The 121,896-nt window shown below is 35.9% G+C and overlaps 5 protein-coding genes and 1 long non-coding RNA gene across 7 annotated transcripts in view; 2 read left to right on the top strand and 4 right to left on the bottom strand.

The window, feature by feature from the left end:
• The first annotated feature begins 275 nt into the window (after nt 1-275).
• LOC129269752 (acetylcholinesterase-like) lies at nt 276-26,466 on the top strand. Its single transcript, XM_064105101.1, has 11 exons — nt 276-977; nt 9,534-9,716; nt 11,190-11,349; nt 12,355-12,432; nt 12,899-13,017; nt 13,660-13,818; nt 16,411-16,639; nt 20,292-20,499; nt 22,969-23,145; nt 24,022-24,194; nt 24,773-26,466. Exons 1-11 carry the CDS (start codon nt 813-815, stop codon nt 24,886-24,888), a joined length of 1,767 nt encoding a protein of 588 aa, XP_063961171.1. The 5' UTR covers nt 276-812; the 3' UTR covers nt 24,889-26,466.
• A 4,064-nt stretch (nt 26,467-30,530) lies between these two features.
• LOC129268968 (acetylcholinesterase-like) lies at nt 30,531-44,750 on the top strand. The gene is made up of 11 exons (XM_054906417.2): nt 30,531-31,014; nt 33,230-33,412; nt 34,835-34,994; nt 35,657-35,734; nt 36,258-36,376; nt 37,052-37,222; nt 39,561-39,789; nt 40,390-40,597; nt 41,535-41,711; nt 42,334-42,506; nt 43,126-44,750. The coding sequence occupies exons 1-11, from the start codon at nt 30,850-30,852 to the stop codon at nt 43,239-43,241; spliced, it is 1,779 nt and encodes a 592-aa protein (XP_054762392.2). The 5' UTR covers nt 30,531-30,849; the 3' UTR covers nt 43,242-44,750.
• Nucleotides 44,751-52,305: 7,555 nt separating this feature from the next.
• Nucleotides 52,306-55,151, bottom strand: LOC135155791 (uncharacterized). The gene has a single exon (XM_064106030.1). It carries the CDS (start codon nt 55,069-55,071, stop codon nt 54,526-54,528), a length of 546 nt encoding a protein of 181 aa, XP_063962100.1. The 5' UTR covers nt 55,072-55,151; the 3' UTR covers nt 52,306-54,525.
• A 25,848-nt stretch (nt 55,152-80,999) lies between these two features.
• Nucleotides 81,000-92,164, bottom strand: LOC135155837 (calcium-binding protein P-like). The gene is made up of 2 exons (XM_064106117.1): nt 91,962-92,164; nt 81,000-82,996 (listed from the first exon to the last, which is right to left on the bottom strand). Exon 2 carries the CDS (start codon nt 82,906-82,908, stop codon nt 81,808-81,810), a length of 1,101 nt encoding a protein of 366 aa, XP_063962187.1. The 5' UTR covers nt 82,909-82,996; nt 91,962-92,164; the 3' UTR covers nt 81,000-81,807.
• A 10,606-nt stretch (nt 92,165-102,770) lies between these two features.
• On the bottom strand, nt 102,771-110,174 carry LOC129268969 (uncharacterized). Of its 2 annotated transcripts, none has more exons than XM_064106028.1 (2): nt 109,974-110,174; nt 102,771-105,985 (listed from the first exon to the last, which is right to left on the bottom strand). In XM_064106028.1, exon 2 carries the CDS (start codon nt 105,899-105,901, stop codon nt 105,179-105,181), a length of 723 nt encoding a protein of 240 aa, XP_063962098.1. In that variant the 5' UTR covers nt 105,902-105,985; nt 109,974-110,174; the 3' UTR covers nt 102,771-105,178. The 2 variants fall into 2 exon arrangements, with proteins under 2 accessions (XP_063962098.1, XP_063962099.1); XM_064106029.1 differs by having other exon boundaries at nt 110,043-110,174.
• Nucleotides 110,175-120,956: 10,782 nt separating this feature from the next.
• The window catches only part of LOC135155790 (uncharacterized), a 6,903-nt gene continuing 5,963 nt past the window's right edge, over nt 120,957-121,896 (bottom strand). Inside the window, exon 2 of the long non-coding RNA XR_010294961.1 lies at nt 120,957-121,896. This exon is cut by the window's right edge and continues 1,466 nt beyond it. This is a non-coding gene — a long non-coding RNA (uncharacterized LOC135155790).

Here is a 121,896-nt window from a genome sequence, read left to right as displayed (position 1 = left end):
CGAATCAACATGAACATATCCATCGCTCCCAAACGCTACGAATGTTCACTATGCGATAAGACATACAGTCGCAGGTTCGACCTGAAAAGGCACATACAATATGTACACCCATGAATGGAAGAGGATGATGATTGCGGGATAAAAGAATGAAAACGTGCATTATTCATATCACACCAACACGAACAATATATACTTAACCCTCACTATGTAGTGTTCAAATCATGTATGTTTCTAAATATCGAATATAAAGGCCTACCTTCTGTTTCATCAGACTCGAACAGGGCCGGGGGTCTAGTCTATGGGGCTTCCATGATCATCCGAGTCGTACCATCTTTGACACCGATCTGACATACCTCACTCATTCTTGCAAATATCACAACATGATGCTTTCATCTAACAAATCTCCCATCGCATCTCGGAGCACATCAGATAAGCTACTAGATTTCGTACAGTTGTCAACGGTCAACCACCATTTTCAATACTGTCGTTTATATCGCCAATTTGTGGTATTGGGAGGGTTTTCCCCCATGGACACATTGATGCCTTTGATGCTACTTGACTTATACCAACGTACCTGCATCGTCCCCAACGTCCAAAGGTCGCCGAACTTCAACACCCATCAAATGTTACGACCGGGGTGTTATGTAATATACAATACAATACTGCTATACTACTCTTCTAACGGAGGACCAAGGATTACTTTATTGGCAGGACCAATGACTCACAGTACATAAGAGAGCGTTGCGACGAAGAGATCCGCAGGTACAGATAGAGTTTAAGGAAATATTAAACTAAAAAAAGTTTGTTAAACAATGGAATTCCGCATCATATTTAGCCTTTTGTGCCTTGTCTTAATGACTGACATATCAACTGCAGATCCGACAGTGACAGTAGCTCAAGGGATACTCGTGGGTAAAACGGTCAACTTCACAGAAGAGGACTATATCGGCGTTGATAAAAGCTTTGATGTTTATCTGGTAAGCTTTAAAAAAACTCACCATCGATGACGAAAATCAGTCATCGAGTCTTTGGAGCTCTGAGGAGCGTAATGAAAAAGGCCCGTATTGTATACTAAGATATTTCACACTTTGTTAATTTTCTTTTAAAGTTTCATTAAAGAAGATGTTGCGATTTCTATCGATCATTAAAGTTATGTTAACCATATGTTTTATTAAACGCAGGAAGCTAATTCTGCAGATTTTGTATTATTTGTTTTGGCTATCATGAACCATGATTATGTTCAACGTTATTAATATTTGGGAAAGATGAAGCTGCCAATAAAATTGTTATAAATTTCGAGGTTGTGAATATTTAGATATGTATATTGGCCTAAATGAACAAAACTTAATATTCAATTCTCAATTCCTAATTTTCAATTTTGATTATCGTGATGTAAAAAATACATTTTTTTCTTCGTCATTAAAGAACACCGGCCCATTCTAAATGTATTATCAGTCCAAGAATGTCTACTTACGTAATTTCGTCAAAAAGGGGAGAGCCTATATGGGGCCAACCATATGGGCCCAACAAAGTTGATGCTATTGAATTGTATTCTAGTCACCAGGCGTTCCAATTGTTTCATCTTTATTTGGGAAAAGTAGGAGGCCAAAACCATACATGCACGAAGGATGTGTGTGTAATTCTGGAATATTTCTTCTCTTATAAATCACAACGTAGATTATATATAGGACTGGCAAGTGAAATATTTATTTAAAAGACAAAATCAGTAAAAAATAAAATCGCTCACAGCCAAATCTATAATGTTCTTGGATTACATCATTTATTTTCATGTTCTTCTCTTAAAAATCCCTACGTTTTGGGCAAAATCATGAACTGGCAAGTGAAATGTGTACACACAGAATAGTTATAAATTTGACTCACTGCCATAGTTCCTATAATTTTCTAGATTACAGAACATTTAAGTCTCTTCTCAAACTGACCAGTTAAGGACGTTCCACAGTTAAAGTGAAATCCATGTCATTTTCACCAAACTTTGCACATAGATACTTTAGAACCTTAATATTCGAAATATGCAAAAATTAACATAGGTCCATGTGCTTGATTTTTTGCTATAGAGCTTCAAAGTTCACCCAAATTGATGTTCTTAAGAATTGCGCATTCAAAAGAATTTGGCATTTTTAGACCGCCCAAGATTACTACAATGAGTTTAAACCTACATATCATGATGCCCTAGCTGACAGAGCCTTTATTGCATAAACCTCATCGGAATTGTGAACTTTTTGCACGTTATTCTCAAAATCATCGTGAATATGTGAACAGTTTCGGATCAGCTGTGTAATGTGGACCCCCAGGAGTGAAATGTAAGTTTCTCGTATATAAGTTTGCTGACTTTACTTATTGAAAATCTGACCCAATTTGGCACCAGCCATCTGGAAACCAATACACGGTGATGTCCTTCACTCAAACCGGGCAGTAACGGGCTGAATATTGCTCTCAAACCGTTCATCGAAATCTTTAGCCACTGTGCCTCTCAGCCCATGACGGATTAATCGATCGGTCAACTCTTCGTGTACTGGAACAAAAGCCCGTACCTGTCTATTGTTTGCTGCACCCCTCTGCCAAACTTTCTGAATGGAAGGGCAAGATCGTGGCACCTCTGAAAAGAAAGTGACGAGAAATGCTGGCACAAGACAAACGCGGCAATCACAACCGGCAAGTGAAACATCTTGTCCATGTTTGAGTATATGTGATCCCAACGACAATAAGGTGCTTTTGGAAACGATAAAAAAAGCAGTGAGAAAAGCAATCAGAGAAGAACTTCAAGAACTTAAGAAAGAACTCAACAGAGTGTCTACACTAGCGGAGGCAAACGAATCCAAAATCACTGCACTTGAAATCGAAAATGGAAACAAAGATACAAAAATTGCAAACCTTGTGAAACGTCTTGAAAGTCAAGAGGAATCGATTACTCGACTGCAAAATAAAGCAAAGGATGCCGAACAGTACTCGAGGAGAAATTGTGTAAGAGTATTTGGTATACCCGAAATCAAAGGTGAAAACACGGATGAGATAATGCTTCAAGTTGCCAAAGAAAAGCTCGGCATTGACCTGCGCGTCGACGACATCGACCGTAGCCACCGCGTCGGACCGATCCAGAAGAGAGATCCAGCGAGTGGAACATCGCAGTCTACAGCAAATTCAACGCCGGATAGACAAAGACAAGCACCTTCACAGTCGACGTCAACGCCGACATCATGGGCCACGATCGCGTCAGAAGCCAAACGAAAGAAAACCCATCATCGCCCGATCATCGTGAAATTTGCGACGTACCGAGCAAGACATTCCATAATGGCAGTGAGGCGCCGACTGAAAAACTCCGGTATATCCATTGCGGAAGACTTAACCTCATCCAACTACGAGATATTGAAAGAAGCACGAATATCACCAAAGATATCTGCAGCGTGGTCACAAGATGGACGTATCCTTGTAGCTCTACCAGCAACAAACGGAAAATCCATCAGAAAAGTTATCAGTTCTGTTGAAGAAGCACGAAAACTGAGGTGAACGATACGTTATATGATTTGATATCTCCCCTGGGAGGTCTGCGATCTACCTCTCTCTCGTAATATCTTTAACTGACTTTTTACACCTTATTTTAATTGAAAACATTCCATACCCCCATTCTTTTACGCCTGTTTTTCACTCTTTTTAGTGATTTGTTAATAGTTGATTACCATATTTGTCTCAAACCCTATGTTAGTTTACTAATGTAATTTACTAATAGATATTCTTTAAAAGTAGCTGCAATTTCCCTATTTATTGCATCTTCTGTTATACCTTTCGTTTCAGTATACTTTTGTATACTTTGAATTTTGTCTTTCCCTGAACATATCCAGTTTATCATATTAATGTTATGACTATACAATACCCTTGTGTTTCTTGTGATAAACCAGTTAAAAATAATCAAAGAGGACTACAATGTACACATTGTCTTGTTTGGATGCACTCGTCGTGCGCGGGAGTTAAAAATGAGCTATATGATGATATAAACCATGAATTCCCAAATTGGGAATGCACAAAATGCATATTTCAATACTTACCTTTTGCAGATTTTCAATCAAATATATATACAAGTTACAAGCATAAAAAAGTTGTGACTCTTCAAAAAAGTCAAATAAATGTGGGCCTTTCTAACTCGGTTCAGACTATGAAGTTTTCTGATTTTGATAATCATGGTATTAAATGTGCACATCTTAATATTCGCAGTCTATACAGAAATATTGATGAAATTCGAGTTTTATTGCATGATAACGACATAAACATCCTAGCACTTAATGAAACTCTTCTAGATGAGTCTATTCATGATAATGAACTTCGTATACAGGACTATGAACTAATACGTAAAGACCGTAATCGTAATGGGGGCGGTGTTGCTATTTACATTAAATGTTCAATATCGCATGAATTAGTAAATTCACAAGTTCTTGACCCGCTTGAACTCTTATTAATTAAAGTGCGACCTAAGTTCTCCACTCCATTCCTATTCATTTCATGGTATCGCCCACCAGACAGTAAAGCTGATATTTTAGATAAGTATGAACATGTCCTTTCGTTTGCGGATGCTTTTCACTTAAATATCATTGTGATGGGTGATGTAAACTTTGATATAAGTAAGAGTTTCAAGTCAAATGTTATGAAGCGTTACGAAGAAATAAATAATTTGTATTCAATGCAACAGATAAATTGTGATCTGTATACTCGGGTCACTCACAATACTAGGAGCTTAATAGATCACATGCTCACAAACGCAGTTGAGAATATTAAATCTCATGGTGTAATCAGTCTCGGGTTAAGTGACCATGACTTGTGCTTTTTGATTTTGAACTTTAGATCTATTCATATTCCTAATACAATCAACTATAGAAATCTTAAGTACGTGAATCTAGAATCTTTTCATAGTCATTTGTCCAAACATTCTTGGAATGAAATAAGTGCTTCTAGAACCATTGACGATGCTGTTAATTTATGGGAATCTTTTTTGATGGATTCTATAAATGAGTTTGCCCCAATTAAAAAGAAACGCATTCGTCACCAACCCGCTCCTTGGCTAAATGCAGATATTAAGAAAACGATGACGAAACGGAATGAATTGAAAAAGAAAGCATCAAAGAACAGTGACGAAAGTGTTATGAACATGTATCGTAAAACAAGAAATTTGGTTACCAAAATGTGTAGGAAAGCAAAAAAGGCTCATTTCTCAAAGCAATTACAAAATATTTCCACTACTTCAAGCAAGAATGTCTGGACTGTACTCAAACCTTTATTGCCTTCTAAAAAATCTTGTAAAAACGGTGCTACTGAAGATAATAATGATTATTTGTTAGCTACAAACTTCAACAATTTCTTTGCTAATGTTGGTTCTGAACTGGCTTCTGCCATTCCAACTGCAACGAATAATCGTGCAGATTCTGACTATGTTAACAATAGCCCTCTACAATCGTGTTTTGAATTTAATCCAGTTACCGAGGATGATGTTCAGAAGATAATTTTGGGGTTGAATAATAAAAAATCAACTGGTGTTGATGATATATCTTTAATGATGCTAAAAATGGCAACGCCTACTATTATACCATCTCTCACACTCATTTTTAATAGATCATTATCTGAACACGTGTTTCCTACAAGATGGAAGAAATCAAAAATTGTACCAATTCATAAATCGGGTGACAAAAAGTCACCTAACAACTACAGGCCGATATCCATATTACCTTCTGTTTCCAAAATCCTTGAGAAACTCGTTCAAATACAATTAACAGAATATTTGAAATGTCACAATGTATTGTCTAAAGCCCAGTCAGGATTTAGGAAAAATCACTCGACTATTACAACACTTGTCAAAGTTACCGATGATTGGCTAAATGCAATGGACCACGGTCTGTACACTGGTGCGGTCTTTATAGACTTACGCAAAGCGTTTGATACTGTGGATCCTGATATTCTTTTAAAGAAATTATCTAACATTGGTGTATCTTCTGTTTGCTTATCTTGGTTTTCAAGTTATCTAAAGGGTCGTCGTATATATACCCAATTTAACTCATCTACTTCTGCGGACTCCGATATAAACTACGGTGTCCCTCAAGGATCTATACTGGGTCCGCTTTTGTTCCTAATCTATATTGATGATATCGTAAAGCATATTAAAAATTGTTCTATTCACCTATATGCTGATGACACGGTAGTCTATTTCTCCCATAAAAACGTAACAACTATTGAAACTCAACTGAATTCTGAGCTGAAAAGAATAAACACCTGGTTGTGTGATTCCAAACTAAGTCTTAACTGTGATAAAACAGTATGTATGCTATTTGGCTCTGGAAAAATGATTGGTAAATGTAATCGGTTGAACTTGAATGTAAATGGAAAACATATAAAACAAGTGGAATCAACCAAATATCTTGGCATGTTGTTTGATCCCAGTTTAAAGTGGAATTTGCATATTGAATATATATGTTCTAGAATAAGCAAACTCATACGTTTATTAGCCCGACTGCGTCACTATATTGATCAGAAAAATTTGAAAATTGTGTACAATGCCATTATCCTCCCTATATTTGATTATGGTGATATAGTATATGGTTCAGCATGTGCAAAATACATCGAGCCATTGCAGAAACTTCAAAACAGAGCATGCAGAAGTATATTAGGAATAAGTCCATATAGTCGCGTGTCTATACATGAGTTACATGTTCGTTTGGGTTGGAAAACCTTATCAACCAGACGTTGTTGTCATCTAAATACAATGGTCTTTAAGGCCTTAAATGAACTTGCTCCTCAATATTTAAAAGTATTTTTCCAACATACTAGTAGCCAGTATAATTATTCTCTCAGGTCCCATGGAAATTTAATATTAGCAAAACCTAAAACAAATTATTGTAAACGTTCCTTCTCGTACAGAGGTGCTTCTCAATTCAATAATCTCCCTGCAAATCTAAAGGTCCCTTGTAGTCTCAAAGTATTCTTACATAGGCTCAATGCCTTCCTCCCTGATCTATGAAGTATTTTGAATTTGATACTGGAACCCCCCCCCCCATGTCCTCTATTTCCCCCTTATGCTCTAAGAGATTTTTGTAACAATTTTCTTAATAACTTGTGTTTTAATCATTGGACCCCATGGAAGAACAGTACTGTCTATGGGCAGAGCTGAACTGGGTGTCCTTCCGATTTCACTATTTATCATGTCTATCTCATATTTTTTTTGTATATATCTGTTCTAATTTGTTATTCTTTTATACTTTGCTTTTATATGTTCATTTGTACATTCATGTTTATTTTTTATTGTGAATTTCGGAAAATAAATAAATACAAATACAAATACAAAAACCTCCATTACTCATTCAAAATACATGAAAAAGTCATCAAATTTCGCAAGAGAGTTAATAATTGTATCGTTAGAATGGAGAATCTATTAATAGTGCTATTTGTTTGCAATTTTAAGTTTAACAGCACTGTCAGTTCTTAAAAATGGCGTAAAAGATAACAAAATCCCAATCTAAAAAATGTAAAATTTCAGTAACAAACTACAAACGTACAATAAATGCTGCACTTTATTCAAAATCCATGTCATTTTCACCAAAATTTGCAGAGTTGTAGAGGAAGGTATACCTAAGAGGTACAAACATTAAAAAATAGGGGTTCATGTGCTTGTTTTTAAACTATCAGCATTTTTATTAGAGCAAATGTGCTTTTTAAAACACCAAAAATGGGCCGAATGCTTAGTATCTATGTGAAGAAAAAATCAAAACCACTCTACCATTTATTCAAACTCGGGCTAATATTCGTGATTCTTGGCAGCACTGCAGAGTAAAGTATTTTGAAATTGTAAAGAATATTTTTTTGAATGGTCCATGGAATAATTCAATTTTTTAGCTTCATGAAATAACGCATCGGATCTGCAGTTAAAGTGCAGAAGATGAGAAATATCAGCTCATACCCGCAGCTAATTAATCACCTGTTCATCCATTGTGACGTCAGCGCGCAGAGTGTAAACTATGCGCAAATCATAATGCGCACAAATATAACTGTGGAACGTCCTTAAGAAAACTTTGACCTTGTGCCAACCTTATAGCGTTTTAATATTCCTATGTTACGCTTGTCATGTTAATCCTACTTTATGGTGTCGTTTGTAAGAAAATATCATTCGAATGCCCACGCATCCTGCATGCTTGTCTGTATGTAGGCCTACTTGTGGTGTGGCTAAATGTGCAACACCCTCATTTTCAGTGAAAACATGTTTCATATAGAATGATAAATCATTCATTTTGGCGACTTATCACAAATATAGAATAAAGATAACCAGCGGCCAGTTTCATTGTGCGCATTTATCTGACATTCTTCAAAAAATCGTGATTTACCCCTCAAAAGGAATTGTTGATAGGACTAAAGGAATAACATTGGACCTAATGATTTTTTTCATGTATACATTCATAAAATTAATTTAATGATTTAAATGACACAGGGGCGATCCTCTCGCAAACGTGATGCCAACATTTATTATTGAATGGCACTTACAAATTTAATGAGCAGGTCACATAGACACACACACCCGCTCTCACCCCCCCCCCTCTCTCTCTCTCCCTCTCTCTCTCACTAGAATTGCTTTCACAATTGTCGACTCTTGAGAACATAATCTTGAAAATCCTTCATTGTTATCGTCTTTATCCTAAAGGCCACCGCACACCTTACGACTGCTCATGATCCAATTTTGGAACAAATCTAATTTTGCTCATTTTCTTAAAATGTGAATGGAACATATCATTTTATTTGAGGTTAAAATTAATTGAAAGAATACTCATATAACCATTTTGAAAGATTTCAAGCCTTTATTTGGAGTGCAGGCCAAATTAGTTTCAAATCGTAGCCAATCGCACGACTGCTATGACGTCATATACGACTAGATATTATATTTGCTTTTATTCTAAGAATGATGATAGCATAGTCACAGACTTTGACGTAGGTATTTGTACGAAGATTTCAAACAATACACAGTAAGATATTCCAAGTCTCAATATGAGTATCAAATTCTAGTACGTTTTATTCCAAAATTGAATCGCAGACCAATCGTAAGGTGTGCGGTCGTCTTAAGGTAGTATTCAGATTGGATAACAATGAACCATGATTTTGCATTTTAAAATTTTTATTTTGTTTGTGTGTTTTGGAATGGATAAGAAAGACTGTGTGCGCGCGTGCGCGTGTGTGTGTGTGAGAGAGAAGGAATGAGAGAGGGGGTGCTTGGCTGACTTAACCCTTTAATAGTACCAATTTACTTACACTGGTTACAACTTTCCCTTTTTCATTTTTATAATCACTTGTGACATCATTACAATTTTATATTAAAGTACCATGTGTATTTTTACTCTGTCTTGGGGGTTTTGTAATACACTTATCAATCTTAAATCTTCGGATCTTAGCGCTGATATAGCGAATTCCTTTTCGTAATACGTAATACATGCAAACAAAATTGATATGGTAAACAAAATCTTTTTAATTGATATGGTATTTTCTCCATGATATAGGGAGTACCGTTTGCCGACCCACCCCGTCGCTTCAAGCCACCAGTCGCCAAACAACCATGGGATGGACCTCTTACCGTGAAAGAGTTTAAAGACGCCTGTTCCCAGACTTCTCCTCCTCCCTCTTACGCTGGTCCATTGTCCGAGGATTGTCTTTATCTCAATGTCTATTCGCCAAGCCCAAAGGTAAAGTATGTAAGCATAAAAGAAAGTTATGGGAACCGCCATTTCCAAGCCATAATGAAGGCAATCGAAAGTGAGGCTTCTTTCCAAAATAACTTAATCATCATTTTCTCCAAGATGGCTTCTAAAATGGCGTCAGAAATGGTTTTCGTTATTTTAGGATCGTCACTCAGAAGGGTCGTGCTTCATCCATCTGGGGAATAAAAACATTGAGTTCTACACGATTGTTTCAAAGCTAATAGAATACATTAGGACAACTTACAATGATAATCAGTGGTCCAGTACTCGAAAAATCCAACATGGCTTCCAAAACGGCGATTGTGTAAAAGTTGTCATTTAATAAAACTGGTCAAAGCTCTATAACTATCCATCTAGGAATTATAATTTGGGATTTTCACCATGGTGTCATAGGTAAAATAGTGCATTTGGACGAGTTACAATGATAGTCAGCGGTCTATTACTCTTAGAATCCAACAATACTTCCAAAATGGCGCTAAAGATAGCTTATTGATCGAACATGAAATCCGGCTGAAACCTTAATAGCCCATAATTGCGCCACGCTGACTAGCTGCAGATTATTTCAGAGCTTAACGTTCATGAGGGATATTCTTACATGGAATAAACCTTTGAAATAACGCTATTCTGACGCCGCGGCTCGCCGGGAAGAAAATACCGCATGTACGAAACAAATTCTCAATTGCTAAATTACCCCTATAGGGTTTCGCCGCCCCTCTCTTTAGAGGAGGAGTTTACCCTGACGAAAAGTCGAATTGATTAAAAGTAGAATAAATTAAGATTAATAAGCCTGTTAGTGAGGGTTTGATGAATATCCATTAAAAATAACCGAGTTATATAAACGAGTAGCCCCTTACGTTGCCATGGTTGTGTGATATATATATATTTTTCTCAAGATGTTATTTTCTTTAAAGAAATAATAAAAAAAACATTACAGACATCATTCTACGAAAAAAAAACTGTTCATATTCGTATCCATCATTTTTTCATTAAAAAGGAATCTGCTCGCAAATGACGTCACAAATCAAAAGCTTTAAAAATCATTACCTTTTATTCTTTGATGGATTTTCATCAAACCTTCAGCAATGTGTGGATCGTTGTGGCCCAGTGGATTAGTCTTCGGACTTTGAAACAGAGGGTCGTGGGTGCGAATCCCAGCCATGGCGTAATTACCTTCGGCAAGAAATTTATCCACATTGTGCCGCACTCGACCCAGGTGAGGTGAATGGTTACCCGGCGGATTTATTCCTTGAACGCTTAGCGCCTATTAATATGGCGGCTCAGCTACAGCCGGGGTAATAATATGATACCAAGTAGCGCAGTTAAGTGTATGCACATAGTAACTGCGCTATATGAATGGACATAATTATTATTATTTATTATTTTCTGCTTTTGTTAAAACCAACTTATCATCAGGATGAGCTTACCCTATAAATTGTACTCTTTTTATTCCTTATGCAGCCCACCAATGCCTCAGTCATGGTATGGATACACGGAGGTGGGTTTGTTTCAGGAACAGCCAACGATCTTGATTACAACGGAATCCCATTGGTCGCTGTCGGTGACGTCATCGTAGTTACAATAAATTATCGTCTTGCTGTTTTCGCAAAGTTTACTACCAGTAAGTTTCGACAACGCATCCATTTCACTCTGATTTGCCGATGTATATATATATGCTCGTATACGTCTTAAAATTCCTTTCATTTACGGTAACTTCGTATATAAGTTTGATTGAATATAATTTCAAAATTTGATAACTGCTTTTTATATTATATATAAAATAGACAGAAAAAGCAAAACTTTGCGGGCATGAATAATATTTTTACCACACTAATGAAGGGATGGAGGGGGGGGGGGTCTGCGACCAACCAGAGGATTTAACGAGGATGGAAAGCTATTATTATACTGTAAAAAAATAATAATGCATGGGAAGCACGGGGAAACTGAATTTTCCCGCCCAATTTTACCGTGAAAATACTTTAAAAGTCCCAATTAAAGTTCAAGGTAAACCTTCAGAGTTAAGGTGAAAAGTCTTGCATTATATAGTTGCCGGGGGTTTGCCGTTAGAAATATGGTAAATTCCTGGCAACCTGCTGCGCAACTGTTAAACCGGGGATTTGGGAGTAGAACCCCCAACTCTCTGGTTAAATTGATTCTTTTGTATATTATACGCTATTTTTCATCCTGAAATTTGGTCGAAAAAAATACGACTTTTCCGTATTAATGGTATTGATTTTTTTTTCAGTGTAGTTGAATGTTAGATGTATCATTTAATATTTTCAAACGTAACTTCAGAAACTTTATATTCGATAATTAAACCTGTTTGTAAATATTTTTTTATATAATATAAATCTTACCAATTGTGTATCTATGCCTTTGTATTGTCTTCTATTTTTTTATTACTTTTGATATTGTCAATAATTATTATTCTTTTTAAAGTGAGTTGGGTCGGCCGTTTTATAAGGACATTCTTTTCCTTTTTGGCTGCTTCCATCTCAATGCTTTTTTATGTCTTTGATGTTATGTAAACTTTGTTCCTGTGTAGTTTACCACATTTGTGTTCATTTTTATCCAGAGAGGAAAATAAACTTGAATTGAATTGATGTCGTTATTTTGTTTCGTTCAGAGGATGCCGAAGCACCTGGTAATCTTGGTATGTTGGATCAGGTAGCAGCCCTACAGTGGATATACGACAACGTTGAAGGTAGCTGCTAGATTCCAATTCATTATCGATTTCATTTAGTTTATTTTACCGCCAAACCCTAATATTGATAATATTTCATTGTATTCATGCACTTAGTGATTTCGAGAACTAATCTTGTCAGTTATGATTTGTAATTAGGATGATAAAGGTATAACCATGATACCTGCTTTTGTTGGAAGTCTAAATTGCAAATACTCGAACGTTTTACAGACTTTGATTAGAACATTCATAAAATATATGGGAACAAATCAAACATATCCGAGAATCAGAATGTGATAGGGTCAATACGGATTGAACGAGATTGGAAAACAGGTCAACAGACAGGGGGGGGGGGCTATTAAGATGCTCCTCAAGAAGGCACGACGACATACTTATAAACTTTATTCACGGTCTAAATCGTATTTCTGAATTCAAATAATCTTGACTTTTTGGTATATAAAAATGTTATTACATTTTTTTCAAATAGCTTTCGGAGGAGATAAGGACAGAATTACTATATCTGGAGAGAGTGCCGGTGCAGCGTCAGTACATTACCTCACACTCTCTAAACGAAGTCGTCATTTATTCAATCAAGCCATCATCCAGGTAGGTAGTATTATTCAATGATGCTGTAATGGATTTGAAAACTAAACAAAGTAACGAACGAGGGATTGAAATATTAGATATGAACGTAGATAAATAAGTGAATGAATAATAATAATAATAAACCTGAATTAATTGTAAAGGTGATGAAGGCCAGCTACTTAAATCTTATTTTTTTCTCTTAAGTTTCTCAATTCCTTAAATGCTTCTGCGGGTAAAAAAAATCAGTAATCATGTTTAAAAGTGTGAAAATAAGCATGAACATGAGATTTTATGCATATTCAGTTCCCCACATTCATGTTCGTTCCGCGGCCCCTTATATTAGGGATTTTTCGCAGAACGCTATCGAGGACATAGGAAATGTATTTCAAATGTCCTTTTTGACAATGAGAGAACAAGAGATCTTTGTCGAGAATTGGTAAATCAAAACAGCAGTTTCGGACCTGGACTCTTGAGAAACGGCATGTTGGCATTTTTTCGTCAGCACCGAAAATTAGGACGAACTGCTTTTCTTGTTCACCAATTTTTAACAAAGACCTTCCAGCAGTTCATTGTCATTTGACAGGCATTTTGAATACTGAACGGTGCGAGAACTCACTGTTTCTTATTTAATTACCACCGTCTTTATTTTATTCTTTCTTCAAGAGTGGAACAACATCCTTTGATTCCAGACCGGCGGAGATAGAAGTACAAGATGCCAGGAATCTCGGGGAGGCCTTGGATTGTGCCACGTCGCCGTCTTCTGCCTTGGTCGCATGTTTGGAAACTAAGACTCCTGACGAGATTCTAAACGCTTCTTTACCGGTGAGTACACGTTAGATAACTTGATAGTACATACTAAATTTCCGAAGGGTGCTAAATGTATGTTTGATAAAATATAAAGTAATTGACATAATTATCCGATTTGCAGAATGATTCTGATAAATGTTATCGACCGAAAAAGGGTGTCTAACCCCTTTGTAATCTAAGAGCAAGAATACAAAAATTATAATCTCTTGACCAATTATCAATAGAAGCCTGTTGATAATTTTTTAAGTAGAGGATATTCCTTTCTCAGAAGTAACGAACGTAGATTGAGTGTCTTTTGAAATTACACTCTTTAAATCAATGATAATAATCGCCGTTGTTGAAGTTAATGGGCAAACTATGTCACTTTTGATTCGAGGACATCTGGATGATTGACACTATCACGTGATCTGCTTTTGACTGATCCAATAGTAAGATTCTTAGTATGTTGAATATAGATAGTGTTGTTTAATGATAGTGTTGTTTGATGATAGTGTTGCTTAATGATAATGTTGTTTGAGTGAAAATATTACTTCAGCGTTTACAACTATATTTTCAAAAACAACAATGGATCCATGCATGCAAATATTTTATACCACATATTACTGAAATTCTAATTGTTTGTTATATACATGTATCACCATCTATTACAGAACGACTCGTTTGATGATGATGATGGTGATCGATGTTGATGATGATGATGTTGATGATGATATTTCTGTTAAACATTCACAGGCTCATCCAATTAAGCTAATTACTACACATCTGCTGAGATAAGTGAGTTTTGAGTTACGGTTTGAAGAGTTCAATGTTGTCAATTTCACGGAGCGAAGAAGGGAGGGAGTTCCATAGGCGTGGCGCAATAGATGAAAAGACACGATCTCTATATCCTTTTAGGCATGTTTAGTTAGGTGTGTGATGGGTACATGAAGAGTGATACCAGTACCAGATCAGCGCAAGACATGACATAGACGGCGTTGTTCTATTTATAGAGAGGTCACATATCCTGGAGCTAAACCATGGACAGCCTTGAAAGTCAGGAGAAGGATTTTAAATTCGATCCTGTACTGAACTGGTAGCCAGTGCAACTCCGCAAGAACAGGTGTGATGTGGTCATATTTCTTTGTACCAGTAAGCAGGCAAGCAACAACGTCATGTTCACCCTGTAGTCTGTTCAGCATAGTTGAAGTAACACTAGCCAGCAGTCGGTTACAGAAGTCAATCCTAGAGGTCATTAAGGAATGAATTAGGCTTTCTGCTGCAGAACGAGTGAGGAGTGATCTTATAGCTGATATATTTCTTGACAGGTAGTAGCTAGGTAGCCTGGCATACCTTGGAAATATGCTTGTCCATCTTCGTTGGTCGAAGAAAACACCCAGATTGCGAGCATTTATCTGAAGGAGGGACAGACACACTGCCAACTTGAAGATTACAATCTTGTTTCGCATATATGGTGGAGAAAAGACTAGATATTCAGGCTTTTAGTCATTCAGCTTGACAAAATTTATTACCATTCATTGTTGAATTTCTGCCAGGCAGGTAGTCAGACACGAAGTAGCATCAGCATTATCATCGCTCACCCTTGGTTCACATACAATTGCATATCATCCACGTAAAAATGAACTTTTATTCCATGATGACGAGTAATTTTCCCAAGAGGCGCAGTGTACAGAGTGAAGAGTGGTGGTCCTAGGACGGGACCCCGCGGAAAACCTCTAACAAAGTCCCTTTGATATTCACCATTTGTCGTCTGTTGTGGAGATACGACCGGAGCAATGCTAAGGCAGTGGAATCAACCTTAAAATCTACATGCAATGTCTGGGGAAAGACTTCATGGTCTATCGTGTCAAGTGCTGCTGACAGATCTAAGAGGAAGATTATGACCGCTTTGTTGTCAACTTTTCTCAATATGTCATCATAATTATGTCCTAAGACATGTAAGAAGAGCTGTCTCGACACTGTGGAGCTGTTTATGGGCAAACTGCATGGTCTCATGAAGGTCAGTGTCCTGCAGATGTGTTGTCAATCTCTTCGCCACAACTTTATCAACAACTTTGGCAAGAAAAGGTAGGATTGATATGGAACGGTAACTGCTCATTTCCTCCCGATCAAGTGACGTCTTCTTCAACACAGGAGTAACGTGTGCGAATTTCAGTTCTCCGGGGAACTTTCCTTCCTGCACAGGTGCATTAACAATCCTCGACCTCGATAACGGCATAGCCATCAAATCATCATTTTCCTTCACAACTGTAGTTGAAATAGGATCTAGGGAGCATGACTTTGAAGGAGACTTCACTATGATTCTCTATATTTCTAGAGGAGTGGCAAAAATGCATTTAGATCATCATCACACGAGTAAGGTACATTTCTGTCCAGCTTTCTTTTTCACTCCGCTTTAACAGGTGTGGATGTGCTTGACTGCAGACTCAATCTTTTCAGTGAAATAACTTGAGAAGTCACCAGATAACTCAACAACTAGAATTAGAGTCAATATATGGCAAGGAGCTGGATTTGACCATTGATACATGACGTGTCGATACATGATACAGTTGGTCTTCAGTCGATACAAACAGTATATTAATATCTTTATCGTGTTATCCTATTTTGCAGGCGTATTCATCATGCCCCATTTCTGTGGACGGAAACTTCCTTGAGGACAAACCAATCAATCTTTATGAGCAAAATGACTTCAAGAGGTGCCCTGTACTGACTGGTGTCAGCAAAGATGACGGAACTCTCTTTCTTCGATTCCTCTTTGCCAGTAGTCTTCATCTACCACGACCAACACTTAATAGTACAGGCTTAGAAGAATTAATTAGAGGATTGATGGCCCCATATGGTATGTGTAGTATGTTGAAATTACTTCTGAAATTTTAAGGGTTTGGTATTAAAGTGCATATTCCATAGCATTTGCTCCAGTGTCAACTGCTCCGCAATAAATTCCAAACACTAATCGAATGCCTAACTTCACCCAACGACAATAAGGAAAGACACTACGATCACAATTATTGATTAAGTGCCTACCATTTATTATAGGAACATCATGATTTGACACGGTGCTGCAAAGAGAACGATTGTTCACATTAACCTCAACACGTGAACCACCACAAGCTGGCGCTATAACACTTTACATACAAGAGTCGTAATTACACATACTGGCGTGACCACTTCTTTCCTTTCCTTCCCATCATTCATGAAATATAAGAAGGTATGTACCTATATATGATTATCATCAAAGCCAGCAAAAATTAACTACAAATCTGAAAAACAATAAACAGTATAGTAAAAACATATAGCCATAAGCCCTTTAAAATCATCAACCGACACAATAAGCATTTGTAAACAGCTTGTCTTCAAAATGCAATTAAAACATCAAAGCAAAGTTAAAGTTAAACCCTAACTTATTACCATGCAAATCTATGTGATCTTTCCATTCCATCTCATTTATAAAATAATGCTGTTAAAAACTTACAATACTTAAACGATAAATAAAATATATGAATAGTTCACATGAGGGTTATTTTTAACGGCCTACATGCTTACAAAAATAATTGTCTTCACAGGTGATGTAATATCTATATCTGATCTATTATCACAACCTAATTTGGTTAAATGCCATTCGTCCTCATACTCCATTAGTAAATGGAAAAAAAAATCTTCAAAAATCCTAATAACACATTAGGTACATAAAAGAACTATCTCTGAACTCCAACAGACATACAAACACCACGAATCAATGTCAGAAGGCATGTCATAAAAAGGATTAAAAACAAATTATTTCCAGTAAAAACAAAATATCCACCCAAAGGCACTCGCAGCAAATCCGCAAACACACACAAGCAAAACACTGCTCTTCATGCATTAAAATGCATTAAGAGCCATACAACACCTGTACCTTTAAAAGAAAGACACATGAAAATATCATTTAAATACATATATGGTAAGTTTTACAATACGTACTGTAAATAAAGGCAATAATACTAAGTCTAAGCATAACATAAAATAATGGTGTAAGCCAAACATACAAGATGATCCTTCAACAATAACATGATAAATCATCTACATACATCTATTATCAAACGAAAGCAATCCTGAAAAATTAAAAGTCAATCATGAAATATAAATGCGACACTCATGTATAGCATGCAGACATAAGCTTCAATTAAGAAAAAAAATGCATATTACTTATACACTAACAATAATACTGTATAACAGCTGAGCTGCGAACCTCTGATAACCTAAAACATACTGATCCATAATCAAAACCATCGTTTAAAGGAAAACATAATCATTCCGATACAAAAATTGATAAAGTATACATAAAGCACGCCAATCAAAGTTAACAAAACCATATTCTGCAAAAAAGAATGTTGTCACTGTTACTGCTACATATTGAAAAACATATTAGTTGACAGCTATGTAACAGTACATACACAAATAAAGTTTCAGAATCGCGCTGTAAACCTGCAACAAACTTAAATTAATGTGTAATCACCTAAACCAACACTACATCTATGAACCTGTAAACTCACTAAAAACCTGAAATTGGCATGTATATTGAAAACAAAATAATGCAATAACAACCATAAACATACACAATTAAAAACCATACAAGTATGGACAGCATATAATAAGCATCATTATGTAATCTGCAAAAACAAAAAATTAAATATAGGGATTACAAAATATAATTCCAAAGTGAACACACACGCAAGGTAAAGTACAATAAAATAGCATACAATCCTCACACCAGCAAACCAAAGTTGCGTGACATCAAGGAGTTTAATGAAACAAACCGTACAAAAATATACAATTAAAGAAAGAAAAATCAGTACTACTGTCCATCATATAGCCGCTACCATAATCTGCAAATATACACTGAATGGGGGGGGGGAATACCTAAAACAAAAAAAAAGCATAAAAACAACCCTGTAGAGGCAACTAAGCATGCCAAGACCTCCTGTTGAGAAACAGAGAAATATATTAAATGATTATACCGTTAAAGGAAGAAAACAATACTGTATAAAATAAAGGAGTAAAAATTGTCTGAGCAAGTCCAAAATTAGAGGAAATGGCGAGCCGAGCTAATAGTTTAAGGGTATTGTTGAAAAAGCAAGCAGGGCAGTCATCATCACAAGGGCTATTAACAAGAGGTGTAGATCATATCTGGGGGGCGCCACAGGTGATACCACATCATCGTGACGAAGGGGCCGCACAGGCGAAACCACAAAACGGAAGATATGACGTTGTAGGCGAATGACATACCGCGCCTTTCCGATGAGCGGCTGCTATGCAGGGACTGGGCTCTCCTATCACCATGGTGAAGAGCGCGCTTCTTCGGGGTGGTAGCGACACCAGTGGGAGCCAACAGAACATCTGGAGGGCGGCCAGGAGGGATGTCGATCTCTTCAAAGTAGGGATGTGAACAAGGGGCCACCCTTATCCTCTGGACACATGGGGTAGACGTCTCGCCCAGCTGGGCCCGGTTGGAGATGTTCGTAACCGTGGCTGGATATCCACCAAGAGCTTCTCGGGAGGGACCCCTTTGGGAAGTGTGGATGGGACCCAAGGGAACAGCAGGATCGGAGACGTCACCTACGACATTAGGGGTTAGGTTAGCAACCGATGAAAGGAAAGATGGCTTTTCCATAAAATGAGGGGGTCCAGGGCCATTGTCACATACAGGTAAGTGGACTGTATCAGACCAATCGATCACATCGGAATCGGACAGAGTGATGACTTGGTATCCACAAAAAATGTCAGATGTCAGGGTAGCTGTTTGGGTTTGTGACAGGTCCTCAGGTGGGGTATCTACACATTTACAAACGTCAACTTGCTGCAAATGGATGGAGAGTTCGGCAGAGGACTCAAGTAAGGGCTGCAGTACGACATCACCAGAGGGCTGAGGACTCAGTGTGGATTTACCGCTGTCCAACTCTTTGGAAGCAAAAGGCTGTTCGAGTCCATGCGTGGAAGGACTTGGCATAGATGGTATAACCTGGTGTTAGCATCTGCGGCAATATCTGGCGCAAGGAGTTAATGCTGTGCTCTACCCTAAACATAAGACTCTATTTGCAACTCTTACCCTACCCATACTATTAGACAAAATAAAGCGCGGAGCAGTTGTCGAAGGGGAATAATAATGTCGTATCACCGATATGCTTTGTCTGAGCAAACTGGAACCAAAAATATTTTGGGGGAAATCCCCCTCTGCACTCGATTTCCTATTTTTTTCGTGAGCGACTTCCATACTTCGCTTCATCTTCCTTCTGTTTATCTTCTTCCTCTCATCTCGCTATCATAATGGCGCCACACTTGATTTTCAATCATTATGCATTGTAATTCATTCTCAATATAATTTCTCTCTACGTTATTGTAACTTTAATCATAACCATCATGGATACTTCTGATCTTCAAGATGGCTCATCTACAGCTGGTGCATGCATTACCGGATAATCTTATTAATATTGCTTTTACTTACGAAACACCAGGCGTCACTGATGATATCTTGATCGCTGCGATTCTTCAGCAATACACGGACTGGTCCATTGTCGAGAACCCCTCTGCCGATCTGATGCCATCTTTCATAGAGTTTGCTGGAGATCACCGATTTGCCTGTCCTTCAGATCAGTTTGTTAGGTACCATGCTGATGTGGGGGACATTGTCTTCAAATACTTTCTGACGCATGAGCCGTCACGGTACGTATACCAGCTGAAATGATGTAGGTAAATACATCATGAATATGCGGCGGCAATAGCCTCCAATAATGGCCCCGCCAGGGTGACCAGATTTCACAAAATGAAATACGGGACAATCGACAAAAAATAAAATACCGGTAAACAAAGAAGGCTACATAGTGTTAGACTTGTGAAAAAATGTAAGGGTGAACAAAAGAATGAAGGAGAGAATGAAAAGACAAAAGAAAGGAGATGAATTGAGAAGAAAGACAGAATAAATGAAGGGGAAAATGAAAGAAAAAAAATAAAAGAGAGAACAACTTTTTGGTATTTTTTTAAATTGAATATAATAAGAAAGAAAAAGAAAGGAATTGAGATGATTAAATGTTTGAAAAAACAAAATAAAGGAGAAAAAAAAGAAAGTATAAAAAAGGAGGAGGAAAGAAAGATTGAAGGAAAGAAAAATGTTTCCTTCATTCTTTGATAGAAAGAAACAAAGAAAGAAGAAAACAGGATGGGAGGGAGGGCGGAAGGAAGGAAGAAAATAAGGAAGGAAAGAAGGTAGGAAGGAAGGGAGACAAAGAAAGAATAAGGGAAACGAATTAGAAGGGAAAATAAAATAAAGAATGAAAGAAAGAAAGGAGGAAAGAGAGAGAGGAAAGAATGAAGGGAGGAGGGATTGAAAAGAAAAAAAGTAATGGAAGGAGAGAGAACGAAAGGAAAAGGAGAGGGGGTAAGGAAGCAAAGAAAAGTTCAAGGAAAGAAAGAATTAATGAAATAAAACAGGAAATTTAATAAAGAAAGCAAGTAAGAGAAAGAAGCAAAGAAAGAAAAATGAACAGAGAGAGAAGGATCAGGAAAGAAAGATAGATGGAACAAAAAAGGCAAGCAGGAAGGATAGAATGATGAAGAACGGATAGAAAAGGAAGAAAGAGGGAAAAGTTCAAACTTCAACAAACAAAAACAATTCCAATCCTCTAACAAAAATCATAATGATATTTGGTGTTTTTTAAATATATTTTTGAAATAAAAAAACCTAAAATGTTTAAGAAACGAATAAAATTTCAAAAGTGAAGCATTGTCAAACTTAAGAATTAGATGAAACATCGCGGCATGATACACATCTAGACTCAAAACGAAAGCTGAAACAACTAGATCTAGTTATGAAAACTCAATAATTTGTTCCTCCGATTACATCTCCAAATCAGTAATCTGAGAATTCATAATATATTTTTTGATTATTTTGGTGGAAAAAACTGTTTATCATGTCATTGTTTGCACCATTGAGAATCTGCTCCGATCCTACATGCCTAGCTAGTAGCCTGTCACACATAGGCAGGAGGCCAGTTCATTTGCAATGTATTGGGTTAGCAAGAAAATCACCACAGAACTTGCAAAAGTTTACAGTTATCGATTTTATTGTTGTCTCTACTTCGTCATCTGTTGGTTATTTGATGAAAATTCGTCACTTTTAAATGTATCAACTACAATTTGTTCAATATTCTAAAATACGGGACAGATAGGCGTCCCGGGAAGGGTTTGTCGGGACGCCGGGACAAAAGAACAAAATACGGGACAATCCCGGGAAATACGGGACGTCTGGTCACCCTGCGCCCCACGACCTTTGCATCTGCGACAATTGCTCCTACTGAAAATGCACAAGTGAGGCGAAAGATAAACCAGATCTTCAAACCTTCTCTTAACCTCCGCCCATGATTCTGAACCCCAAAGACCTATTACAACTCCAACTTTCACCTTGTATTTTTTGAGAAATTAACGGAGGAGTAAATGTCGTACGCAAATGTCGCGCAAATCGGAGACTTTAGAACAATAAGGGACTATTGCGTGGGATTCACTTGGTGATGACAATTTTTTTTACAGGACGGTATACAACACCCCCGCTTTCCAGGGACATGGTTATTTTTCGGGACATTATTCTTCTGGCCTTAGAGTTTCATGTATTAAAGAAGAATAGATTACCTTTAAATTTGATTCAAATAATTCGTAATGGACACAGACATGACAGAAGGACCGATTGAGGTTCAGTCAATTATTTTATGAAAGCAGGAGATTAAAAAGAGTGGGTTTATCGCACTGCAACGGTGGGCGTTTGCGAACAAACAATTTTATCTGAAGTCTGTCATCTTATTAATGTAGTTAATACTTCATAATTTAATTTGATTTAATTAGGAAGTGTTTGCGATACACTTTTTATCAACACATTTGAATATACATATACGTTGCAAATATTTTAATATTTTGACACCGAGAGCGCTTCATGAAGTGACTTTTCAGATGCGTTATCCGACAATGCCATAGTAACAGTTCTTCTCAGCCAATCAAAATCAATGAAAGATGTCTGATCTGATGAAAGGCTCTCCAGATTCTATGAGAACAATTTTGAATCATAATGCTAATTCAAGAATCGACGCTGTGAAACGAGGATGAATGAATAATATGCTAAGTAATCAACGCCATATTTCTTTGCAGTTCTCGTCTAGGTTTACCAGATTGGTTTGGAGCTGGTCACGCGGAAGAAATTACGTTTGTCTTTGGATTGCCATTCATTGAACATCTTCCTTTAAGAGGTTTAGACCAGATGACGGACGAAGAAAAGAAGTTGTCGGTCAAGATGATGAAGTTATGGACCAACTTTGCTAAATTTGGGTAAAGAATTATGAGTTACACTGCATCTTTGAAACTTTTAGAGTATCTTTTGAAATGAAAATGTTAGCCCCTACTGGAAAACCACAGTGCCCCACAGTGTGTTCACATGTGTGGAATAAAATGTGTTATCACATTCACATTGTTGCATTAGAGCATTTCAACAGTGTGAATCATGTTTTCACATAATCGACCTTGTGAACACGCTGCGAACAGTCACACTGTCGAGGTGTCCACTATGTGAACAAATTTACGCATTCCTTGAAAAACAAATGCTATTAGAGCAGACTTTAACGGTTTTAAATTATTTTTGGGTGTGTCTAGTCCAGTGCATTAATGTGTATGATCGGGTGTGTGTGTGTGTGTGTATGATGAAGTTTGTGTTGATCTGTAGCTGGAGATACTTCTAGGGAGGGTGAGGATGGGTGTGTGTGTGTGTGTGTGTGTGTGATGAAGTTTGTGTTGATCTGCTGCTGGAGATAATCCCAGGGAGGGTGGGAGTGTGTGTGTGTGTGTGTGTGTGTGTGTGTGTATATGATGAAGTTTGTGTTGATCTGCTGCTGGAGATAATCCCAGGAAGGGTGAGGATGGGTGTGTGTGTGTGTGTGTGTGTGTGATGAAGTTTGTGTTGATCTGCTGCTGGAGATAATCCCAGGGAGGGTGGGAGTGTGTGTGTGTGTGTGTGTGTGTGTGTGTGTATATGATGAAGTTTGTGTTGATCTGCTGCTGGAGATAATTCCAGGGAGGGTGTGCGTGTGTGTGTGCGTGTGTTCGAACTCCAAACAACTGATAGCAAATGTAAGATTTACAATTGTGATACAACTGTGAAATTCCAGATGGAAGATTATGTAAAATGCATTGATATTATTTTATCAATAGGGATCCAACATCTGGAGCTGACCCTAGTGAAGGGTTGGGCACCTGGCCATCCTTCACTCTACCAGAGCTCTCTTACAAGGAGATATCCCTGGATCTTGGTGTAGGAAGAGCATTGAAGGCCAATCAATGTAACTTCTGGAATTACTATTTCCCAAAACTCCAGGATGATATTGGTATGTTCATTCATAATTTTATCTAAACATGGTATACGTACTTCAGCTACTAATTTTCCTTTGCATTTTTACATCGTACAGCGCAGTTTAGAATTACAAATGAAGGCTTTACATATATCGTCATCATCATTATCGTAATTAGCAGAAGGAGCGTGAATAAACAGTTTGCTGCTTGTAGTCACGATAGACACGATTGAGATACATCAATATCTTACCTCTTATAAATTCTATATGATGGGAATCGTATTTCACTGAATCTATAAACTATATTTTTAAACCTTTTATATTGGCACGGTGTGAGGGCGGGCTGACGATGAGATCTTAGAAACCTTGATCATTTTGAGGGAATTAATGGATTCGTGATATGTTGACATTGTTTAATGAAAAAAAATCTTCAAAAGTGCGAACCTTCCTTGCGGTGAATAGTTCAATCTATTTATTCATTTAAGTTTTATCTACTCAGGGTTACAGCCATTGCATTTTTTTTTAAATTGTTTTTTGTCGTGCACAAAGATGTTAAGACGATAAAAAAGTTTTCATATTGTATAATGTTGATTGTTATCTTTCTATTTTTGAAGCTTCGATGGATCAAGGTTTATTGGACTGGCGGAGTGAGTTTACCAGGTGGCAAGGTGAAATGTCTGACTGGCAACGTGAATATGACCAATACAAGAAAACTCCACGGTGCAACTAATCTCGTTCCATGTGATATGCTAAATTTAAAAAAAAACTCACACAAACTTATAGGCCTATACATTGCAACTCAATTTTGACTATGATTATTCTCAAATAAGTCACGCAGTTGACCTGTAGTACAAATTTTATTATGAATAGAAGACCCGGATTTTAATTTCATAGAGAAAGTCAGCTGAAAATAAACAAATATTTAAAGTATGCATTTTTATGAAAGTGGAATTATATTGATAGCTCGTTCTAGTTTATTAAAAGAAAAGTGTCACTGTTTCATGCTAAACATATTATAGTGACCACTCAATGAATAATCATGAATGTATAGAGATATACGAATTGTATTGTATCTGTAACTGACAAAAAGCCTTTAGTTTAAGAAAACTTACTGTTAAAAATAAAATAAAAAACGCGAAAACTTACTGTTAAAAATAACAAAAAAACGCGAAAACTTCGACACATAATTATTTTGAATATGATATTGTTTTAAAATGTAACTTTCTTCTTTCCAATTCAATCCAATCCAATTCAAAGGTAATTTGATATAGCGCCTTTTCCTTTCGGTTGCAAAGCGATGTGCACACACTTCTCCACTATCTTTTTAAACGATACAGGCTGAACTTAACACTTTTATACTCAGTAAAAATACAGACGACATTAAGATTTAATAGATGAATTTATCAATGTGTTCTATTGTATTATTTTTTCCTCAATTTTGCATGGAAATTTAGTTTTAGATCGAATGACCGATCGAAACAAATTTTCAAGAGGTCATCCTTCCCCCTTTGGGACCCGGGTTCGACTTCCGGCAGAAACATTATTTTTCGGCCTTATCAAACTTTTCATAAAGGTAGAGCCTTGATTAAATCTACGCCTTCCATTATTGTCGATCCCCATTCATGTAGGACTATTGTATTATTATCACTTGTCATAACAATCTATACATAAGCTTGTATAAACGTTGACGAATAATGGCGTTTTCTTAAAGTTACCAAAAGGGGTGAACTGTTTTTGATAGAACTTTATTGATACTCTGTATGATTTGATATTTCCATATATCATGCAAATGTTTTCAATGTGTATAACAATAAGATTTATTTAGCTGGTGTTGTTCTAGTTGACTTTTCGATCACATCTCTTTTTTCACTACTACTTCACCATCACTTCATATCTTACAAAGTTAAAGACACACAAAATAATATCAATTGCATGTTGTAGAAGGAATTCTTGAAGATACGCTTACACATGTACAGGGTGAAAGGGGGCGCTATACCGCCACTCGTCTAGGTGCCATGTATTGTCCTTTGAGAGGATACTGGCCTTTTATGATATTTTTATGATATGACATTTATGATATTTTAAAGTTTCTCTTTATTTCACAAAACAGTATAAAGGGAACCGATAACCCACTCACTATGAATTATGAAATATTATTTTTTTCCTCATTGTTATGTGAAACAAAGTTTCATTTCTCTCCGCTAAATTACCATCGATTTAACCTGTGGTTTAATCAATATGGTCGTTTATCCTTTATCAAATCTGTAACAATAATGTATAATTCAAACAATAAAACACAAAAGAAATAGTAAGTGACTGACATCACCGCCTCTCATTTTTACTTGTCAATGAGTTGCGCGTAAATCATGGCACATAAATTTAAGAAATAAGCGAAACTTTAACAATGACATAACTTTCTATTTTACGTTCGGTTTATTAAGCGTTATGATTGTTTATTTGTTTTCTCAGCTATCTAAGATAGACTTGACCTTAAATACAAAATCGACCTTTCTTTAAAGGACAAGTCCACTCCAACAAAAAGCTGATTTGAATAAAAAGAGAAAAATCCAACAAGCATAATCGGATGTAAAATAAGAAAGTTATGACATTTTAAATTTTCGCTTAATTTCAAAAAACAGTTATATGCACATCCTGGCTGGTAGGCAAATGAGTAAAGTATGACATCATCCACTCACTATTTCTTTTGTATTTTATTATGTCAAATATGAAATATTCTGATTTTCTCCTCGATGGCAAATGATACAATTATTAATTCCTCCCTGAACATGTGGGATTATCATTGTTTAATATTATATTTTTCAGTCATGTTGCTCCTTATTGTCAAATGTATAAAAATGAAACTAATTCAAACAATAAAAAACAAAAGAAATAGTGAGTGATGGACATCATCGACTGTTGTGCATATCACTGTTTTGTGAAAAAAAGCGAAATTTTAAAATGTCATAACTTTCTTATTTTACATCCGATTTTGATGAAATTTTCAGCACTATGCTAGTTTGATTTTTCTTTCTTTATTCAAGTCAGCATTTTCCTGGGATGGACTTGACCTTTAAATACCAACTCATTTTATAACTACATAAAACAGTAGTAATAATAATAATAATGTAGAGTATTTCTAAAGCGCCAAATCCAAGGCGCTGAAAATATACTTGGTATGTTATTATTACCCCGGCTGTATAGCTGAGCGGCCATATAGGCACTAAAGCATTCAAAGAATAAATCCTACCGTCAGGGTGACCAGACGTCCCGTATTTCCCGGGATCGTCCCTTATTTTGCTCCTTTGTCCCGGCGTCCCAACAAACCCTTCCCGGGACGCCTATTTCTCCCGTATTTCAGAATTTTGAACAAAATATAGTTAAAACATTTGATTTTGACGTATTTTCATCAAATAACCAACAGATGACGAAGCAGAGACAACAATAAAAATCGATAATTGTAAACTTTTCCAAGTTCTGCTGTGATTTTCTTGCTAACCCAATACATAATTGCAAACGAACTGGCCTCCTTTCTGTGTGTGGCAGGCTACTAGCTAAAGGAACGGAGCACATTCTCAATGGTGCAAACAATCTCACGTAATAAACAGTTTTTCCACCAAAATAATCACAAAATCGGCGGGAAATGTTTATAAGTATATTATGGATTCTCAGATTACTGATATGGTGATTTAATCGGAGGAACAAGTTATTGAGTTTTCATAACTAATGTTAGATCTAGTTGTTTCAGCTTTCCTTTTTAGTCCTATTGTGATCTGTGCGAACTTGAAATGGGATGAGAGAGATGCCTGAGTATGATGCCGCGATGTTTCATCTAATTTTTAAGTTTGACAATGTTTCACTATTAAATTTTATTCATTTTTAAAACATTCTATTTCTATTCTAAATATATTTAGAAACACCAAATATCATGATTTTTGTTAGATTATGGGATTTTTTTGTTTGTTTTAAGATTGTACTTTTTTTTCTTTCTTTTTTTTAATCCTTTTTTCTTCATCATTCTATCCTTCCTCTTTGCCCCTTTTTTATTCCATCTATCTTTATTCCCTATCTTTCTTTCATGATCTTCTCCCTCTGTTCATTTTTATTTCTTTCCTTCTTTGTCTTACTCTCCTTCCTTTTTAAAATTTCCCTTTTTTTCCCTTCATTTTTTTCTTTCCTTAAACTTTTCTTTGCTTCCTTCTCCCTTTTCTTTTCGTTCTTTCTCTCCCATTATTTTCTCTCTTTTTTTATTCTCTCCTCCCTTTATTTTTTCCTCTCTTTCTTTCATCCTTTCTTTCATTTTTTTATGTTTTTTCCCCTTCTACTTTGAGTCCTTTTTTCTTTCTTTCCCTCCCTCCTTTTCTTCCGGTTTTTCTTCTGTCTTTATTTCTTTCTTTAAAAAAAATGAAGGAAACATTTTTCTTTTATTTGTTCTTTCTTTCCTCCTCCTTCTCTTGCTTCTTTTTTTCTTTTCTCTCCCTTATGTTTTCTTTTACACATCTTCACTTCCTTCTTTTCTTTTTCTTTCCTTCTTAATTCATTTCAAAGAATGACGGAAACGTTTTTTTTTTCTTTTATTCTATCTTTCATCATTTTATTCTATCATTCCTTTTTTTATTTTTTTTCTCCTTCATTTTTTCTTTCTTTCCGTTCTCAATTCAACTCTTTTCTTTCGCCTTTTCATTCCCTCCTTCATTCTTTCGTTCACCCCCCCCCCCCTCCCTTCCAATTCTGTACATTTTTCACCAAGTCTAACACCGTGTTTTTTAAGACCTAGTTCGGTCGATCCGCTCATGCAGCGTACTTTGTCGATTGTCCCGTATTTCTTTTTGTGAAATCTGGTCGCCCTGTCTACCGTGTACCCATTCACCTCACCTGGGTCGAGTGCAGCAGCAGTGGATAAATTTCTTGCCGAAGGAAATTACGCCATGGCTGGGATTCGAACCCGCGACCCTCTGTTTCAAAGTCCGAAGACTAATCCAAAAAAATGGGCCACAACGCTCCATGAGGTAAAAAAATAAAATAAACAATAAATAAATAAATAAGTGTTACCTGCGCAGCCTAATCAATGGTATAACCAAAGGGGGAGGGGGTCGCCTCGTGTGGCCAAAAAAAAAACCCGGGAAAATAAAAGAAAGGGAGAAAGAAAGAGAAATGGAATTGGGAAAGAAGAAATTATTGTATATCATAATTACTTATAATGTTAATGTATGTTTATATTACACGTATATTACATAAGAAACATTACTTTCATAACTTTATGAAACATAGTTTGTGTAGGGCCTATGTGTTCGTCACTCCTGGTGCTCACATGTTTAATGAGATAAAAATGTACGGGATCCCGTTTTCAAGTCAATATACACCAAATATATTTCCTCGCATTTCGAGCTTTTATCGCTTTATGTAGTGACATGTTTCTTTTCTATGACTACTTAGAGTGATCGCCACCTTAAGGTCTGAATATAAAAAAATCCAGTCAGCGCTTATATATGTTCGCATTAGCGGATTCATGAGGTATGTCTGCTCTTCATGAATTCCTAAAAGCAGTCCTTAAATTGTCTCCTTTGTCTGGTCACAACATCAAGAGATTCCGGCTCGCGCTTGGCGCTTGCAATATTGAGATACGTATCATGTTAATGAATACTACAAAAACTATTTTATGTGTTAGGTGTCATTCTAAAAAAAAAAAATCGAGTTTTGAAATGAAGTTATCGTGGTCATGGTAGAAAGACCCCACCCCTTTTATTTGCCTGCACTTTTCCTCAGCAAATCAGAATATCAATCGTGTTTTTGTATTGAATAAATTCACTTTTCTTCAATTACTATGTGAGATATTCACAAGGAGCGGTTTCATGGGATTTATGGTCGGGGAGGGGGTAAGGGGCATTTCCTTACCACCGGGATCGCCGCCAAGGTAGGAGAGTATAGCGAACAGAAGAAAGAACAGGGGCCCGTTGCAGAAAGGGTTGCAATAAATCGCAACTCTAAAAATCATGCGCAACTTGATTTTCAACCAATCAACAGCGCGCATTTGGGACTTGCGATTGATTTTTTGACTTGCGTTTAAACGCAACTCTTTCTGCAACGGACCCCTGAAGTGATAGTGATGGAGAATGAGGTGGGGGAAGCGTGGTGGGGGAGTGGAAGGGGGGCGTGAATATTATAGACAGAGAAAGTAAAGAGAAAGTCTACCGAAGAACAAGATTGGGGAGAGAGATAGAGAGAGAGAGAGAGAGAGAGAGAGAGAGAGAGAGTGGGGGAGAGAAACGGAGAGAGAGAGAGTGAAAGAGGGGGGGGGTATATTGGGGAGGGTATATGGCAACCCCATTCAGAAACACTATTCACTATTGTAGTGGATCAAAAGGAATTGTTTACACACATCCTCATCTTCATTCTGCAAGAGGCTTCACTTCTTTTGAGCTTTCTCCGCTTGCAAACACAGAAAATAAACACAGAAAACAGAGTCCAGACGGCCTTGCAACGTTTTCTGCTTATGGTATTACGAAAGAAAAGGCACAGGTAAAGTTAGAATTCTAATGATAATGACGATCGATATACCCGACGGAGGACCAAGGAATACTTTGTTGGCAGGACCAATGACTCACAGTACGTAAGAGAGGGTTGCAACGAAGAGGTCCGCGCACGTACAGAATAGAGTTTAAGGAAACATTAAACTAAAAAAGTTTGTTAAAGAATGGAATTCCGCATCATATTTAGCCTTTTGTGCCTTGTCTTAATGCCTGACATATCAACTGCAGATCCGACAGTGACAGTAGCTCACGGAATACTCGTGGGTAAAACGGTCAACTTCACAGAAGAGGACTATATCGGCGTTGATAAACGCTTTGATGTTTATCTGGTAAGCTTTAAAAAAAAAAACATCATCGATGACGAAAATCGGTCATCGAGTCTTTGGAGCTCTGAAGAGCATAATGAATAAGGCCCGTATTGTATACTAAGATATTTCACAATTTATGGATTATTTATTAAAAGTTTCATTTAAGAAGATGTTGCAGTTTCTATCGATGATATTAAGGTTATGTGAACCATGTTTTATTAAACGCAGTAAGCTAATTCTGCAGATTTTGGACATTTTATTGGCTACCATGAGCCATGATTGTGTCAACGTTATCAATATTTTGGAAAGATGAAGCTGCCAATAATTGTTACTTTAATTTTGAGATTGTGCATATATTTAGATATGTATGTAAATGAACAAAACTTGATACTCAATTCTCAATTCCTAATTCTCAATTTTGATTCTCGTGATGTTAAAAATACATTATTTTCTTTGTCATTAAACATTTAACACCCCCATTCTAAATGTATAATCAGTCCAAGAAATGTCTGCTTACGCGATCTCGTCAAAAGCGGGAGAGCCTATAGGTGTTATGCGCGTAAAACATTCCCCATAGACTTGTGGCACTATTGTAAAATTCAAAAGAAATCAACATTAAATTACAGGGTCGAATGTTTACTGCCATTGGATAGGATTTATACCTAACATGCCATATCTGACCAGAGAAGGGTATCGTAGCCAGCTCATTTTAAAGATAAATCGCCATTAATGAAGATAACTATGATGGGATCAAATTTATCAACTGAAACAGTAAAATAGCCCTAAATCTTCCGCCTGTCAAAAAATAGTTCTAAAGTCATTGATATATCTTCCAATTTGGGGAAAGGAAGTTCGGTAGTTATACCATTTCTAGAATCAGTATTAGATTTTCAATTACATTCATCCACTTTTGTCAATCAGCAATATCAAATTGAAAAAAATAGAATGGGTTGGGTCGAACGAATATCTTTAACCTTCCTGTGTGTAATTAGGCTCATGAAACCTGTAGACCCAACAAAGTTGACGCTAGTTAATTATATCCTAGTCACAAGGCGTTCCAATTAAACATCTTTACTTGGGAAAAGTAAGAGGCCAAAACCATACATGCACGCAGGATGTGTGTGCAATTTTGAAATATTTCTTTTCTTATAAATCACAACGTAGATCATAGGACTGGCAAGTGAAATGTTTATTTAAAAGACAAAATCAGTAAAAAAAATATCGCTCACAGTCAAATCTATAATATTCTTGGATTACATCATTTATTTTCATGTTCTTCTCTTTTAAATCCCTACGTTTTGGGCAAAATCATGAACTGGCAAGTGAAATACTGTATTTACACACATAATAAGTATAAATTTTACTCACTGTCAAAGTTCCTATAGTTTTCTAGATTACAGAATATAAGTCTCTTCTCAAACTGACCAGTTAAGAAAACTTTGACCGTGTTCCAACCCTAGAGCGTTTTTATATTCTTATGTTACGCTTGCCATGTTAATCCTACTTTATGGTGGCGTTTTATAAGAAAATATCATTCGAATGCCCACACATCTTGCATGCTTGTCTGTATGTATTTGTGTTGTGGCTAAATGTGCAACACCCTAATTTTCAGTGAAAATGTGTTGTACTTTATAAATAAAATAACTGATCATTCATTTTGGCGACTTATCACAAGATTAAAGTTAACCAGCAGCCAGTTTCAGTGTGCGCATTTATTCGCCATTCTTCAAAAATTCGTGATTTGCCCTCAAAAGGAATTGTTTATAGGACTAAATGAATAACATTGGACCTAATGATTTTTATATATACATTCATAAAATTAATTCAATAATTTAAATTACACAGGGACAATTCTCTCGCAAACGTGATGCCAACAGTTATTTTTGAATGACACATTTTTTCAACATGCTTTTATTAAGGATTTCATTCAAATAAACTCAAGATAAATACAAACAAAATTGAAAAAAATTTTCATTTCATATGAAAGACAAAATACAAAAATATTCACCAGAAACTGAAACAAAATCCATATTATTGTATTTTATTAATTTTCTTTTGTAATATTGCTTATTTGCGACTTCAATGCCTATTTTTTACTCTGTTGGGGGTTTTTGTAATACATTTATCAATAAAAAGGATCTTAGCACTGAACATAGTGAATTCCTTTTCGTAAAATTCGTAATACATGCAATACAATCTTTTTTAATTGATATGATATTTTCTCCATGATATACAGGGAGTACCGTTTGCCGACCCACCCCGTCGCTTCAAGCCACCAGTCGCCAAACAACCATGGGAGGGACCTCTTGCAGTGAAAGATTTTAAAGACGCCTGTTCCCAGCCTCTTCCTCCTCCTTCTTACACTGGTCCATTGTCTGAGGATTGTCTTTATCTCAATGTCTATTCGCCAAGCCCAAAGGTAAAGTATGAGCAATTAAATAAAAAAGGGTGAAAGTTATGGGACAGACCGCCCTTTCCAAGCTATAAAGGCAATCGAAAGTGAGGCTTCTTTCTATAGAGTAACTTTGTCATCATTTTCTCCAAGATGGCGTCCAAAATGGCGTCAGAAATGGCTTTTGGTATTAGAATGGTCAGAAAGGCCGTGCTTCATCCACCTGGGGAATTGAAAAAAAATTGAGGTCTAAACAATGGTTTCAAGGGTAATAATTATAACACATTAGGACAACTTACAATTATAATCAGTGGTCAATTATATGTAAAAAAAAATCCAGCATGGTTTCTAAAACGGCGATTGTAAAAGCTGCCATTTATTAAAACTGGTCAAAGCTCTAATTGATATCCATCTGGGAAATATAATTTTGGGTTTTCACCATGGTTTCATAGGTAAAATAGTGCTATAAGAATCCAACAATACTTCTAAAATGGCGCTAAAGATTGATTTCAAATGCCCATAGTTCATGCAATGTCCACTTGGGAGATATAACGTTGGGGTTTACCCCTTTACACATCATGGCTTAATACTGCATGGGCAAGATAATACCATGGAGCTCCATGATATTACCGTTTGGGACAAATGATAGTCAATGGTCCAGTACTCCTAAAATTAAAGTTCGTGTTCATTACTGATCGAACATGAAACCCGGCTGAATCCTTAATTTCTCAATAGCGCATAATTGCGCCACGCTGACTAGTTGCAGATTATTTCATAGCTTAACGTTCATGAGGTATATTCTTACATGGAATAAACCTTTGAAATAACGCTATTTTGACGCCGCGGCTCGCTTGGAAGAAAATACCGTATAGGAAACAAATTCTCAATTGCTATTTTTACCCCTAGTGTTTCGCCGCCCCTCTCTTTAGAGGAGGAGGTAACCCTGACGAAAAGTCGAAGTAATTAAAAGCAGAACAAATTAAGATTAATGAGCCTATTATAGGCTCATTAATCTTAATTTGTCCTGCTTTTGATTACTTCGACTTCACTAATATATTAGTGAAGGTTTGATGAATATCCATTAAAAAATAACCGAGTTATGAATTTATAAAATTTTGATTTTGTGACGCTCAAACGAGTAGCCCCTTACGGTGTTTTGGTTGTGTGATATACATATTTTTATCAAGATGTCATTAAAAAAAAAAAAAAAAAAGATTACAGACCCCATTCTACGAGAATTTTTTTTTTTATATTCGTATCCATCATTTTTCATTAAAAAGGAATCTGCTCGCATATGACAACACAAAACAAAAGCTTTAAAAATCCTAACCTTTTTATTCTTTGATGGATTTTCATCAAACCTTCAGCAATATTTTATGCTTTTATTAAAACCAACTTATCATCAGGATGAGCTTCCCTATAAATTGTACTTTTTTATTCCTTATGCAGCCCACCAATGCCTCAGTCATGGTATGGATACACGGAGGTGGGTTTGTTGCAGGAACAGCCAACGATCTTGATTACAACGGAATCCCATTGGTCGCTGTCGGTGACGTCATCGTAGTTACAATAAATTATCGTCTTGCTGTCTTCGCAAAGTTTACTACCAGTAAGTTTCGACAACGCATCCATCTCACTCTGATTTGCCGATGTCTCTATGCTCATAAGTCCTAAAATTCCTTTTATTCACGGTTACTTCGTAGAAGTTTGATTGAATAATTTCTAAATTTGATAACTGCTTTTTTTATGGAAAATAGACAGAACAAGAAAAAAAAAAAAAAAAAAAAAAATCTTTGCGGGCATGAATGATAGTGTTACCACACTAATGAAGGGATGAGGGGGGGGGAGGGTCTGCGATCTACCAGAGGATTTAATGTGGATTATTATTATTATACTTAAACAAAACAAACCTTTCTTTTACTGAATGGGAAGCACGGGGAAACTGAGTTTCCGTGCCCAATTTTACCGTGAAAATACTTTAAAATCCCCAAAGTTCAAGGCAAACCTTAATATTTAAAGTGGGAAGTCTTGCATTAGGTTGCCGGTAGTTTGCCGTTAAAAATATGGTAAATTCCTGTCAACCTGCTGCGCAACTGTTAAACCAGAGAGTTGGGAGTAGAACTCTCTGGTTAAATTGAGTCCTTTGTATATTTTACGCTATTTTTCATTCTAAATTTGGTTGAAAAAATACGACTTTTCCGTAAAAGGTACTGAATTTTTGTTGTTTCAGTTTAGTTGAATGCTTCATATCGTTATTTTGTTTTCCTTCAGAGGATGCCGAAGCACCTGGTAATCTTGGTATGTTGGATCAGGTAGCAGCCCTACAGTGGATATACGACAACGTTGAAGGTAGCCACTAAATTCCAATTCATCTAATCGATTTTATTTAGTTTCTTTTACCGCAAGTCCCTGATATCATGGACCTATTACTCTGTAGGTCCATGCTGATATCGACACCATTTCATTGTATTCATGCACTTAGTGATTTCGAGAACTAATCTTGTCTGTAATGATTGCTTATTAGGATGATAAAGGTATAATTATGATACAAGCTTTTGTCGGAAGTCTAAATCGTAAATACTAGGACGCTTTATAGACTTTGATTATTTTGATATCTATAAAAATATATCGAAGCAAGTTAAACATATCAGAGAACCAGAATGTGATAGGGTCAATACGTATTGAACACAAGATTGGAAAACAGGATTACAAAACTGACAGAGGGCCATTAAGAATTAAGTATGCCGTCATAATACTACTCAAGAAGGCAAGATGGCATACTTTATTTACGGTCTATGTCGTATTTCTGAATTCAAATAATCTTGATTTTGTTTGTATATTAAAAATGTTATTATTATATTTTATCAAATAGCTTTCGGAGGAGACAAAGACAGAATTACTATATTTGGAGAGAGTGCCGGTGCAGCGTCAGTAGATTACCTCACACTCTCTAAACGAAGTCGTCATTTATTCAATCAAGCCATCATCCAGGTAAGTAGTATTATTCAATGATGCTGTAATGGAATAGAAAAATGAAAAAAAAAATTACGAGGGATTGAAAATTAGATATGAACGTAATAAATGAATGAATAACAATTTAAACAAAAAACATGAATTAATGAATTTAATTAAAATAGTTGAGAAAATGTATAATTGTAATCGTGATGAAGGCCAGGTACTGAAGTCTTAACATTATTTTCTTTTAAGTTTCTCCATTTCTTAACGGTTCTCCGGAGGAAAAAAAAAATCAGTAATCATGTCTAAAAGTGTGAAAATAAGCATAAAAATGATATTTTATGCATATGCAGTACCCCCACATTCACGTTCGTTCCACGGCCCCTGATATTAGCGATTTTTTGCAGAACGCTTTCTAGAACATCGTATTTCAAATGCCCTTCAAATAACCCTATATAAGTGAACATGAAGTCTTTGTCGAAAATAGGTGAATCAAACCAGCAGTTTTGTCATGGAATTTGGAAACACGACGTATTTGCCATTTTTCGTCAGCACCCAAACGACGAACTGCTTTTCTAATTCACCAATTTTCGACAAAGTCCTCCCAGATGTTCATTGTCATTTAATGGGCATTTTGAATACTTAACTGTGCGAAAACTCACTATTTTCTATTTCATTACCACCGTCTTTTTTATATACTCTTTCTTTTAGAGTGGATCTACATTTCCTGACTGGTCCTTTGATCCCAGACCAGCGGAGATGGAAGTACAAGATGCCAGGAGTCTTGGGGAGGCCTTGGGTTGTGCCACGTCGCCGTCTTCTGCCTTGATCGCATGTTTGGAAACTAAGACTCCAGACGAGATTCTAAGCGCCTCTCTACCGGTGAGTACATGTTAGATAACTTGATAGTACATACTAATTTTCCGAAAATTGCTAAATCTATATTTGATAAAATATTAAGCAACTGACATAATTACCCGATTTGCTGAATGATTTTGATAAATAATATTATCGATCGAAAAAGGCTGTCTAACCCCTTTGTAATCTAAGAACAAGAATACGAAAATTGTAATCTCTTGATCAATTATCAATAGAAGCCCGTTGAGAATTTTTTTAGCAAAGGATATTCCTTTCTCAGAAGCAACGAACGTGGATTGAGTGTCTTTTGAAATTACACTCTTCAAATCAATGACAATAATCGCCGTTGGTGAAGTTGATGGGCAAACTATATCACTTTTAATTCGAGGCCAGCTGGATGATTGCCACTATCACGTGATCTACTTTTGACTGATCTAATAGTAAGATTCTTAGTATGTTGAATATAAAGTGCTTTAATGATAATGTTGTTTGGGTAAAATATGACTTCGGCGTTTACAACTATATCTTCAAAAACAATAATGGATCCATGCATGTAAATATTTTATATCACAGATTACTGAAATTCTAATTGTTTGTTAAATACATGTAACCATCTTTTATAGAACGACTCGCTTGATGATGATGATGATGATGATGACGATGATGATGATGATTTTGATATTTCTGTTAAACATTCGTAGGCTCATCCAATCTAGCTAATTACTACACATCTGCTAATGAAATAAATGAGTTTTGAGGGACGATTTGAAAAGTTTAATGTTGTCAATTTTACGGAGCGAAGAAGGGAGGGAGTTCCATAGGTGTGGAGCAAAATATGAAAAGACACGGTCTCTTATCCCTTTAGGCATGTTAGGTGTGTGACGGGTACATGAAGAGTGATACAATACAAGATCAGCGCAAGACAGGACGTAGACAGCGTTGTTCTATCTAGAGAGGTCACAAGTCATAACCTGGAGCTAAACCACGGACAGCCTTGAAAGTCAGGAGAAGGATTTTGAATTCGATCCTGTACTTAACTGGTAGCCAGTGCAACTCAGTAAAAACAGGTGTGATTTGGTCATATTTCTTGGTACCAGGCAAGCAGCAGCATTGTGTACACCATTTAGTCTGCTCAGCATATGAAGGAAGACCAGCCAGCAGACTGTTACAGAAGTCAATCCTAGAAGATTTCGTGTTGCAATCTTGTTTCGCATATGTGTTGAAGAAAAGACTAGATATTCAGGATTGTAATCATTCCGCTTGACAATATTCCCCACCATCAATTGTCGGATTTCTGCCAGGCAGGCAGTCAGACGCAAAAATAGCATCAGCATTATCATCTCTCACCCTTGGGCCACATGCGATTGCATATCATCCGCGTAAAATGAACTTGTATTCCATGATGAAGAGTATTTTCACAGGAGGCGCAGTGTACAGAGTGAAGAGTGATGGTCCTAGGACGGAACCTTGCGGAAAACCTATGACAAAGTCCCATTGATATTCACCATTTGTCGTCTACAGTGGAGATACGACCGGAACCATGCTATGGCAGTGGCATCAACCTTAAAGTCTACATGCAATCTCTGGGGAAGGACTTCATGGTCTATCGTGTCAAATGCTGCTGACCGATCTAAGAGGACGATTATGACCGCTTTCTTGTTTGTCAGCTGCTCTCAGTAGTATGCCGTCAGATATCCTAAGAAGAGCTTTCTCGACACGGTGAAGCTGTTTATAGGCAGACTGCATGGTCTCATGAAGGTCAGTGTCCTGCAGATGTGTTGTCAATCTCTTCGCCACGACTTTATCAACAACTTTGGCAAGAAAAGGTAGGATTGATATGGGACGGTAACCACTCATTTCCTCCCGATCAAGTGACGGCTTCTACAGCACAGGAGTGCGAGTTTAAGTTCTCCAAGGAACTTTTATTCATGCAGAGAGGCATTTACAGTTCTCGATAACAGCATAGCCATCAAGTCATCATTATCCTTCACAAGTGTATTTGGAATAGGACCAGGGAGTATGAATTTGAAGACGTCTTCCTTACGATTCTTTGTATTTCTAAAGGAGATGATCGCATAAATGCAGTTAGACCATCATCACACAAGGTACATTTCTGTTCAGCTCTCTATCTCATTCCGCTTTAACAGATATGGATGTGTTTGACTGTAAGTTACATCTGATAGACTCAATTTTTTTTCAGTGAAATAACTTGGGAAGTCACCAGCTAACTCAACAATTAGAATTAGAGTTAGGGTTTGGCAAGGAACTGGATTTGACCATTGATACATGTGTCGATACATGATACAGTTGGTCTCCATATACAAGCAGTATGTTAATATCTTCATCTTATCCTATTTTACAGGCGTATTCATTATGCCCCATTTCTGTGGACGGCAATTTCCTTGAGGACAAACCAGCCAATCTGTATGAGCAAAATGACTTCAAGAGGTGCCCTGTACTGACTGGTGTCAACAAAGATGAAGGAACTCTCTTTCTTCAATTCTTCTTTGCCAATAGCCTACATCTACCACGACCAACACTCAATAGTACAGGCTTAGATGGATTTATTAGAGGATTGATGGCCTCATATGGTATGTGTAGTATGTTAAAATTACTTCTGAAATTTTAAGGGTTTTGTGCAGATTCCATGGCATTTGCTCCAGCGACAATTCCAAACACTAATCGAATGCCTAACTTCAACCGAGGATTTAATGCTGTGCTCTACCCTAAACCTAAAACTACATTGCAACTCTAACCCTACCCATATATATACATCTTGGACAAAATAAAGCCCGGACTAATAGTCGAAGGGGAAAAATAGTGTCGTGTCCCCGATTTGCTTTATCTGAGCATTTATCATTACCGGAGCAAAATAATTTGGGGAAAAACCCCTTCTCCAACTAATTTCCTAGTTTTTCGTAAGCGACTTCCTAATTCCAATTCTTCTTCCTTATCTTCCGTTTTTCTTCTTCCCCACATCCCGCTATCATAATGGCGCCACCCTTGATTTTCAATCATTATAAATTGTAATTCATTATCAATATAAACTTCTTTTTTTTCAACACTATTATAACTTTAATCATAGCCATCATTGATATTTCTGATCTTCAAGATGGCTAATCTACAGCTGGTGTATTTGCATGCATTACCGGATAATATTATTTATATCGTTTTTACTTACGAAACACCAGGCGTCACCGATGATTTCCTGATCGCTGCGATTCTTCAGCAATACACGGACTGGTCCATTGTCGAGAACCCTTCTGCCGATCTGATGCCATCTTTCATAGAGTTTGCTGGAGATCACCGATTCGCCTGTCCTTCAGATCAGTTTGTTAGGTACCATGCTCGTGTGGGGGACACTGTTTTCAAGTACTTCATGACGCATGAGCCGTCACGGTACGTATGCGAGCTGAAATGATGTAGGTAAATACACTATATATATGCGGCGGCTGTAGCCTCCAAAAATGGTCCCGCGACCTTTGCATCTGCGACAATTGCTCCTTCTGAAAATGCACTAGTTAGGCGAAAGATGCACCAGATCTTCAAACCTTATCTTAACCTCCACCCGTGATTCTGAACCCCAAAGACTTATCACAACTCTAACTCTCACCTTGTATTTTTGGAGAAATTAACGGAGAAGTAATTGTCGTACGCAAAGGTCGTGCAAATCGGAGACTATAAAAAAAAACAAGGGACTATTGCATGGGATTCACCTGGTGATTATACATTTTTACAGGACAGTACTGCACCCTCGCTTCCCAGGGAAAATAATTATTTTTTCTGGACATTATTTTCTGGCTGCAGAGTTTCCTTATTAAAGATGAACAGGTAACCTTTAAATTTGATTCAAATAATTTGTAATGGACACATAACGACCGATTGGGGTTCAGTCAATTATTTGATGAAAGCAGGAGATTAAAACGAGTGGGTTTATCTCACAGCAACGGTGGGCGTTTGCGAACGAAAAGAGTTTTATCTAAAGGTTGCCATCTTGTTAATGTAGTTAATACATCATAATTTAAGTGACGCTTTATGAAGTGTTTGCGATACACCTTTTATCAACACATTAGAATTTACATGTTGCAAATATTTAAATATTTTGACACCGAGAGCACTTCATGAAAGGACTTTTCAGACGCGTTATCCGAGAGTTGCCATAGTAACAGTTCTTCTCAGCCAATCAAAATCAAAGAAATATGTCTGATCTGATGAAAGGCTCTCCAGATACTTGAGAACAATTTTGAATGATACTGCTAATTAAAGAATCGACGCTGTGAAACGAGGATGAATGAATATTAAATGCTAAATAATCAACGCCATATTTTTTTTGCAGTTCTCTTCTAGGTTTGCCAGATTGGTTTGGAGCTGGTCACGCAGAAGAAATTACGTTGGTGTTTGGGCTGCCATTCATTGAACATCTTCCTTTGAGAGGGTTAGACCAGATGACGGACGAAGAAAAGAAGTTGTCTGTCAAGATGATGAAGTTCTGGACGAACTTTGCTAAATTTGGGTAAAGCAGTATGAGTTCTACTGCATCTTTGAAAACTTTAGAGTATCTTTAGAAATAGAAATGTAAGCTTCTCCTGGAAAGATCATAGTGCCCCTACTGTGTGTTCACAGTGTGGAATACAATGTGTTATCACCTTCACACTGTTGCATTGGAGCATTTAAACAGTGTGAATCATATTTTCACATAGTCGACCGTGTGAACACGCTGCGAACAGTCACACTGTCGAGGTGTCCACAGTGTGAAAAAATTACTCATTCATTGAAAAACAAACGCTATTAGACATGTTAGCGCAGACTTCAACTGTTTAAATTAAATTTGTGTATGTCTAGTCCAGTGCGTTCATGTGTATGATGGTGTGTGTGTGTGTGTGTGTGTGTATGATGAAGTTTGTGTTGATCTGCAGCTGGAGATAATTCCAGGGAGGGTGTGCGTGTGTGTGTGTGTGTGTGTGTATGATGAAGTTTGTGTTGATCTGCAGCTGGAGATAATTCCAGGGAGGGTGTGCGTGTGTGTGTGTGTTGGGACTCCAAGCTACTGACAACAACTGTGAGATTTACAATTGTGAACTGTGAAATTCCAGATGGAAGATTATGTAAAATGCATGATATCATTTTATCAATAGGGATCCAACATCTGGAGCTGACCCTAGTGAAGGGTTGGGCACCTGGCCATCCTTCACTGTACCAGAGCTCTCTTACAAGGAGATATCCCTGGATTTTGGTGTAGGAAGAGCATTGAAGGCCAATCAGTGTCAATTCTGGAATGACTATTTCCCAAAGCTCCAGGATATTATTGGTATGTTCATTCATAATTTTATTTAGACTTGGTATACGTACTTCATCTATTCATATTCCTTTGCATTTTTACATCGTACAGCGCAGTTTAGAATCATACAATTCAAAGAGTTCTGCGTCGGCGTCAAATGTAGTAACAAATGAAGGCTTTATATATATATATCGTCATCGTCATTATCGTCATTAGCAGTAGCAGCGTGTATAAACAGTTTGCTGCTTGTAGTATTTTTTAATAGACACGATTGAGATACATCAATATCTTACCTCTTATAAATTCTATATGATGGGAATCGTATTTCACTGAATCTGAAAACTATATATAGGCCTATGTATATATTGAACCTTTTATGTTGGCACAGTGTGAGGGCGGGCTGACTTTGAGTTCTTAGAATCCTTGATCATTTTTAGGGGAATTAATGGATTCGTGATATGTAGATATTGTTCAATGAACAAAAAATTCTCCAAAAGTGCTAACCTTCCGTGCGGTGAAAAGTTTTATCCACTCAGGGTAACAACCATTGCATTAATAAAATTTTGTTATTATCGTGCACAAAGGTGAGAAGACGGTTAAACAGTTTTCGTAATGAATAATGTTGATTTTTATCTCTCTATTTTTGAAGCTTCGATCGATCCAGGTTTATTGGACTGGCGGAGTGAGTTCAGCAGATGGCAAGGTGAAATGTCTGACTGGCAACATGAATATGACCAATACAAGAAAACTCCACGGTGCAACTAATCTCGTTCCATGCGATATGCTCGATTTTTGAAAAACTCACACAAACTATATACATGTAGGCCTATAAATTGCTACTCAATATTTGACTATGATTATTCTCAAATAAGTCACGCATTTGATCTGTAGTACAGATTTTATTATGAATAGAAGACCCGGATTTTAATTTCATAGAGAATGTCAGATGAAAATGAATTGAATTTATATTTTAGGTATGCATTTTTATGAAAGAAGCGGAATTATATTGATAGCTAGTTCTAGTTCTGTAAAAGGAAAATGCATCTGTTTCATGCTTAACATATTATTGTGACCACTCGATAGATAATCATAATTTATAGAAATGTACGAATTGTATTGTATCTGTCTGTGTAACTGACAAAAAGCCTTTAGTTTCAGAAAACTTAAAAAAAAAAAAAAAAAAAAAAACTCGACACATTATTATTTTAAATATAATATTGTTTCAAAATGAAACTTTCTTCTTTCCAATCCAATCCAAAATTCATTTGATATAGCGCCATTTTCCTTTCGGTTACTCCACTTCTTTATTTAACGATACAGGCTGAATTTAACACTTTTATACCTAAGTAACAAAATAGACAACATTAAGATTTTATCGATAAATCTATTATACTTATTGAACTTGTAGCTGACAGCTTTAAAACCTATATACATGTATTTGTTTGTTTTTTTGTATACTTCCTAAGAGTGAATGTCGCTATATCACTACTGGATTATGTGAATATGTTTGCCATGAAACAGTAATGACGTGTAGGGTATGAAATAAAAAATGCGTTCTATTGTTTTCAATTTTGCATCGAAACTTAGTGTTAGATCGAATGACCGATCAAAACAAACTTTCAATAGGACGTCCTCCCCCTCTGTCGACTTCCGACGGAGACATCTTTTTTGGCCTTATCATACTTTTCAAAAAGGGACAAATCTACGCCTGCCATTATTTTTTATTCCCATTCATTTAGGCCTATTGCATTATTATCACTTGTCATAACAATCTATACATAAGCTTGTATAAACTTTGACAAACGATGGCGTTTTCTTGAATTAACTAAAAGGAGGTGAACTGTTTTCTTTGATAGAACTTTATTGCTACTCTCATTATAATTTGATATTTTCATCTATTATGCAGGTGTTTTCGATGTGTATAACAATAATAATTATTTAGCTGGTGTTGTTCTAGTTGACATTTCGATCATATCTCTTTTTTTTATTACTACTATTTTTCAGGGGCTATTGGGTCCTTTCTTAATTCATATTTTAAAAAGTTAAAGACATACAAACTAATCTCAATTGCATGCTGTGGAAGGAATTGAAAATACGCTTAGACAAGTGCAAGGCGAAAGGGGGCGCTATACCGCCACTCGTCTCGGTGCCATGTATTGGCTCTGGATAATTCTGGCCTTTGAGAGGCTACGTTTTATTTTTTTTTTGTTGTATTGTAAGAATAATACCATTAGTAATGATAATAATAAACAATTTTATTTGGCACAAACTATAGTTAAGTTTCTAAGCGCTCTAAAGGTAGTATGAGAAAGAAAGAGAGAGAGAGAGAGAAAGAAAAGGAAAAACAACCATATTGGACCTACATGTAAATACATCATTAAACATAACCTAAAAACATCATTATACATATTATCTGAGACTGAATTTTGACAATTTGGAAATACCAAGTATTATACAGCTTTGGATGTTGTTACGTAGAACCTTGATGACACTTGATACCTCCCTTTCCGATATATTTTCTGCCTTTTTTCCGTGAACTGTTGATTGAGATGGGAGGTAGGTCAAATGTGAAATGCAATACTGTTGCATAAAAAAGCGTGCACGTTGTTTGTGCTTTGTTCATTCCCTTACAAATAAAAAAACACAACACGTATTATATCTTGGTCACATTTGCTCTACGGCGGCCATACGGTGAATCGAAAACAGCCGTTTTAACATTTACCAGCTACATATATAGAGGTTTTGAATAAAATTGAATAAAACGGCTGTTTTCGACTCGCCGTACGACCGCCGTAGAGCAAATGTGACCAAGGTATTAGTCATAAAATTAGAAACGAGAGAAACACGTTGCTCAGTGTCTTCAAATTTGAGCTTTCCCCTTACATATTTCGGTAAAATTGAGCAAATACTCATTTCGAATCAAATCGCAATCACCCTAGAAGAGCCGCAGGTGAACGTCGTAACCTGATATAAAGCAAAAGTGTGGTGTTAATCCGTCTATGTACATGGTGGACTACACCAGTCATTCTACTCCGGTGTTATTTACTGTTTTAATTCAACACCCATGGACATTAGTGGAAGCGCCGTGGTGTAGCGGTTCTGACTCTCGCCTTGTAATCAGAGGGTCGTGTGTTCGAATCCCACCATGGTCTAGCGTCCTTTGGCAAGGCGTTAATCCACACTTTGCCACTCTCGACCCAAGTGCTAAATGGGTACCCGATAGGATGCGAAAGCCTATGTAGTATGCCTAGCAATTGAGTCTTGGAACTCTTGTTGGAATGCTCCCCAGGGAGTGGAGCATATGCATACATTGTATGCAAGGATCCGATGACCGGGGTAATAATATATCTGTAAAGCGCTTAGAGACGTCGTTCCGATGTGTTAAGCGCTATATAAATGCGGAATATTATTATTATTATTATTATTAGACCAACGGATGTTATCACAACAACTTAACACTGTCCGGTGTTATGTTCAAACTCTAGGGTGTAATAATAACACATCATGGTGTGTCCCTCTACCAGTTTAAAACCCCAGTTTTTACAGTGTACACGTATTTCAGTGACTTCTTTCTACCACATTCTTGCAACCAGTGGCGTAACGGGACTAACAATTTTGAGGGGGTTGACCCTGGTGTATGGGAAAAGTCGCGAGCGATCGAGCAAATTGTGTACCCTTTTCATAAAAGCATAATTTTGTGATACATTTTTTAAAAATGATAAAATGTTTCACCCCATTAATTTCCCTTTTCTTTCCTTTTTTCTTTGTTGTGGTGAAACTGTTTTATTATTACTAGTATTATAATTATTACTATTATTATTATCATTATTATTATCGTTTTTATTATTTATGTATTTATTTATTTATTAATTTATTCATTCATTTACTTTTATATATATTTTTTATTAACATTATCTTATTTTATTTTATTTATTAATTTTATTATATTGTTTTTTTTTGGGGGGAGGGGGTCTTGACCCCAAGCCTCCCTCCATGCGCAAGTGCTTGCAACGTAACTCGTGGACCACCATTTGAGACGTGATCTGATATTGACCCTGTTAGAAAGGACAGCTGAATCAAATCAGAACTGTGAAAGCTGAATATCATTCCCGAACGAGTGTAATCTGTCGTTAAGAAGACATCCACTCCACCATATGTTAAAGAATTTTGCATCCTTTATCAATCTGCGACAAAAATTGTAGGACAAACACGTGTGAATATATTCTATATTTTATATAGAGGAGCGGGGGCAAGCTAATGAGGGCAATGGGGGCACTGAAAGTACCCTTGCCAGAAGGAATGGACGGGTGAAGGTACAATCCCTATTTATTTACATTATTAACCTAATGTGAAATACGGTGAAAAGACATTTTGGATAATGAATGTCACCGGCTTGACCAGTATCAATAAATATCATTAATATTCATAAAAAGATCTGCAGTATATATATATATATATATATATATATATATATATATATATATATATATATATATATAAATTTATATTATACCAGCGTTCAAAGCTGGGGGCCCGGGTTCGATTCCCGGCAGAGACATTTTTTCGGCATCACCAATTTTCCAAAGGGTAGATAGCTCTGGGGAACCTTGATTTAAGCTACGCCTACCATTGTTCTCTTCATCCATTTCTTTACAATATTTAAATAAAAGAGTTGCCAAAGCAGTTGTACATGTATAACTTTACACATATATATATAAATTTATATATAGTTCGGCATGTTGTGGTCCTTCCAATGAATGATATCATTTGAAACCTAGGGTTCCGTCTTCCAAAGAGTTACGATTGATCCGATCAGCCTCAAGTATAATGGAAAGCCATCAATGCCATGATTCTGTCTTAAGGAAATTTTGCACAATGTCCTTTGAAAAAAAAAGAAGCACAATAAATTAAAAAAACAAACAAACTATGAATGTATGAATATACATCGTATCTAGAATATATTTTGAACAAACGTGTTTTTCTTTTTTAGATGTTGACGTTGTTGGCTTTCCATAGTTGTTGATGATTGGTTCAATCGTTACTGTTTGTAAGACGGGGCCCAGGCCTGAATTGATATTATATTAATGGCGGGAGATAGGAGGGCGAGTGTGAAAGAGTGGATCTATAGCTCAAGGGGAAGAGATGATAGAAACATCCCTGGTATCCCGGGAATTTCCCCTGTACTCAACGTACATGATATCACAATGTAGTGTGTTGGTGTAGTTGTCATGTTTAGTATCTCTCACCCTTTCCCCTCTCTCTACCCCACTCCCCCCCCCCTCCTCTCTCTCTCTTCGTTCTGTGTTTCATTTGTTTCCTTCCTTCTCTCTTTGATCACGTTTTCAAAAATACAGTGATTCTTATTTGTAAATGATACTTTGAGTTTTGTTTTTGTTTTAATACTAAATCGTTATCACTGATAACATAAAATCATTTTAAGAATTGTTAAAAAAACCCAAAGAAATCGATGTTTATCAGGGGCGTTGATCCATTTTTCAGATGGGTGGGGGACATAAATGTGTAAAATGAATTTCTTTGTACGTTTAACTATAAACGTTTTATTAGGTTTCTAGTGCTTTTCAAAACTTTTTCATACCCTATTATATTTGCATTGTGTATTGCAATTTTTTGTTTCAAGTTGTAAAAACTGTGGGGGTGCATCGATATGCTTACCCCTCCCCCTGAAAATATATCTATAAGTATGAGATTCGAAAGGCCTCCACTGATATAAATGATTATACCACAAGTAGAGGGCGCTATATCTGATCATGGATTATCTGATTGAAATATATTAAAATATGATTTTATCTGATTGAAATATATCAAAATATATGATTTATACAATTAGTAATGATAAGCCCACTTGGTTTTAAGAGCTAAATATAAGAATGGAACTCAAATAGACCCTACACTACTGAACATTCGCCTAAGCCTTTTTTTACAAAGGCTGTAATGTGTTAATATATTCTAAAGATAATAATTGTATCTTACTTTTAAAAACATAATCAGATAGTAAGCCTACTTGGTTGTAAGATCTGAATACAAGAATGAAAATAAATACAGTTTACACTACTAAACATTCGCCTATTAAAGCTTTATATAATATAGAGTGTATAAAATTATGTTGACATCTTCTAAAGATAGCATTTTGATCTGATTAAAAAAATATTGTTAACAATAAGCCCACTTGGTTGTAAAAGCTGAATATAATAATACATATGCTGTGTAGACATAAGTAAAAAGAGCTCTGAACAAGCGCAGCTGAATATATCCATATAAAAGCTGCGCTATATAAATTAATGCTTATTATTAATAATAAAAATCCATTACAATTCACGCTACCAAACATTCACCTAAGACTTGAATTTAAAAAGTCTTTAATGTGTTAATATCTTCTAAAGATAACAATTTTAACTGATTTAAACAAAGGTGTAATCAGTGATTGTTATCCTACGGGGTTGTATACGAGCTCAATATAAAAATCCAACATAATTCACGCTGCTAAACATTCGCCTAAGCTTTACATAAAAGGGGCTTTTAATGTGTTCATCTGATTGAAAAAAAATGTACTCAGTAATGGCAAGCCTACATGTACGCGTTTGTAATATCTGAATATTAGAATGAAAATCAATATAGTTTACTTTTCTACTAGACATTCGCCCATTAACGCTGTATAATAAGAGAGTATATATGTAGACATATTGTAAAGTGTTAGAAATTGTATCTGATTTAAACAATTGTAATTATAAATGGTAAGATTACGTGGTTGTAAGAGCTGAAAATAAGACTGAAAATCCAACTAATTCACGATATTGAAAATTCACTTGTTAAGCCTTTCTATAAAAAGGCTTTAATGTGTTAATATCTTCTAAAGATGACAATTGTATCTGACTTTAAAAATGTTATCAGTATTAGTAAGCCTACATACATGGTTATATACAACGCTGAATATAAGAATGAAAATTCAATGCAATCCACGCTACTAAACATTCGCCTAAGCTTTAGATTTAAAGAAAAGGTTTAATTTGTTAATATGTTCTAAAGATAAAAATAATTTCATTAAAAAAAAAATGTAACCAGTAATTGTAAGCCTGCTTGATTATAAGAGCTGAATATGTGAATGAAAATTCACGCTACTATAGATATTCGCCTAAGCTTTAGATAAAAAAGGCGTAAATGTGTTGACATCTTCTAAAGATAACAATTTATTGTATCGTGAACATTAAGGATGTGGCTTATATCTCGTGGGAAATGTTCGAGTCGCTCATGTCAACATCAATCCTTCGATGACTCCGGGGAAGAATGAATGTGTTTATAGTCATTTTCGAATTAATACTGAGAACAGGGCTCGGTCATAAATTTTATCACAGCTATCTCCTCTGAGCTGGGCAGGGCTGTGGAATTAAATCCTCGCGTATATCATTATCACAGCGTAGTTTATATACTACTTCTGATGATAATGTATATTCCTTTATGTTATTGTTCTCTGTTTTGTATACCAACATTATTATCACTATAACCATGATTGTTTATATCATTTAATTTTATTTCACATTTTATTTCACTATTATTCTCATCATAGTTATCATCAGTATTTTATTATCATAACTATTATTTCAAATATCATCATCATTATCATATATCATTATTATCATTATTTTTGTCACTAGTAGTAGTAGTAGTAGTAGTAGTATCGTCATCATCATTAACATCATCATTACCATCATCATTATCATTAGTATTATCAGTTCTTTTTTCATTGTTATCCTCTTTCCTCCACGTCAGCATGAAAAAGCTCCCTTTTAGTGGATGAAACCTTACTATATAGTTTTAATTGGCCAAGGAACGACACCCCATTCCCTGCTAGAAGATAAACATGCTAGCTATTAAAATCTATTCCGTACATAAACCCCTCTGGGAACCCCTCTGAACTCCTGACATACCACTCATCTTCATTACCACCAACTGAGTATCCTGACAGTCATCATAACGCCACTATGACAGTCCCCAGACAGACCTTTTAAAGGGATGTTTAACTACATTGAGGATCAAACAAAAAATTGCAACTATACGGTCAGACAGAAATCACCAAAAACGTTTAAGCTAATCGGTCGCTGTCCATGGACCTAAGTTAACACTGCAGGCTTTTGTGGGCATTAATAATTTTTTACTTATTGCAAAGCATGTCATGTTGGTTAGGAAAGCATTGTCAGGGTTTGATCTTGAAATATCTTTGTAGAAAATACAACTTCAGCTGATAGTGGGCGATGAACAAAAAATATAAATAGATAAATGAATGAATGAATAAATAAATAAATATTATATTTCCATGCTCTGACAATATGTGGGGCTCCATACAGCTCAGATTTGTTTTAAAGTTCCACAAAGTTGCTCAATTCATTTAAAGGGGGAGCTGCTCTCGAAAATTAAAGCAGAAAACAATCATTATGCTTCAGTTTGGTAAAAATCCGTCAATGAATGACGGTTTTATCACCTGTTTCTATTTTGTATTTTTGTGACGTCACAGCAGCTCCCACATTCGTCATGTAATATATCAGTTCCATAAAATGCAATATTCTGAACATCATAAATTGAAAGTGATTTTAATTGTGCATTCAAAATACCATCAGACATATTCAATAACTTTCTGTAAGAATCTGTCATCATGAATTAATCATTATGAATGACATTCCACGACATTCTGGAGCAGTAGCTCATGATGACGCCACAAATTAAAAAGACTAAGTATGCATAATTCTTTTATTTTAAATGGATTTTCATCAAATGTTCAATATTGTATTCTCCGATTTCATTCTCTTATTAATCAACTTAATATCATGACAGTGAACTTCCCCTTTAAAGTCCACTATCAACACTATTATCAAACTGGATTTACATGCTAAGTCATTTGATTAAAACTAAGAACCATTATCAGGCAATTCTTTCTTCGTTTTTCTCTCTTTTTAAATCAATATTTGCCTCTTAAAAAGGTCAAATTATCCAAAATGTTCATGCATGTAGTGTACTTTGCCCCAACATGGTCCAAAGTAACCAAATTATTTGTTAGAATCCACATATATTTGGGTCGATCTTGACCATTTATATTTTGCTCGCACGCAATCATGTTCACCAACAGATTTTTTACCATTCTGATCAATCATTATAGTGCTTTTAATGTAAAGTAGATGTGACTGTTGTATATTATGATACGGTGAATCAATATAATTACAAACCATTTTTCATGTATCATGTATAATTCTCTCTTAAATGAGCTGAATTGCTGGATTCAGGTAACCATGCAAAAACGCTGATGACTTCTTATCAGGCTTGGTAAGTGATCAGTTGACAAATATGCAAAATGAACGTGTTATTTGACCTCCGTTTAATTTGACCTCTATGTACCAGGGGCTTAAAATGCTGCAAAACATGTTTATTGGTCGCCAGGCGTTAGTTACCCTTTCTCTTAATAACTGAGGACTAACCATAAGGAAATATATACTGTATATATAGTGCAGCAGTGCAACAGACACACAAACTATCATGATTATGATTATCTGAAAGTAAAGAAAACCAAAATGTCATTTGTACAGAACGAAGTACCAATATTGAGCCTTTTAACAAGGAAATTATTTTATATTTCATATTTTATTTTTGTTTTTCATTTTTATTTTCAACAAGTAAAGCTTATTGGGAGAAGTGACGATCTTTTTTGTAAAAATAATGATTAAGGAAGTCTGTAGATTGAGCATCATGATATTTCATAGACTTTTTGGCCTATTAATTTAGTTACGTCAGTTATTTTACAGAATGCAATTCAGAGGTTTGAAGATAAAAAGAGCTTATTTAATATTAAAAAAAAAACAGAGTTCAATCTACAATGATTTGTGTACACTCAGACAGTAGAATTAAATTTTACAAAAGAATGATCATTTAATGCATTTAAAGACAAGAAATGATTTACAACTTGAATGGGGCTTAATAATCAAGAATCAATGCAGCGAAGAATCTTAAAAACCAATTTAAAGAATGTCATATTATCTTTTTTCTTCAAACTCAACAAACATATCCAAGGTATAAATACATATTACTTTTTTAATGTATTTTACAGCAATTAATTGTCAAAAAATACAGCACATGTATAAGATAATCAAATCGACATGCAGACTTTTGACTTTAAGTCCTACATCTGGATTGTTTAAGCATTAGGTCATCAGATATGGTAACCTTTTTTTTTTCAAGTAGATGTTGTTGGTATATAAGTAATGTTACGATTACACCATAGAAATCGTCTCCAGACCGACCGATGTCATGGTATTAGAAATACTATGATTAGCTTCGAGTGAGTAATTTTTGTTTTACCTTTTCAATACAAATATCACATTTTATTTTATAATATATTTTTACATTATGCACTTTAAAAAATATGATATCCCCCCCGTTCCTTAATCACCCCCCTTTTCTTGGTCGGATGTTAGGGGGAGGGGGGATCATGGTGATACAGGATCATAGTACTTTGTGTCTCGAGCTGTAATTCTATTCCAGTACATTATAAATGTCGCAGACACACCAACAAACGAAATCCAAATCGACCGATGGCATGCCATTCAAAATAATGTGTATTCTTTCTATCGGCATGATCGGCCTGGAGTCGGCTTGGTCCGTGTGACTGTAGCCATGACACTCTCGGGACATTTTGTTAACCAACCCCATAAAGTTGGTAAAAAAAATATGAACCGACCAACAACTGTTGGTTAAAATGCACAACGCATTTACATACAATTTCTTTATAACCAACAGTTGATAGATTCTTGTTTTAACCCACTTAAAGGTTGGTTAAAACATTAATGAGAGTGTATACCCCTCGCAATAGGAAATGAAAATGACCTCACGAAACTCTCAATCCTATGGACTAATAAAATGACAAAGGATTGGCATTTATATATTATTTAAGGTTTGAATACGCAACGACCGTTTTATGGATAAATTCATTTCTATATTTAATGTACTAATGATATTACTCGCCATCATAGGACGAAATTGATAGCTAAAAGCATTTTTAGATGGAGCGTAATACGATACGCCATCCAAATCACAATCAGTGACGTAATGGACCAACAAACCTCAAGGGGGCTGAAAATGGCGTTGGTGGCAACATTTTGAAAAGACGCGAGCGAGACTAAATTCTGACAATTTAAAATGGAAAATCTAATTTTCAGAAAAAAATTTGATATAACCTTTTAAAAGATATTATCACGTTTCAACCCTTTTCTTTAACTAAGGGCAGTCAAATCCGCATCTATAGGCCCTACGAATTTATTCCCGATTGCGGTATACTATTAGATGCAGCGGGCTTGCAATTACTTGATCAACGCTCCTTGATAAGTATTACGGTCGAGTGGAATGGCTTTATAACGATTTTAAACGTGAATATTTTACTTCCAAATGGAATTTGTCGGTATCTTTAGTGGATATGTGATTGAGACATGAATTGAATTGAATTGAATTGAATTTATTAGAACTTCACTGGCAATTGCCAATATTTTGTTAAAAACAAGAAGTACAAAATGATACAAGACAAATGTACAAGACATGTAAAAAATGATTTGTTCCGCTCATGGGTTGATCAATGATTTAGAAGCATTTGCTAAGGCGAGACCAGGTTTTTTGTAGGTGTCCGTACGAGCTGAAGGTGTTCTTTGTTTTAAAATAATAGGAACATTCAAGAGTTACAAGACCCAGGCATCCCTTTTTTCTACCCTGCCCCCTCCCCCAGCTTGATTTTTTAAAGTAAATAAAAGGGCTGTCGCATCCGCCTCTGTCTCTTAGACAGAACAGGAGACAACCTTTATTGGAATTTAAACTAACTAAAATATGGCCTCTAACATGCAATAATAAAGTATCTCAAAATAGAAATACATGAATAACAGATGATGCAGACTAGATTCACGTCACATTGTCACATTTCTCCCCAATTAACCACTTAAAATCAACAGAATGCGTTTTTAGGGAATTCAAAGTTTGTTGAAAACAGTTTAGATCAGATCATAACCTAAATATATATTTCTTGTGGTACGTACGACGAACTGGTGTTCGATTTCACAGACTTTAAAGTGACGGCCTGTTGTCCTTCCTGAACTATTTTACGCCGCAGACAGGTATACCTCCACAAGACCATGGTGCCGATTGTCACTAAGGTGGCGGCGACGATGAGGACAATGCCGACGGTTCTCGACGTCGACGCGACACCATCGAGCAGGAATACCAAGCCGGCAATGAGTAGGCACAGCGCGAGGAGTGAGCAGAGGATCGCGATAGTGCAGATGCACCTGTAATGTGAGTTGCTGGGGGTGGATTTGGTTGAGGCGGGAGTGGTGGTTGTGGGCGTGGCGGCTTTAAAGGTGCGGTGAGTCGCTGGTGACTGGGCTCGGTCGCTGTTTGCACTACATGATCGGGTGGGCGGGGCCGCCGCCTGGAAGTTGGTGTGAGTTACGAGGATGGGCTCCTGGGCCGCCTGGAGCATGTAGCTTCCCGCTGCCATGGGATGCCCGGGCCATGACAGAGACGACTTGCTCGATTGCGTGCTCAGGCTCGGCATGGTTGAAAACAAGTCAGCTGATCTAATTGGATCCGATGATTGTCAAAATGTTGGGCAGCTGGGCGGCTGTTGTCCTTCGCAGTACGACGCTGGAGGGTGAAAAGAGGCGAGATGACCCATATAATGATAGTGAATGCATCCATTTCAAACATAGATTCCATGTTCAACGGAATGTTTAAAACATGATCAATGATCAGTGCCAGTGACAATTCAGAAATCAACAACAAAATAGATTAGGGAGTTAATATAAGATATACGTAGAGATCTGTAGACCTAAAATAAAAATCCATACCATTTGTGTTAAGTTGATAAAATCAAACTCAAACAATGTACTGACAAAGATTTTGATATACGATATTCTGATAATTCTGAATATTTCAGAACAAAGCTTATCCAATCACAATTTCCCGTTTGACAAAGATGAGGCATATTACAGGGTTAAAGAAGTGGTGTTATATGTTTTGATAATGAACCTTAAGAAAACTTAATGTGCGGTGTCCCAAGACAGCAGCCAAGTCCATTTCATTATTTTTGACATAATATACAGGAATATGTTTATGTTCTCTTTTAGTTCCAATGATATCAGGGGGATTTTATTAAACAAAAAATAAAGACCTAAAATCCATCATACAAAAAGAAAATATCCACATGAATATATGATTTTTGTCGCTATATTTTTGACCGTGATGATGAGTTTTATGCATTTCCCAATGAGAAGAAAGTTCATAGTCCTATAATGGATATAATGATGGGGCAAAGGGGACTATTAAACCAAAACTCATATCAGGGTTGCGCCACAAAGGGGAGGGAGGGGGACCGCCCTATATTTTTTTTAAAGAAAGAAGAGGATTATAATTATAAATCTTTTTTTTTTCAATTGATAAAGAATGGCGTCACCTCTAATTTGTCTTACTTTCCTATCATAATACCTTAGCGCCCCCCCCCCCCTCTATCCATCCATACTCATTGTTCTATCTGGCATGATTTATGATACGGTCACTTGAGTAAAAACAAGGCTCCACTTAAAGACAGGTCTTTTCATTCTATCATCACACTACTTAATGGTCAAATTATCAATAGCGATGGATAAGCACAACCATAGAGGTGACACGACATTTCCTCATGCGACATTTGCTCTGGTCTTAATATCTCAGAGGGCATAGGGTTAGAGTTAGGATTGCAATAGAGTTTTAGGTTCAGAATACTGTAAAAACAATGATTAGGGTTTATTTAGTTTTTGAGGTTAGATTGTATGCTTGGCTTAACGTGCATATTTTCCATCGGAGCAATTGTCGCCGGAGGAAATGTCATGGATTCTCGATAGAAACCGCGATACATTAGTAACTCAACATTATCAAATTAGAGAATGAACCTTTAATATTTGAGACCATTTTGGTGTCTTGATTTATTACATGAGAATAGAAATTTATCCGGGGAAAATATTTTGTATTTTTGCCTTACCTTACAGAACGCGCTGTTCCATAGCTGGTCAAGAAAGAAAAAACAAGGATTGATCCTCCTTCAGTGAACACAAAGCGAATCAAAGTGTAAATAATAATCAGTATCATAAGACAGTTAACATCACATTAATACCAGCATGTATATGATTTGAAGCTCTGCTATCTTAGTTCCTAACGCGATGTGATGACAAGACCCGCAACATCTATCACGGCGTCGCATTTCGATCTCGCGATAGTAATAAGAATCCTCGTCCGTCGAGAAGCAGGGAAGGGCCAGCCGATCGGTGCAATTATTTCCAGGGCTCTGTTATCAGATAGGGGAAGCACAGTTGAAGTTGCAGTTCAGTAATGACTCATATATTGTGGGAGCAGCGCTTGGGATGTAGCAGCTGCACTGCAAAAACTGCGGTGTTGATTTAACACCAGTCCGGAATCTATATATGTCCACACCAGAAAAGTATTGAAACAACACCAATTTGGAATCAAACTGATGCTGTTTAAATACCAATTGGTGTTGTATAAAAACCTATCTGGTGTTAGACCAAAACCACAGTTATGTTAGTGCGCATCATGATCTGCGCATATTTTACACTCTGCGCACTGACGTCACAATGGATGAACTGGTGATTAATCAGCTGTAGGTAATATGAGCTGATTTTTCTCCTTATCTGCACTAACTGCAGATCCGATGTGTTATTTTATGAAGCTAATAAACTGGAATTATTCCATGGACCATTTTTTAAAATTCCTCTACAATTTCAAAATAGTTTCTCTGTAGTGCCGCAAAGTATGATGAATATGACCCAGAGTTTGAATAAATGGAAAAGTGGTTCGGAATTTTTCCTCACATAGATACAAAGCTTTTGGCGCGTTTTCGGTTGTTTTAAGAAGCAAATTTGCTCTAATAAGAGTGCTGATAGTTTGAAAACAAGCACATGAACCCATATTTTTTAATGTTTGCACCTCTTAGATATACCTTCCTCTACAACTTTGCAAAGTTTGGTGAAAAGGACATGGGTTTTGAGTTTTTGACTAAAGTGCAGCATTTCTTTTACTTCTCAAGTTTGTTATTGAAATTTGAAATTTTTGAGGTTGAGTATCTTTCCCGCAATTTCTTAGAACTGAGAGTGTTGTTAGACTTCAATGAGCAAACAATTGACAGCAATATAAATCAATTATCCATCTTAAGGATACAATTATTAATCATATTACAAAATTTGATGAAATCTTTATAGATTTTGACTGATTAATAGAGCTTTAAACTCACTGTGATCTCCTTCTTTTGGATGCGCAATTCTTAAGAACATCATCTATTTTGGGTTAACTTTGAAGCTCTATAGCAAAAAATCAAGCACATGGACCCATGTAAATTTTTGTATATTTGAAATATTCAGGTGCTAAAGTATCTATGTGCAAAGTATGATGAAAATGACATGGATTTTCAATGTTTGGGAGCAAGACTACGGAACCGTTCGCATTTTAGACAGTATTAACAGACTTTTGCTTGTTTTCAGCGCATTTTGGGCTGTTTTAAGCCAACCCGCAATGCTTTGGACACTGATAATTTGAAAATGAGCACATGGACCCCATAGTTTAAATATCTTAACTTCTTCAGAATACAATCCTCTACAAATCTAGAGTATGATGAAAATGACATGGATTTTGAATGTTTGGGATCAGGACTAAGGAACCATTCGTATTTTAGACATTTTGGACGGTATTAGACTTTTGCCCGAACGGTTTTAGGCGCATTATAGACTGTTTCAAGCCAACTCGCAACAATTTAGACACTGATAGTTTGATAACGAGCACATGGAGCCAATACTTTAAATATTTTAATGCCTTTAGAATATATTTCTCTACAAATCTAGAGAGTATGATGAAAATGACATGGATTTTGAGTGTTTGGGAGCAGAACTACGGAATCATTCGTATTTTAGACATTTCGGACGGTGTTATAAGACTTGTGCTTGTTTTCGGCGCATTTTGGGCTGTTTCAAGCCAACTCGCAACAGTTTAGACACTGATAGTTTAAAAACGAGCATATGGACCCAATGCTTTTAATATTTGAACGTCTTTAAAATAAAATCCTCTACAAATCCAGAGAGTTAGATGACAATGACATGGATTTTGAATGTTTGGGGGCAGAACTAAGGAGCCATTCGTATTTTAGACATATTATTATTTATAGACTTTTGCATGTTTTCGGTGCATTTTCGGCGATTTTCATGCCAACTCGCATCACTTTGGACACTCATAGTTAGAAAACGAGCACATGGACCCCATATTTTTAACTTTCCTACACCTTCGATATGCATTCCTCTACAAATTAGTAGAATTTTATGAAAATGACATGGATTTTGAAAAAAGTGCAGCTTACAAAATACTTTTTTGATTTTTGAGTAGATTCACGTCTTTGAATATTTGCTTTTTTCCGAGATTTTGCACCATTCTTGCCAAATGAGGGCGCTGCTGACTCCAAATAGATATATTTTTACCAGTTAAAAGGCTTTCTCTTACTTTGGTATACACTTTGTTATATATCTAGAAAATTTGATGAAGTTTGATGCGATATCCACTGAGTAAAGATGATATAAACTCATTTGGTGAATTCATGAGGTCTAAGAGAGGCAAAATTCTTTTGATTGCGCAAGATTGCATATCATTCAAATACGGCGACTTTGAAGACCCGTAGAAAAAAAATAAGCACATGAACCTATATTATTTTTTGCATTTTCATAATGCATAGATACCAAAGTAACTCTCTGCAAAATTTGGTGAAAATGACATGGACTTCATTTCAATTGTGGAACGTCCTTAAGGTGTGCGCTATGACTAAAACCCACGTGCTCTTTTCATTGATGTTTTGATATCAGAAACATTCAATTACAACATTATTCGTGCATCTTAGTTAGACAGACACACCAGAAATTTTGAGTAAACACTACATCCATTTTGGCAAAAAGGTAATGCACGTTAAGTAAGCATGATAGGGGAATAGGAAAAGTGGTGAAAGTTGAAATGCTATTTTCTAAACTTTATGTCAATAACATATATATTGAAGTTTGGTATATAGTTATCATGATTGACAACGTAAATTTAACACATTCGTACGCATTTCCTGTCATCTGTAAGAATATAATGATGTAAATAGTAAAGGTGACAAATTATCTTGAATCATTTTGTTGGGTAGGCCTCTATACAAGCCCCGTACAAACTTTCTTGTTGAAGGAGGTGGGGCTTAAATTTGTATTGAAAATAAAGTACAACAAGACATGCTATGATAAAAGACGGTCGAACAAGCGGGTAGAATCAATCGATATTTGTCTCCTCAAGATTTTGACAAGTGCTCCCCCCCAAAAAAAAGCCCCACATAATAATGATCAAATGAATATATGAATTATTGAATGAATATAAAACAAACACATAAAAACAACAAGTGGAGCGCCTCTTGCAGTTTCGCCTCTATTACGCGATTCAATATAGCAGCAGTGCTAACTTTGAAAATAACTATGAAATAATAATTCACAAAAACACCATTCATATAATATGCTACTAAGTTCATTGACCCTAAATGACATTTGACCTTGACCAAGTGACCTGCGACTTGAGCAAGATGAGCAATGATACTGGATTACCCCTATGTCCACATTTCATTAACTAAATCAATAACCTTCCAAAGTTATAATTGCAATTCAACAATTACCTACAACATGGCCAAAATTCATTGACCCTATTAAAATGACCTTTGACCTTAGTCATGTGACCTCAAATTTGCACAGGATAATAGACCAGTTCGTAGTTACTTCATGGACAATTTTGGTCAAATGACCTTTCATTTATTTCATTATGAAGGCTGATTTCAAAGCAAGATATTACGTAAGCTTGCCTTACATAGCAGGATGAAGAAATTGAATAGACCAGGTGACTAGAATAGCACACCAATGAACACTTTATGAAGGTATTTGTTGCATTCCTAGTTTGAATGCATATCATAGCATGTTGCACAATGTACTGTGAAATACCAGTCGTTCGTGGACGCATTGTTGTTTTTTGTGGATGTAAATGAAAACCGCAATTCAAGAATATGAATAATCAAGACATCAAAGTTGGTGCTTATCTAATTAGATTTTAAACCACCATGTCACTTTAGTATAAATGACCTTCCTCTGATCATGCGTAGAATCTTTTGATCATGCGCAGAAAGGAACTACGAACTGGCTTATTAGGGATACCTGATTACTCCTATGTCCAAGTTTTATGAACTAGATCCTTGAACTTTAAAAGTTATGATGGTAATTCAACAAATACCCCCATGGCCAAAGTTCATTGACCCTAAATGACTTTTGACCTTAGTCATGTGACCTGAAACCAAGGCAGGATGTTCAGTAATACTTGATTACCCTTATGTCCAAGTTTCATGACCTAGCTGCATATACTTTCTAATTTATGGTGTCATTTCAAAAACTTAACCTTAGGTTAAGAATTAATGTTGACGACGCCTCCGCCGTCGGAAAAGCGGCAGGTGAGACAAAAGTAAATAAATGAATAAGTAGATGAAATTGGAAAAAAAAATCAAATATAAAACGGCAAAATTTACCACTTCCACATACTGACAATCCAAAAAAGTTTTAAACTCCTAAACCTTTCAACATTTTGCCCTTTTTTCGAGGAAGGGGGACCCCTGAGAAACCCTATTTTGCATGGTCCTTGAATACGACTTAATGGTCAGAATGTTGCATTCTGGGAACCGGAAACGGAAACTATTTGAGTATATGGTTCGGGAGGTCACTAGACGACAGTATTCAATGAGGCAGAGGCATATCGTCTTTCACTAGGACCATTATATTACGATTGACGAGATCTATGTAAGAGACATGATATTAAATACCAAAGGGTACTGTGCCACAGAGCAGAAGCTATCAGTGGGGCCCCCACAGTGTTGGGCCCCATACCATTGCATTCGTAGCTGCTGTGTTGTTTTAGGGTATATACAGTATGTAGATGTAGGGGCCTGTTTCTTTAGAATTGTCTTAAGTCATGAGTTCATAGAAATCACGTAGAAACGTCTATCAGTAACGCTCTTAAAAGGGTTGGGCAAAACGACCCAATCTTTAACCATCCCTGGGCAACATGCTGTCCACACAACTATTGGTTTATAAATCTGTCCAAATTGGGTAATAAAAACTAATGAATGGGTAATAAATTTGCTCAATTTGATAATAATTGCCGAAAATATATATATATTTTTTACCAACATACATTACCCAACACAGTGTGTTGTCCAACATTTCAATTGTGTACGACAATTACGATGGGTTGCTTAAAAACGTAAAAATGTGTGGTTCGGACCCTTGTAATGTCAAAACTATAAACTCATTTCGCTCACTTGGGGCGGCATTTTTTAAATTTGGTAGTGGATCTTGTCGCTTTCTAAAATTAATTATATAGTGATGCAATATTGAAAAGACTTATTCCTAAATCTTTTCCATTAATAATCTGTTGGGGCGGCTTTGGGCTCTGCCCCCCCCCCCCCCAAAAAAAAAAGTAAAGAAGGGGAAAATGAAAGGAAAGGGGCGAAATATATTATTTAGAAATGAAAATTACATCTCTACGCTTGTTAGCGACCTTTTCTTTTTAATTTTCCACATTCGCCATACTGTTTCTCCTCTGATCTGTTCACTCACTGTTTTCTTCATGAGATGGGCCCCGTTCCATAAAGATATAACGACGCACAATTGCTATATAAAGTTTCCTTTTAGCCAATCAAACGTAATGTTCATGATATTTTAATAAGTTTCATGAAACAGGCCCCAGGAGACTTCGAATCAAGAAGTTTCAAATACTAGTAAACTATTAAGGTCCTCGAGTGAGTGGTTTTGGGAGTTGCCAAATTGAAAAAAAAATCGTTTTCTTGCGGGATGACAATTACAGTATAAGATTCAAATGGACCTAAATCATAGCAAAATGGTATACCAGTCGTAGGCACATGATGTGTATATAAGCTCTATATTTACACTTTCCCTCTCCTCTCTCTTCCTCTTCTGTGACAAAATAACATACTACACACGTTATGAAAATTATTGCAGTTCTGCAATGTATTCCATTTAATACCTCGTAAACAGTATTATGATAAAAGAAATGAAAAAAAAGTTATTGATTGTACTGGAGTGGTGTCAAACGATTTCGATTAAACGAGATCCAATATGAATATAGTTCACATTTCATTTTACCGTTTTACAGGATTTTGATTTTCCTCTAAAAAAAGTCATAAATTAAAAACATTCCATCAAAAATTGATTAATTCGACAAGAACAACATGGATACATGTTACATTCCAGCGACAATCACGGTATTTATTATAGGATAATATCGTTGCAAGAAAGGAAAGTATTACATTTAAGTTCGCGCAAAACACTCCAGATATCTAGAATGAAATTCTGTCATAAATAAATTATTAATGTGGTATGCTAAATCTCTTTATGAAGATGACAGGTGTATTGATACATATAAATTGTTAAAATCTTCTTCTTCTCGTAGATTTTTTTATTCTGTTTTTTCTCACTTTTTTGTTAGTATTTTCTGTTTTGATCTCTAATATTTGTTGCATTGAATTGGTAGGCCTACACGTTTATATATTTGCATAAAATTGATCGATTTATATGTGAAAAATATCAAGTTGTCTGAGAATCTTATGATATTCCCTTATTGCTTTTCCATTTTTGCATGATACATATAAATATTTCTACATACAGACCAGTCAAATGCAATGCAATCAGTATAGTTCATTCATCCTAAATTCACACTATGCATGCGTAAATATAAATAATTCCTCAACCTTATACGGATTTTTATTCCTTTGTTAGTGCAGAAGACTGTCCCGCAGAAATTATGTCAGCTTTATTTTATGGAAAACGCTCTGGGTGAAATAAACATGTTTTACCTAAACACGTTGAACTTAATCTAAACGTGAAATACGAGTGCCAAACATTCCAAATGACATTCAAGGCCTAGCTGCTAATACAACAAACAAGTATGATTATTTTGTGAATGACTTAGGAACTTATTTGATAAAAAAGTGCAATAAATAATTATCGCTTAAATAAATGTAGTCCTATCCATTAAAAATCGTGTTTTCAGACTTTACCTGTTTAATCAACGTGACAAAAAAAAAAAATGTGTTAATATCTTCTATAGATGAGCTATGCTAACGTAACCGCATTCCACAGACGCTATAATACAATTATGTTCAATGTTTCTGACCAGCATATTTTACAGTTCAAACAACGCAATTCAATAAAATGTTCAAAAAGTAGTAAAAACAGTCATAAATCACAATGTAAGGCACCGGGTCAGCTTAGTTCAAAGTTCCAACAACATCTTACCATACGAAAACTACGTGGGGACATATTATTTCAAATATACACTCTAAAAAAAAAGATTGGTCAAAATAACCATTCTCTTGGTCAATATGTGTCCGACAGAAAAAAAGTCACAATGAAATATAAAAATCATTGATTAGAATCTTTCAGGAATTGGGTTGATTTTGACCAATTTTATCGGTCGGACCCATATCAAACAAGAGAATTGTCATTTTGACCAATCCTTTTTTAGGGTGTGGCAGTGGCTAACACTGATATTATATGGTTTGTAGGGTTCAACGTATATGGCCAGCATATTCAACATCTCAAATAATGCATTTCAGTAAATTGTTAACAGTCGTAGTATCACCAAACTGTAAATAGTAATAGTAAGACAAAAATATATAGAGAGAGTAACAGAATCGTTTATTACAATGTAAGGCACAATGTCAAATATAACTATGCAGGCACATTAATAATTTAAAGATATTGACTAACACAATTTTATGTCGTTTGTGATATGCTGTCAAAAATGCATATTTCACTAAGCATGCCAAATAATTGGATGGTTTATTTAAAGTACATGCCATTATAAATCTCACAACGCTACAAACTTCCCTAATAATGCTAATCTATTTTAACAAGTATATAGACAGGGCCGTCGCTAAACACTGGATATCGTCGCTAAACCTGTGTTCCCGTCGGGGAAAAATAAATGAATGAAAAGGGGAGAGGGGAAAAAGAAGAAGGAAAAAAGGGAGAGAGAAAGAGAACGAGAAAGAGAAAGAGGGAAAGAGAAACAGAAAAAAAAAGAAAAGCAGGGGCTGTTGGACCAATGATGAAATGCCGGGGCACCCAGGGATGTTCCAACTGCTTCATCTACCAACAGTGATTGGAATGTCCCGGTTTTATGTTGAAATCGCCTTAAAAATTAAACCCGCGCTTTTGTACCGACAGCGATTAAAATAGCCGGGTTGTGGGTTTATATCACCCAAAATTTTCAGCTCGCGCTTCGCACTCGCATCTTTCGTTTAGTGAGATCTACGCCTGTCAGAAAAATGATAAACTGTCGGGTCACGCAGGAATGTTCCAACTTCTTCGTGTACCGACAGTGTCACCCAGGGCTGTTCCAACTGCCTCATTTAGCATGTTTAGCGACAGTGACTAGAATGTCCTTGTTTTAGGTCTAAATCGAAAAAAAAAATCAGTTCGCTCATCGCGAAAATTTGATTTTAGCGTCCGGTCGGGGAAAATGAGAAAATCTGAAACTTGCCCTAGGTATGGCAAAAAATGTGACTAGCTGACGAGAATGTGGAACAATTCCAAATCTCATCATCGTCTGACCTCGGTAATCGGTAGCAATATCTGTCGGTAATCAAGGGCCTCCACCCCACCCCCACTGGAAAAGGCCTAGCGACGCCCCTGAGTACTGGACATGTAGCAATGACAAAATAATGCATGCATACCAAATTCTCATGTATATTTAATTTCATCGATTTGAAGGCTTACTCGCTTCGCTCACTGAAAATATTCAACACTGTTGAATGCACTATATTAAAATGGACACCGCCCCCTTCCCTCAGAATTGCTTTCCCCTTGTGTTTCTTTTGTTTTCAACACTCAGACTTGTGTGCTGGCATAACCCCTGGTTGAAACCTTTATCCCCAAGAGGGTATTTACACCTGACGAGCACAAGTAAAAATACATTTCAAGTTCAGAGGGGCCTTCAGTACAAAAGTCAGTGCCAGGGGCCTTCATATTAAATATGCTGCATATTCAGGCCGTTTTCCATGAGTGAAGGGGTTGCAAAGAAAACTATACTCAGACTACAGTAGATTTTTTCCAAACCTGCATCAAATCGGTATAAGATGGCGGAGGAGAGTCTAAACCAGGTGATACCGGTGAGGGCGCCATCGAAAGATTACGCGGGCAATGGGTGGATTGAACCGGTGAATACTGGCTGCTCGTGGAAGATGGGGGTTTGGTAGCCGGTTTACTAGTATCAGGTGAGTAATGACCGGGGGTGGATTGAACCGGTGAATACTGGCAGTATGCGGATGATGGGCGTTTGCTAGCCGCTTGATCCCGAGTGGATTGAACCGGTGAATGCAGGCAGTATGCGGAAGATGGGCGTTTGCTAGCCGGTTTATCCGGCGAGTAATGACCATGGGTGGATAGAACCGGTGAATACCGGTTGTATGCGGATGATGGGTGGTTGCTAACCGGTTGCTCATGTTGCATAGCTTCTAGAAATTTAGCTTGATTGCGGTGAATTGAAGTTAGTGGACCCAGTGGTTGAGTGTTTGATCCTTTCCCATTAGATTCTGGAGAGTGATCAATCTTTGAAGATGACCCGGACGGATGGAAAACGGAAGTGGATGTCATGTCAACACCAGCGTACATCCCTGACGATGAAGTGCTCTTCTTGATATAAAAGCACCAAACGACAGACGCGATCAACAGTATGATTCCAACCACAACAACTGCTATACCTGCGGAAAACTGTCGGTGGGCCGACCTCCTGATTTCCGGGAAATGTTCGTAAAAACCGTCGGATATCGTTTTTTTCCTTGCCAATGCTATGGCTAACACGGCGGCTCCCATGGCGATGACCAAACAGGACATGATTGTTAAACATATTGAACATGGGTAGCAGCGATGCTCACAAGGTCTACTGGGGGTATTTGCGTTCATCTTGTAAGTGCTTGATTGCAGAGGAAAAGAACTTGTTGATGCCGCCATTTTCATCTCTACAGTTTGCGATGAGGAAAAGACATCAGAAATAGGCCTATCCCTCGCTCACTCTAAACTTTATCAACTTCGAATCGTCAGTTGAGCTCTCTCCTATGAATAGAGAAAACCGTGTACGAAATTAAACACGATCAATATTCATGATATTATTACACCTGGATAGATAATTGATTTATATTTATTCATATGTTTGTTATGATGAGAGAAGATCGCGAATTCTCGAAATCTCTTTCAGTATAAGAAAATAGGAAACTGTAAAATTTGATGAAATAGCCCAGACGATTCATTTTCGACGACAGAAAAATAGAACATTAAAAACAAAAATATTGTACATAACAAAAGCTTCTTCAGAACCATAACCCATAAATCATTTTAACTAGTTATTTACCATTTTGTAATTTTAATAACACTCAGACAAGCATAAATTAATATATTGTAAATAGATTCATACTGCAATGTAATTCTGGATGTTGGCAATACTTGGCAAATAACTAATCGAATTGAATATCATCGAATTATTGAATTTCATATTAAAAATTAATATGAGGGTTTCATTTATTCACATGAAAGAGCGTTTCACGTTTCAATTTTGTGTGATTGTTTGAAAATGATAGTGGATTCGGATAATGAAATGGATCAAAAACACCATGAAATAAAAAGCAAAAAAGAAAGGAAATTAAAAAACCTTTAAATTGTTTTAGAAATATAAATTTTTCATAGAAACGATTGTGAAAAAAATCATAATCAGGTAATCTAGACCTTTATTTTTGGCATTTCGTTTGCTTATTGCAATCATTTAGTAAGAATAAATAATAATGATATCATTAAAAATAATAATAACAACAACAACAAAGCAACAATAATAAAAATAATGATAATAAAAATATTAATAGTAGTAACAATAATAATGATAATAATAATGATGATAATAATAATAATACTTATTGGCCTATTGATCACATAAATCTATACATTATCATGTACATGATTAATGTTTATATCTCCTGATTTATTTTTACAATCAAACGCTAACCATATTTTGTTCTACATTATCATACCATATACATGATTGATGTGCATATTTCATAATCTGTTTTTACAATCTAACGCTAACCATAATTTCTTTCAGTTTAAGGTTATATATCAACAAGAAGCATGCTAAGGGCTATAACCTAAGTGTATTACGGCTATACATTGACTGGAGAAGGCACATCCCTGTTGAATGATTAGTCGGCGTTGAAGTGTAACCATATATCTATGATATAACAAGGGCAAGTCTTTATTCATGGCAGCCAGAGTGTGAGTGTACTATACGAATAGAAATACCATCTCTTGTAATGTAATCATATGCCTGGCAATGTTGTTATAGAATGAAAGTGAAACTGCGAGTGAGCATACCCAGACTGTAACTGTCATGCATAAAAGAATTAGGCCTATATCTCACAAAGCTACATCGTTTTATTAACTCCCTTTTCATCTTCTTTTCATTTTTAAAAATATTTTTGTTAGTAAGTGAATTAGGCTTTTATAGTATTAAGGGCCTATCATCCTGTTTTATTTTGTGTTTCAATGTGTACGATTAAAAGCGTCCTTTGTTAACACTTATTTATTTGTTTTTATTTGGTCTTTATTATCATTTTCATTATTATCATTGTTATTATTACTATTATTATTATAATTATTATTATTATTAGTATTGTTGTTATTATTATTATTATTATTGTTATTATTATTATTGCTATTACTATTATCATCAACATCATTATCATCACCAACATCATTCCCAACACCAGCAACACCATCATCATCATCATTAATTCGATATCATGGCATCACTGTTATAATCCTTATTATTATTATTATTATCATCATATTTACAGTATAGAAATGGAACAAGGGGATACCATAGCATATCATTAAAAATTAAACATTCATTCAAGATCGGTATATAGTATTGAAAAGTAGATGATTTTACACTCGTCATCGTCGTGATCATCACAATCATAATCATCACCATCGTCGTCATCATCATCATCATAATCATCATCAATATCACCACCACCATAATCATCAACATCAATGCTACACCGCCATCATTATCATCATCACCATCATCATTGTTATTATCACCATTATCATCGTCATCATCCATTCTCTCGATCCGTTATAACCCACCATTATGATGTGAATCTTACCTCGTTTCAAGGAAGTTAAACATAACACCAATATTCTCAGAGTTGGTTGAATTCATCCTGTCTTTTAAAAAAAAGCCTTGATAGATGGGAAGTGCGGAAGAGTGGAAAGCTTACATCACTTCAGGAGTAGATTGCACCGAGTATGAACGTTGGTGGACGGGAATGTTATCCCCAAATATTGGCCCCACGAATCGCGAAGGTATTCATGTCGTGTTTCGGTATTGAAGTCGGATATCCGAACCGAACACTCCTGGCGTCCTAACCATCTGGTTATTCATAACAGTTTATTACGGAAAGCCAAAACGATTACCAATTATTCTCAATAATTGCTCGAAATGTTTGTGCCATCGGACCTCGTTGAAAATGGTCACAAAATGTCGACTTGCGATTCATAATACATAATATCTGGCATCGAAACAAAAATGAAGCACAGAAATCGCTGTTAAAGGGATACCCCGGGCTGAAGATACTATAATTATATATATCTTAATAAATAAGAGTAAAATTCACAAAGCAAAATGCTGGAAATTTCATCAAAATCGGATAACAAATAACGAAGTTAATTGAATGTTAAAGATTTGCATTATTCTGGCGAAGCAGTTCTATGCATGTCGTCATGAATATTCATTAGGTGGGCGGATGATGTCACATCCCCACTTTCCCTTTTCTCATTTTATTACTTAAAATCATAATTGTTTCATTTTTTCATAAATGTGTATTATGTGTCTCCTTTATGACGGAATAAATTGCAGCAATAAATAACTAAGGCACTTAATCATTTGGTTTAGTTCTTGGTAGAATTTTTTTTAAATAAACCTAGTATCATATAATAAGAAAAAACAAGTGGGGATATGAAATCATCAGCCCGCCTTATGAATATTCATGAAGACATGCCTGGAACTGTTTCAACGGAATGCAAATCTTTAAATTCAATAACTTCGTTATTTTTATCCGATTTTGCCCGAATTTTCAGCATTTTGCTTTGTGAATTTTACTGATTATTTCATGATTATCATGATCACCATTATCGTCAGGAAGATGATTATTATCATGATCATTTTATTAATTCTTTTTTTAGTTCAGTTCATCAGTCCTTCGTTGTTTCGATAATTTCCAAATACTTCATTCATTCAATTAATAAATCAACTAATCAATCAATCAATAAAGCGAGCAATCAATAAATCAACCAACCAATCAATAAATCAACCAACCAATCAATCAATCAAGCGAGCAATCAATCAATCAATCAGTTAAGCAATCAATCAATCAATCAAGCGACCAATAAATCAATCAATCAATCAATAGAGCGAGCAATCAATCAATCAATAAATAAATCAACCAATCAATCAACCCTCACTCATCACTTCATAATGAATAAAAGAGAAACTACATTCAGTGACAATAAAACACAATGTATATCGGCGTTAACAACGAAAGTGAACAAAATAGGCGGTGCAGTTCAAAAGGCCCATCGTGCATAATATCTATATATTTTTATTTTTTCTGAGTATCCAATCTTCAAATATAAATGTTCTCCGTTACAGAAAAAAAAAATATGAAACAAACCAACTGAGAAAAGTCGAAGAATGCTTAATTATTCCACTATAACTAGTTTCGGTTGTATTTCTTCAGATAGTGAAATAAAATGATGCACAACAAACTAGTACCTTACTTATGTTTAATTGGTTTGTTTCTCGTTTAAACAATACAAACAAACAGCAGCAATCTAAATCTTCGAGACATAAATACAGCAATACGTCTTTACACAAACCTTGGAAATAAATTGTTCAGTTTGTCACATTATCATACCCTGAATATAAAGATATTCATTAACGTAATAATTACCCGATTCGTTTCCATCGATTTTAAAAGAGCATAAAGGGCCCGCTGCATAAACGTTACCAACATAGTAACTTTGCCATCCAATTGTAAATTGGTAATGGTAATGGTTTATTAAAAAAAAAAAAAAACATTAGCAGCCAAAGGCTGCATTGCAGGATCTTTTACGAGTATATTGATATAAAATATATATACAATGAATTACATAATTACACAATGCTTAATAAATAAAAAAATGTTATACGATCTACAGTGCGTATCAAAAAAAAGTTTACACTTATAAAAAATCCTGTAAAATTATACATTTGTAATATCCTGAAGATTTTTCCACAATTTAACATTGGTACAGATCCAATTAAGCAAATGACGATATAACTGTCGAAAAATATTTCCGCTTGAGTGAGCACCACTTACTTTTGAAAGGTTAGTGAAAAATGATTTGCGCAGAACTTTGAAATAGTTATGCGAATAAAAGTAGACCTTAATCATGAAGAACACGTTGAATTTAGCTAGTAAAATTGATTTGAAGATATCGTTTACCTTTTTAACTTATTTCCTTTCCCAAAACACTTCAAAGAGTGCATTGCGCCCCATCCCACTCCCCCACACACCAAGGTCATCGTGACGATATTTGATTTACACTGAGCTGTGATTTACATGAAATGGCTTAGGCTTGATTTTCATTTTGTTAATCATTTTCAAGCTTGGAAAAGGTGTGGAGAAACAAGTATTAAATAAACAATGAAATGTAATCCCACTTTAATATGAGGCGCCGAATGTGCCAATATTATATAGAACAATTATTTGTTATATAATCATTATTTATTAAATAATAACTATTATTTATATATAATTTACATTTTATTTGTAAATAACAACTATTATATAAAATATCATTTCTAATTATTTATATATAATTCCAAGTAATACTTCATTATTTGTAAATAATAATAGTTCGACATTCCATTATTTATAAATAATGATTTTTTTTTTTCATTATTTATAAATAATGATTATTTGTTTTTCATTATTTATAAATAATGATTATTTGTTTTTCATTATTTATAAATAATGATTATTTGTTTTTCATTATTTACAAATAATGATTATTTGTTTTTCATTATTTATAAATAATGATTATTTGTTTTTCATTATTTATAAATAATGATTATTTGTTTTTTATTATTTACAAATAATGATTATTTGTTTTTCATTATTTATAAATAATGATTATTTGTTTTTCATTATTTACAAATAATGATTATTTGTTTTTCATTATTTATAAATAATGATTATTTGTTTTTCATTATTTACAAATAATGATTATTTGTTTTTCATTATTTATAAATAATGATTATTTGTTTTTCATTATTTATAAATAATTTGTTGAGTTTTCCATTATTTATAAATAATGATTATTTGTTAAATAATGAAATATCTACTTCATTATTTATAAATAATTTTTTCGAGTGCACCATTATTCTCATTATTTATAAATAATCATTATTTAATGTTCGAGTTTTCCATTATTTATAAATAACCATTATTTATTAAATAATGCCATTATTTATTAAATAATGCCATTATTTATTAAATAATGCCATTATTTATTAAATAATGGAAAACTCGCTATAACATGCAAATGTGGGACCGCCCATGATATGAATATTCATGATGCGATTTCCTTTTTCGTGATTTTTCTTCACAAATTTTTGTCCATTTCCTCTTCATAATGACATTTCTTGAAGCAATTTTCTAGGGATATGGTCTGATTGTAATATTCTTCATTTTCTATATAACTTCGTCTTCGTAGAAATATCAAAAAGTGTAATTTTATACGATTTTTCCTACAGTTCACAATCCCCATAGGCGCGCGTGTACGGTAGGGACAACCGGTGAATCGACGGAGTGCTCTTCATCGAAATACTACGTTGGTTGGTCCCCGGAAGTGGCGGGCGGAATTTAGCCCGAATCCTAGATGGAAGTCGATCAAGTGCATAAGAGCTGAGAGAGTGAAATATCAGTGTACTTGTACAGGCCCTTCTACTTTTTATAAATATTTCTTGTTGCTTTTTTTGTTAAGTTAATTTTTCCTGGTGTAGAGATAAGTTTCAGTTCTAATAATGCACTTCAAATACATTTTGGAGTGTCTGTTTGAGGCGTTTGGGGCGATTTCACCCTGGCCCTAAAGTGCTCGCAACGACAATACGGGGGCATGATGACCCCTAAATTTTTAAAAACTTATTTTTCTATTGAAAATTATCACAAAATTCACCAAAAGTGTGCACGAAAGCCTTCGTATTTCACTTTTAAAACTCCAAAAAGTGCCCAAATGACAAGCTTGGTCGCTTCGCTGTGTCGCTTTCAACCTGAGAACGTTTACGCGTCTGCTCCCCCCCCCCCTCCTCCGAAAGAAATTCTGTATACGGCCATGCTCTAAAGAGCCTGGCACATTGATTTATGTATATTTCATTTTCATTATTTTTATCTCATTATCATCATGGCCTTACGCAGAATTTTTTCCGGGGGGGGGGGGGTGGGGGGAGCAGGACGCGCGTAAACTTTCTCATAAAAATCTTGAGAAAGCGAAGCGACCAAGCTTGTCATTTGAGCTTGGTCGCGTCGCTGTCTCGCTTTCAAGATTTTTTTGAGAAACTTTACGCGCGTCCTAGCTGCTCCCCCCCCCCCCCCGGTAAAAATTCTGTGTAAGGCCATGATGATAATGTGATAAAAATAATGAAAATGAAAAGTACATATAAATCAATGTGCCATATGCTCTTTTGAGCATGGCCGTTCACAGAATTTCTTTCGGGGGGTGGGGGCAGAAGCGTGTAAACGTTCTCAAGTTGAAAGCGAGACAGCGAAGCGACCAATTAAGCTTGTCATTTGGGCTTGGTCCCGTGGCTGTCTCGCTTTCAAGATTTTTTTGAGAAAGTTTACGCGCGTCATGCTCCGGCCCCGGCCCCCATGGAAAAAATTCTGCGTAAGGCCATGTTGATAATGAGATAAAAATAATGAAAATGAAAGTATACATAAATCAATGTGCCAGGCTCTTTAGAGCCTGGCCGTATACAGAATTTCTTTCGGAGGAGGGGGGGGGGGGCAGACGCGTAAACGTTCTCAAGTTGAAAGCGACACAGCGAATTAAAGCGACCAAGCTTGTCATTTGGGCACTTTTTGGAGTTTTAAAAGTGAAATACGAAGGCTTTCGTGCACACTTTTGGTGAATTTTGTGATAATTTTCAATAGAAAAATAAGTTTTTAAAAATTTAGGGGTCATCATGCCCCCGTATTGTCGTTGCGAGCATTTTGGGGCCAGGGTGAAATCGCCCCAAACGCCTCAAACAGACACTCCAAAATGTATTTGAAGTGCATTATTAGAACTGAAACTTATCTCTACACCAGGAAAAATTAACTTAACAAAAAAAGCAACAAGAAATATTTATAAAAAGTAGAAGGGCCTGTACAAGTACACTGATATTTCACTCTCTCAGCTCATATGCACTTGATCGACTTCCATCGAGGATTCGGGCTAAATTTCGTCCGCCACTTCCGGGGACCAACCAACGTAGTATTTCGATGAAGAGCACTCCGTCGATTCGCCGGTTGTCCCTACCGTACACGCGCGCCTATGGGGATTGTGAACTGTAGGAAAAATCGTATAAAATTACACTTTTTGATATTTCTACGAAGACGAAGTTATATAGAAAATGAAGAATATTACAATCAGACCATATCCCTAGAAAATTGCTTCAAGAAATGTCATTATGAAGAGGAAATGGACAAAAATTTGTGAAGAAAAATCACGAAAAAGGAAATCGCATCATGAATATTCATATCATGGGCGGTCCCACATTTGCATGTTATAGCGAGTTTTCCATTATTTAATAAATAATGGCATTATTTAATAAATAATGGCATTATTTAATAAATAATGGCATTATTTAATAAATAATGGCATTATTTAATAAATAATGGTTATTTATAAATAATGGAAAACTCGAACATTAAATAATGATTATTTATAAATAATGAGAATAATGGTGCACTCGAAAAAATTATTTATAAATAATGAAGTAGATATTTCATTATTTAACAAATAATCATTATTTATAAATAATGGAAAACTCAACAAATTATTTATAAATAATGAAGTAGATATTTCATTATTTAACAAATAATCATTATTTATAAATAATGGAAAACTCAACAAATTATTTATAAATAATGAAAAACAAATAATCATTATTTATAAATAATGAAAAACAAATAATCATTATTTATAAATAATGAAAAACAAATAATCATTATTTATAAATAATGAAAAACAAATAATCATTATTTGTAAATAATAAAAAACAAATAATCATTATTTATAAATAATGAAAAACAAATAATCATTATTTATAAATAATGAAAAACAAATAATCATTATTTGTAAATAATGAAAAACAAATAATCATTATTTATAAATAATGAAAAAAAAAAAATCATTATTTATAAATAATGAAAAAAAAATAATCATTATTTATAAATAATGGAATGTCGAACTATTATTATTTACAAATAATGAAGTATTACTTGGAATTATATATAAATAATTAGAAATGATATTTTATATAATAGTTGTTATTTACAAATAAAATGTAAATTATATATAAATAATAGTTATTATTTAATAAATAATGATTATATAACAAATAATTGTTCTATATAATATTGGTACATTCGGCGCCTCATACTTTAAATGGTAAAAACTTAGTGAAAAAATGCTGGAGATGTCTGATATAAACTTTTGTTCAGATTTAGTTATGTATTCAGATCCAGCTGGCACAAAAAGGGTAAAGGTTGTGCTTACTAAGTGTTGAAATTTCAATTTGGGTGGCAAAATTGTTACAAAATGCTTGAATGTATCAGTTTTATTTCAATTGACTAAAAGTGCAAGGGAAATGTATGAGAAATGTTTCGCAGGGTAAATTTGATTTCGCGCTTTCCCCTTGACACTGCGTGAAAACTAGCATTTCTGCGCAAACAGATTTCTGCGAGCTTTACAAAAATGGACAGTGCTCACTCAAGTGTATATATTCTGTCAAACTTTTACTTTCATTGGATAGATGAGACCCAAACCTAAGATTATATGTGAAAAAATTACCCACATGTTGTATATTTTTTAATTCCCAGGGCTATTTCAAAGTGTAATTTTTTTTTGATACGCACTGTATAAACAAACTTGCCTAGATAAATGAGTACGTAATATATCATGCATTATTTTAAGAAAAAAATGTATAGACACAAAATAAAACATTCGTTTAAAACACATAGGCCATGTCCATCAACTTATCTTATGAACAGCTTTATGAAACACTCATCAGTATTATATACTCAATAAACACTGTGCATGCGCTGTTGAAACCTGTGCTACATCATTTTGTTTGAAATAAGAGAACGGCATAACGTTGGCGATGAAATTTGAGGTTAACACATTAATTTTCAAATTTTTCGATATTATAAAAGAACAAGAAAGAAATGAGTGTATTACGAATGGACAATCCTCCATGAATCAATGCAGATAGCAAAGCCGGTCTACTGGGGTTCAGATTCCGGTGACCTGGGTTCGATTCCCACTTGATGCGCTGGTGCCCTTTGGTAAGGCATTTATGGGCATTACCTGGCCCCTCGGAGAGGACTTCACCCCTTTCCGTCCTCTTGTTGCTTGCATACAACATGGACCTATATGCTTACAAGCATTCATACTTTCTCAGCAATCAGGTAAAGAGCAACTCAAAAGCAAATTAGATTAATACTTTACAGGCGCGGATCCGGGGGGGGGGGCACAGGGGGCATGTGCCCCCCCCCCCCTTGAGAAGCAAAAAATAAAAATATGTAATGTAAAAATGTCATGAAAACAGAGGTGTTCCCCCTCTTTTGAAATTGAAGACCTTTTTTCTTTTCTTTTTTTTTGCTTTTTAAATTTTTTGGGTACGAAATATCCTTTATTTGTGGTTGAAGACTTGTTTTACTTGTTCCTCTGAAAAATTTGCCCCCCTTTTGGAAAATCCTGGATCCGCCCCCGATACTTTACAAATATAGCAATCTTAGGTAAAAAAAATCCAAGCACACCCAAGATTGGTATCAGTATTCCAGCCTCTTGAAAGATGAATGCGTGATTATGATGTACTATTTTTGTTTTAATCAGATGCAGATTCACACATTTACAATAGACTCCAACAAAAATATTTTTTTCGACAATAAAGACTTCCCACATGAACGCTTGCAATAACATAACTTTAAAGGGATGCTCCGGGCTGAAAATATTTCTATCTAAATAAATAGAGTAAAATTCACAGAGCAAAATGCTGAAAATTTCATCAAAATCGGATAACAAATATCAAAGTTATTGAATTTTAAAGTTTATCAATATTGTGTGAAAACAGTTATATGCACATCGTCATGAATATTAATTTGATGGGCTGATGATGTCACATCTTAATTTTCCTTTTTCTTATGTTATTAGATGTTTAATTTTTTCATACATGTGTAAATGATGTGTCTCCATTATGATGAAATAAGTTGCGGCAATAATTAACTAATGTATTTAATCAGTTGCCAATCCAATTGTTTTAGTTCTTGGTAGAAAGTTTTTGAATAAACCTAATTTCGCTATGGCTACTTAATATTTATGCTCCGAATATTTTGACAAATAGAAGGATTTTTTTCAAATCTTGTTTTGCCTTCTTAGATGACAATATCCTTCCTAGTGATTGTGTTATTTTTGGTGGCGATTTCAATACTGTTTTAAACTATAGATCTGACAAAAGAGGAGGGATTTCGAAAGATTTTTCGGATGCAAAGTACCTAAGAGAACAGTCTGAGTTAAGAGATTTCGTTGATATCTGGAGACTCAAACATCCCAACTCTATTGAATTTACTCATCAACTAATACGACAGTCTCCTATTGAGACAAGAATATATTTTTTCTTAGTTTCTGATAGACTTAAGAATAATATTATCAATTGCAATATAATAGGGAGATTTTTATCTGATCATAATCCAGTTCTTATAAAAATTGAATTCAATAAATTCAGAAAGGGCAAAGGTCTATGGAAACTTAATAACTCTTTGTTACAAGACTCTGAATACAAAAAAATCATTATTGCTCTAATAAAAGACCTTGGGGAAAATATTAATAATCAAGTAGCTGATATAAGATTACTTTGGGATTTATTTAAAAAAGAGGTTAAACAAAAATCAATATATTTTTGTATAGATAAATCTAACAATACAAAATGTAAACAATTAAATTTACAACAAAGACTTGACTATCTTACCAAGCAGAAAATTATATCTACTAAACAGAATCAAGAAATTAAAGAAATACGAAGAGAACTAAATAATCTCTATGATTATAAAGTTCATGGAGCTTTGGTGAGATCTAAAATAAAGTGGTATGAAGAGGGGGAACCTAATAACACATTTTTTCTAGGTCTTGAAAAAAGAAATTATCAACAGAAGAATTTGTTTAAAGTGGAACACAATGGTAAAGTTTGTATAAGTCAAAACGATATCTCGACTGCTGAGGTGGATTACTTCTCAGAACTTTTTTCAAAATCGGAAAATATAGAAAGTAAGGATATAAATGATTATTTTGAAAATATTCACATAGAAAATTCATTAAACGAAAAACAGAAATTAATGTGTGATAGCACACTTACAATTCATGAATGTAATAAAGCTATCCAAAATTCAAAACTTGGTAAAAGTCCAGGTCCAGATGGTTTAACGTTTGAATTTTTCAAATGTTTTTGGGATCATTTAAAAACTATATTATTAAATTTATTTAACCATTCGTTATCAGTTGGGAATTTATCAGTTAGTCAAAATAGAGCTGTTATTACACTTTTGCATAAAAAGGGACGAAAAGATTTACTATCCAACTGGAGGCCTATCAGTCTTTTAAACACTGATTACAAAATACTGGCATCAGTTTTGGCAGATAGATTGAAACTAGTATTAAGTTCATGTATTTCGCTTGATCAAAATGCCTACTTAAAAGGCCGTTTTATTGGAAACAATATAAGACTTATTGATGATGTGATAAATTATATGACAAAACATGAAAAATAAGGGGCTATTTTATTTTTGGACCTAGAAAAGGCCTTTGATAAAGTTTATAGGAATTTTCTTTATAGAGCCCTTGAGAAATTTAATTTTGGTAATAATTTCACAAGTTATATAAAAGCCTTATATGCTGATGCAGAGAGTTGTATAATGAATTTAAATTGGCAGTCAGTTTATTTCCCTCTAACTAGAGGAGTAAGACAAGGTTGTCCAGTGTCTGCCCTGTTATTTTTAGTAGTTGTAGAATTTGTATCAATTGATTTGAATAAGAATGATAACATTAAAGGTATTATTTTGACGAATAATGTAAACAATTCAGTTGAGATTAAGATAAGTCAATTCGCTGATGACACCACAGTATTTGTAGCGGATGAACTGTCTTTAAAAACTGTAATGGAAAGAGTCCAAAGGTTTTGCAAAGTTGCTGGACCATCGTTAAATGTTTCGAAAAGCTCGGGTTTTAGCTTTGGAAATTTTAATAGCAATCTTTTTCAAAAGGTTGATTGGAAAAGTGTGTCTATAAAAACTCTAGGGGTGTATTTCAGTAAAAATATCTTTGATGCTTATGAAAAAACTTGGAAAGAAAAAGTAACAAAAATTGAAAACAAGGTATTATTGTGGAAATGCCGATATTTAACATTTTTCGGAAAAGTTACTGTACTAAAATATTTAATTCTTTCAAATATAACCTATTTAATGACTGTATTTCCCATGCTTGATCACATTAATAAAAAAGTTGAACAAATCATATTTAAATTTATATGGAAAGGGCGTGATAAAATAAAAAGAAAAACAATGATTGGTAGAACTGAAAAAGGAGGAATAAACATGCCTGATTTTGTTTTACAATGTAATGCCCTAAAAACAGTTTGGCTAAAAAATCTATTTGAAACCAAGGATCACAATTTTAGATGGAAGTTCCTTCCTGAACTACACCTCAATTACTTTGGACCGAATTCACTTGTTCTTAAAATGTCTTTTGAAAAAGAATGTCAAATGCCTGAAATGAAACAACTTCCATTATTTTATCGTCAATGTATAATTGCTTGGAAAATGTGTAATAACAAACCCTTATTTGAGAATACAGGTGAAGATATTAGGCAACAGTTATTATGGGGTAATAAAAACATTTTGTATAAGAATAAGTGTTTGTTTTGGAAGCATTGGGTATGCTCAGACATTCTTGTTATTGGAGATATTGTTAACAATGATGGACTATTGGATATGCTGTGTATTCATGCAAAATTAAAGAAAAAAGGAAATTATTTATGTGAATCGAAATTAATATGGAGTTGTATACCAGAAAAATGGAAAAACATTTTGGTTAATGATAAACATTGCTCAAATCATTCAATTGTTAGCTACTTTCAATTGAAGGACCATGATCCTGTTTTACATATAAAACAAAGTAAACATTTATCTGTTAAACTTTCTAAAAGATTATACAATTTTCTTGTGGATAAAAAGTTTATAACCCCAAATGTTGAACAATATTGGTCACTTTATTTCAAAGAAAATTTGATTTGGAACAATATCTGGAAAGAAAAAGTTACTTTCATTGAAGAATTTCGTTTAGCTGAATTCAACTTTAAATTTTTGTATAAACTTTTGATGTCAAATGAATATTTGTTTCGATTTAAATTGGCAGAATCTCCACTCTGTTTTAAATGTAAAACTATTGAAAACTATTATCACTTATTTTATGATTGCCATTATTCTAGACTCTTTTGGTTAAAATTCAGTAACTTTTGTGTTACCATTAATCTGAATATTAAAAATGTGGATATAAGTTATAAAGACATTGTGATTGGTAGACACGGTGGTAATGGACACAACGTTATATCTTTCTTTAATGTATTAATCAATTTAGCTTCTTATACAATTTTTCAGCAAAAAAGAAAATCAAATTTTAAAGAAATATTTGAAATATTCTTAGAAGAAATAAAATGGAGAGCAAATTTAAAAAAAAGTATTTTTTGGAAAAATTGTAAAACAAAGATTGAAAAGTCAATTTAGGCATTATGTTTGCTTACTATTGAACCTGTATCTAAAAAAAATTGCTTGCTATATTTATATAATGTTGTCAATTTTTATGTTGAATTCTAATGTATATCATACTGTTGTTTTTTATTTTTGTTCAATATACAGTGACGATGTAAATGAGAACATACAAATAAAAAAAAAATTAAAAAAAAAACCTAATTTCATATAATAAAATACAAAAGAACAAGTGGGGATATGAAATCAACAGCCCACCTATTGAATATTCATAAAGACATGCCTAGAACTGTTTTACCGGAATATTGGAATTTTTTAAAATTAAATAACTTTGTTATTTTTTATCCAATTTTAATCGAATTTTCAGCGTTTTGCTCTGTGAATTTTGCCCTATTTTTGAGAAATTAATATTATCAGCCTGGACCATCCCTTTAATTTGATAGTTTTGAATTTGATATTTTGTGAAAACAGTCATTTGTACGTCGTCATGAATATTCATTAGGTGGGCTGATGATGTCACACCCCCACTTTCCTTTTTATTATGTTATTAGATGAAATCATAATTGTTTCATTTTTTTCATACATGTTTAATGATGTGCCTCCATTATGACGAAATATGTTGCGGCAATAAATAACTAATGCACTTAATTAGTTGTCAGTCCAATTGTTTAAGTTCTTGGTAGAACATTTCTTAATAAACCTCATTTCATATAATACAATTCAAAAGAACACGTGGAGATAGGAAATCATCAGCCCACCTAATGCATATTCATATATTATACCTAAAACTGTTTCACCGGAATAATGCAAATGTTTAAAATTCAATAACTTTCAATTAACTTCGTTAATTTTTTATCCGATTTCGATCAAATTTGTTTAGCACTTTGCTCTGTAAATTTTTTCTATTTATTGAGATATGAATATCTTCAGCCTCGAGCATCCCTTTAATGCAAGATGGTGGTATAAATAGTTCTGAATAGGAGACTAAATCACATTCCATCGTTAGACGTTCCCTTATGACTTATATGATGGCGGTGGAAGTAATTCTTCCGCAGGAGCTGACGGTTGTAACGTCTGTTGAGCTGGAGGATATTGGTTGAAACCGGATTGAGCCGGTGGATACTGACAGACACCGGATTGAGTTGGTGAGTATTGACCGATACCCGGTTGAGCTGGTGCGTACTGGATCGGACCGCCTTGAACCGGTTGTGGTTGACCGATGCCGCCGGATTGAGTTGGTGTGTACTGACCGAAACCCGGTTGAGCTGGTGCGTACTGGATCGGACCGCCTTGAACCGGTTGTGGTTGACCGATGCCGCCGGATTGTGTTGGTGGGTACTGACCGATACCCGATTGAGCTGGTGCGTACTGGACCGGGCCGCCTTGAACCGGTTGTGGTTGACCGATACCGGATTGGGCTTGTGGGTACTGACCGATACCCGGTTGAGCTGGTGCGTACTGGATCGGACTGCCTGGAACCGGTCGTGGTTGACCGATGCCGGATTGGGCTTGTGGGTACTGACCAATACCTGGTTGAGCTGGTGCGTACTGGATCGGACTGCCTTGAACCAGTTGTGGTTGACCGATGCCGGATTGAGTTGGTGGGTACTGACCGATACCCGGTTGAGCTGGTGCGTACTGGAGTTGACCGCCTTGAACAGGTTGAAAAGTCCCCGCTTGCTGCTGAGATTGATATGCGTAGACCTGTTGATTTCCTCCTCCCTGGAGAGCGGGTGGTTGCACAGTCTCTGCATCTGCGGTGTTTGGGGAAGTTTCTGTTGTTGTTGCCGTTGTTCCAGAAAGAGACGTAACTGGCGCATTTGACTTGGACTTTTTGACGTAGCGACACCAATAGATGCTAATTATCGTAAAGATGACCCCAATAACCAGTAGTGCTATACCTGCTTGCCTCGACGACTGTCCGAAACTGTCAGACATTTCGCCCGATAGACCACTCCCAGCCGTCCATCCTATTCCCATGTTAATTGCCCCAGCAAGCACAATCATGAAAGCAATCGTCCCCAGAAATATCGCCCAGTGAAATGAACGTTTATACCATGTAACCTTTGTTGTTTGCGTTTGCGACGAAGAAGGGTTCGTAGTAGTTGCGGCCATCTTCTATCAGAATGTGTACAATTGGTGCGAAATAGAAGCACAGTCCCTCCCTTTTGTTGGCCACCTATACAGTACGCTGACTTTATACCTAGAAATGTGCATAAGAGAGAAATAGGGCAAGGGAACAATTAGCAAAATAAACTGGGTTCCAAAGAAACTTATCAAACTTCACAAGCGCACTACACAAATTCCACTCAGTCAAAATGAACCAAATTTTGACACAGGCTAGCCTCAATGATTTTTACGAAGCACATGTCAAGGATTAAGAGATTGTTTTAATCACAAAGAGGCTCCTGGCTGTAGCCCCTCTAATCAATTGGTTCCGGAATTCAAAGTCACAAAAAGTGGCAAAAGAAAAACCAATGAAAATGGGATGGGATTAAACAAGCTATGACCATCGGCATGTTTAATTGATTGCCTCAATAACGAAAAAGTTACAGTAATTTAAAATTAACGTAACATCTAACATCTTAAACCACCTATTGAGGTCAAAGAAGCATAATGCTTGAGTGGACTCAATAGCAGTCAAGCAAAGAATGACCATTTGGTTTAATCCCATCTCATTTTCATTGCTCTTTCTATTGCCATTTTGTGACCTTGATGAAACATATGACGTTTTTCAGTCTGATCTAAATACCAATTCCAATTTCATAGTTTTGTTGCCCAGTCCATAAACCCCTTAAACAATAGGGGAAGGCGGGGTAAGTTGAGCCATTTTTGCCTTTTTTTTTCATGTTAGAAAACAATAAGTACCATACCTTAAAATATGATTTTGGGGAATATGTTTTACCTATATATAACACTCTACCCCCACACTGAAAGTCACTGTCACCTTTGAAAAAAAAACAGATGTCAAATGGCTCAACTTGCCCCAACCAATGGGGTAGGTCGAGCCACGTTCTGGGGTAAGTTCAGCCACAAAAACTACGCACAAAAGGTGTGGGACAAGAACCAGCATGACAAGTCTTTTCACTTGCTAATTCTCTAATATCTAATTAACTATAACATCCTCTAAAAGTAAAATAATTGTCTTGTGAATTTGGTCCTTTCTGCCTGCATATCAATGGCTTTTCATTCTCGACTGTTTTATATACATTACCATATAAATTACCATGGCTCAACTTGCCCCAAAGGCATGTTGGCTGGCTCAACCTACCCCAGTCCGAACTTAATGTAATATTTTTTCACATCAAACACATTTCTTATGCATCCATCATGTAAAAGACTATGGCAAGAATGAGGATCCATACCCTAACTAGAAATATTGTTCTTATGCCTTATTGTATTTAAAGATGCATGGGTAAAAAGAGTTTAGCTATTTCACAACCTTTCTTTTTTTACTTTTTGACTGAAAGTTATATCTTTTCCTCCGAAAACTTATTATTTTGTTTCAACGTTGAAAAACAATTTGGCGGGGTTAAGGTTCTGCAGTGGGTCATCAATTATGGCACCACCACAATGTTTGACTCATTCATTATTGGCCTGGGGGTGGTGGCACAACTTACCCCTATGCTCAACTTACCCCGCCTTCCCCTAATCTTGATTCTACATCCGATTCAAATTATACAGTGCGTCCCAAAAAAACTATACACTTTTGAAATGGCTGCCAAATAAGAAATATATCACTTTTGGTGAAAGCCAATAAAGTCAACTTTCAAATGACACCAAAAAATTGGAAAACTATTCATGCTTGAGCGAGCAATCCCCACTGAAACAAAGGGTATGAAAATTAGGGTGGGCAGGAATTAGCCTTCCAATTTCTTTCAGTTTTTGAGATGCGAGTCCCTTGGAACTTGCAAAGTTGAGGGTGTTTTGATAAATCAATGATCAAGCTAGATCAATTTAGGTTTTTTGGAGCAAATTTCAAGAATTATTAAATTGAAATTTAATGCATGAGTGAACATGAAATACAATTTTTCACTTATTAAGTGGATCTCAGCAATGTGTTCATGGAAGTCAGAAAGGGATAGGACTTAGGTTGAGGAAGTCGGTTGACGGGACATGGGTCAACAGAACACTTAACCCCCCCCCCCCCCCTCTCTCTCTCTCTCTCTACCCCTTTCACCCCTCCTTGAGAGACTAGCCTTTGCTAGGGTGAGCAGGAATTAGCCTTCCAGTTTTTTTAGAGGTGAGTCTTTTGGAACTTATATGCCAAATTACTGATGAATTGAGATCAGTTTTGGTTTCTTAAGCAAATTTCATGAGATACTAAATCGAAATGTAATGCATGAGTAAACAGGAATTGTAACTTTAGTGTAGCATTTTTAGTTTATTATGTGGATCTTAGCAAGTGTGCTTGTGAGAGTCAGATTAGTGTGACGGTACATGTTACATGCAAGGGGGTGAGATAGGGTAAGACTGGGTTAAAGGGACATTCTCCTTTGTGTTCTCTTACAAATTACATGTCATGTTCTCACCCCCGCCCTCCACTCCCTTTCTTTCTCCTGGATGGTATTTAAAACTTAAATGCCAAGTGACTTATGGTTGATGGGCCTTTCTTTTCCATTGAATGATTATCAAGAACTTGACTAATTATGATGATTTATGAAATGATTTATTGAAAGAGCTGAATACTTGATTGATAATTTATTGAAAAGGTGAATATTTGATTGATCACATTGATTGAGTTGATTTACTAACAGATTGTTGATTGAATGATTGATAGGTAACAGTTGATGACCTAACTTTCAGAATTTATTATCAAACTGACAGTCCGCTCTGCACTTAATGCGTAAATGTAATAGCAATCAGTCTCAATCTCAACAGGAGGGGGAGGGACGGACCTGTAGGTGGGAGGCTAAACGTTCTGTTGACCCTTTTCCCATCAGCTTACTTCACCCACTGAAGTCATTTCTTACCCCTATCCTCCTGACTCCAATGAACACACTGCTGAGACCCACATAGTTAAGTTAAAATGCTGCACTAAAGATTGCAATTCACGCTCACACATGCATGGAATTTCAATTTGATAAGTTACGACCTGATCGGAGCGGCGTGAATAATTATATCGGAAGTTTATTTTTTGAAGTAATTATTCAAAATGATAAAAACATCGTAATTGGAGTTATCTACAAACCTCCAAACTGTCTTCGTGATGACTTTTCTGAACAATTTTAGTGAATTATTAAACCATCCCGTCATGCTTAATAAACACTGTCTTTTACTGGTTGGTTATAATGCAAACCTTTTAAAATATGTATCTGATTCATTCACTCAACATTTCATGGATTTATTCCTTACAACAGCTTTATTTCTATCAACAATTACTAAAACCTACCAGAATTTCATGTAACTCGGTTATACTTTGATTGATGATGTATTCACGAATGTACGGTGTACGCTGTCATCTGGTATAATACCTTCTGATTTATCAAACCATTTCCTATGTTTTTACATTTTAAACTCAACTTCTTTACAAAAATGCAATTTTTCTGAAAATAATATGGGGCAATTCAAACAAGAGCTAGAAAACATACACTGGTCTGGAATCTTCACTTTACAAAATGCTAATGATGCCTTTGATTCCTCTATGAGCATCTTCTACGATGGATATTTATTTTCTTTCGATACGAAGAAAGATCAATTTTTAAAAAAGATTCCAGGATCCTCATGGATCTCCAAGGGTATTTTACGATCCATTAATAGGAAGAACAATCTTTATTTGAAATATATTATTAAACCACGTCATAAGAATTTTAAAAAAGTACATAGACTACGAAAATAAAACATTCTTACTGGTATACTTAAAAAAAGTAAGTTAAAGTATTTTTGTAACCAGTTAGAATATAGAAATTAAAAACAAAATACTTTGAAATAAAGAAGTTTTGCAAGGTTAATCGAAAAAATCTAATGATTCCAAAATAAACGTCGATGGTAAAATTAAAGAAAACCCACGTACATGTACATTGGCAAACACAGAAAATTAATTCTCTAGTATTGACCCAAATCTTGCCAGACTCATTCCTGACCCCATAAAACACTTTACAGATTTTCGACATGACCCTTACCCAAATTCCATTTATTTTATTCATACAGATGGGGCAGAAATTGCGAACATAATACATAACTTAAAAGAATAAGCAAATCTCTGGTCATGATGGAATCAATAATATCTTGATAAAAATAATTTTTGAAGTAATTGCTCAGCCCTTGCCATATATCTATATGTCTTATGGTGTTGTTCCTTCATCACTGAAACTAGCTTGTGTTGTTCCTGTATTTTTTTAAGGTGACATTACTGTGTTAGGAAATTATCGAACAATATCCCTATTAACCCGTTTGTCTAAAGTTCTTTGAAAATTTATATTCGCACCACGAAACTCTTTAAAATGCCTAAGTTGTTTTATCCTTTACAATTTGGCTTTCGTGAAAATCATAGTACTACACATGCTCTGTTAACTATACTGTAGTTGATAAGATTGCTAGCGGAATCGACAATTTTTAACATACTGTTGGGGTGTTCCTGGACTTCTCCAAGGCTATTGATACCATAGTTCATGAAATATTACTTTACAAACTTAATAATTATGGAGTCAGAGGAATAGCCTTGGAGTAGTTCAGGACCTATAGACAATAGAGAACAAAATTTCTCTGTCGATAATACTATCTCCGACATTAAAATGGTGACTGTGGTGTTCTGCATGGCTCCGTATTGGGTCCCCTACTTTTTATTTTATATATTGATACTTTTGCAAGTCTTCCAATATTTTATCTTTTATTCTGTTCGCCGACGACTCTAATATTTTTTTCTCTCACAAGGATCCTCGCCATTTAAATGACACCATTAATCATGAACTGAAACAGGTTTCAGAATGGATCAAAGCCAATAAATTATCACTTAATCTTAATATTTATATGCTCTTTAGTAATAATAGATGAACTTCCAGGTAATATCCTTTTTGAAAATATTAATTTACATTGAGTTGACAATACTAAAATTCCTTGGAGTAACTATTGAAAACAATCTATCCTGGAAGGAAAACGAAGATCATATTTGCAAAATCATTTCGAGAAATATTGCTATCATAAACATCAACTTTGATTATGTCGCACTTGAACTATGGTATTATAGCATAGGGAAATTGTGCTGTCTACCTCCTGAACAGAATTCTACTTTTGCAGAAAAAAAACTACTACGCGCATTACTTGTCATGCAGGTTTTCCTTCATATAATTATACTGATGCACTTTTCTAAAAACATAACATTTTGAAGATCGGTGATTGATATAGTTATTATTTTGGAAAACCCATGCATAATTTGCGTAGAAATGAAATACCATTTTTGTATTCCATGTTCACTAAAAATGCAATATTCATCATTATCTAACAAGGTCCGCCGGACTTTTTCACCCACCAAGAGCTAGGACAATCCTTCTGAATATAACTTTTTTGGTATTATATGTGTGGTTTTCGTTAACAAATCAATGATTATTGCTGCAACTGGCTTGGAACGGGAACGAAAAATACACGTTATTAAAAGGATATGGGGAATACCATTATCATCAAACACAAAAAAAGAGGAAGTTACTCGCGAAAAAACATGAATTGATACACTCTGAAAAAATATTGGGTAAAGGTGCTCCATAAGGGTAATTATGTGTCCAACCAACACTGGGCATTTTTAACCAGTGTGATGAAAATATAACCCATTGTAAAGTAATTGCTGCTTACACTTTTTAACCTTACTGGACAATATGCTGGACAATATACGGGACGATACTAAAACACAAAAGAAAACACAGACATGGCGAATTATAAAAAAGAGAGAGAAGAAAAAAGTACTACAGGGGGAGCGAGAGAGGACAAAGATAAGTAGAGAGAGAGACAGAGAGAGAGAGAGAAACACACACACACACACATATTGATATGTAGAGAGAAAGAGACAGGCAGAGAGAGAGACACACACACACACACATATTAATATGTAGAGAGAGAGAGAGAAGGGGGAGAACAAGGAGAGTGCAAATGCTTAGGCAATTCTTAAAAATATACAGACAAATTAATTACTTTGGTAAGACAGTGACATAATTATTTTTAGTTTTCTTTTGAAGGATGGATGGAGGCAGTGCTTCCACTTTTCAACACGGGACTTCCTGGAATTTTCTCTGAAAGTTACTCTGGAATTTTACAAAATATCCTGGAATTTTCCATATGTTCTCCAGTCTTCCATAAGTTATAATTCTCTTCTATACACACACACACACACACACAAATAATATAGGGCCCAGTGCCGCAATTGAGCCAAACATTTTGAGGGGGCGAAACATGACGTAAGTGGCACTTAACCTATTACCTGATTACGTCGTAACAGGCAAATTTTAGAAAGAGTTGCGAGCGAAGCGAGCGAGCACAAAATTGATTTTTTAATTAAAAAGATCAAATTTTGTGATAGAATTTGACATGAATATTTGACATGACAATTTGACATGACATGAATGTTCCTAGAAAATAGCAAAACTTCCTGGACTTTCTTGGATTCCAGGAAGAGTGGAAGCACTGGATGGAGGAGTCTTGTTGAATATCTTTATGGAGGGGCGGTGAAAATAAAAGTATTTTGAGCAAAACGAGTTCTTAGGAGAGGTAGATGAAAGTAATCGGCGTGTCTGGTAGGATACCTATGAAAATTGTTATTCTGAGAAAACACATGTTGAAATTCAAAAAGGAACCATACTGTTCTTATACATGTACATAAACTGTCCTAGCTGATATTGATATAAATCTTCAATCATTAAAATTTTAAAATCAAGGAAAAGCGGATCAGTGTGAGATCGAGGATGTGAGAATGAATTAAAACGAAGGGCTTTTTTTGTAATAATAATATTTTGTTAAGTAAATGTTGGTGGGTATTGCCCCAAACAAGGATCCCATAGTTTATATATGGTAATATAAGACAAGAATATAATGCAAGTAGAGAAGTAAAATAAATAAATGTTTTTAACCTATTTATGATGCATATGTTATGTGATATTATTTTACAAATATTATCAATATGACATTTCCAGGAGAGTTTATTCTCTACATGAACACCCAAAAATTTAATTCACGAGACACTTTCAACTGAAAATCTTCAATACAAATGTCAAAAGGCAACAAACCTTTAGTATTACTGAATACAATGAATTTTTAAGGTTAATTGATAAATTTGTTAGCTCTGATCCAATTCAAAATTTTAGTTAATTCAGTGTTTACTATTTCAACAAGTGTAAGCGGATCATTGTGAGAATAAATAGATTTGTGTCATTAGCAAAAATAATGAAAAATAGAATATTAGATGCTCTGCTAAAATCATTTATATATAAAATGAACAAAAGGGGTCCCAGGATACTACCTTGTGGCACACCACAATTAGTGTTACATAAATTGAGAAATGACCATTAAGAAAAACAATTTTTTCTGTTAGAGATGTAATTTCTGAACCACTCCAAGGCCTTGTCACGAATACCATAATGCGATAATTTATGGAGTATAGTGTTTGTTGTGCTTCTTGTTTTCTGTTCTGACTTTTCCTGTCTTGTCTTCCACCGTACACTGCCTTTGATTTGCTGTCTGGAAACAGTGCACTTTCGCAATATTTATTAGGGTCTACAATATTCAGTTGTTGCAGAGAAGATTGCTTTTATCTGTTGTATGATATGGATGATTTTCGTTAACAAATCATTGGCTATTGCTGCACACGCTTTGAACGAGAACGAGAAAAAACACGTCATTTTTACAGAAAACAAAAGTGTGGCATACCATTATCAGCAAACACAAACAAAGAGGAAGTTACTCGCGAAAAAAACATGAATTGGTACACTCCAAAAAATATTGCGTAAAAGTGCTTCATGGGGGTAATTATGTGTCCAACCAGCATTGGGCATTTCATTTGGGTATTTTTCTTTATCCAGTGTGATGAAAATTTTTCCCATTCTAAAGTAATTGCTGCTTACTTTTTAACCTTACAGGACAATATACCCTTTCCGCATTGGGTAAAATACTGCTACAAATTGGTTGGACACATAATTACCCTAGTGGTGGTAAAAGTTTTACCCAATATTTTTTACAGTTTATTATACATTACTACATAATGTTCATCTTTCATTCAATTATGATAGTAAAAACTTTAAAACTTACTGAATTTGAAAATAACAAGTTTTAGCCTGAATCGGTGCAATTTTTTTTATTTTTTAAACAAACAAGTGCACACCTAGTTACCAATAATGCATATAGCATTTCCATTTATTTGAAAGCAGGATAAAAGAGCATTGTAGATTAAATGCCTTGCTCACGGGCATAGGTGCCGCGGCCGGGGATCGAACCCCGGACTTTAATTAGGATGGTAGTAATAATAGCAGCGCCCGCTGGCAGAACATTTTTCGAAACTGAAGTGGCTACCCTGGGTAAATATACCTATATTATTGTTATTATTATTATCATTATTATGTGTGGTGATGTGATGGGAGCGAGGTCATATGGAGCGTGACAGTTATATGCACTCTACTCTTTATATATGTATTCAATCATCGTAGTAGTAGTAGTAGTCGTAGTAGTAGTAGTAGTAGTAGTAGAAGTAGTAGTAGAAGTAGTAGTAGTAGTAATAGTAGAAGTAGTAGTAGTAGCAGTAGTAGCAGCAGCAGCAGTAGTAGTAGTAGCAGTAGTAGCAGTAGTAGTAGTAGTAGAAGTAGTAGATGTAGTAGTAGCAGCAGAAGTAGTAGAAGTAGTAGATGCAGTGGCGGATCGTGACCCGGAGGAGACAAAGCATTGGAGGGGCACAGCATTGTTCACAAACAATACAGTGCCCCTCCAATCATTTGTCTCCTTCGGGTCACGGTCCGCCACTGAGTAGATGTACATGTAGTAGTAGCATCAGAAGTAGTAGTAGTAGCAGAAGTAGTAGTAGTAGTAGTAGTAGAAGTAGTAGTAGTAGTAGTAAAAGTAGTAGTTGTAATGGTAATGGTGGTGGCTGTTGTAGTAATATCAATATTGTGCAATTAACCACAGTCATATATATTCCGTCATAGCTTCAAAGACTTGTGAATTGAATTTCTATTCGGTAGGATATGATTTAAACTTACCATGTTGGCCTATATATGGGTTAAAACTGCTCCAAAGAAATCATCAAAACTCCTTCCTGACATAGCAGCATAAAATAAACAAAATCATGTCGGTGACACAGAACAAACAATATCCATTTATGTCTGCTAAAAGAGGTTAAATGAAAATTAAGTTGAACTTGACGTTGCCCTTATACGGCAAAAGTAAAACGGGACAAATCATGTCTTGCTCCCTTCAAATCAAAGAAACGTAATGATAAATTTACTACAGCTGAACGTACTAAGTACACGCCGCGGGATTTGAAGGCGTAGTTAATTTACAAAGCAAAAAGTTTTCAAATTATTTTTCATATGCGTAGGCGCTTCGCCTAGACTTTCGCCCAGTCTCTAGAAAAAAGCTCTAAAAAAGTAAATTTCATAGATTTAACCTTGACAAGTAGTAGTAGTAGTAGTAGAAATGGTGGTGTAGTAGTAGTAGTAGTAATGATGATCATGGGCGGATCCAGCTTTCACCAATGTGGGGGGGGGGGGGCTAACAGTCACTTCTTAGCTTTATTCTTATAAAACAACATAAATATGTATAACAAGCTCATACACAGGCGTGTTTGTAACTTTTAAGTATTGAAACAGACAATTTCATATATAAGTTGTTATCATTCCCAATATATTAATTACCTGAAGATGAAAATTCGTTTATGTGATAAGCGCACGTTTAAATAATGCACGGTAATATTAATCCAGAAAAAGGAAAATAGGCCTATATCTCACAAAGCAACATCTTTTTATCAACTACATTTTCAACTTCTTTTCATTTTTTTTCTTGTTTTTTAGTAAATGAAGCTGAGAGATGAGAAATGAGTATTATAGGCCTGCCATCCTGTTTTATTTTGTGTTTTAATTAACTTTGTGCAATGAAAAGCATGATTCGTACTACCAGGGGACACTTCCTTGGTACTACCCTCAACTGTTCGTAGTTGTTGTTTTTTCATTATTATGAAAATTGTTATCAGTATGATTATTTTTTTCATTTTTATCAACGTCATCATCATCATCATCGTCATCATCACCACCACCATCACCAACACTATAATTATCATCATCAATTCGATATTATGGCATAACTGTTATTATCCTTATTATCATCATTATCATCATCATTATTTCACCATGGAAATGGAACGAGGGGCTACCATCGCACATGAACAAAACAACAAGTGGAACGCCTCTGGTAGTTTCGCCTTCATTACGTTTGATACAGCAGCACTGACTTTGAAAACAGCTATTGAATAATTATTCACAAAAGAAAACATTCATATGATAATAAAATGCTATGTCCATTGACCCAAAATGACCTTTGACCATGATCATGTGATCTAAGATAATAATTTATACTCGATTACCCTTATGTCTATGTTTGTAAGTTAATTCAATTCAAGTCAATTCAACAAATGCCCCCAACATGACCAAAGTCCTTAAAAAAAACATGTCATCATCAATTTTATCATATGGGCTACGCCGCCAGTAAAATAGAACCAAACTTGAGAATGAATCTCATATTAATTCCTGATCAATATTTACAATGAATATCCTTCTACATAATCATCAAGTTCTTCAATTTTCATCGTCTCTACTTTGCTCTGCAGCATAAGTGGATCGTACAGCTGTGCAGATATCTGTCATACAAGCGTATATTACAACATATTGCGTTCCAACAATAGTAATTTGAATTAGCCTCCATCAATTGGATTATCATTACATACCAAGATTTATGTCAACAATCTCTCAAAAACCATTAAGGCGTAGACATAACACTGGGCTTTTGAATTTCTTTGTCCTAAAAAGGGATTTTTTTTGCCCTGAACGAAAATTCCTTGATCTATTTTGAAGTATTCATAAATTAAAGGTCAAGTCCACCCCAGTAAAATATTGATTTAAATAAATAGAGAAAAATCAAACTAGCACAACACTGAAAATTTCATCAAAATCGGTTGTAAAATAAGAAAGTTATGGAATTTTAAAGTTTCGCTTAGGCACAAAACAGTGATATGCACAACTCTGTGACATGCAAATGAGTCAGTCGATGGTGTCCATCACTCACTATCTCTTTTGTTTTTTATCGTTTGAATTATACAATATTTGATTTTTTACAGATTTGACCATAGGGACCGACTTGACTGAATCATGTAGTATTAAACAATGCCAATTCCACATATTCAGGGAGAAATGAATCACTGTTTCACTTGACAATGAGGAGAAAATTAGGATACTACATATTTCATATAATAAAATACAAAAGGAATAGTGAGTGGATGACGTCATCAGTCTCATTTGCATACCAACCAGGATGTGCATATAACTGTTAAGTGAAATTAAGCGAAACTTTAAAATATCATAACTTTCTTATTGTACATCCGATTTTGATGAAATTTCCAGTGCGGTTATGCTTGTTGGATTTTTAGTTTTTATTCAAATCAATTTTTGATTGGGGTGGACTTGTCCTTCAAGGAACAAATTTCAGTATTCAGAGAAAAGAATTGGCCAGATGGGTGCTGAGGGCTAGAAGAGAATAACCAAAGTCCCCCTAGCAGAACAAACCACATGTTTCCGTACTTGTCCTACATATTCGATAGATGTAACTAACCAATCAGTGTTGTAGTCAAGGCTCAAACCTCCAAGGCCAAGGTCAAGGCCAAAGCTTTAATTCCCAAGGTCAAGGCCAAGGCCTGAAAATCTCAAGGCCAAGGTATTTCAAATTAACGATATTCGGGACAGTGAGCCAACAATGCTTAAGCCTAGGGTGCAAAATTTACAAAAGGTGTGAGCGAGCAAAATTTTCGACCTTTGTACATGTGATACAAAATTAAATTTTTATGATAGATTTAGACATAATATTAACAATAATAATGAAATAGTTACCTTTGTATATTATTTTTCTCGGCGATTTACATTGCAATAATCTCTTTTACCATGGTCATCCGATCCTGGCATGCCCCTTCTCAACGTTTGCCCTTTCTCCACTCCCTGGGACAGGGGCGGCAGAAAGTTTTTTTTGGGGGGGGGGTCAAAGCCAAAAAAGGCACTTATATGTCAAAATGGGCATTTTGGTGCGAATTGATATTTTACCATAGGAATATCAACTGCGTGAAGTAGTTGTGTATTTTGTAGTAATTAAGCTGAGCAAAGCCGTTTTGAAGTGATTTCTAATTGATGCGATATATGTTTAATTTTTTTCCGTGAGAGAGCGGTTTTGAAAAAAAAATCAAATCTGAAGTTGTAAAGCTCGATTTTTGGTCAATTTATTATGGCGCTGATCACTGTTGCGAGATGTTGCGAGAGCGAATCACGAGCTCAAACTTTTCGACATTTCGTGTAATAAGACATGAAAATTAAACATTCCGATAATTTTTTGTAATCACATGAAAATGTATCACTCTAAAGAATTGACACGAGCGCGGACTGCGAGCTAAAATTTTTAATATGCTGACCAGAAAAAGAACATGTTAACATGGTTAAGGAGTGCATTTAGTGACTCATGAATAGGATACATATCTCACAAATCAAATAATACGAGTAAGCATTTTTTATAACCAGAAACAGATCTTACCCTTTCGTCTCCAAGTGCTTACTAAACAATAAGAGTGACAAAATGCTGTTTTCTCAATAAAGTGACTTTATCACATGGCAGAAACGAATTTTGACTCAATTGGGGCTCCAAAATGGCAAATTTTCCAATAAATAGGTAAAATACGGAAAAAGGGGTGGGTGATTTTGCCAGCCCCTGGCGGAAGTAGGCTTTACTGTGCCAGCACTTATTTATCTGTAGCTAATGGAGGAAAATCGACTTTTTATCCCCAAGTGGTTAAAAAAACAATAAAAGTGGTTTACTGCAAAGGAGAAACCCCTTTTGCCTCAATGGTGCTAAAAAAATGGCGAATTTTCCAAGAAATTGGCAAAATACGAAAAAGGCGTTGGGTGACTTCGGCAGCCCTCTGAGGGGGTAGGCTTTGCTGTGCCCTCACTTCTTTATGTAGCTGTTAGAAAAAAGCCTACTCTTTCGTCTCCAAGTGATTTCAAGAAAATAAAAGTTGTTTTTCTACACAATTTTGCCATATTGGGGGCTCCAAAAGCAAGATATTTCAATAGTCAAGTTACGGATAAGGGTGGGGAATCTTCAACAGGCTCTTGCGGGACTATGCTTTCAGGTGTCCGAACGTAATTGCATGCAACATCCAGAGCAATGCCTCCTCTACCTTTTCCAATAGGTTTCATTAACATAAAGGTTGCCTTTAATATGTAGAAAACGCCTTTTGCCCTCACACCCATCCATGTAACACACCCTTCTATCGCTACGCACATTATCATAACAACAAAGGCGAGGCAAGACCGATTTATGCTATTGTACTCTCTTGAAAGACATGCCAGCGATCGCATTGCAGTCGATATCAAAAGTGCGACTAAGACACGGAGGTTGCTTTTTGGTGTCAATTTATCGTAATATTCGTAATATCGAATATTACATTATGGGGTATTTTCCCTTTATCTAAGCAAATTAAAACATTAACTCTGTCATAGAGCATATCAGTATTCTCGTTAATATAATCGTCTTTCGTGTAGAATGCTGATATTTTGCATTTGTTGTTTGTTTTAATGATAAAACAGAAAGATATCAATGCACATGCAAGTTTTTGACCAAAAACATGAATATTTTTGCATAAATATCATAATTTTCAAAAAATATCAACCGGACTGTCCAGAAAACGATTGCAATCGATTTCTACTACCTAAATCATAGTGAAAAGGGTATTCATTTAAGATTTTCCCATTGTCTGTTTTAAAAATGTGAGAATAATTGATTTTCATGAAAAATCAAAGATGGCACACAAAATTGTCGATTTTGAATCCCGTGAGAAACGGGGTCTTGCAAAGGGAAAATCAAGATTCATTAACTTGACAATTCAGGAAATACAAAAGAGTTGGTTAAAAAACACATACTATCATAATGGTGCACGGGAATCCCCTTTTCTGACTATACCATTTATAAAAGTTTAGGAATCGAATTCTTGCACGGCACCTGTGCCCTCGAACATGACTCGCAAACAAAATGAATAACAATGTAATAAACCAATTCGTGGGTATGTTTGATGAAAAGAATCAACTCCATTGTATTTCGCAAGCTGTGCAGTTAACCAAATCCCAACTTTGTCAAGCATTATTGAATTATTAAAGACACCCTACTGCCTACAAATCCCAGTTTAGCTCATTGTCTCAATGTTAATCGTGTTTGACAGCAATACAACTTTTATCAATAAATAACAATTGTAATGATAAAATTAATTAATTGAACAGTTTTCAGAAACGTGGATTTCCATCTGATCTAAACAAAATCATCAAAATTTTCAGAAATCTTTCGTGCTTACATCTTACATTACTAATGTTACAATGTTCTGGACTTCTAATTTGAAAGAACATCCAATAATGGATATCAATCATATAATCAAATAGATATTTGTATTCAGCAATTCTCTTACTTCAATAGCACACCAAATTACGAGGAAATTTTGTTCAATTTCATTGTACCCTTGTTGAATGTACTTTTACGGAAAATCATGAATTCTATATCCTTATTTTGACCTTGAGCAATAAAGCTGCTCTTCTCTGTTGATAGCAAATACATCCAGCGTGCCCAAACACTGAAGCACCCAAATTTCACTTTCAAAGTTGCCCTGAAAGTTATTCTGTATACGATGAGAGATACGTATTTGAACACCACTATTTTCTTCACTTCAAATTATCAATTCATTTTTGTCGATTGTTTTTTTCCAAAGTACTCGTCTTGGATTAAATGTGCACAAGATTGCATTCTAGTATTCACTCACTGGAACCACCTAAATCAACTAGTAACCTCAGATTCAAATCTGAAGGAAACTTTTACACTTTATGCCGTGACGCATTGGCTATTTGACCTCATGTCCTCAATCATTAACGTAATGACCTCCCTAGCACTTAATCAAGTATTTGTTTGATCATTAACATACATTTTGACTTTTAAAACCTTAAGTAAAAAAATCATTATTTTCATCTTATGATGATTCTTTAAACATTGATTATTCCCGTCTGTATACCTTCACTGTAAAAACTGTGGTGTTAAAACTGACACCAATTGGTGTTAATAGAGGACCACACCCTGAGGTGCTAAAATAACACCCTAGAGATTGAACATAACACCAAAGAGTGTAAATGTAACAACCATAGGTGTTGTAATAACACCTATAGGTGTAAAACTAGCACCACCAATTTAACACCGGTGTAAAATAACTGGTGTGGTCCTCTATGTACACCGGTTAACACCACAGTTTTTGCTGTGTTTATTAATTCCGCATTTACTGGAAAATTGCAGTTATTCCAACAGTCAAGTTTGCAGGCCTTTCATGTTATCCTCCTAACTTGGATAAATTCGAAAACTGAGTCTGTACTATTTGTGCTATGTGCTCCATTATTTTATATGGCTCTTCCACCGAGGTCATTTACTGAGTGTGGAAAAGCTCAAAATTACTATTTACCTGAATATAAAATTATTTGAAAATATTTCAAATCTAGATTAATCATTAACAATTAATAATTATTTGTTATTAAAAAGATTACATAGATGTATGATATCTACTTGATTGGAGATAATTTCATTGATTAATTGCCACGAATTTTTCATAAAAAAGGATCAATATATATATGTATTCATCTTATCTACTCATTCCGGTTTTTTTTTTTGTTCTTCTTCGCCTCCTCCTTAAAATGGATTGGCAGGGTTCCCAGCCCATCAGGAAAATCAAGAAAATAGGGATTTTTTAAAACTTTTTTTTTTCAGTCAGGGAAAAAAATCTGGTAATTACCTCAAATCGGGGGAAAATGCCTCAATAAATGACTGCAAAATCAGGAAATTCTGATCGGCCCAAAAGTCGAAAGCACGACAGTCAAACTGTTTTATTTTGGTGTATATCAAAACAACATTTATTGAATGACAGGTTAGTGTTCTTTTTTTAGTGCGGCCTCTTTTACTACAGTACAAGTACTGGTACATATGATTAAAGATAATAATACATTACATTTATATATAAACAAATAATACACTTAATTAACTGTAACATCTTAGAAAACATGAGAAACTGGGAATGGGCTTAAATAATTATCAGGCAAATTTTAAAATATTATTTCTTCCACCTCTATGATCGTATATTAGCGTTATTTTACAGAACAATAGCAAATTTTATTGTTTTTCACCAAAACCTTCAAAAAATCCCCTTACAGAAAAACATATCCCCCTTTTTTTGTTCTATCCCAACAGGCTTTTGAAAATACCTATATTTTCAAAATTTGGGGATGGAAATATACGTCACTCTAACTGTACTCCAAGATCGAGGGAAGCACGTGTGAAGATTCGAAGCCGGCGCGCGGAAAGTAATATCACCAGAAAATTGAAAACAAGTCACCAAATTAGACAAATTAGACCAAGTAGCATGTAGACAAAATGAATGTTAGACTATCTGGAAATTAAACAAAGTGGAAATTAGCCGAAGTGGAAATTAAACGAAGTGTAAATTAGCCGAAATGGAAATTAGACCAAATTAGACAAATTAGACCAACTGAATAATGGACCAAGTGAGGATTAGACCAACTGCACATTAGGCCAACTGCAATATAGACCAAATGAATAATGGACCAAGTGACGATTAGCCCAACTGGGCATTAGACCAATTGGCTATTAGACCAAGTGGTCATTAGACCAAAAGAAAATCGGACTAAGTGGGTTTAGCCTGAATGTTGTCAGCCCATCTGATGATTAGACCAAGTGATATTAGACCAACCGTCAGTAACCCATCCTACCTATCATGCTCCTGGAGAGCCAAAACGATTACCAGCTATTCTCTGTCGTTCGCAGTGTTTGTGTCAACGGACGTCATGGAAATTTATCACAAATGTCGACTTTCGATGATACTCATCAAGCAAGCAAAGGACCTGAGATTAAAATCAAAATGTAACACAGAAATATCTGTTAATTGGCTCTGAAAAGTTAGCAAGAAGGAAAGGGAGTAGCCAGGTAGGGTCTCATCTAATAAGTAGACAGTAACTTATATCATTCACCGTGTTCACCCGAAAGATGGCGGTTGCTCCCATAAATTATTTCCAGGGCCAGGTCTCACAAGAGTGGGGACAAGAATTGACAATTGGCCTAAACTAGTACAATTTTGGTATAGAAACTGACGTAGTCACCGTTTAATAATGTCAAAATACTATCTATCTTTCAATTGTTTGTTATTTGACAGATCAGGGCTCCGTAACACAAAGGTTTGCGATGGATTGCAAATATGAAAGAACCGTACTGATTGGTCCCTGGTCAGTATTTTAAACCAATGCGCGTGCAACATTGATCTTGATTGGTCAGTTCTTTTAGCGATTGATCGCTAATCTTTGTGTTACGGAGCCCAGCTCTTACAATTTCATCAAATTGTATTTATTATTTATATTTCTAAGAAATCTAAAATTTTGTAGGCAGTTTATCTCAAAATCCGCCAATAGTCAATTTCCTTTAATTGCATGTGTTCTAGTATGAATTTTATCATGGACACGATTTCACGTAATACGATGTTTCATTTAACCCTCATGTATGTCATGTATGTTATGACGTCATTGTAATGGATTCAGAATTTGAATTACCAGTTCTCTTTCATGACGTCATCAAATTTATCAAACTTGATAATTTTACGAACTCTACGCAGTTGAGGTTATATAGTCTCAAATAACATCCGTCTTTATTTTCATCTTTTAAAAATGATTAAGATTTTTAAAAATGACAACTGTTAAGGATTTGTAATTTAGGTCTTTATCATATTTCATATATTCTTGTTTTTCATGAGCATTATTTAGATCATCAAAGCGCTGTTGTCATCAAGATGATCATTTATATTACCAGGAACGTCGTGACCACCATAATGATTTCGATGGTAATGGTAATGATGGCGATCACCAATGATTATGAAATAAAATGTGTGCATGCATACATCTAGCTTGATGATGATGATGACATTGATGAACGAGATGGTTTTAGAATAATTGATTTTTATTTTGAATTACCAAGTTCATTATCGTTATTTATCATCATAGTCATCATCACAACCACCACTACCACCACCACAATCATCATCACTATCACCATCATCACCATCATCACCATTATGGCTATCATCATTATCACCATCATTATATATCATGATCATCTTCATCATATAATGGTAATTATCATCATAATCGTCATCATCATTATCACTATCACCATCATCACCATTATGACTGTCATCATTATCACCACCATTACATATCATGATCATTATCGTCTTCATCGTATAATGGTAACTATCATCATAATCATCACAATCATCATCTTCATAAATATCACCATCACTACTATCATGGTAATTAATCAACTAATCATCATTATGCCATGATCATCATGATCACAATTACGATCGTTTCATCAAGGCTTCGTTAGGTTCACACTCTTAAAATAGTTGGGCAAAAAAAATGCCAAACTTTTAACCAACCCAGGGCAACATAGTGTCCACACAACTATTGGTTAAAATCTGCCGATATTGGGTAATAAAAACTAATAATTGTGTAATAAATTTGCTTAATTGGATAATGATTGCCCAGAATAATAATGTTTTTACCAACACATACATTACCCAAACACAGTGGACACTGGACAGTATGTTGCCCAACATTTTAAGTGAACAGTATATCAGCACTTCGTACTTTCGGTAATTTCTAAATACTTCGTTTAATCAATAAAAAAGGAATGAAATAGAAACTCCATTCAATGTCAAAGAAAAACAATATCGATCAATATTAATAAGCATGTTTACATTTAATAAGAATGAAAATAGAAACACAAAGGCGATTCATTAATAGGCCCATCGTGCATGATATTCATTATTCTGAGTATCCAATCTTCAAGTACAAATATGTTCTCCGTCACAGGAAGAAAATGTGAAACAAACCAACTTAAAAAAAACGAAGAATGTTTAATTATTCCACTATAACGAGTTTCAGTTTTATTTCTTCAGATATTGACGTAAATGATGCAAGGACAAATACCTTTTTGTTGTTTAATTGGTTTGTTTCTTGTTTAAACAATAAAAAAACTTTCGGAAGAAGCGATCTAAATCTACCAGGTGGGTGTTTCATAAAACTGTTGGTAAGATACGAATGACTTCACGAACGACTGGTGATCCTTTCTTGTGGTCCGTGTTATCCCTGTGTAATTGAGTTATGACCTAAAACATGTTCCAGTCGTGCGTAAAGTCGTTCGTAACTTTACGAACAGCTTTATGAAACACCCACCAGATATAAATATGGCAAGACGTCTGTACACAAACCTTGAAAATAAACTGTTTAGTTTGTCCCATTAGAATACCTTGAATGTTGAGAAATTTTTTTATCAAAAGTACTGTAACGTAGTATACCGGATGAGTTTCAATTGTTAAAGAACATCTGGGGCCCGTTGCAGAAAGGGGTGCAACCAATCGCAACTGTAGAAATCATGCGTAACTTGATTTTCAACCAATCAACAGCGCGCATTTTTGACTTGCGTTTAAACACAACTCTTTCTGCAACAGGCCCCAGATAACCTGATGTATGATTTCAACATGTTCTTAAGTGCAAAGTCAGTAACAGAGGAACATATGTGTCCTGTCCTGCCAACCCAATACCAACAATAAGTAGACAAAAATGAATGATGAGATTTTGATTTGATTTGATTTGATTTGATTTATTTTATTTCCACATTTCTAAACAAAAAACAAAGAATATACAAGTATAACATTTTTTTTCAATATTACATAATAAGCAAATATTTTTTTAAACATAATGAATAATGCACATAAATCATTATAAAATATCAACTGTACTGTGAAATTATATATCTATATGCATTTTCTTTAATTACTGAACATATATATATAGAAATGTGGGAGACCTCCATCTTAAGCTTGGAGCTTGAAAGCGATGGAGGCCTCGAAATTTTCATTGAGCTTGAAAATTCACACTTCCTACATGTCTTAAGCTTTAAAATGATATAATTATATAATATTGACTGGCCTTGAGGGGAACATCAAATATATTGCCAGCAAAAGAATCATATTGGCCCGAGTCTTTAGACGAGGGCAATATGGGTCATTTAAGGGCAATATATTTGATGTTCCCCGAAAGAAGAGCTGGTCAATATTTTTATTATCATCCAAATCAGATATCTAAAGCAAAAATCATGATAGTGGGGATATTTCTTTTAAAAATAGAGTTCTATTGTGTCATGTTAATATCGGTCTAGGCTCTACACTTTACCATTATGACGTACTTGCAAGCGCTCGGATCCAGCGTTGTCTTTATTATGACGTATATTGTTGGTGCGCGGATCAGTATGAAGCGTATCTCTTCATACGCATCCTCAAAGTCCCGGATGTGAGACCAGGGAAAATACAAAGGTATATTTTGCATCGTCTCTGCGCTGCATGCAAAGTCAATACGCGCATTGAGACCGAGGAAAATACAAACAATATACCTATCCCTCCCCAATATTCAGAAAATGTAGGGCAATACGGTTTTGTAAATGACCAGCTCAGATGTCTGATACGGGTGATAATATGTTATATTTGACCAACAATAACCATTACAAGTACTTGATTGAATGTAGAGGAAATTCAGCTTTGGGGTTCATTTAAGCACGAGATGTGCATACTGTGTAATCTCAGTGAAACTTCCAAGCAGTCCGAACAAGTAGTGTCCAAGAAACTCTTGTATCTTATCTTTTATTCAACTTCACGACTTCAAATCTTCACAGTATGAAAAAGAAGAATTGCCCTTTCAGATAAGCCCTTTTTAGACTTAATTACTATTTTGGCTAATTACGAAGAACCTTACCTGGCGACTTATAGGTGGTTTGGGGGTGGTAGGTCACACATCATGTAGTATAAAACGATCACTTGTCGTGCGTTAAGTCATTCGTAATTTACGATCAGTTTTATGAAATGCCTGTCAGGCGTATAAGATTGAAATCGCAAGTAGCATCATAACGTCGACAAAGAGGAAAAAAATATATCGCCTATGATAAAAACAACAGTTACATTTATATATCGCTTGTTACACCTTGGTTCTAAGCACGTTGCATTGCAATGTTATTATCCCGGTCATCGGATCATGGCACGCAATGTGTGCACTTTCTCCGCTCCATGGGGAGCTTTCCAACAAGACTTCCAAGACTCGATTGCAAGGCATACGACATGAGTTTTCGCTACCGGGTACCTATTTAACACCTGGGTGAAGAGTGGCAAGGTGAGGATTGACGCATTGTCAAAGGTCGCTGTATGCCGCGGCGGGATCCGCACACACGGCCCTCCCTCTCAGCGTTGTGGCCCAGTTGATCAGTCTCCGGACTTTGAAACAGAGGGTCGTGGGTTCGAATCCCAGCCATGGCGTAATTTCCTTCAGCAAGAAACTGATCCACAATGTGCTGCACTCAACCCAGGTGAGGTAAATGGGTACCGGTAGGAAGTTATTCCTTAAAAAGCTGTGTGCGCTATGAACGCCTAGCTTAGCCGGGTAATATATGAGCGCCCTGAGCACCTAACAAGGTGGATATGTGCGCAATATAAATACCCTATATCAATTTTGAACAATAGAAAAAATAAATGATGATTGTATTATCAATAATGAGAGCTCAGTCGATATAACGGGGTCAAGATTCCGGCGACCTGTGGGTTCATTTCAGTTAGTGCTCTAATGGCCTTAGGTAATGCATCTATGCTAAATACCAGGTCCCACAGATAAGTCGTCTGGTTGTATACTTACACAGATTCATAATTTAACAATCAGCAGCTACAATCAATATCACCGGCACATGAGATCGATACCTTACGAAGTAAACATGGTGGAAAAAATCAGAGATAAAATCAGGGATCCAAGCAAAGAGGGATTGATACCAATAGTACAGCCTCTTGAAAGATGAATGCGTGATAATGGTTCACTATTTCAGTATTAATCAGATGCAGATTCACACATTCATGACATTCACAGTTGACTAGAACAACAGAGACTTTTTCACGACAATAGAGACCTGCCACACGGATGCTTGTAATAATGGCAAGAAGGTGTTGTAAATAGTATTGATTTGAAAACTAAATCACATTCCATCGTTAGACGTTTCCATATGACTTCATGGTGTCGTTGGCAGGGTTCATCAACTCGTTATATGTTGGCGGCGGTTGATCGGGTAGTTCTTCCGCAGGGGCCGATGGTTGTAATGTCTGTTGAGCTGGAGGATACTGGTTGACACCGGATTGAGCCGGTGGGTACTGGCCAATACCTGGTTGAGTTGGTGGGTACTGGCCGATACCTGGTTGGGCTGGTGCGTAATGGATCGGACCGCCTTGAACCGGTTGAAAAGTCCCAGCTTGCTGGTGAGGTTGATATACGTAGACCTGTTGATTCCCTCCTCCCTGGATAGCGGGTGGTTGCACTACCCCTACCCCTGCACCTGCGGTGTTTGGGGCGATGACTGTTGTTGTTGTTCCAGAAAAAGACGTGACTGGCACATTCGACATGGACCGCTTGGCGTAGCGACACCAATAGATGCTAAGCATCATAAGGATGACTCCAATAACCAGTAGTGCTATACCTGCATGCATCTGCCTTCTCGCCGACTGTCGAAACCCGGTAAAGATGTCGCCTGATAGACCACTTCCAGCCGTCGATCCTATTCCTACGTTGACTGCCCCAGCAAACATGATCATGAAAGCAATCATCCCCAGATATATCGCGCAGGGAAATGCACGTTTAAAACATGACACATCTTGCTGATTTGTGTTCACTGTTGTTTGCGTTTGCGACAAACATTGGCTCGTACTAGTTGCGGCCATATTCTTTCAGAATATACTTGGTGTAAAATAAACGCACAGTCTGTCCCTTCCGTTGACCACCTCTACAGTGCTCTGGCTTTATACCTGAAAATAAGAATAAGATAGAAAAATAGCATGCGGGAACAATTAGCAAAATAAAATCATAAACAAAGACCGAATATGAATGTTATCGTTGATAAAGAGCAATTTTATATAAATGATCGGCGATCGAGAGGGAGGGGGAGGAAGTAAATGGGGAGACGTGCCCTCACTCACCCCCCCCCCCCCTCCGCTAGAATTTGTACAACAATCTATGGGAGATGGTCGTCTCGTCCCGCCCGCCCATCACCGTGCCCTCCCGCGAATTATCTTATGAAATCACTGCGCGTGCATATAGGGCCATTTATGAATTCCATCAGGTTTTTTTTTATTGTGATGATGATTTGACTACGTTTCTTATTATCTGATAAATAGATGTCACAAGTTTACATGTAATTCTTGATTATGAAAATCCGCCTTTTCCTCAAACAGCTGCTCGACTGAATACCTAAATACGGGACATTAATTCATAACTCGAAGCTTAAAAGTGCCACACATATTATGTTCAGATAATCATCTCGTCGTGTCTACATGACATACTCTTGGAGAGATGATCAGATTACGAGATCTCGGATCTCGTCATGATCCGAGATCTCGTCATGTCTACATCCGTTTGGAATTTGGAGAGATGATCAGATGACGAGATCTCGGATCTTGTCATGTCTACATCCTTTTGGAGAGATGATCAGGATTAGCTGTACATATAGCTCCTATTAGGGATATTTTCAAGGACTATCTCTGTGGGAGTATCCCAGATGCATGTCTCAATAAAATAACGTGAGCTCGATCGAGCCGCAAAATGAAAGTTTCAATATGCTGAACGGATAACGGGGCATCTTCAAACTTGGGAATACTTTTGGTAAATCTTAAAATATAAACTTAACTTTCAAATCAGCGAAAATGAAGATTTGAAAGAATCCCGGGGGCCACTTACATTGACGAGTAGATACCATGCGCAGGCGCGTAGCCAGGGGGGCGGTGGGGGCGGTCGCCCCCCAAAAAAAACGTCCCCAAAAAGAAAAAAAAAGGGAAAAAAGAGAGGAGAAAAGGAAAAGGGAAGCGAGGAAAGGGAAGAAAGGTAGCTTTGTGTTGTTTTTTTCTTTTTATTCTTTTTTTTTCTCAAAAGAGAAACTCCTTCACTCTTGCTCTAAATTTATGATGATGAATTTTGCTTCCGCGCTGCGCGCGGTTAAATGAAAATATTGAAGATCTCCATTGTTTCCCCAACCCTTTCTCTAACCCTGTTTTTCCACCTCAGCTATATGTGTTTATTGCCAGTTAAAGTTTAAATGTATACATTAGGGCATGGAATTAGAGTAAGGTTAGGCCGAAGTATATGAAGTTATCTTTTTTTTTAATTGATCGCGCAACTTCTGGTCGGATCGGCTCCGGGCGGGTAAAATCTTTATATCAATTTCTGCCGTCACCTCCATAAAGTCAACTTCTCCCGCTTTTCAGCTCATTACTAAACAACCATAATTTTTGGGGCAAACAGGTTCCTAATCCAAAAAGAGGAAGGTATAAAATTCGTATCGTATAAAGGTATTAAATAAAAAAAGTTCAATATTTTTTATCAAATTCTATTCAACTTTATGTCATTTCCCTGTACATTCATCTCCTGTCCTGTTTTTCGCCCTCAGTTTGAAATTTTGAATGACTCTTAAGTTTCTTTATAATTCAAAATGAAGCGCTTCAGGATAAGTCAAAGAAATTAGGCATCCTTTTTATATAATTTCAATAAATCACAGAAGTTTCAACTTTTTGCGCACTATTTTCCTTTTAATGAAGTTCAATAATCTTAGAAAATTAATTGAATTAGAGCCGATGTGGTATTGGAGATATCTGCATTATTTTGATGAAACATCCGCCCTTTGAAATTTTAGAGTTTCGTTGCTCTGCGCGGGGGGGGGGGGGAATATCTTCCTCCTGGCATATACACTTCTTCTCCTCTGTTTTGCGAGTTAAAGATATGCACTGTCGCTAAATTGCTTGTAATCAAATCTGATCTTTCCAAGGGAAGTATTCAATATATGTTTGAGAATACCCTTTTCTCGGGACCCTTTTCATGGCAAAAAATTGATAAAACGCTTTAGCTTCCGCACTTCGCGCGGGGTTATTATCATTTTAATTTCCTCCATTGTATTCCTTTTTTGTGCGTTCACAATCTTTTTTGAAAACAAGGTTCATGAAAACCAGGTTCAAAATCACAATATAGTCAACTGAATTGGAGCTGATATAGATACTAGAGACAAGAAAGACGACTCCTTTTCATTTTAATTTATGAAACACCAAAAGCTTCGCGCTTCGCGCGGGAGGGGGAATCTCCCCCTCCCAGCACCCACCCTCTAGGGAGCGCGCTTCGCGCGCTCTGTAAGCGTTGGCACGCTTCGCGTGCATTTACCGCCACCTCCAAAATGAAATCCTGGCTACGCGGTTGACCATGTGCGACCAAAAAAAAACACGTAAAAAGGATGTCTTTTTCAAGATAGGGCACGTTACGTACGTAACGTAATAAGGGTGTCAAAAACGCTAAAATAATTTTAAAAGGGTATATATTTTCGCTAGGAAAGGTACGTGTTTAGGGTCAAATTAGCGAGGGTTTAAAAAATTAAGACTAAAAATTTTATAAAGGATGTACTTTTTGCCCAAAGAGTAAACAATATGTGTCTAGAGTACGATTTGCGCGAGGTGTGGGAGGTGGGGCAGTACTTAACCCAATGATGTAGGTAAAGGTAAAACCGACGACCGTCGTCCGTGACATAACATTGAAATATCGCTGTACTTGTTTAGGGGTTCAATCACTAGCGTACCTACGGGGGGGGGGGCAGGGGGGGCACTCTGCCCCCCCTGACGAGTCACAACCAATGCAAAAGACGTATCTTTGCCCCACCTGACGGGCTTGAAAAACCTTTTTTGCCCCCCCCCCCTGACGAGCTTGAAGACCTTTATTGCCCCCCTGACGAGCTTGAAGACCTTTTTTTTTTTTTTTTTTTTTTTGCTTGTCAATTTTTTTCTGGTACGGAATCCTTTATTAATTTTGTGATCGAAGACCTTTTTTTTTTTTTTTTTTGCTTGTCAAATTTTTGGGCGGACGGTTTTGCCCCCCCTGTGGAAAATCCTAGGTACGCCACTGGGTTCAATTCAGGGAATACTTGCCAATATTGTTTAGTTTCCAATACTTGTTTAGGGTAGGGTTAGTTTCCAATACTTGTTAAGGGTAGGGTTTCACACGCCAATACTTGTTAAGGGGTACACCGGGGGGGGGGTACATTTTCAGAATATGGAAAATACGTGTTTAGTGTGCTTTTCGAGACCCCATGGTCACGCATGGTATCCATGGTCAATGGAAGTCCCCCCCCCCCCCCCCCGGGAAAGAATACATGGACTCGGTACGAAAAATTGCAGCTACTGCGTTTACAAAGTGGACGGGACACCATGCTCATTTACAAACGCACACAAAAAGGGACATGTATAACGGTAACTTACGGCTAGTTTGCAGGCAAAGACCCTCATTCGAACTTTGATCAACAAGTGTGCCTCCACGCAAAGACTAGCACATACAAAACTTGCTGTTCGCCTTCAGTACACAAGGCATGAGTAGGCTGCACATTCAGACCCTTAACTCGAGCGAAGGGTTTGCCCAGCAGACTAACTTATGGCATGCAGTGATAAGGGTGTCACAGTTGAAAAAAAATCATGAAAAGGAGATAACCTTAACCTACACTTTTCAAAAGCACCAATTGGGAAGGGGGAAAGATATGCCTAGACATTTCACTATTATAAAAAATATTCGGGAAGCATTATTCAGTGGAGAAAACGTGGTACTCTGACTTCGGAGCAAGATTATTTGTTCAGGCGGTCCTTACAGTCGCAATGACAGTGCCCCCCCCCCTCCCCGTCTGGTGTTCCCAAATGTCAAATATAGGCCTATACCCCCCCCACCCCTTATATCCATTTTCACATCCCGCAATTATTCATGTTTAATATCACTCACCTTAAATATTGATCGAATTATTATTTTGTGTCCACAAGCTATGAAGAAGTTGCCACTATATAGACTCACCATGCAGTGCTGACAAAAACTACACAACGAAATGTAGTCACGAAGTCTTATTGTCCAATACATCTATGGTGAATGGAAAAGATTTTCATTCTCATATATTGGCTTCCATGGAAAACACACATTATACACGGATGTAGATTGTGCGCGGATGTAGATGGAGGCACGTACTTCCCGTACGCGGGTACGCGCGTTTCCGTTTTACACCCTGGCGAAGGCATTTTCCGCAAAAATAGCCACAAAGCGACTAGTGAAGAGTCTGCACACGTCGCTGGTTGCAGCGTGCGACACAGGCGAGCCCCACACCACCGGATGCAATCTGCACAGTTACTGATCAGAGCATAGAGTTCCTCGGCACTTCATGTACAGAGAGCAGTCATATGAGTAAAATCCGAACATGCTTTTGCAGTTACGTTTTTTTTATGAAAAGTTATGAAAAAGTTTTTTTTTTCTAAATATAAATTATCAACTAAATGAATAGAATGACAGACAAAATAAAAATAAACAGATACATATAATAGAAAGAAAATTGAAGTTTGATGGATTGAAACACTTAGATGCCGAAAGATAGATATAGAAGACTGATAAATAGATAGAGACATAGATAGATAGATAGATAGATAGATAGATAGATAGATAGATAGATAGATAGATAGATAGATAGATAGATAGATAGATAGATAGATAGATAGATAGAAGTAGAGAGAGAGGGAGAAAGACAGAGAGATGGATAGATAGATAGATAGATAGATGGGGGGAGAGAACTTGAGAGATGGAGAGATGTTATAGATAGATAGGGTATCTGGACAACTACCCCCTGGACAATCACCCCCCGGACAACTACCCCCCGGACAATTACCCCCCTAGGACAATTACCCCCCGGACAATTACCCCCCGGACAATTACCCCCTGAGGACAACTACCCCCCGAGGACAATTACCCCCCGGACAATTACCCCCCGGACAACTACCCCCGGACAACTACCCCCGGACAACTACCCCCCGGACAATTACCCCCTGAGGACAACTACCCCCCGAGGACAATTACCCCCCGGACAACTACCCCCCGGACAATTACCCCCCTAGGACAATTACCCCCCGGACAATTACCCCCCGGACAATTACCCCCTGAGGACAACTACCCCCCGAGGACAATTACCCCCCGGACAATTACCCCCCGGACAACTACCCCCCGGACAACTACCCCCGGACAACTACCCCCCGAGGACAATTACCCCCCGGACAACTACCCCCCGGACAATTACCCCCCTAGGACAATTACCCCCCGGACAATTACCCCCCGGACAATTACCCCCTGAGGACAACTACCCCCCGAGGACAATTACCCCCCGGACAATTACCCCCCGGACAACTACCCCCCGGACAACTACCCCCGGACAACTACCCCCCGGACAATTACCCCCTGAGGACAACTACCCCCCGAGGACAATTACCCCCCGGACAACTACCCCCCGGACAATTACCCCCCGGACAACTACCCCCGGACAACTACCCCCCGGACAATTACCCCCCGGACAATTACCCCCTATATAGACAAAGGGAGTGCACAGAGTCATACGTCGGCCGTACGTTTGACGTAAGAAGTACTCAAGGCATTCTCGAGTATCTTGGAATCAAACGCCGTAGGAAAGCTGTAAAATTGAGCTCCATCCATAGGCGGATCCAGGGGGGGCGAGGGGCCCGCCCCCCCCCCCCCTATCGGCAGAGCAAAACAAATGAAGAAAAAAGGGGGAAAGAAAGAAAAAAGAAAAAGAAGGGGAAAGAAAGGAGGAAAAATAAGAGTTAAAATAAGAGGGAGACGAGTGAAAAAAAAAAGGTCAGGGGATGACTTGGAAAATGATAAAAAAATATATTTCATGTCACTATATTAATTTTTTCGCTCGCGCTTCGGGCTCGCATAGCCTGTTCGATGAGATACACATCTTGCTAAATAGGCTGATATGTAGCTTAAAATGTCAAGTTTTGAAGTCGATTTTACAAAGCATATTTCAGCTCGGACATTATTCATAATTTTGTTTGATTTACAAACTGATTTTTAAGTGCTCTGTTAAATGTCCGTTTTATGGTGTGAATATAACTTGCAGCTTGCGCTATGCGCTCGCATTATTTGATTTGCCAAATTATATAACAAACTACTTAAAACCCCCCTTTTATGACAGTTTACCAAAAATTTCGTCTTACGATTTGCGCTCGCATTTTTGTTAAAGATATATCAACTCACATATCCTATTCATGATTACAAAAGTGCTTAAAATATCCAGTTTTCAGGCCTCAGTGTCAACACATTTTACTCACTCATTTATGCTTATTACATTAATAAAAATGATAATAAAATTTTCATGAATTCTTAATGACTAAATTGTCCCTTTTCAGAAAAGAATATCGACAATATCACAGTTTCATATGTTTCATATCGCGCTCAGGAAGAGGAATAAGAAAGTTGTCATCATTTTCATATGATGACAAAATGTCCTTAGACCTAGAATGTCCAGGTCCTAGGTCAAAATAATAATGAAGATATCAGCTCGCGCTTCACACTCGCATCATTTATTAAGTGCTTTCCACATCCACTTCACAATTTCCATACACAATGCTTTAGATAGTGCTCAAATTCACCATTTTCATACCGGAATATCAAGTATTTTCCACTCGCGCTTCGCGCTCGCATTGCTTTTTCGATGAGATTAATATCATGCTCAATATAGGCTGATATGGAGCTTAAAATATCAAGTTTCGAAGTCAATATACAAAACATATTTCATCTCGGATATCGAGCTTTCATTATTTTTTAATTTACAAATTGATTTTTCAAGTGCTCTGTAAAATGTCCGTTTTATGGTCTAAATATTAATATTTTCAGCTCACGGTGCTCGGTCGCATTATTTGATTTGCATAGGCCTACTTCTTTATAAATTCTTACAAACCGTCCTTAAAATGCACCTTAAACGAATTGTATACTATCATGATTGCCAATTTGTATAGAAAAAACATTGTATTTGATTATGTCATATTGTTTACAATTTAGTAAATGTGGTACTTAATTTCCTTCTTTAATGTTTAATTGCTTTCACCCAAGAATAATACACACAAACACACCTTGTAATTTACAAGGTGTTCTTGTGTGCATTATCTTTGCATAAAGTTTTTTAGCTAACTGTATTAAGTTATAAAGCCACATCTTAATCTGGAATGTGCACCAATTGTTTCATAATTCTTAGCTTCTTGTTAGTTGAACTGTTAAAAAAACAGATTTATAGGTCTACTTGACAGTGTTAGTGTTCATAGTTGCATTATCGACTTTCAATTTTTCTACCTATTAAGGTGTTTTTTTTACGTTTTATCTATTTGCCTGATTTCTTACCTGAAATTAAACCCAAAATAAATATTTAAAAAAATCAGATCAGTTGGAATCAGGGATATTCAGCATATGTGATTATTATGACTAATCGTGTTCAATTGTTCTATGAAAACTTAGAATGAGGGCCAGTTTACAAATTTTCTGATGTATATATGCATAGCCAAACGGGAGGTTTCGGGTGCAAGCCCCCCCCCCCCCCCCCATTTTTCATGATGCAGAAGGCGCCGCTAAACAAAAACAAAAAAGGAAAAAAGAAGAAAGTGAGAAAACAGGAGAAAGAGCAATATAAAAGAGAAAGAAAAAGTTATTAAAGTAAGATAAAGTAGAAAATATTTCGGAAACCTGTGCCACCAACCAAAACTTACAATGGGTCCCGCCTTATTCTAACATTGATGCTGGAGAGAAGGGGGGATTTTCTGAAGGTAATTGTCTGGGGGGTAATTGTCCGGGGGGGTAGTTGTCCAGGGGGTAATTTTCCGGGGGGTAATTGTCCGGGGGGTAGTTGTCCGGGGGGGTAATTGTCCGGGGGGTAGTTGTCCGGGGGGTAATTGTCCGGGGGGTAATTGTCCGGGGGGTAATTGTCCTCGGGGGTAGTTGTCCTCGGGGGGTAATTGTCCGGGGGGTAATTGTCCGGGGGGTAATTGTCCTCGGGGGGTAATTGTCCGGGGGGTAGTTGTCCGGGGGGTGATTGTCCAGGGGGTAGTTGTCCTAGAACCGATAGATAGATAGATAGATAGATAGATAGATAGATAGATAGATAGATAGATAGATAGATAGATAGATAGATAGATAGATATATGGACGGATAAAGAGAAATAGAGAGAGAAAAAAAAAGACAGACAGATGGATAGATAGAGAGAGAAAGAGAGAGAGAGAGAGAGAGATAGAGAATCTGAGAGATATATAGATGTTAGATAGATAGATAAAGAATGAGAGAGACAGAGAAGATATAGATAAATTAACAGATAAATAGAAACTGTAGTTACATAGATAGCTAGATAAATAGATAGATAGATAGATTGATAGAGAGAGAGAGAACTAGAGAAAGACAGATGGATAGATAGAGAGAGAGAGACAGAGAAGATTAATAGATAGATACTGTAGTTAGATAGATAGATAGATAGATATATAGATAGATAGATAGATAGATAGATAGATAGATAGATAGATAGATAGATAGATAGATAGATATATAATTTGAGAGATAGATACATAGACGGATAGAGAGAAAAAGACAGACAGATGGATAGAGAGATAGAGAGAGAGAATTTGAGAGACAGACAGACAGAAGGATATAGAGAATTCGAGAGATAGATAGACGGATAGAGAGAAACAGAGAGAGAGAAAAAGACAGACAGATGGATAGATAGAGAGAATTTGATATATATATATATATATATATATATATATATATATATATATATGTATCGTAAATAAATACAAAAGGCCAAAATGGGTCGGCCTAATTATTAATGGGTCGGCTTGTCATTGTTCAAAACCCACCTTCACCCGACAAAGGAAATTATAATTGGTATGGTGTCGAAAATCTGTCTATCTGACGGTCAATCGGATCGGGGTCGCCCTAGCCACTAACCCGTCTCTGTGGTCTAGTGGTTAAGGCACCGGCATTCAAAGCTGGGGGCCCGGGTTCGATTCCCGGCAGAGACATTTTTTCGGCATCACCAATTTTTCCAAAAAGGGTAGATAGCTCTGGGGAACCTTGATTTAAGCTACGCCTACCATTGTTCTCTTAATCCATTTCTTTCACACAATATATATATATATATATATTGGGTTTTATTGCAATAAAAACTATCAAAATACAATCACAAGCAGTCAAAGACTGAAATAAGTGAATGTTTACATACAAATAGAATCATAACAAAATATAAAGTAAACATTATAAATAAATATCAAATACAATACAAATTCATACAGATAAAAAAGAAATGTATCGTAAATAAATACAAAAGGCCAAAATGGGTCGGCCTAATTATTAATGGGTCGGCCTAATTATTAATGGGTCGGCCTAATTATAATGGGTCGGCCTAATTATAAGGATTTTTTTTCCTTTTTGGCTGCCACCCCTCAGTATGATTCTGAATCATAATGCAATTTTTAGACTGTCTTTTACACTGATTTGTAATACATGTATTTTAACTTTGTATTATATTTGTTTTTTATGTAAAGGTTTTACTGAGAGAATAAAACAATTTGAAACAATTTGAAATTTGAAAGTAAAGTGTCACCAAAGAAGAAAAAAGCGGAATGAAAGATTAAGAAGAAAGAGGTGAGAGAAGGGAAATAAATTGGGATAACAAAGAGAAGGGAAAGCAAGAGGTGGAATTTGAAAGAGAATAGTAAGCAACCTTCAGAAGAAAAAAACTCATTATGCAATACAAGACATTTAACAATGGTAACAAGTAAATAAAGTAGTAATTGAATCGAATCGAGCACAAAAAAGGGAAAAGTAGAGCTGAGGAAATAGACTCCCGAAGGAAGTCGAAGCAGTGTTGATATTGCACATGAGTAGATTAACAGATGGATAGAGAGAAATAAAAGAGAGACAGATGGATAGATAGAGAATTTGAGAGATAGATGTTAGATGGATAGACAGATAGATAGGTAGATAGAGAATGAGAGAGACAGAGTAGATAGACAAATTAACAGATAGATATATCATGTAGTACCATAGATTGATTTATAACATAGATAGTGGATAGACAGATATGATAGATATAAGGATAGATATAATATGAAAACAAGTAATTATGTGTTTTATTTTTCAATATTTTAGCTATTATTCATTTTCATTCATATAAACGATCATGTGCGATAAAGTAAAAAAAATCATGAAGCCAACGTATATAGTTCAGCGGAACAACCAAAATACAGAGACTGAAGCTTTTGGTCTATAAGCTCAGCTGCATTTGCACGTATGTTCTGCGGATATCTTCGGTGCGGACTTTTGGATCGCGCGCCCAGCTGAAAATGACAATGACAATGATTTTATTTCTTTGACGGCCCCTCCTGGGGGCATAGAAGAAATATAACAACTTACAACAATGGCAATAATAGGCATAAGAAAAAAATACCAAGGTAACAAAAAAAATAGATTAATAAAAAGAAAGAAAAAAAAGAATCAAACATGATGATAATAAACATATGTACAATACAAGAGCAGTAATAGAAATAGAAATAGAAACGGGCACAAATTAACCCACCCACTCCCGACATGCCAGAGAGTATCTGGAGACCGGTACCCCACTGAGCATGTGCAGGTGCAATCCAACAAAATCTGAAATCATGCCCTAATACGAGAAAGTAACAAAGACAGCAACTACACTTAAGATATTAAAATTTTGACATAATGAATTTACAAAATCTTGACAGATTTTTCAAGTCTTTTGTATTTCGCATATTAAACAGCTTGTGCATTTTAATCACGTTTGGTCTGACAAAATAATACCCTCTAATTAAAGCTTTCCTTTCACTTTCAAAAGCAGGACAATTAAACACATAATGAAACTCGTCACCTGGCTCATGCGAGTCACATAGAGTACAAGTTTGCAAACCTTGATTAGGCAGGTAACGACCATTAGCAATTGGCAATCTATGATTTCCACAACGATATTTACAGAGTTCAATCCTATCTGCAAAATCTAATTTCACTAAATAGTTCTCAAACCCAAAATCTTGTTTGAATATCCTATAATTCATGCACAAACGGTTTCTATTAATTTCAGTATTCAATTCCTGTTTAGCAATATCATCCAATCTGAGACTCACAGTTGACTTAACCCACTTAACGTAAACAAACGTAGACGTAGACTCTTCACTAGTCGCTTTGTGGCTATTTTTGCGGAAAATGCCTTCGCCAGGGTGTAAAACGGAAACGCGCTTCCCGCGCTACGTACCGCCGTCCAAGCAGCATATGAGTCATAACGTATTGCCAATCTACACCATTAATAGCCATTAACTCATAATGGTATTCCCGAGGGTATTGCCGTCGAGTTAAACTGCATGTTTGGTATCCATACCGATATTGAAATTCACATTTTGGAACGAAGGTTGACCCTTAACAGTCTATATACAAATGACCATAAAATCCCGTGTAAACTATCCGGGTGTTCCTATCTGTAAAAAGACTCTTCGACATATGAAATGAGGGATCCTCGGGGTCATCCTTAGCCTTGGATTCAGACTGAACGGTTTTTTGATATAGAATAAACAATATGTACGGATGGAATTCGCTTGTTATATGGAATTGCCAGAAAGATGCGCAGAGAGAGTTCCTTTTGTTAATTTGTAGATTGTTGTATTATTCTAGCTGAAAGCCCAGGCCAGTCGATCCAAACTGCTTTGGATGCAGTTAATGGTTATTGCCAAAAGTGTCAATTAATACCTCAGTCACATTCTTGACTACCTCAATTGAGGGTTCGTGTTGGCTCCACTACACTTCACTACCGGTACAGTTCATGATCAGGAGTAGCGTAGTGTAGCGGTAGTGAAAGTGCATAGGCGGATCCAGGGGGGCAAGGCCCCCCCCCCCCTATTGGCGGAGCAAAAAAAAAGGGCAATAAAGGGAAGAAGAAAAAGGGGGAAAAGGAGGGAAAAGAGAGGAGAAAAAAGAAGACGAGGAAGACGAGGGAATAGAATAAGATAAAGGGAAGACTTGGAAAATAAAAAGAATCTTTCATTTTCGCTCGCGCTTCGCGCTCGCATTGCCTGATGTTCATATGTTGTTCAATATGGGGTTTACATATCAAGTTTGGAAGTCAATATACAAAGATATTTCACCTTGGAAATCGAACTTTCATTATTTTGCGTGATTTACAAATTGATTTTTGAAAAGTGCTTTGTAAAAATGTCAGTTTTATGGTCTGAATACTAACATTTTCTGCTCGTGCTGCTCGCTCGCAAATTTTGATTTATCAGGTACCTATTATTTTCGTGTATTCCATAAAGTTTTCAAAATATCCCTTTTCAGGTCTGATTGTTAAAACGTATCAGCTAGCAATGCACTCTCGCATTTTGATTGTAGAGTTATGTATGTCTTGATATGGGTTTGGGTTGATTATACAACAAACTACTTAAAATCCCCTCTTCATGACAGTTTATCAAAAAATTTGGGCTCGCGATTTGCGCTCGCATTAATGGTTGAAATATAGTAACTGATGCATCATATTTATAATTACAAAAGTGTTTGAAATGTCAATATTTCAGGCCATAATATCATTAGATTTCGCGCCCTCATTAGGCATTAATGAAAAAGATATTAATTTAATAATCAAATTGTCCCTTTTGTTTCATCTCGCGCTTAGAAAGGGGAATATGAAGATAGTCATCATTTTCATTTGCATGTCCTAAGGATGCCCCGGTCCTATGTCAAAACTCAAAGTAATAATTATGAAAAATATCAGCTCTTTATAATGTGCTATCCATATCCACCTCACAATTTTTCTACAAAGTGCTTGAAATATAGAGCTGAAATTGACTATTTCTTCAGATCGGAATATCAAATAGTTTAAGCTCGCGCTTCTCGGTCGCTTTAATTTTCATGATAAAAGATGTATTTATAATGCCTAGATTCTAGGTCTAAACATGAAAAACGCATGTTCATTCAGATACTCAACTTGTTCTCTATTGAAATCATTATCCAGTTTCAGATCACAATATCAAAAAAATTTCTGCTCGCGCTTTGTGCTCGCGCATTATTAATGTACAAAGATCCCCTATTACTCATTCTTTTCATGATTTACAAAATATGAATAGAGTGTCCCGTTTTTAGGTAAAATTCTCTATTTTTTTCCGCTCGCGCTTCGCGCTCGCATCAATTATTTATTTATACTAATCCTGTTCACGATTACAAAAATTGATTAAAATTTTGCATTTTTTATGTAGAAATGTCAAACATTTTCAGCTCGCGCTTCGCGCTCGCATTATTTGATTGTTGGAATATGTAACGTCTTCATGGCTAAGTGCAAGCAGTCCTTAACAGGTACCTTTTCGATCAGTTCAAAACGTATAAAAAATAAATTCTGCTCGCGCTCTGCATTCGCATTACTATTGGGACAAACAAGGTGTATTCTGATGAATGTTTTTTTTTCATGAATAGTGATCTACTTTCTATATTATTGACACTTATTGTTCTTCTTTGAGACACGGAAACATGAACTAACAGCGTTCTTTCACGAATTCAAAAGTAGGCCTTTTAAAAGCATCTATCGACCATCACCACTTTAATCATATATGCTGAAGCTTTGCTCTTATTCCATTATGTATTCTTATCTACAAATTTACCATTCTTTTTCTTGGCAATACGAATATTATTTTGCATGGTGAAAAAAGTAAACCCTATCAGGCATTTTATTCCAGTCTTTGCACGTGAGAAATTGAAGAAGTCTGTCCTGTACTAGTTCTGTTCCGGCGACTGCTGACATAGTTAATCACCATTATGAATATCGAACCGTATGGAAAGTGAACAGGCGCCACGGGAGGGGGAGGGGGCAGGGAGGCAAGGGGCTGCGTCCATTGTAATTTTTCAAATAGTGAAAAGGGGGCCGGGAAAGGGGGAAGGGAGAAAAGTATAAAAATGAGAGGTCTGGGCCTCGTTGCACAAAACTTTGCCACCCAACGGTAACTTGTATGGAATCCTTGATTTTGATTGGTTGAAGATTAGCGTTACCATGGTAGTTCCTATATATTGGAGGGCAAACGTACCATAATAGTAACTTTTATGCAACGAAGTCCTGGATAACTCTAGGCTATGATATTACTATGATTCAATTATCGAGAAGATATGAAGCCATATTTAAAATCATCCCCCTCCATAAAAAAAATCATGGAGTCCCGACAAAGTAATGGTGTTTAATAGTGAGCTCGTAAAGCTTACATTATCCATGTCAAGAAGAAGTATTATTTACTTCTGGATATAATGTCTATTGAAATTTTTAATAAGATAACAAAAATACATATTACCAAACTTAAATTACTTATTTCAGCACTGTATATGAAATTTGTAACATTTTGAATACTTCAGCATTTAAAAGGGGTCCTCCGAGCTGAAAATAATTATGTATAAATACATAAAATATTTACAAAGCAAAACCCTGAAAATGTCATCAATATCTGTAAAAAAAGTAACGAATTTTTTAAATTTTGAAATGTAGCAATATTTATAGTTATATAGACATTTTCATTAATATTCATTACGTGTGCTGTTGATGTCATGTCCCCACTTTCCTTTATTATGTTATCATATGGAATCATATTCATTTCATATGTTATACATGTGCGCATATTTCTTCCCTTTATAACAAAATAAGTTGCATGAATTAATATCTAATGCATTCAATCAATTGTCAATCCATTTTTGTTTCCATTTTCGTTGGACAAAACTTGAATAAACATAATTTCATATAATGAAATACAAAAGAAAATAAGACATCAGTTTGCTCATTGCATTTTCTTCGAGACATGCATAAGAACTGTTTCACCGAAAAAAATGCCAAGTTCTGAAATGCCAAAACAAAGGTGTTTCGTTTCCGATTTGAAGAGGTATTTATTTATAACCACATGGTAGCCCAAAGCTAAACTGGTAGGAATCTACATCACATACTAGGAATACATTACAACAAAAAATATATATATAATAAACCATAACATCTTCAAATCAAGAACAAAGATTGATAATAATGGAAGGAGAAAGAAAGAAATCAAGAAAACGTAGGACTAGAAGGAAGTATAGAGAAGTAAAAGAAACAGAGTGGTATAGGAATAAGAAGCTGAAGGGGGTGTAGGGAGAGGACTCTGAAAGCCAGAGGTGGGTGGAGGATGGGTATAATGGAAAGTGAAATATGACAAAAAAGGAAACATAGAAAAATAAATCATATGAATGCAAATATATTTTGAAGTTAATATTCAAATCAAATTAGAATACGGTAAAATTCAAAATTTCTTAAAGATTAACAAACGCCGATGATGAGTATTAATTGGATACTCTGTGGATAAAAGGTGATATCTGGTAAATAATAATATAATATTGACTGGCCTTAAGGGGAACATCAAATATAACACCCGCAACAGAATCTTGGTCCGAGTCTTTAGACGAGGGCAATATGGTTCTTTTAAGGGCAACATGCATATTTAATATGATGTTTCCCGAAAGAAGAGTCAGTCGATATCATTATTATTACCTAAGGCTGGCTGTACAATGTGTAATTCAAGCTATTATTTGGAACAATTTATATGCCTTTAGTGGTAAAATCTGCAATTCGAGTAAAAATGAAATATCATAGTCATTGTTTCACGTCAAGAGCTCGGAGGGGGGTCCATCAAATTCATGCAAGCATGGAAAATACTAGTTATTAACCCCCCCCCCTCCCCCCCCCCCCCGATGACAATAAGTTGATTACACAACATTAAACATTAAAATTGATTTATAACAGGCGTGTAAGATAGGGTATTGGACTATTCC

The sequence above is a fragment of the Lytechinus pictus genome, chromosome 10, assembly GCF_037042905.1.
Source record: "Lytechinus pictus isolate F3 Inbred chromosome 10, Lp3.0, whole genome shotgun sequence".
NCBI lineage: Eukaryota > Metazoa > Echinodermata > Echinoidea > Temnopleuroida > Toxopneustidae > Lytechinus > Lytechinus pictus.
This window is presented reverse-complemented; position numbering and strand designations above follow the sequence as displayed.

Coding starts and splice junctions, on each gene's coding strand:
- LOC129269752 (XM_064105101.1), top strand. CDS start 813: ATGGAATTCCGCATCATATTTAGCCTTTTGTGCCTTGTCTTAATGACT. Junction 12,433..12,898: donor GATATACGACAACGTTGAAG/GTAGCTGCTAGA, acceptor TTTTTCAAATAG/CTTTCGGAGGAGATAAGGAC. Junction 20,500..22,968: donor CTGACGCATGAGCCGTCACG/GTACGTATACCA, acceptor ATTTCTTTGCAG/TTCTCGTCTAGGTTTACCAG.
- LOC129268968 (XM_054906417.2), top strand. CDS start 30,850: ATGGAATTCCGCATCATATTTAGCCTTTTGTGCCTTGTCTTAATGCCT. Junction 37,223..39,560: donor TTCTAAGCGCCTCTCTACCG/GTGAGTACATGT, acceptor CCTATTTTACAG/GCGTATTCATTATGCCCCAT. Junction 41,712..42,333: donor ACGAACTTTGCTAAATTTGG/GTAAAGCAGTAT, acceptor TTTTATCAATAG/GGATCCAACATCTGGAGCTG.
- LOC135155791 (XM_064106030.1), bottom strand. CDS start 55,071: ATGCCGAGCCTGAGCACGCAATCGAGCAAGTCGTCTCTGTCATGGCCC.
- LOC135155837 (XM_064106117.1), bottom strand. CDS start 82,908: ATGGCCGCAACTACTACGAACCCTTCTTCGTCGCAAACGCAAACAACA.
- LOC129268969 (XM_064106028.1), bottom strand. CDS start 105,901: ATGGCCGCAACTAGTACGAGCCAATGTTTGTCGCAAACGCAAACAACA.